The sequence below is a fragment of the Thamnophis elegans genome, chromosome 10 (assembly GCF_009769535.1).
Source record: "Thamnophis elegans isolate rThaEle1 chromosome 10, rThaEle1.pri, whole genome shotgun sequence".
NCBI lineage: Eukaryota > Metazoa > Chordata > Lepidosauria > Squamata > Colubridae > Thamnophis > Thamnophis elegans.
Genome location: NC_045550.1, coordinates 40,914,062 through 41,058,240, shown reverse-complemented (window position 1 = coordinate 41,058,240; position 144,179 = coordinate 40,914,062). Strand labels below are relative to the sequence as shown.

General features: G+C 36.9%; 3 protein-coding genes across 8 annotated transcripts; 1 reads left to right on the top strand and 2 right to left on the bottom strand.

Moving 5' to 3' along the window:
• Nucleotides 1–36,242: 36,242 nt before the first annotated feature.
• On the bottom strand, nucleotides 36,243–38,835 carry CHST2 (carbohydrate sulfotransferase 2). The gene has a single exon (XM_032225613.1). The coding sequence runs from the start codon at nucleotides 38,004–38,006 to the stop codon at nucleotides 36,633–36,635; it is 1,374 nt and encodes a 457-aa protein (XP_032081504.1). The 5' UTR covers nucleotides 38,007–38,835; the 3' UTR covers nucleotides 36,243–36,632.
• Nucleotides 38,836–65,813: 26,978 nt separating this feature from the next.
• On the bottom strand, nucleotides 65,814–107,747 carry U2SURP (U2 snRNP associated SURP domain containing). 6 transcript variants are annotated; one of them, XM_032225535.1, is made up of 27 exons: nucleotides 107,547–107,747; nucleotides 99,486–99,533; nucleotides 97,911–98,009; nucleotides 94,574–94,688; nucleotides 91,910–92,046; nucleotides 90,005–90,072; nucleotides 87,619–87,713; nucleotides 87,507–87,539; nucleotides 87,338–87,420; nucleotides 85,452–85,617; nucleotides 84,224–84,435; nucleotides 82,530–82,573; nucleotides 78,222–78,326; nucleotides 77,959–78,025; nucleotides 77,631–77,794; nucleotides 77,126–77,288; nucleotides 76,621–76,700; nucleotides 75,994–76,081; nucleotides 74,802–74,924; nucleotides 73,449–73,605; nucleotides 72,709–72,804; nucleotides 72,423–72,489; nucleotides 70,964–71,126; nucleotides 69,950–70,060; nucleotides 68,503–68,621; nucleotides 67,701–67,877; nucleotides 65,814–67,177 (listed from the first exon to the last, which is right to left on the bottom strand). In XM_032225535.1, exons 1-27 carry the CDS (start codon nucleotides 107,589–107,591, stop codon nucleotides 67,039–67,041), a joined length of 2,964 nt encoding a protein of 987 aa, XP_032081426.1. In that variant the 5' UTR covers nucleotides 107,592–107,747; the 3' UTR covers nucleotides 65,814–67,038. The 6 variants fall into 6 exon arrangements, with proteins under 6 accessions (XP_032081426.1, XP_032081427.1, XP_032081428.1 ...); XM_032225536.1 differs by having other exon boundaries at nucleotides 91,910–92,043; nucleotides 107,547–107,746; XM_032225537.1 differs by having other exon boundaries at nucleotides 91,931–92,046; nucleotides 107,547–107,737.
• A 14,931-nt stretch (nucleotides 107,748–122,678) lies between these two features.
• On the top strand, nucleotides 122,679–123,959 carry PAQR9 (progestin and adipoQ receptor family member 9). The gene has a single exon (XM_032225681.1). It carries the CDS (start codon nucleotides 122,679–122,681, stop codon nucleotides 123,957–123,959), a length of 1,281 nt encoding a protein of 426 aa, XP_032081572.1.
• The last annotated feature ends 20,220 nt before the right edge of the window (nucleotides 123,960–144,179 follow it).

Below are 144,179 nucleotides of genomic sequence, written 5' to 3'. Positions count from 1 at the left end.
TTTATTGGTTTTTGGATGGTGGTTATTCTACTTTTTAAATGTTTTAAATGTTATTCACACGGACAAAGGATAGATTACTCCAACATCTCCTCTGATCCTCTGCAAGCGGGCTGTAAAGCAATTCACTACAATTTGGTTGTTTGCAACTTGACACTTTTATTGCTTGGCTGTATTGGTCTAAGATCTGATAAGATTGCACAGCTCTGAGCCTGCAAATACCTCAGAGCTCTCAAGAAAAAATACTAACTGCGTATAAACATGGCGTCTATTCAAACGTCTATTCAAATGATTTTTTTCAACGCTACAGAAATTATCTGCCACACAGGCTAGAATTGAGAGAAAATTGGATTATTTGGTGTTTTTAGCAACAAAATACGAGGGAAAAATTGAGAATGTTCTTCAAATACAAACTAAGGATGTCAGAGATAAAGATTCTCAATTTGCTGATATTCGGGGTAACTGGTTTACCTCTGAGGGAGAAAAAGATGGAATGTCTGAAGGGGGAGCAGCCACACAGAAGATTTACTTCGGTCTAAGTTGGTCTAAGATCAGATAAGACTGCATAGCTCCCAGCGTATCCCTACTTGCAAATTTCATCTGCGTCACATCATGGCGTTTATACTTGCTTCAAGTGATTCATTTCAAAAGATTTTTTCCGCTTTTCAGAAGTTGTTTGATACTTATGAAAAAACTGAAAAAAATCTGAAAAAAAATGGACTATCTCTTGTTTTTAACATCAAAATATGAAAGAAAGAGTCAGAACGTTGAATGTTTGAGTGCTCCTGAAATCCAAATGAAGAATGTCAGAAAGGAAGTCTCTCAACTTGCTGACACGCCAGGCGTCTGTTCTACTTTGGAGGCAGAAAGAGAAAGAGGTGTAACGTTTGAAAGAAGGGGGGCCATACAGAAAATTTATCTCAAAAGACAGATTCCAGGAGGAATGAGAAACACTAAAGAATCTATACTTTATGAAACATTATTTGCAGAACTTTCGACACCACCCTTGAAAGTCAAAGACAAATTGATTGGAACAAGCCAAGGACAACGTTATTACGTCAGAGGCACCCTAAGCAAAAAGGTGCGAAGATATTTCCGCTTGGACTTGCTTATAAAAACGTTTGGGGAATTTGTTTTAGGAATGGTAAGAGGACTAAGGAAGTTTTGTTATTGGAGAGACATAGGCTGATAGACTGAAGAATACAATTGAAAATTAGCTAAATCTAATTACTCTTATTTGTAATAGATATAGCTGAATAATAATTGATATTGATAGTAATGTATATAATGTGGAGTTGATATGATAAATAATAATGGGATATGAGAAAGGAAGGTTGGAAATATTTTTGGATTATATATAAAGGGTATTAATCACAATAATTATCACTATTAAAAAACTAAATAAAATATATACAGTTAAATGTTAATTAATATGGGGAAAATGTTATGATATATGATATAACTAAATATTATGGATGTTCAGCTAAAATAGGATATGAGGATTTGATGTTAATCGAGGATTTTACAAACAAGTAAATGAAATGTCAGCATGTGTTATGGATTAATTCTTTGGCGTAGTTAAGGATGAAGGATGTTTAAATAACTATAGTTAACTAAAAGTGGAGGTATAATGATGTTAATATGGTAAACATTTGAGTTAAGATATTTGAATTAATATGAATTAATGGAAGAGATGCACCAAAACATGTTGTAACCAGCTGATATACTTTTTTTTTATAATATATACCTGTGTTCCTTTTTTTTTTTCTTCCCTGCCTTGTCTTTTATCCTTTTTGTCTTTTTTTTTTTTTTGCTTTTTTTTTTTCTTTTTGATTTTTTCTTTTCCCACTGGTGTGGGCATGTATTGTTTAAGATTATTACTTTTATTAATATTTTTAAATAATAATTACAGTCAAATGAAAATGGATATATGACGATGGTGATATGTATGAATATCTGAGTTAAAATGCTCGAGTTAACATGAGTTATGTTTGTTGACTGTGGAGGAGATGTACCAAAGTTTATTTGTGATTGACTGATACACTTTCTATAGATGTAAAGAAAGATGTTGTACTTGTTTCAAATTAAAATTAAAAAATTTTTAATAAAAAGAAGATTTACTTTGAAATACGGAGGAGTGAGAAGCATTAAAGAATTTATACTTTATGAAATACCATCTGCAAAACTTTTGATACCACCACTGAGAATTAAAGACAAGCTGATAAAGGAAATAAAAGTAGGGCGGCAGCACTATATGAGAGGCACCATAAGCAAAAAGGTGCAAAGATTTCTTCGTATGGACTTGCTCATAAAGATGTTTGGAGAACTGGACCCACGAATGGCAACAGATTTAAGGCGGTTCTGTTACTGGAGAGACACAGTCTGATAGATGGAAGAGTATAATTTAAAACTAGCTAAACCTAGTTAAATTCATTTGTAATAGATATAGTTGAATAATAATTGATAATGATAGTAATGTATATAATGTTGAGTTGCTATGATAAATAATAATTGGATATGAGAAGGAAGGTTAGAAATATCTTTGGACTATATATAAAGGTTATTAATAACAATAATTATTATTATAAAAAATAAAATAAAACTATATATAGTTAAATCTTAACTAATATGGGGAAAATGCTATGATATACGATATAATTAAATAAAGAAAGGAGAATGATAATAAATTATATACATGGAGGATGAAATTTTTGGTATTAAATATTTTGGATGTTTAGCTAAACAGGATATGAGGATTTGATGTTAATGGAGGATTTTATAAACAAGTAAATGAAATGCCAGCATGTGGTTATGGATTAAATTTTTGGTATAGTTAAGGATGAAGGATGTTTAAACAACTGTAGTCAACTAAAAGTGGAGGTATGATGATGTTAATATGGTAAACATTTGAGTTAAGATATTTGAATTGATATGAATTAATGGAAGAGATGCACAAAAACTTGTTGTAACCAGCTGATATACTTTTTTATAACATATACTTGTGTTTTTTTTTCTCTGTTTTGTTTTTTTTTCTTTTTTGTTTTGACTTTTTTCCCCCACTGTTGTGGGTATGTGTTGTTTATGTAACAAAAAAATAAAAAAAATATTTTAAAAAAAGGAAATTAAGAACCGGTTCTCCCGAATAGGTGCGAACTGGCTGAATCCCACCACTGATTATCATCATAAGAACTGGAAGTGGTTATAGTCATGAGGATATCAGTTCAGCAACTAATTTGATAGTGTCAGAGACAGAAAGTAAAAGAGCTTCATGAGAAGAATCCCTATATTTACCCTCTCTATTGGTCAGCAGGATGAAAAAATGCAACAAAGCAATGCATGAAGTCAATCGACCACTAATTTTTATATAATATATATCCCAATTCCCCAGGGCAATATGTAACAAAAAAAATCTGGTAGTTGTTTCCATAAGAAATCTGCCTCTGCCCAACATTATTCAATTTTCATAACTTCAAAATGCTGGGTCTAGAGAAAAGTGTTTCTACAGTGTCATGACTAAGTAATTTATTCCCTCGGGCTCTTCTTCAACAGTACTTTTCTCACACACACAAACACTCACACCTCTGAGTTTATTTCAGAAGTTGTGCCCCAACACTGGAAGTCTTTAAGAAGATGTTGGATAGCCATTTGTCTAAAATGGTATAGGGTTTACTGCCTAGGCAGGGGGTTGGACTAGAAGATCTCCAAGGTCCCTTCCAACTCTGCTATTATATTGTATTGTATTTCATCAACAACTTGTCTGTAAACCGGGTGCTGCATTTATACCAAACAAATTGAATCAGAAAACATCTCCTTTTCCACTGAAGAGAGAACAGAATGTATAAAACTCAGCATAGCAATGCAGATCTCTCAAACTAATCCAGTTGTGCTCCATGTTTGAATAATTGCATGAGCTGGTCATTTCAAAATACTCTTAAAGGCCTGGTTATAAATGTTCAAAACCAGACACTTCCAGACACAGCTTCTAGACTTACCCTGCTTCCTTACAGCTATGGCGCAGCCCTGCCCTGGCAATCATTAATTTCTGCTGTGTCCCCATGATAGAGCTTTTATTTCATTCTTACCACAGAAGTACAACAGGCTGAACTTGACTTTACCTGTGCTGGTTTTATGGTTTTGCCCTTCCTTTTAGCCTCATACCACTCAAGGGCAGCCTCAAGGTGTTTAAAGTCTGTTAGGTTTCATACATTGCCTTGGAAGGAAGTCAAGTGAAAAAAGGCAGGACAAAACAACAGCTTTCAATCCAGGACAGTTGTGTTGATTCAAGGATGAGTAAGAAGTTTTTCAGTTCAGCACTGGGAAAAGATCCTGCCTTTTGTTTATATATGCAAGGGACTTTTTGCTTCATTCCGCATACACTACACTCTTCACAGAAGAAAATAATCATCCATCTAACTCTCAACAAGAGATAAGAATAGTTTAAAAGGTTCATGAGACTTTTAGATCCCACTGTACATACGAAGCTCTGCAGGGACAGACATATACAAATATGAAAGTTACCCAAATAGGATTATTTGCAGCATTCTAGGTATTGTGCAACAAAAATACAAATTTGCTTTATGAATATAGTGTGCTGTAACATATACATGATATGTATACATAATACATGATCTTTTTTGCTAACATTAAATGGAATCTTCAAAACAGGTTTTACTAGTCATAAATTGGGCTGGAGAAAACATCAACAAGGAGGCTTCCAGCACTAGCCATCAAAATGTCATTTTTAATCTGACATCATCATGCAAACAATAATTATATAATTACTATATTTGCATGAAAATGTAACATCTATGTCTATGTGACTTCAGTCCTCCCCCCCTTCATCATCCTCTGCAGATGTCTATGCAGCAGTGGTGGGTTGCTGCCAGTCCGCCCCGGTTCTCGCGAACCGGTTGGTCACCGGAGCCGGAAGTAAGTTCCGGAATGCCTGCCCCAGCCCTGTATACCCGTGCGTGCTCAGAAAAGCAACTCCAGGAAGGTCCTTTGCTAGCAGGCAAGTTCTAGGATGCCTGCCGCCACCAAAGGACCTTCCCGGAGTTGCTTTTCTGAACATGGGGAAATGGACAGTATTTTGTCCCTTCTGTCTCCCCGTGCCACCCGCTCGTCTGCATTCAAACCAGCCTGCCCCCTTTTGTCTCCTGGCATGGGCTCTCTGGAGGGGGAGGTTCTTTCCAAAGACCAGCTTTTTTCTGGTGCGGCGATGGCCAGCAAAGCTCTTAGCGAAGGCAAGAATCCCACCGTTGCACCAGATTCAGCAAACCATGAGGCTGTCAGTGAGAAGAGGGCAGCGCATGCCCGTGTGCAACAGCCGAATCCTCACCTCCTATTCTTCAGCTGCTGCACAAGCCCACATGTTCTCTTGACAGCAGCCTGGTTAAAAAGAAGGACAAGGCTCTGCTGGTCCGAAGCCCATCCACAGGGGGAGGGGTCTCCCTCGTGTTCCTCATTTTCCTGGATGGGCTCTGGAATCATCACCAGCCTTGCCACGGCTCCATGCCATAGAAATCATAGGCGCATGCGCACACCCTGCAGACTTTGTAATGGCAGGAAACAGTTGGGAAAGGGACTTTGGTCCTGCTCCGGGCTGTAATTGTGTGGGGCGTGCATGCATCTATGTTTTCCATGGAGCTGCAGCCGGAAGATGAGGAATGGGGGGGGGGTGTGTGACCAGCAGGGCCTCATCCTTCTGAAGAGGACCTGCTCCCAAAGAGAAAAACACCGCTGCCAGGTACTTTTAACCTATGATTGGAACACAAGGTGACCACAGTATATGTGTCTGTGTGTGTGAGAGAGAGAGAGACAGACAGACAGAAAGAGGTACAGAGAGAGGGGGAGGGAGAGAGGGAGGGAGGGAATCAGAGAGAGACAGACAGACACACAGAGAGAGACAGAGAGGTGGTGGGAGGGAGGGAGAGATAGACAGACAGGCAGAGACACAGAGAAAGAGAGACACACACAGAGAGAGTGGAATTCTTGCTGCTTTCTGAGCTTGGTGGTTTTCTTACAGACATTTCATTACCAAACAGGGTAACATCATCAGTACTAGAAGGGAGTGGGGTTGTGGGAGAAGGAGGAGAAAGATAGGACAAAAAAGGAAAAAGATAAGGAGGGGGAGGACTGTGGGGTCTTTTGGTGTTCTCTGAACTTGGTGGTTTTTAATTATTTTTAGGGAATTTTTATTTATTTATTGTTTATAGAATGTTTGTTACAAGAAATGTTATTCCTTTTTGCAAATGTTTTATTTGTGATGCAATATGTTGCTTTTAAGTGTACAGATTGGTGCATGGTTTATGTGTCTCAAGGTGGCTGCTTTTCTATGGGCAGGCCAGGTTGGTGCAAGGCAGCTTTGCCAGATTTTGTGTGTTTCTGTGTGATACCTGGTTGTTTAGGTAATTGTGGTTTGTTTCGCCCCCACTCGGTCACATGGCCGACAAGCCACTCCCACCCAGTCACATGGCTGGCAAGCCACTCCCACAAAGGAGGCCACACCCACAGAGTAGGTTCCAAAAAATTTTGAAACCCACCACTGCTATGCAGCCACACACAACAGAAAATATCTACCTTAATTACCAAACAATTAAATTCACTATCAATGTTGTATTAAAAGCATTGGCTGTGCAGGACAAACAAATAGACTTTTCCCTACTTATTTTATTATTTTCAGACAGGTGCTTCAGCTCATCAATAGTCTTAAGAAATAAAAAAAAATCCTTTTCTGCCTTCAATCTAATAGAATTTTTTAAAGCTTTAACAATGCTGTGCCCTAACTCCTTATTTATAGGAATTGATTATTTCCCAATTCTTCTGCATTCAATAATAATAGGAAAAGGTGGATTGAAACAAAGTGTTTTGTCTATAATTTTGTCTAGAAGACATCCTGCAACACAAAGCTGCATTGTCAAACTTTTCCAGACTGGGACAATAATATAACAATCATTGTCCTTTATTTATAGGCCAACAATATTCTATCTTATTTTTCTGCTGTATTTCATTCCAGCCAAGCATTGCAGTAACAATTGCACAGCAATAGTCTTAATGATTTTTTTGTGAACCAGGAGTGGGATAAGACAAGAACTTATTAATGGGGAGGGGGGAGTGACTAGAAACAGATGTGAGCCAAGATCTTTACGCTGCAGGATTTCAAAACCAAAATGACTAATCTACTGTTAATGATTTGAAAAAGCACAGATGTCTATTGTTGTATACCAGCCTGTGGATACCAATTGCACAAGCAAAAGCTTAATCTCAGAAAATAAATACGGGCAAAGAGAACTTGTCCTTCTTACCCATTAAGGGATTATTTGCATAACCACCATCTGGAATTTAAGCATAATATTTTTTTCCCTGTTTCCCCAATGAATAACACACAGAAAGATCTTTCTTATTTCTAGTTTAGAGATTCCTTGAAATAGGCATCTGCTTTTATCTGTTTAGAAAGTCAAATGCAGCATAATCTTTATTTATTTATGTCTAACCATCCCTAAAGCTACCTCTTTTTATCCTAATTGGTTCATTATTAGAAGACCAATGATTCTGAACTCATTGACGTCAATAGAGTTAAAGGCACAGATTTCAGGGAAAAGAGAAATATAGTAGATCAATCACAGGCAGCAAAATAACAATTACTAAGAAATACATGCAATGGACTCTCCACTGCAGTCACCTATTCTATTCCAAATGCAGGAATGACTCCTGAAATGTTTGATTATTGAAACAGCTCTATAGAAATTAGGACAATTAATAATACTGTAGGTTATCATACCAAAACTCTCACTGTAATAGATTTGGAAGGATTTGGATATGATTAAACAGTATTTAATAACATTTATTGAACAGTAATAAAATCCATTTTACCCCAAAATAAACCAACAGCTCAGAAACAAAATTGTTCAGGACGTTCTTCAGAATGTTAGATCCTGCTCTAGTTTTATAGTAAGCCAGTCACTCACTTTCTTAATGTAAAGTAGCTCTTCAAATAAAACTAGTACATATTTATACTCTGAAGTTGGAAAATATCTCATTTGTTTTGGATGTGGATTTGTACCAAGTATCTAATTTTTTCTGCAGTAATAAAGGTAAACATAATACATGAAAATGCATTTTGGATTACATAACAGAAAAGGCTCATGTTTTGTTTAATTTAATATTCACTTTAAAATATTTTCCAATAAAGTGTTAAAAATTGAATTGTTAGACCAGAGACTGAAAACTTTCCAATAACCCACAATCTGTCTGTCAACATTCTGAACCCAACCAAAGCAAGCAAGCTCAAGATCTTCCAATCTCTGAATGCAAAACTTTATTGTGTATATCATTTCGCACTGATGAAGGCAAAATCAGCTCTACCTAATTCCCACTGAAAGCCACATAATGATAGTATAGATTTTTCCCTGCCTCCCCCCCCCCCCACCCGCATCAGCGTGGCCCAGAGTCTTACCTGGTCGGAGACAGTAGCTGTAGGCCACAAGGAAAATAGTCCAATGGGTCATTTGCGGCAAAAGTGATGCCGGTGTTCGTCGGTCCCCAGCCAAGAACCCCAGCAGAGGTTTATGGTCCGTGATGATTTCAAAATCATGGCTATACAGGTATTCGTGAAACCTCTTGACCACAGCCACCACAGCCAATGCTTCACAGTCCAACTGGCTGTAATTGTGCTCAGCGGATGAGAGGGTCCTCAAATAGTAGGCAACAGGGGCTTCAGTCTCATTGGGCAGGTGATGGCTGAGGACCGCCCCGATGCCCAAGGGTGATGCGTCACAAGTCAATACAAGTGGCAGGGATTGGTTATATTGAACCAGGAACATGTCCTCTGACAGCAGTCTCTTGACAGCAACAAATGCAGTGGCTTCGGCTCTGCCCCAAGTTCATTTAGCGTTCTTGCCGAGAATCCGGTACAAGGGTTCAGCTACCATAGCTTTCTGCTTTAGGAACACACTGTAAAAATTGAAAAGTCCAAGGAGCACCTGCAACTCAGTCTGGTTGCGAGGGTGGGGTGTCCTGGATGGCTTTAATTTTTTTATTTGTTGAATGAATTCCAGAGGCATCAATCAAATACCCCAGAATTCTACCCTTGGAACTGCAATTTGACACTTCTCTTTTTTTAAACGGAGGCACTTTTCTCTAATTCTGTCCAAAACCATTCGCAATCATTTAAAAAGTTGCTCTTTATTTGCAGCAGATACCAAGATGTTGTCAAAATAGGGATGACTCCTGGTATCCTTGAACTTTTGAAGCAGGTCTTCAGCATTGTCATCTTGGGGGTCCTCCTGGATCCACAGCTGACACTGGAACACCATTTGTCGGCTGTGACCAGGAGGGGCCTTTGCCCAGGTTCGCTTGGTGCATCAATTGCGGCCCTACTTGGATCAGGGTGCACTTCAAACAGTCACACACGCCCTTGTCAACTCAAGGCTGGATTATTGCAATGCGCTCTACATGGGGCTACCCCTGAAAAGCGTTCAGAGACTACAGCTAGTCCAGAATGCAGCTGCGCGAGCGATATTGGGTGTACCGAGATACACCCATATTACACCTATCCTCCGTGAGCTGCACTGGCTGCCAATTGGTCTCCGAGCGCAATTCAAGGTGTTGGTCATTACCTTTAAAGCCCTACATGGCTCAGGACCAGCATATTTGTGAGACTGCCTATGGCCACATACCTCCCAACGGCCGATAAGATCCCACAGGGTGGGCCTCCTTAGGACGCCGTCAGCTGGACAGTGCCGGCTGGCGGGGCCTCGGAGGAGAGCCTTCTCTGTGGCTGCTCTGACCTTGTGGAATCAGCTACCCCCAGAGGTCCAGACCCCACCCCCCATCATGGCCTTCAGAAAAGCTGTTAAAACCTGGCTGTTCCGGCAGGCCTAGGGCTGTTGACCTGATTGTGTAGGGTCCATCCCCGATCAGAACGTATGCATGTTGGTGAATTTTTAAATTATTTTTTATTTTTATTGTGTTTTTCTTTTCTTGTTCTTTGTAAGCCGCCCGGAGTCCCCCGGGATTGGGCGGCCTATAAATCTAATAAATTGAATTGAATTGAATTGAATCTTGCACAGCATCGATGCCGGTTACCCCCATGTCTAGGGACTCAAAACTAGTCCAAGTCGAGCAGGCTGGGAAGGGAACCGCTGACAACTGTCACTGGAAGCAAGCCATCAAAATTTCTGAATTGGACACAAATGGTGCCCCGTCCCAAAACAGGAATTTGGTTCCCCTGGTAATCGCTAAGGTGCAATTCTTGGTATCTCAGCTTGTGTTTTCTGATGCTTGAGATGGCCTGTTTCAATGTGGCCCAGGATAGAATGGTCAGAGATGATCCAGTGTCTATCTCCATGCAGAGGTTTGATACTACTGGTCAAATTTAATATTTCAATTAATCTCCAGTGATTAATAGCTGACACGTGTATAAAGTTAAACACAACCTCTTTCTGCATATTTGTTCTTTTTATGTGTTGCTGTGTACTTATTCCAAATAAGAAAAAATGGTACATATAGAAGTTTGAAAATACAACTGATATGGTCCTTTTTTTAAACTGTAGCAGTAAGGCACAGAAAAGTGGCTGATTTGACAGGCTTAAGTTAAGGCAAAGTGTGCAGCTATCAAATTTGAATCATAGAGAACACTGGATTGCAAAGAAGATTATAACTGATTTAGAGAAATCATTTCTATTAGAATGTTTTATTGCTAAGACTAACAGATTGATAGGAATGCTATAAATTCATGTTATATATACTCTGTCTCAAATAAACAAGATCACTAGAATCTTTGAGAAGTTTAAAATTGTAGATTTCTGAAACTATGACTAAACCAAGTCACCAGCTATGAAGGATATGAAAGGTAGGCTTTATGAACAAAAGTCATGTCGTTCATGGAAATAAAAATAATGTCTAAAGGAGAAAAACAATTTGTCCGATGCTTTAAATAATTCAAATTTTGATTTTTGTCAAATAATCTACTGAATTCTTTTGTTCCACATTAAAAAAACTCACTTCCAAAATCAGTGTACTCAGTAAAAATCAAATACATTGTCTAACAAGCTGGCTCAGGGCCCATTAGAATTAACTCCTTCCTATTATCACTATTGTATGGTAGTATCTGAGGCAGCTTCTGATGAATCACACTTAAGACTATAATACACAATCAGATCTCAATAATGATTCATGGTTATAAAAGATATCCACTTTTCAATCATCTTGCTACAGTGCTAAATCAGTCTGCATACTAAGGCTCCTGTTTAAGATTGATGAATGAGGAGGATAGCAGGATGGAAGCAATGAAGGCTTTTTGCTAAGGAAGGCAAAAACTGCACTCAGAAATAAATATTTTCTTATATGCCCACAAGCGGTATCTGGAACAAATCCATAAGGACTGTTCTTTTGGGTGGAATTACTGTATAAAGGGGACATTTGAACTATATGATATGCACTTAGGAGCAGAAAATGTTACTAATCCCAGTGATGTGAATATTAGAGGATGAACTGCATTCCACTTGAAAATGCCCAAAGAGTACATTATAAGTACTTCTTCACTTTGAATTAAATTGGCTTGAAAGAAATATTGATTACAATACTTGACTGTAAGCTTTGCACTGCATCATGTGGGGCTTACATATACATGGAATTTGTATATTACTCTTTGTGATATTTCCTTATATTCATTTTTTTCTTTTTTGGGAACCATACTTTTGGTAAGGTGCTATGACTTATTTAGAGATTTAGAGATTTTATTAATATTTGTAGGCCGCCCTTTTCCCTGAGGGGACTCAGGGCGGCTCACATAAAATCAGGGAGGGGGAATACAAACATTGACATAGAGACATATAATAAAATAGCAAGCAACATACATTCATCATTCGGGAGGGGCGCCTATCCTTGTCCCCAGGCCTGACGGGCTAGCCAGTTCTTAAGGGCTGTGCGGAAGGCCTGGACGGTGGAGAGGGTACGAATCTCCACGGGGAGCTCGTTCCAAAGGGTCGGGGCTACTACTGAGAAGGCCCTCCTCCTTGTAGTTGCCAGCCGGCACTGGCTGGCCGATGGAATACGGAGGAGGCCTAATCTATGAGATCTTATTGGTCGCAGGGAGGTAATTGGCAGAAGGCGGTCTCTCAAGTATCCAGATCCACTACCATGCAGGGCTTTATGGGTGACTAATAACACCTTGAAGCGCATCCGGAGATCGACAGGTAGCCAGCGCAGCTCGCGGAGGATAGGTGTTATGTGGGTGAACCGAGGTGCACCCACGATCACTCGCGCGGCCGCGTTCTGTACTAGCTGAAGTCGCCGGATGCTCTTCAAGGGCAGCCCCATGTAGAGCACATTGCAGTATTCCAGCCTAGAGGTCACAAGGGCCCGAGTGACTGTTGTGAGAGCCTCCCGATTCAGGTAGGGTCGCAACTGGCGCACCAGGCGAACCTGGGCGAATGCCCCCCTGGTCACAGCCGTCAAGTGGTGGTCAAACGATAGCTGTGGATCCAGGAGGACTCCCAAGTTGCGAACCCTCTCTGAGGGGTATAGAATTTGACCCCCCAGCCTGAGTGATGGAATATTGATCGAATCTTTGGGAGGGAAGCACAACAGCCACTCGGTCTTTTCTGGGTTGAGCACAAGCTTGTTAACCCTCATCCAGTCCATAACGGCCTCAAGGCCTCGGTTCATCACGTCTGCCGCTTCATTGAGTTGGCACGGGGCGGACAGATACAGCTGGGTATCGTCCGCATATTGATGGTATCTGATCCCGTGCCTGCGGATGATCTCTCCCAGCGGTTTCATGTAGATGTTGAATAGTAGGGGGGATAAGACCGAGCCCTGAGGCACCCCATAAGTTAGGGGCCTAGGGGACGATCTCTGCCCCCCCCACTAACACCGACTGCGACCTGTCCGAGAGGTAGGAGGAGAACCACCGCAACACGGTGCCTCCCACTCCCACCTCCCGCAGTCGTCGCAGAAGGATACCATGGTCGATGGTATCGAAAGCCGCTGAGAGGTCAAGGAGGACCAGGATGGAGGAATGTCCTCCATCTCTGGCTCTCCAGAGATCATCGGTCAATGCGACCAAAGCGGTTTCTGTGCTGTAACCGGGTCTGAAGCCTGACTGGAAGGGGTCGAGATAGTTTGCTTCCTCCAAGGACCGTTGGAGCTGGAAGGCCACCACCTTCTCAACAACCTTCCCAAGGAAGGGAAGGTTGGAGACTGGGCGATAGTTATTAAGAACAGCTGGATCCAGAGATGGTTTCTTTAGGAGGGGTCTCACCACCGCCGCTTTCAGTGCGGCAGGGAAGTTCCCCTCCCGAAGAGAGGCGGTAACAACCGCCTGGATCCAGCCTCGTGTCACCTCACTGCTGTTAGTAACCAGCCATGAGGGACACGGGTCCAGTACACAGGTGGAGGCACTTACAGCCCTCATGGCCTTGTCCACATCCCCGGGGGTAACATCCTGAAACTCAACCCAGAGATGTTCTACTTGATCCTCCTGTGCCTCGGCTGGAACTGCGGGGATGGAGTCCAAGTCCGACCGAAACCGAGCAATTTTGTCCGCTAAGAATTGGGCATAGTCCTCAGCTCTGCCCTGCAAGGGTTCCCCCGCTTCCCTTTTATTCAATAGGGAGCGGGTTATCCTAAACAGGGCGGCTGGGCGGGACTCAGCGGACGCAACCAAGGTGGCTATGTGAGATCTTTTCGCTGCCCTAAGTGCCCTGGTGTATTCCTTGGTGCAGGTGGTTACCATTGCTCGGCTCGATTCGGACTTATCGGACCTCCATCGGTGCTCTAGGCATCTCCTCCTTATTGGAAGAAAACACTGCCCAATATGTAATTGCTTGGCTTCTTTAATTGGGAACATTACCTATCATTGTTTGTGAGTGTGTATGTATGTTTTAATGAAGTATACTTCATATACTTGTAAATATTTTTCAAATATGGAAAATAAATTTAAATGTAAAGTTGTTTTCCATATGGAAGCCAACCCAACCTACATGTATTCATGGAAAACATAGCATTCCAACCTTTGGACATGCAGTCAGGGGAGGCAGGGGAGGCAGAGCCTCACCACTGTCATCATGAAAAGAAAAAAAATGTAAAAGGAAAAAGGCAAGAGCTGAGGTCAGGCTGAGCTAGTTGCTGCCAGAGTCACTGTGGATGACTCTGCTTAGTGCTTAACTATTTTAAAAAGCCTCTAAAAAAGCGTCTTCTACAAGAGGAGGCAGGAGAATGACGTGCCTCATCTAGTCTGACTTTAGGCATTTTATGATCACTCGAGCAGAGTTAAGCAAAGATTAAAAGCCTAAAAATTCCTGATGTAGATGAGCCTTTTTTCTTTTATATTTTTTTCCTTTTCATGATGACAGGAAAGAGCAGAGTTGAAATCCTCTCTGAAACAGCTGGAAAAGGTACGTGTGGGTCAGAGGGAGGGGGAGGAATTCAAACTTCATCCTCAAGTGTAGATCCCTCCGCAAGTGTAGTTTGATTGCAGGCAGAGCCACGTTGCCTTTTCAAACACACACACACATAGCTGGATAAAACTATATAAGCCCAGCTTCACTGATTACAAGTTTGAAAAGGCAATGTGGCTCCGCCTGCAATCACAGGCTCGGATCGTCTCCAATCCAACTTCTCTGTGTGCGTGTGTCTGTTTGAGAGAGGGGGAGGGAGGGAGAAAGGGAGGAAGGGAGAGAGAGAAGAAAAAGAATGAAGGAAACTTTTTCGCAAAGGAGAAAAACAAATGCTGTCGCTTTAAATCGGAACTGTGGCTGTGGAATTCTGGGAGTTGAAATCCACAAGTCTAAAAAAATTTGAAATCCACCACTGTGTCAGTGCCTCATCAGCCATAAACCTCACCGCACGTCACTGATTCCAACATATATTATTCTGCAAAATGTTATCCATATGATCAAGAACTTTACTATATGTGTAACCATGCTAGGCAAGTAGTTAATAAATGTCTAAATCAAATGAAATCTCCCACCTAAATTTACAACATCTGAAAAGGATTCTACTTTCAGTATTAAAAGTGTTCCTTTTCCTTATTCTCATGTACCATAAATTTAACTCAACTAAGGTGTGCCACTGAATAAATATATAGAATGATGTATAATATATTTTGTCATTTTCTTCAAAACCAGACAGTGGTAAATAAAGCCTGAAAAATAAAATAAAAACTGAAAAATAAACTCCTTATTTTGACATAATCACTTCCAGACGAACCCCAACAGCTACTCAATTCATTCTGTTGACTCTCTGAATCCTTTCATGACATTTGGCTGAATTCATGGCAAAGACGTAAACAAAGAAAAGTACCAAAAAGCACCTGCAAGTTCAGGAACAGGCAAATAAATGAAACCGATTTGGTAATATAATTTTTATACTACATTACATTAAATGGATAAATAAGCAGCTCCCTCAAAGAAACTGCTTTAGAAAATACAGATTTTCATACAAAGAAAAATCTAAAATCACTGCCAATCATTTAATTGTTTCAGCCAAGTAGAAAACTGCCTTTGTAGCTGCTTACAAAATTTTGGAGAAACCTTCTATTAAAAAAGGATGTTAATAATAACTTCAAGTTATAAACTTCAAGTAGTAATAATAACTTCAAGTTATAACTTCAAGTAGTATCCCCCAAGTTCATATTTTGTTTTAAAAGATATATAATAATGTAATAATGGTTAAATTACAGATGCAAGAATATTTTGAAATTGGTGACAGCTAACTCATGTATACGTTCCGCATGCCCTAAAGCAATGGTTCCCAAACTTGGCAACTTTAAGACTTGTGGACTTCAACTCCCAGAATTCTCCAGCCAGCTCTGCTGAAGTCCACAAGTCTTAAAGTTGCCAAGTTTGGGAACCACTGCCCTAAAGCAAACCTTTCCAATCTTTTACGGTATATGTAGAATTTTGAGACCATGTTATTTGTGCTCTCACAAATGGCAACCGAAGTGGATATTACTATACAATAAAAGTCACAACATGCTTATTTACCTGAAAATAAACCAGCTAAAATATCATTCACTATCTCCAATAGATAAACACCAACTTTTATAAGGAGCAATACTTCTCTATCCGTGGATGTACTGACCATTGTGGAAAAAAAGTTATGAGGATTTTGATACCTAATAAATGAAAGTGCCTCTGGGGACATTACAAACTGATGGACTAAATCCACAAGAATTCATTCAAGGTCATGAGATGTTAGGATAGGCCAGCACTACCATCAGACTAGGTGTGGTAATTGTTTCAAGGAGCAACTACTTCAGGAGGAAGTTGTGATACACCTGCTGCTCCCCTGGTCATTCCTTGATGATTGCTATGTATACAAAAATAAGAGCTGTGTATGCCACATGGCTTCCTCTAGATCCCTAAGGCTAGTCTTCTGCTTCCAAGTGTGGTGGAACTTAAATCCTATGCAGAGGTGGGTTGCTGGTTCAGCCAAATCAATAGTGGAAGTCAGGCCTGGGTCGCAGAACCGGCAGCGACTCAGGCCTGACACCCCCCCAAACTGGTTCCCTCACCACCGCTAATATCACCACCATGTTGGATTTTAGTGACTGCACATGTTCAGTTCACTGTAAATTGTTCTGCGCATGTGTGCAGAACAATTTACATTGAATAGTGCACGAGCGAAGTGTATGCGCAAGTTGCGCACGGGTTGCAAACCAGTAGTAAAACCAGCAGCACCCTCCCCTGGTCCTATGAATATTCAGTTAAAAAATAAGAAACATTCAACCACAAGACTGATTGGCTAGTACAAGGAATACTGGGAGGAGGGATGGAATGCTTATTTGTTCTCCGGGTTAGACAACCAAATGTCTTGGTTTGACCTTGGTAAACAGCTTGATCAGCCTCACCCCATTTCAAACAACCAAATTTCTTTTTCTAATCTTATATCCTAAATAAAACTAAAATGAGCTGGCAATTCATAAATAATAGAAAGGTTACACAAATTTCGCTTTCAACATGGAAGTCAACCCAACCTACAGTACATGCATTCATGGAAAACACTATAGCATTCCAAAATACATTATTCTGCAAAATGTTATGCATATGATCAAGAACCTTACTATATTTGTAACCGTGCTAGGCAAGTAATTAATAAAAGTATAAATCAAATGAAACCTCCCTCCTATATTAACAACATCTGAAAAGGATTCTACTTTCATTATTAAAAGTGTTCCTTTTCCTTATTCTTATCTACCCATAAATCAGTGGTGGGTTTCAAAAAAATTTATAACCTCTTCTGTAGGTGTGGCCTGCTTTGTGGGAATGGCTTGCTGGCCATGTGACCGGGTGGGAGTGGCTTGCCAGCCATGTGACCGAGTGGGAATGGCTGGGCAATTATGTGACTGGGTGGGCATGGCCAACTTGTACAATGTGGTGAAACTCACTTAACAATGCTTTTGCTTAGTAACCAAAATGTTGGCTCAGAAACTCATTTGAAGCATGTAAATCTTAAAGCTGTCAAGTTACAAGATCCTTGCACCCCTAACCCTTTAGAAAAAAAACCCAGGGGTGTTCAAACTTGATAGCTTTAAGACTTGTAAACTTCAACTTCCAGAATTCCTCCTCTCACTCTTCATCTTGATGATGTGCGGACAGGCAGGGAGAGGGAGCTGGAACCGGTTCTAAACGGCACTGTAGATTTGTGGAGCCTCTTCTATAGAAGAGGTTAGAACTGGCAGGAACCCACCCCTGCCATAAATTTAACTCAACTAAGGTATGCCACTGAATAAATATATAGAATAATGTATATTATATTTTGTCACTTTACCACCAGACCGTGGTAAATAAAGCCTGAAAAATAAATAAAAACTGAAAAATAAACTCCTTACTTTGACATAATCCCTTCCAGACCAACTCCAACAGCTACTGAATTCATTCTGTTGTCTCTCTGAATCCTTTTATGACATTTGGCTGAATTCATGGTGAACACATAGCTTAAACAAGGAAATGTACCAAAGGGCACCTGCAGTTTCAAGTTCCGGCAAATAAATGAAACAAATTTGGTAATCTGAAAATTCATAAATATTAGAAAGGTTACAGCTGTTGTTCACAAGTTTTAAAGCAAAAGGAAAATTAAAAGCAAAATACTGTACAAAATTCTCCAATATGTAATTTTGTCTTTAGGCGCACAATACTGGACTATAGCAAACCATAAAACACAAAGCTACGATAGGAATTAATGTTGGCATGCATTCCAATGATTTCTATTTGTTGCATAGTAATATCATGGGGCAATTGATTGTCTCTTTAGCATAAATTACACTATTACATCTTATACTACATCACATGTTATATCTCACACATTGGGGGGGGGGGTGTTGAGGAAAGTATTCCTCAATTGCTTAGCAAAGCATTCAACAATGAATGACGTAAGTGTTGCTGAGTTATAATGTTTTAATTGAATCTTTTAATTGAACATTAAACTTTCTTTATGACTATTTATAGATTTTTTTAAAAAAAAATCAAACACTCCTAGAATACTTTTTTTGCATTTCTGTAACTATCATTTGCAATATTTTCACATCCTTGGTGATGCGGATAAAGTATACTATCTTATCTGACATCATCTTATTTCTTCTCACATACATTTTGTATTTTTCAGGCAATATTAATATTAAAGCAGCTTTCCTTAAAGGCAACCTTGAGAAGGGTTTTCCAATGTAAAAGTTGGTAGGAAAATACAGGGCACTTTCAACCTCTCTCTGAGTTAAATCATACCAGAAATAGAAGAAAAGCAATGGAAAAAATTGGGACAATGATATAATTATATATACAAGTAAGAGCTGTGGAGGTTTCAGAAGATTACAACATTGTTGAACTAGTGCACTGCATCAGAGAAAAAACTTTAGAATTTATAACAATCTCCCTGATATCTATGCAGGATATTTAGCAGGCAAGTAACAAGCTTGAAAGCTGTACTGCATTTAAAAATTATGTGAGCCAAGAGAAGCTGTTTTGAACAGTTCCCGTTTTGGCAACTTCCTTATGATGAGGCAGCAGGCATAGGCTCTTTTGTCACAGCATTCAGGAAAAAAAATCTAGTATTGGGAATTTGGGGCATTCAGATCTAAGTCCTGGAAATAAAATTGTCTTCAGCATTTCAGACAGCAAGTCAGAGAAAAGCCCCTAGGCACCCTAATTTACTCCAGCACGATTTATTTCTGCAGAGTAAAGGAACAATCCAAGGGTTATAAAATAGTAATGACTGCACGTATTAAGTCTTTGCTGTTAGACTTAAGTTCTTCAAGAAAAAGGCCTTCAGATTTCTGCAACACACAAGAAAAGCCAAACCTGCGAAAGTACTTGCAAAAAACAATCCCCATGGGATATGTATACATGCCCAGAGACCCTGAAAATATTCTTATTTAGGTGAAAATTGCAACAACTATATAGAGGGAAATTGTATAGTTAAAATAGGCAAATCTTACAATTAGAGACCAAATGCTCTGTTTTTTGAAGCAGTAATTAAAAACCATCATCCAGAACATATAGGTAATCCAGTGATTTTAACTGGCCTCTTTGTTATTTTAAAAATAGTCACTAGAACAAAACCAACAGACTCCCTCATGAATTGCAAACTGTCTGCAAGATAATGTGCACAAAAAATATAATTTAGAAAAGATTCTAAAGAACCTTTGGCACCATATGATATCTGCTCCAACACAATAAAAAAAAATCCTATCTAAAAACTGCATTTAGGAATCTTTTGAGGAATAGTACAGGACTGGCTGTTAGCCACGCACTCGCTGAGGGCATCAAATTGTAGGGGGCACTGACCCTGAAAAGACTTCTAAAAAGAACAATAAAAAGGTGAACATTTGTAAGAGTGCACTCTGTGAGCCAAGGGGGGGGGGGGTGAATAAATATAATTAAATATAATGAATGGAGCGAACATGTTCTGGAAAGAAAAAAAATGGAGATGAAAATTATAAATGTAAAATTCAAAAACTCAAATAAAAATAGAAACAAGAAGGAACTTTTTTGTAATTCCTAACAAAAGATAAGCCAAACCATAAGGATCTCAGAGTATGATTTTGCATAGATCACAAAAATGTCTGTTACTGGCCTTTATGTAACCTTGGAGGTTTAACATCAGGCAGCTCTGAATAGGCTGAAATATGCCGTAACAACAATTACAGATTCACACTATTTTAGTTACACAGAACTAGAGATTCACCTATAAGGCATAGCATAATTATGCACTGGTAGAAAACAAGTGCTTGGCGATAAACTTCATAATGGCAATTTCTATCAGTATGTATTTTGTATTCAAATAATGTGTCAATCTGACCAAAGGCCACTGGATTAGAAATAGCAATAGCATTTAGGCTTACTGTATATACTCGAGTATAAGCCTAGTTTTTCAGCCCACTTTTTGGGCTGAAAAAAGCCGCCTCGGCTTATACTCGAGTCAGTGAAAAATTTGCCCGAAATGGAGGAGAAAAAGGGGCGGGGCCATGCCGCTGGGTGACACTCGTGAATGGCCCAGTGCCCCTGTGAGTTTCCCCTCCCTCTGTGTCAGTTTGCCGCGCAGCGCGCACCGCACCATCCCCCCTCCTCACGTTCTAATGTAATGCAGGGCTGTCTTACGATTCCCCTTCCTCCCCCTCCTGCCGCTCTGCAACGATGTCCCACCTCCTCCTTGTTATGGCAAGCAGCCACATAGCGATGTCCCACCTCCTCTGGTACAGTGATCCAATGATAGGAATCACTGTGCCGTGTGTCATAGGAGGCGGGACATCGCTCCCGCGGCTGCACGGGACATCATCATCACAGCGGGACATCAGCATCATGAGGTGAGTGAAGTATTTCATTGAATACACCGCTAGTTTACTGTTTTTCTTTGAAATAAATATTCAAAAACATTATTGGTATCTATTTTTATTTTTGAAATTTACCGGTAGCTGCTGCATTTCCCACCCTAGGCTTATACTCGAGTCAATAACTTTTCCAGTTTTTTGTGGTAAAATTAGGTGCCTCGGCTTATATTCGGGTCGGCCTATACTCGAGTATATACGGTATATACTTCCCCATAGCGCTTTACAGCACTCTTTGGGAATTGCATATTGCCCCCAACAATCTGGGTTTTCATTTTACTGACCTCAGAAGGTTGGAAGGCTGCATTAACTTCCATCAGGATCAAACTCCAAGCTGTGGGCAGAGTTTGCCAGCAGTATTGCACTTTAACCACTGTGTCACCAGGAAACAACAGTTTCAAACAAAGAAAGGTTATTTCTTCATTCTCTCTCAATTGACCTTTCTACAAAGCCAATTGAGAAAGCCTAATAATATTGCAAAATAATGTGATTTCCAAATTCAGTATTAAAATGTCAAAGATATATTTGCAGTTGATACATGGTGCCATCACAGATTAAATTCTCTTGGCCATACAGAATTCAAGTACAAAGTGCTTTATGGTTCATCCAGCAGAGTTCACTCAGTGAACATATGCTCAGTTAATTGGAGATGTACACACTAGCAGGAACACACATATCTTCGGTGTTTAAAAGCTTAACACATCAATATCTGGTCTGCCTGATGCAAACCTATCAAGCCTGAATTCCATTCCTAATACTCTGTGAGGCATAGTATTAATACTGAAAATGGTCTGCTGCTGAAAATTCCTACATTCTTACATTTGTAATTAGTTTAACTATTATGTTGTGAGAGCAATAAAGGCTAATCCCAGATGGTAAAATAGTATAGAAACCACCTTAGCACATTAGGTATTTGTCACATAACTTTTTTTTTATTATTAACGAACATGTAAAATACACACACACAAAACTTAGACATACATCACATTTACACAATACAATACGAACAGGACCTTCCTGTTCTTTCTAATAGCAATTGTCAATCGATACTGCTCACCTTATATTATTTCCCCTTCTATTGTATTTCATTTGGATTTCACCATTCTTAACCCTCTTATTTTACTCATAACAATTATTTTTTGAGTTTTGTTATATTCCTTCATTGATTCTTGTTTCTTTCCTCCATCTACCTATACCATTTATCCAATATCTGGTAGAATTCCGATTCTTCTTTTCCCTGAATTTCTTTAGTTAGTTTGTCCATTTCAGCACAATCCATAACCTTTCTTATTATTTCATCTTCACTTGGAATTAATTTGTTTTTCCATTTCTGGGCAAAGGTAATCCTTGCCGCCGTAATTATATGTAGTATTAAACACTGGATTTCTTTTTTGTATTTCGCAGACACTATTCCTAATTAAAAAAACTTCAAGTTTCCATTCTATTTTAACCCCAGTTATTGCCTCCAGTCAATTTTTGATCCTTTTCCAAAAAAAATTTAGCCTCCTCACAGGTCCACCATAAATGGTAATATGTTCCGTGTATTGATTCGCATTTCCAACATTTTGGGGAGGTATTTGTTAAGATTTTAGTTAACCTTGTTGGTGCCAGGTGCCATCTGTAGAACATTTTGTACTGGTTTTTCTTGTGTGCAACTGATAGTGTCACATAACGTTTAACATGCTCCTTGCCATGTTTCTCCTATGGGAAGCTTACACAAGCTTTTGAAGAATTCCTGATCTTCCACCTACATACTCTGGCTGTGATCTTTTTGTTTCCACAAAGCACCATTATTCTCTAGTTCCTACTTATTTCACTTGTCTCTTTCTTTCTTTCTTTCTTTCTTTCTCTTTCTTATTTATTTATTTATTTATTTATTGATCCAACATTAAAGTACAGTTGCCTTAACGATGAGACACTAATGCTAAGATTCCTTCACATTATCTGTCACTGTCATTATTTTTTTAAGACTCCACTGTAAATTTATTAAGGTTGTAATTTAAAAAACCTAACAGTTAAGTTAAGCAGTTTTACATTTTGTAAATAACCTGCAACTCAATTTAGTCCACCTATCCCAGTGTGTTATGTATGAGCAGATGCACCTTTTTTGGAGGGAAATGGGAAGGTAAGTGTTAATGAAGGTTGGCAATAAATAGAACCAAACATAAAAGTGAATTGGGGGACCACTATTTTTCCCCATTCTTCCATCCTTTTTAAAAAAATTGTCTCCTGCTTTAATGGACCAAGGTACATTACTCTTACCTGATGTCTGATATTGTTGTGTTGCAGAAGGCTTTTGAAATCAAGCACTATAAAATTAGGTCAAGAGTTACAGGCATCTTAAAGGCCACAGGTTACTATCCTTGGAGTCTGTAGTTACAAGCACCTTTGAATTACTACAAATGTCATAGAATATTAGATCCTGGCCATGTTAAATTCAGTAATTCACAAATAATTTCCAGCTCTGTACATGAGCTTTGTTGGTTTGGTTTACCAATTTCATCTACATAGAAACATGATTAGTTATAGTTCATTCATCTAGATCTATTCTTGTACTCTAAACAGGTTGTGTCATTGTGCACTCTGCATGCTAGCATCTACCTAGCTTCTATAAACATGCAGCTTCATGTTTTCTTACTGGACTTCACTATAACATATTGATTCTATCCTGCACGCTCTTCCAGAACAGCAAGGAATTTGGTTTGCAATTCCAATTTTCACCTCCTACAAAAGTTCTATTTTAACTATAAGTGGTCCTCATTTAGGGACTGCAGCTGGGACAGGCAACTTGATTGTTAAGCAAAGCAGTCACTAAGTGCAACTGTGCTTACGCTTTTAGTTCTGCTTTCCTTTGCTTTTACAATATGACACCAAATATGAGCCAAAACTGTAGATAGGTTTTCTGGAATTCTACTTGCAAAGAAGTCAGGTAAAAGGATAAATCTTATAGCTCTTTCCCTTCTCCTTTGGAATGCTAATCCCGATACTAGAATAATTAATAAGAATTGATGTTTGTATATTATACAATTGTATCACAGTGGCCAGTTTTTTCGCCGGATTTGGCATTGGTTACTAGTCGGGCCCCACCCAGGGGCCTAGGAGGTCATAATGTATTTTCGTAATATGCGTGCAGATCCAAGTAGTGCGGCTTTTTGCATTTGACTGATGGTGATTTTGTCAATTTTTAACTGTTTTAAATGTAATTCCAGTGCTTTTGAAATAGCACCCAGTGTGCCGATTACCACTAGAATTACCACTGCTTGTTTGTGCCATAGTCATTGAATTTCAATTTTTAAGTCCTGGTATTTCGTGATTTTTTCATATTCCTTCTCGTCGACACTGCTATCACCTGGTACTGCGATGTCTATGATTGTAACTTTATTTTTTTCAACGAGTGTGATGTCTGGTGTATTATGCGCCAGTATTTTGTCTGTTTGTATACGGAAATCCCACAAGATCTTGACCATCTGATTTTCGGTGACTTTTTCAGGCTGATGTTCCCACCAATTTGTTGCTGTTTGAATATTATAATTTTTGCACAAATTCCAATGGATCATTTGTGCTACTGAATTGTGCCGCAATTTATAATCAGTCTGCACGATTTTTTTACAGCAGCTGAGTATGTGATCAACAGTTTCATCAGCTTCTTTGCAAAGTCTGCATTTGGCATGATCAGAAGATTTTTCGATTTTGGCCTTAATGGCATTTGTGCGGATAGCTTGTTCTTGTGCAGCCAGGATTAGTGACTCTGTTTCTTTCTTTAATGTACCTGCTGTTAACCATAACCAAGTTTGTTCACTGTCCACTTTATCTTTTTCGGGGCAGGTATAATCTATCAGTACCACCACGTGGATGTAAACTGTAGTGCATTGTCATTAGTTTCCTGGTTTTTCAGTCCAAAATGTCCAGATCAGCTTGTGTCCAGTTAACTATACCACCTGGTATTGCAATGTCTATGATTGTAACTTTATTTTTGTAAACCAATGTGATGTCTGGTGCATTATTATTATTATTATTACTATTATTATTATTATTATTATTATTATTATTATTATTATTATTATTATTATTATACAATTGTATCACAGCGGTCAGTTGTTTCACCATATTTGGCATTGGTTACTAGTCGGGCCCCACCCAGGGGCCTAGGACGTTGTAACGTATTTTCGTAATATGCGTGCAGATCCAAGCAGTGCGGCTTTTTGCATTTGACTGATGGTTATTTTGTCAATTTTTAACTGTTTTAAATATAATTCCAGTGCTTTTGGAATAGCACCCAGTGTGCCAATTACCACTGGAATTACCACTGCTGGTTTGTGCCATAGTCGTTGAATTTCGATTTTTAAGTCCTGATATTTTGCTATTTTTTCATGTTCCTTCTCGGCGACCCTGCTATCACCTAGTATTGCGATGTCTATGATTGTGACCTTATTTTTCTCAACCAGTGTGATGTCTGGTGTATTATGTGCCAGTATTTTGTCTGTTTGTATACGGAAATCCCACAAGATCTTGACCATCTGATTTTCGGTGACTTTTTCAGGCTGATGTTCCCACCAGTTTGTTGCTGTTTGAATATTATAATTTTTGCACAAATTCCAATGGATCATTTGTGCTACTGAATTGTGCCGCAATTTATAATCAGTCTGTGTGATTTTTTTACAGCAGCTGAGTATGTGATCAACAGTTTCATCAGCTTCTTTGCAAAGTCTGCATTTGGCATCATCAGAGGAATTTTCGATTTTGGCCTTAATGGCATTTGTGCGGATAGCTTGTTCTTGTGCAGCCAGGATTAGTGACTCTGTTTCTTTCTTTAATGTACCTGTTGTTAACCATAACCAACTTTGTTCACTGTCCACTTTATCTTTTATTTTTTCCAGAAATTGGCCATGCAGTGCTTTGTTCTGCCAACTCTCCATTCTTGATTTTATCACATCTTTTCTGTATTCTTGTTTCATCTGTTGGGCCTTCAGTAGTTTTTTGTTCTTTACTTCAATTAATAGATGTTCTTGACTTTCTTTTAAATAATCAGCCACTGCATGTTTTTCTTCTTCAACTGTTTGCTTCACTTGTAATAATCCTCTGCCACCTGATTTTCGGGGCAGATATAATCTATCAGTATCACCACGTGGATGTAAACTGTAGTGATTATTATTATTATTATTATTATTATTATTATTATTATTATTATTATTTAGAAGAAGGGCTTACAGGAATGTAAGCAGGCACATAATGGGGAATATATATCAGAAGGAAGCATCCACTGTTTGCCTAGTGTCATAGCAGCTAGGAGCCAAAAGCCACTTAGGAAGCAAAGAAAAGCCTTTAGTGTGAAACTGATTAGGGCCTTATCACTGTTAGACAGCAGCAGTAAATGGCTAATTAAGGTCACAGAGCTGAGCTTGTTAACTTGGGGTTAGTCATTTTTAGGGACCTGCTGCCCTGCAAAGAAAAGCAGGTCAGTAAAAAATAGTTTGTTTACACAAACTCTGCTGTGTGAGGTGGGAAAAAGAAAAAAATGGGTCATTCACAGGACAACATGTATTAACTGACTGTAAGGGCATACACACAAGAGAGAAGCGGTGAAAATTGTAAATGCGGGCATTGGATGCAAAATTATTTTTTCATTATTGTCCTGAATAAAAACAATCATTGGTTGCATCACTAAACAAGGACTACCTGTTGTATATCAGCCTAAGATAAAAGTTGTTAGTAAACAGCATTTTTAATTAAACATGCTGTTATGAGAGGAATACTTTTGACTAACTATTTAGTCTATTTTTTAATGTTTTTGTTCTTTAACTTTGACTAGTTACTGAGAAAGTCAGTCCAGCAGGTAAACCATTCTGTCATGTTCTGCTCTTTAAAATAGCCACGTCCATTGCTTGTGTTTCATAGGTGACCTATGCCAACATTTCAATGGCACCCCATAGGAAGACATGCTGACTATAGGTGATAGGTACTTAGAAGATGCTAAACTGGACAACTCTGCCATTGCTGGTACCAAGCCCTGATTAGAAAGGAGGAGGTTGGGCATAGAGCTAATAACTCATCCCTGAAAAAATTATAATTGCTACAGAAACAGCAAGAATCTCAAGAACATTAACTGAAAATGCTGAAAATCCCTTGCTACATAGCATGGGAGGATCTAATACAAATGCTAATAATTGACTGAAGAAAGCTAAATTAATGCAGTGTCCGCCTTATTTGGAAATCCCTTAGGATAGTGTTTCTCAACCATGGAAACTTTAAGAGGTATAGACTTCCATTCAAAATTCTGCACCCAGCTTGTTGGCTAGGAAATTCTGGGAGTTTATGTGCATATTTCAAAGATATTTTTCAAAGATGAAAAACATTGCTTTAAGACAGGGATGTCAAACAGGTGACCCACAAGCCGGATGCAGTCCACACCCACCACAGCTCTGCAAAAGAGACAAAAAATGTCACAATCGAGTTTGACACCCGTCTCTAAGATTTCAGTGTGAGAAAAAATGTAAATTTTCCAGAGGTACTCAAAATGTCATGGCAAACAAACTGGATGCTTGAGCTGCGACACAGTGAGGCAATTTAGGACATAAACTGATCACTTGTAATTTGTAAATAACAGGAATCATGACTATTTTGTATCATGGTCGGTGGGCAGTGAGATACTTCCATACTGCTAGGACAAATATTTATTAAAGCAAACAATAATACATTGGTGGGGGGAGGGAAACCTCATAAATGTATTAATTCATGTAATCCCAAGCATTTTTTTAGAAAAAAATCTTTACTGAAACTGAACATTCAAAGTTCATTCTATGGACTCATTCTAATATTAGATCCAGTTAATGTAAATGGAGCTTGAGTTCTTTGCTTCTACATTTGCTGGTCTCATATATGCTTTTCTGCCTCCCCCCACCCCACAACGTCTCTCAATTATATCTTATCAAGACTGATTGCTTGCTTTGGCAAATGACCTCCTTACCTGTTTTTTTGTTGTTTTTCTTTTCCTTGAACTTATTGAGCTATTGTGAAAAAAGAATGGGCTTTGGGAAAAAGGGGTGGTATAGACTACCACCATTTTTTGTTTCTGTCTTTAATGTAAAACTTAATAATAGAAACAGAAATATTGACAGGGTAATCATGCTACCATTTCAGACTCATCTTTACAAAATTGTCAGTTTTCAAAATTATTATGTATTGTGTTTAAATTTCACATGCTGTCTAGAAAAGTATGAGTTCTGCAAAATGCTATAGGTTATAATAGATAGATTACAAATAAAGCAATATGAGTTTTTATCTTCTAATCATGTTGCAAGCTACCCAGAATCATCTGATACAAAATGGGCAGTAAATACATTTCTAAATGAATAGATCATCAGCCAATAAGAATCAACTAGGAAGTAATTTTCAGTCTGCTTTCTTCATGTTTGTGAGGATCCTACCACATCTTTATTACATATTATTCCTAATACCTTTACTTGTAACTCAGTGAAAACTTCTTTTGAAAAAACAGATCAGATTGGGTAGTATATCCACCATCCTATGTAGACTTAGATAGATCCTAAGTTTTCAGTCCTGCTGAGACATTTCTTTTGCACAATCAGATGGAAGCAGATTTGAAATGGTAACTCCACACGACACTGAATACAGCACTATTTTATTAAGCAACTTTTGTTCTCTCAGCCCAGGGTTACTCAGAAGTTCTACTTGGCAGTTTTAAACAGAAATGTCCATCTTGAGGTCCCTGTAACTAATAGTAATAAAAATCAGCAAATGTTTTTTCCCTAAGAGAGGTGTTTTAATTATCTGTTGTTGTAGTTATCTTTTCAGTCACTAAAAAGTAAACACTAAAAAGAAAAACGGTAACGAAAGCTCCTAATTAGCACACTATTCCCTTCCTTCCCCCAAAGAATAATGGAATACTTAAAAGTCAACACATTGAACATCAACATGGTGAGATGACTGCCCTCCCATAACACAAGGTCTGTCTTTATCTCAGTCAATGGATGAAAAGAGTGATTGTATGGTAGCTTAATATCTTCTTCCACAGTGGGAAGGCACCACCATCACTATTTAATCTGTTTTGTTAGCCGGTATTAGCTAATGATCATCCATAGACTGTCATCTCCAACATCTGTGGTCAATATTTCATTCCAAGTCTAGACTGGTATCAAATAATACAGCAAGATAAATGGCCAAGCAGTTCTCCAAAGAGATCAGTCAGCACATATTTGTGAAGTCCTACAGGGGCTGCTGGCTCATTCTCATGTTCTTTTCTTAAATTAAGGCAACCAGACAATTATGGAGACCATCTATTTTAATCCATAATGTCTCATTGTAAAAGACAGCCCTTCACACCAAAGTAATAGGAAAATCAAGATGGCTTATGCTGATAATGGAGGGAGGGAGGAGAGAGACCATGGTAAAGATATGTTACAATATTTATCCTATTAGATGTATAACCCATTCTCCAGCATGCAAGGCAATATTAATAGCACTCCTTCCATCCATTTTCCTTAATTTATGCAACTCATAATCCTGTAATTATACTTTATATAAGAAAAAGATTCTATGGATTTAATTTCTTAAATTAAATTATGTGAAAACACAGAATTTTCAGTTCATTTCAATCTCAAAACATTCAATCACTTTTCCCTGGGGTTTAAACTATAGCTATTCATTATTTCATAATAAACGTTGAACTACAGAGTTTTCTAGCAGGAACATACAAAATGCAAGGTTTCTTGCCTTTTTTTCCTATTCAAATCATCCACCAAAATGTTATCTTCTTACAAGATATCATAATTCATATATATCTCCATCTTGTTTATCTTTTTTACTTCAGTGCCATGACAAAAATGAAAACAAATGGTATAGTTAACCTTAACAAAATATTACACTCCTAAAATGCACACTCAGAGAATTAGGTCAGATATTTATAAGTTGTTTTACATGGAACAGTAACAAACAGCTCAAGAGATTCAGGTGCAGGGATAACAAATTATTTAGCTGCCAGTGACAGATATAGCATAATCAGCTGCTCTAAATCTGATGCTTTTCCCTCCAGATCCCTGTGCTTAAAGGCCAGATGTAGTCTCCAAACCCATTTGTGATGCCCCACAATTTCTAAAAACCAGCAGCATCCTTATCATTTAGAAGATGGACACACAGAAACTAAGCTGGATGCCCTGAAATAAGATTAATATTTTTCAAAAAGAAAACCTCCAGAACCTCTTCTCAAAGGGGAATCCAAAGCTTGACCTCTCTCCGTGTGCATAAAGTTACCCTTCCCCAAAGGCCAGGAGAAACTTATTTTATTAGAATATTATATGCAAATTGACCATCAATATTTGCAGAGTGCTAACAACTTTTAATTTCCCTGTTCTTTAGAGACAAGGCTCGGATATACTTGCGCTGTACATGTTTAAAAAAATATTTGTACTTTGGATCTTGTGTACACGCATCCCTCTCCGCTATTTATTAAAGCAGCCCAATTGTTTTTCGGTTTTCATCCAGGGCTTTAAAAAAAAAGATGCCCGTTTAAGGAATACATTCATTAATGCAACTTTCTAGCTATAGCAGCTTTTCTTCAGGCACACATGGAAGCTAGACTACTTTAACAAATAGTAGAGTTGCTACAATTGTACTTGCATGAGATTTCCTCCCCCCTCCCCCTTCCCCAATTCCTTCTGAACCAATTTCAAAGCCCTAGGACAGAGTGTTTGCCTTTTTAAAACTGCAAGGAAATCTAATTTTATAGTCTAGTTTTTACCTCAAAATATAAGCACATGACAAAGAAATATGGTAGTATTCTGGTTATACCTAAATTAGTGCTTTTGCTTGCAGATTTAAGATGAATTATTGATAAGATCTCATTGGAGTAAGTTATGTTTCCACTGAGCAAGGGCAAATTGGGCAAAGCAAAACTAAGATTATCATGTCAATTGGCAAGGTGAGGGCTGTAATCTAATACACTGGAGTCCAGTTTGAGGCTGAGCAATGTTGTGATCCAGTTGGGGGCCAGAATCCGTACAATGAGCTAGAAGAGAGTAAGATGTCCATTTACAGCCGTTTAAATGCCATACAAAAACTTCAGCATATGGAATGATCTTCCCTATTGCACTCTGATGAAAAAATGGAAATTTCCATAGATACCCAGGAATGACAAGAGGGTGTTGAAGCGAGATGGTTCTAGGCTGCCCAGTGTCCTTTTCTTTACAAAGAAAAAAAAAAGACTTCCAAGTGAGGGCATGGAGAACTGAAGACATCCCTGAAGAAACAGGGACAGCATTGTGGATAAAATCCACAACCAGTGGATTTTTTTCCGAATAGACATCATAATGTAGCCCACATGTACCCAGAAAGCTGGTCCTCATGAGTGGACAGCAGGAACCAATGTTTTTGCAATCTGCTTACGAAATGAGCAGCTGGGAGTCAAGAGATTACATCTAAGCTTATAATCAATGTAGCCTTTAAACAGACTCAAAAAGTTCAGCTGATCCTAATTTCTTAATCAAACTGCAATTATTTTTTTTATTCCTTTTTAATATTGAGAATTTTAGGAATGGCAAGTTTGTATGCAATTCACTGGGTGACTTTTTCTTCAATCCAATGCAAAAGAAGTGTCAAGCATGAGTTTAAGCATTTTTTTAAATGGAATATGTTGGGTGATTAGAGCCTTGATTTTAGAAAGATATAAATGGACGAAGAATGCATATGGATTTAATAAATTTAAGAAATTATAAGAATTCTTCCTGTGGTAAATTTCCTGTTTTCGCACTCACAGCTAAAATAGCATGATAAGATTTTGAAGTTTAGATACTAGAGGGCACCACTTAATATGGGATTCCTGAGTTAAAATTCTGCTCTGGGCAATCAGAGTTCTCCTTTTCCTTGAGGATCAGAGATTTTAAAAAACTCATTTTCTTGGAAGAAACCTTCTGTGCTCCAAGGGCAGAAAACATTTGTGACTGGTGTTTTTCTTTCTATGTTCTAAGTAGCAGCTTCCTTTTACTTTTATTTATCTGAAGTCATGAAAAAAAATGTTCCCACATAACATTCTATAATAAGAGGTTAGAACCGAATGCATGTATTATTATCTTATAACACGCATATGTACGTCTTATAGAAGGTTTCCTATTGATAAGCAAAAAGGAAACAAGCAAAAAGCCTATAATTAAAGTACTCAGACTATTCAGTGCTATGAAGTATTTAAGCCTAGTATGCTGGGAACAGTTTTTTTCAGATGCAGATACTACACTGTACAAATTCAAATTGTACAAGGTTCAAATTGAGGAGGTCATACATTGGAACGTAGAAAAAAAAAGTTAGAAATAATAAACCCATTATTCAGAAATATCTGGAATCTTGCAGTTACTAAAACGCTAGAATGGGCAGCACATCCAATCCAGGGGTGGGATTCTACCAGTTCGGACTGGTGCAGGCGAACATGTAGCTTCAAAGATCAGCTGGGAGCGAACTGGTTTGCTCCCACGAGCTAGTGGGCCCACCTGCCCACCCCTGCGCTTTACCTACCTTTATCTTCTCCACGGCAGAATGGATTGCCGCACCTCAGCTATTTTCCTTCCCAAGCAGCAATCCGGAAGGTAAGTATTATCTGAAATGTGCATATGTATGAAGCATGTGCTCAGAGAACCGGTTGTTAAACCGATAGGATCCCACCCCTGATCCAATCACATTTGCTAATTCCAAGCCTTTGTATCTGATTTTGTTTCGGGGAGAATGTAAATTATACAAGGATAGAAACAGTTTACAAAGACTTGGGGAACATCCGTGGGGCCATTAATACATTATACATGAATGTGTATGATACACATATATATTATTGTCCCCTATTTTCTCTAACACACCTTTTAATCGCCACAGTCTTTGGCTAAATAGATTTTATAGGTTGCTGAAGCATTTACAAAAGTTTCCATAACTTTTCAATAGTGTGAAAGAGCATCTGATTAGTGGAATAATATACAATGTAGACAATAATATCAAGGAGATAAAACACGCACTAAGGCAACTATGTAGGCTTTCATGGGCCTTCCTTGGGAATTTGGTTATTCAATGCACCAAATCACAACATGCAATCTGTAGTAGCATTTTTGTCCAGGTTGATTGCACAAAAGTTAATTGAAGGTAATAGCAGAACATAATGTTCCTATACAGGGACATGCAGTCAGGGGAGGCAGGGGAGGCAGAGCCTCACCACTGTCATCATGAAAAGAAAAAAAATGTAAAAGGAAAAAGGCTGAGCTAGTTGCTGCCAGAGTCACAGTGGATGACTCTGCTTAGTGCTTAACTGTTTAAAAAATCCTCTAAAAAAATGCCCTCTACGGGAGGCGACAGGAGAACGAGGTGCCTCATCTAGTCTGACTTTATGATCACTTGAGCAGAATTAATCAAGGGTTAATAGCTGAAAAATTCCTTAAGTAGGTAAGGCATTGGTTTTCTTGCCTCCTCCTGTAGAGGGTGTTTTTTTAGAGGCTTTTTTAAACAGTTAAGCAGAGTCATCCATGGTGACTCTGGCAGCAACTAGTCCAGCCTGACCTCAGCTCTTGCCTTTTTCCTTTTACATTTTTTTTTTCTTTTCATGATGGCAGGCAAGAGCAGAGTTGAAAAATCTTCTGTGAAACAACTGGAAATGGTACGTGTACGTGTGGGTCGGAGGGAGGGGGAGAAATTCAAACTTAATCCTCCTGGTGCAACTTTGTGTGTGTGTGTATATGTATGTGTGTGTTTGTGTGTGTGTTTGAGAGAGAGTTGTGAAGAGAGGGAAGGAGATAGGAGAGGCAGGGAGGGCAGCCCGTCATCTCACGTGGGCGAAAGTCACTTCCTTTTGCCCGCCTCTGTGTCCGTGGAAGCCCGCCAGCTCAGGCAGGCAAAAGTAACTTTCTTTCTCCTGCCTGTGTCCGCGGCAGTCTGCCAGCAGAGGCGGGCAAAAGGAAGTGACTTTCGCCCGCCTCAGCTGGTGGGCTGCCCTCCCTGCCTCTCCTACTCCCTTCCCTCTCTTCACAACTCTCTCTCAAACAAACAAACACACACACACACATTAAGATACATATAGTCCTTAACTTACAAGTATTCATTCAGTGACCATTTGAAGTGATATAGGGTCTCCTGCTTAAGCAGGTTTTGGATTAGAAGACCTCCAAGGTAATTTCCAAATGTTATTCCATTAATTCTATTAAAGTGGCACTAAAAAAAGTGACATATTCATTTGTCACACTTATAGCTGTTGCAGCATCCCCATAAAAATTTGAATGCTTGGCAACTGGCATATCTTTATGAGGGTTGCAGTATTCTGGGGTCATGTGATCACTTTTGCGATCTTCTGACAAGCAAAGGCAATGGTAGCCAGATTCACTTTACAGCCGTGTTACTAACTTAACACCTGCAGTGATTCACTTAATAACTGTAGCAAGGTCATAAAATGGTACGAAACTCACTTAACAACTATCTTTCTTTGCAACAGAAATTTAGATCTCAATTGTAGTCCTAAGTCAAGCACTACCTATACGACCCAGGGTGCGGTATTGACTGACCATTTATATCCATTTCCCTTTCATTTTTATCTGCATAAATAACTTCTCTCCTTTATTTTTTCTTCATTCACTAAAGTCCAGTAATAAAGTGTTAGGCAGAGGTCTGGTGGTATTCAACTATGCTCCTTAAAGATGAAAATGCATTTCAAAATATAGATTTGAGTTATTGACAATGTCTTTTGCATTGTTGATAGAATAAAGCTGACTAAAGTTCCTGGCAAGAGAGATGAATGAGGTATGGTCCTGACAATGGAGCTATAGGCAAAACAAAGCCCAACAACCAATTTCAACATTTATTCTTAACTCAGCAAGATCAAAAAGCTCCTGTCCTTGGCAGAGTAGTCAGCATCTATCTCTTAAAAAGCCTAAATTACAATTTCAGCAGAAGTAGCTCACCTCTCTAATTAAAACATTTAGAAGAAGAGGACACAGGCTTCAGAAGAAAGCACTTAATGAAATAGCAAATGAAGAGAGGAAAAATAATAATACAGGCAATTCTAGGTCTACACAGGGGTAAATTCCATTGATTTTCACAATCCTTACTCCTCTAATAATAGCCATCTTCAGCATATAAAAGCTAGCATTCCTCAAGGATAGAATTCAAATCAACCATAGCACACAGCCCAAGACACTAAGCCCAGAACACCCTTTAATTCAAATCTAAAATTCTGATGCAGTAACATTTAGTTTTGCTGTTAGAACAATCCAATTAAGATACTTGTTGATAATTAATTCATGAATCTACTATCAGGCACCCTCAGAGCATTTTCAAAGTTTTCTATACACAGGGAGAAAATAAGCACTATTGGCATGTAATCTTACTTTAACAATTGCCCATTAGCCAGTAATAATGCTCTAGTCAATGTTAGGAAAGGAAGACTCTTAAAACATTATCAATTTCAAAGTGTATCTTGTACTTTCTTCAGTGAAGGATACTGATTTAATTTATTGCCAAAACTTAAATATACTCAGTTCAATGAAGCTTATCCCTAGACCAATTGACACACAGAACTGGAGACCTAAATATTTTGTTCTCAGCAACAACTATGTATTTGTTATAAATACATTAACGTTATACTCTAATACCTTTGTTTCTTTTGCTTAAGGTTCTAGAACTGTTTTCCAAATTTGGTAACTTGAAGATGTGTAGAGTTCAATTCTCAGAATACCCTAGCACTGTTCTAGAATAATTAACATCACAGCATTCAGACACACAGCTCATCATTCCAATGCTGCTCATAAAAATAGCATTGTTTGTTTTTCTATGTATTTTCTTATTTTATTTATTGCTTATTTATTATGCATTTGCTGTATGGTTCTAAAGCGACAACAAACACCTTTCAAAATATCTGTTAATTCATTATCTCATAGATTTGGAAAAACCAGCAAGAGCCATTTAAAGCTCAGAACCTCATCCAGGACAAATTATTTTGTTTAAAAACACCATATTATTTCCCTCTTGACATCCCAATTTACAGATGTAAAGTTTTAGCAAGTTAGCAATTCAGGAATCTGAATAAAAGTTTATGTCACAATAAATTGGTTGTCCTTTAAAGTGCAATTTAATTTACAATATATTTTTTTGTTGCAATGTGGCATAGGAAAATGTAAAATTGTTTTAAATAATGTTTTTCAACCCAGATCTTTTTGAATGGGAAACTATTTCTATCAATCGATATTTTGCAATGCTCAATATCATTTTTTATCTTTTTTATACAGACAGAAAAACCAAGAAGCCATTTATCTGCTTTCAAGAAAGTAAAAACAGTTTTTCTGATAACTCTCTAAAGAGCTTTCATCACAACCATCAATAAATGCATATATACATGTACAATCAAGTCACTGTAAAATGAGCATCTTTTATTGAATTCTTCATTACATTTAAACATTTATACAAAAGTTCAGTCCTCTGAATCTTGTTTTACTGATTAGTCCCTTATCTCAGATGCCACCCAACCCTCACCACAAATGTGCAAAGCTCTCATGATTACTATCACAACAAGTATATAAAGATTCTGGTATGTACTGAATCATGTGCCTTGAATTTCTGGAGTGGGGAAATAAAGTCTTACAAATACTTAGTCATTGTGTGTGTTTAAATTATATCAGCTGAGCAATGTAAAATGTGAATGTATGTCATTCTCAATGCTCTCTAGAGAAGTAAAATGTATCTTTGAAGAAAAAACTGTATTTTGTTTTCTCTGTCTCATTAAGTGGAAGGTTGTAAATGGCTCTTTCTCTGTACTTCCTTATGTGTCAAAAGGCACACATCCTTTTCACAATCTTGGCTTTCTAAGCAAGGTTTTGCTAAGGTCTTTTACTTCTTCAGGGCTACTGACTTTCTCATAGCCTAAGATAGACATAGGCTGGTGGCAAAACTCTTCCACTTGCTTGATCTGTTGAAAGCTCAATGCAGTCCTCCAGGCATTAACTGCCTGGCTAGCATTCCTGGCAGAGACCACAAAAGGTTTGGAAGAATAGCCAGGTCCGCTTGTCATATTGAGAGCAAACTTTTCCATCTCTGGACTGACCACTAAATTGAGAAACCCATAGATCTGTCGCAAAGTCTTGATGGGGTCCACCACCAGGTCCTCATACCGGACAGCCATATAATTCCCCTTCAGCCAATCCGGTGGGTGCAAAGCCATTTGCAGATTCTTTGTCATGCTGCCACAGATGACTTCCATAGCTCCCAAGGCATGGTAATCTGAACCACCACCTCCTTCCTTCTTGTTCAGCTTGTGGCCTGCATCTAGAAATGGCATTCGATGGATGCGAGGGTCCCTGCTCCTCACCACTTGTAAGCTCTCGCGGATGAGCCCATGGCGGGATTTTATCCTGGAATTAACCACAGCCCGGGGGTCCCTGACCAGGTGGATAACTTTGAGACCCAGAAAAGGGTCTTGGATGAGTGGTGCTAAAACTGCAATGTCAAAGACCCGCACACCTTTGATGACTAAAGTGTGGTACCTGAGGCATTCCTCCTGCAAAAGACTGAGCTGTCGTGGTGGGCACTTCTTACACAACTTTTCATCCACCATGCCCACGGTTTGCTTGTGGTAAGCTGGGCAGAGGGGTGAGGAGCAGATTACCTTGTTGGTGGACGCGCCAAAGATGCCCAAGGTGGTGAGATTTTTCCCTGTCCCCGCAGAGCTGTACAGCTGGTAGACAGAGAAGTCACAGCGGAAGAGGGAACTCAACATATCACGTGCTGCACCTTGCAGGGAAACAGCATCTCCGGGGTACAGCTTCTGCCACACATGCCACACAGGCTCATAAAGGAAGAAGACCTCCGGGTTCTGGTTGAAGAGCTCCCCAAAGAAGGAGGACCCTGAACGCCAAGTGGTGAAAACATAGACCAGCTGCCGCTTGCGGGCCAAGGGCACAGGAGGCCCGTAGAGGGCCCGTGTGTCCGACCTGGACTGAGAGGCGTAATAAGGCAGCTGCTGCGGATAGGATACGCCCCGGGCGGGTGAGGAGCCACTACACTGCTGCGGCCCCTTGTGCCACTTGTAGTCCAGCAAGTTGAGCATGGTAAGCAGGAGCAGCAGCACGTAGCCCAAGCAGAGCACCAGAGCCTTCCTGCGGAACACTTTCATGTTGCTATGCTGGAGAAAGGACTGGGACCAGTCCTGCCAACAGGGCCACATCACAGGCAAACTCTTCCAACGGCAATCAAATCGATCGAGGTAGCTCAGAAGGTCCTAGCACATTCCTCCTACCATGGAGGGCATCCTGTCAGATTCTCGGGGGGGGGCGCTTTCCTGCTCCCATTCACTCGCCTACAAGTCGCCGCTCAAGAGAACTTCCCGTCCTTCCTACCTTCCATCGCTTGCCGAGGTTCTCCTGGAAAAGGTTCGATCCGGCGCAGGGGACTCCTCTGCACCAGGTTAATACCTCACCATCCCAGGAGACGACTCGGCCGTTCCTCCGTCCTTTCCGGAGAGTTTCCGCTTCGCAGCCAAGCCGCCGGCCGAGATCCGGGAGCGCGCAAACTTTCAGAGGTCGCGGAGCCACCGATTCCCGAGTAAGTGAATTGCGGGGAGAAGAAAAAGTGCGGGACGATCAACTCTTGCACGCAACGGCCAAGCTAAAGCCGGACGGGCGAGGCGTCTGGGGATGCTGAGCGAGGAAGTGGCCGAGGAAGCGTGAGAAGTGCCCGCCGCTTAAGGCGACGGGAAAGAGCCGTTGAATCTCCCTCCTTCCAGGTGCCGGCTGCCCATCGCTGCTCCCGGCCGAGGTCCACCAAGCCCTGGATCCTGCAGGAAGGAAAGGGGAGCAGAAGCCGGCCTCTCTGCACCAGCGGTGGCGGCAGCGCTCAGACGATGACGCTCCACCGCAAGTCCATCGAGACTTTGGAAGGGAGCCACTTCTCGCCCTGCCCCCCGGAATCCCAAAGCTGCAGGGAAGTCGACGCGGTCGGAGCCAAAAAGCGGCGGCGGCGGCGGTAACCTTTAAGTAGTAACGGCAGCGGCGGCGGCGCCCTCCCGGCAGGCTCGCGTCCCCCTCTATTGAATGGCTGGGGAGCTGCAGCTTCCACGCCACCGGCCCTCGTTCGGCCCCCGTGGTCGTCTCGAAGCCTTCCCATTGGACGGTGCGTCTGCCACTCCGCGACTCTCAGCTCTCTCCACCTGCCCCCCTCCACACAAAAAACCCCTCAGCGCTGCGCTGGTCTTCACGCCGGGCTATTGCGGCGGAAGGCCGGTTGACGGGTCTGCTGGCTAGCAAGAGCAGCCTGACTCAGCTGGCTGCCCCCCCCCCGCCTCGGTTCGGGCCGGGGGTCCTCTGCTCCCCCCCAAAAAACCTCTCTGAGGCGGCTTAGCTCCTCTCCCGGTGGTCCACCGCCTCCACTTCCGTTGGGAGATTCGGAAAGTTTTCCCAGCTGCAGCTGGGCAGCCCATGTTGCCAGCCGAGGTTTAGAGGGAAGCCCTTCGGGGTCGCCAGAAAGAAACCTCGACTCTTCCGGCTGATGGATGCTTCCCCCCGCATTACAGGGCCGGATTTTCAGGCCGTCCCAATAGAAACCGAGGCCCCAGATAAACGCCGTCTTGGAAAGTTAGTTCTTGTCCATTCGATACCGCTGCTGCCACCCTTGCAGAAACGTTAACTTCGCCACCGCACGACAGCCGTGGAATAACCGAGGAAAAGCTATTGTGCCCTTCGCGGCAGGGCTGCTAGGAGCATCCCTGGATGCTTATGACTGCGAATTATTTGCGGTATGGGGTGGGGGAAGCAGTTCACTGTACAAAGGAGTCTTGGGAGAAACGGGGAGCCTGTATGTAGGGTGTGTTGGTGTTTCTTTTCAGTGCGATGGCAAGTTTGTCTGTGATTTCTTGTATCAGGTAAGTAAAAGCAATACAAAGCGGTCAGGATCGTGACATCCTTGACAGCCAGCGCCTACACTGTTCATGGGAGACTCCAGCTGAGCATTTAAAGGCTTCCGTGACACTAAGGCAGAGTGCAAAAAACAATGTAATTGAAAGAAATACTGTTTTTCATTTGGCCAATAAACCTATTGTGTTCTGTTCGTATTCTCTTAATAAATAGACCCAGGAAATGAAAGAGTGAGAAATCACCAGATCAAGTCAGCTTGATGATAATCTCCCATGTTATCCCCACAACAACCACCCTGCAATACAGGTGTATTGTGAGTATGTGTGTATGTATACGTGATCCCTCCATTTATATTTGACTATAATTATTTAAACGTCCTTCATCATAAAATATACCGAAATTTAATACATAACCACATACTGGCATTTCATTTAATATTTCTAAAATCCTCCAATAACACTGAATCCTTATGTCCTATTCTAGCTAAACAACCATAATATTTAATAACAGACTTTTAGGAGACTTAGGAGACTTCTTAACTCTTCCAAGGGGCCTTTATTTTGACAATCAAGGGCTCTGATTATTCCAAGTACTCCATGGAAACAGACCAGTAAAGGCAAAGATTGCTCTTCCTGGTTATTTTTCTGGGGGGAAAAAGAAAATCCTACCATTGCAAAAGTTAACTAAAAAGTATTTGTTATATGTAAGGCAGGGCAAAGAAGGGGGGGAAGGATTGGATGCATCATATTCCCCAGCTCCATCCTTTTTGAGATTCCATGACCTCAAATAGCCAGCCAGGGGGAGAGTCCAATGATGGGTTTTATCTCCTGAGGTCAGACATTTCTTTTCAATCTTAAAAAAGCTCTTCTATGTTTTATATGCTGCCCAAGGAACTGAAACTTATTCCCTTATGCAAATGTTTGAATGTTTCACTTTTTCTTATATAAAGCTGTGTTCCTGTATGATTCTAAGCTCTCTTGTACAAAATCAGGACTCATTAGTGCAGGGGACGTTATCTTGTATATAGATTGTATGGAATTGTACTGCAAAATCAACATGGAAGGAATATATTTAACCTTTTCCTTCACCCATATCCTTTCCCACTTCTATGAGTCTGTGAGCAATCTGAAGTTATCACAAACTTGCAATACTTTGATAGAGGCAACTGATAAACCCATAGAAAAGGGATAAGGAAAAAGGCCCCTTTTTATCAAACAAATTTGGAGCCCCCATACTGCTATTAAACATTTTCTTTTTTTTTTAATGAAGAGTTTTAATAAATTTTACAAATATTTCCCCTTCCCCGTCCCTCCCTCCACCCCAACCCTACTCCCCTAACCCTCATTCCCTCCAACCTCCCAGAGCAAAATACAGGGTATAAACATTTAACAATCATACACTAAGATAATCTAACTAACTATAGCATCCTAGCTCCTCTTGCACTTTAACTCCCCTTTTATTAAGCTAACTTTAGATAAATTGTAACATTCCTTGTTCATTCATTCATATGCTAATTGAAATTTCTTAGTCCGATATTTATTTTGAATGTAGTCAATCCATCTTCTCCATTCCAGCTTGCATTTCTCATCGGAATAGTCCTTCAAATATGCTGAGATTTTGGCCATCTCTGCTAAATTTACTACTTTTAACGTCCATTCTTGAATAGTAAGCAATTCTTCCTTCTTCCAATACTGCGCCACCAACAATCTTGCTGCCGTTGTTAAGTTCAGAATCAAATTAGTCCATATAACTGTACAGTCTGTAATTATACCAAGCAAGAACAGCTGGGGGGGGGACTTTATCCTCTTTTTAAGACTATTTTGAATAATCCACCATATTTTTATCCAAAATGCTTTAACTTTTTTACAAGTCCACCATATATGATAATACGTAGCGTCAACAAAATCACATCTCCAGCATTTAGATTGTAGATTTGGATACATACAAGCTAACTTTTTGAGATCTAAATGCCATCTATAAAACATCTTATAAAAGTTCTCTCTCAAGTTTTGAGCTTGCATAAATTTTACATTTCTTACCCAAATCTTTTCCCATGTTTTCATCATTATTGGTTCTTCAAACTTTGTGCCCATTTTATCATGCAGTCTTTGACTAACTCTGTTTCAGAATCTGTTTCTATTAGTATATTATACAACCTTTTTATATGCATTGGACTCTGATCCCTAATTTGTTTTACCAAATTATCCTCCTTTTGCATGATACCAATTTTCTGGTCTTTTTTCCATCTAGCCTGTAACTGTCCATACTGAAACCAGGTTTGACTTACCCTTTCCGCTTTTAGTACATCCAAAGGCTTTAACTGTGGTACACCTCTTTCTATGTTAAGAAGCTCTGTATATGTAATTACATCCTGTTTTTGTTCTATACTTATATTCTCTATCGCGTGTCTGGGTACTGCCCACATAGGTATCTTGTCATTTAACTGATATTGATATTTTTTCCAGACATGCAGTAGAGCATTCCTTAAAATGCAGCTTTTAAAAATCTTGTCCACCTTCTTATCATATATTAAATAAGCATGCCAATCATATACCAAATCATATCCCTCAATATTCAATATTCTATCCTCTGTTAAGTTAATCCAGTCACTAATTGTTGATAAAACTACTGCTTCATAGTATAATTTTAAGTTGGGCATTTTCAAATCTCTTCTTTCACGTATATCTTGCATTATTTTAAATTTTATTCTCGGTTTCTTCCCTGCCCAAACAAAGTTATTAATACCTTTCTGCCATTCTTCCAAATTTGCATCTTTTTGAGTATTGGTACCATTTGAAAAAGAAAGAAAAACTTAGGCAAAACGTTCATTTTTACTGCTGCTATCCTTCCCTGCAAAGACAATTGTAATTTTTTTCCATTTATTCATCTCTGTCTGTATTTTATGCCATAATGGTTCATAGTTATACTTGTATAATTTCCCATTTGAGGTTGTAATATAAATTCATAAATATTTAACCTTTTTTCTATCTCACATCCTGTTATTCTTTCTCATTCTTCTTTTTGATTTGTGGTCATATTTTTAACTATCATCTTTGTTTTCCCTAGATTTATTTTGAACCCAGATATTTGACCATATTGATTAATTATGTTCATTAGACCTATATAAATATAGCTGATTTCCCCGGTTGGGTTAAAGTTACAACCAGGTCATCCGCAAATGCTCGTACTTTGTATTCATAATGCCTAATCTTAAACATTTCCTTAAAAGCTTGTGAGGGTCAAATATGAAGGTCAAATTAAGAGATGGGGGGGGTGGAATCTGCAGTTCTTTGAGTTGATTGGTTCTAAATGGTGTTAGCTGAATGAAATAACTGACTCTCTACCATCTTTCAGCATTGCTCTTTTTCCTCTTTGATAAAAAAAGAAAAAGAAAGCTTTGAGGATTTTCATTTAGAAAATAGTACAATAAAAAAGATAAGTCTTCCTTTTTTATGGTAATGGTGTCCTTATAAATCAGATGCCTGGCAATAGCTATTCAAAGTAGTACTCCACAAACATTTTCTTTCCCAAGGTATTGGACAGCACATTACTGAAATCTGAGGTTTCTTCTTGGACTTCTAGTTCTTCCAGTTCTTGAACTAGCAGATAAGTATATCTGTATAATCTGTTTCATGGCTGAGTCCTATTCTGTTTGAATAATCAGTGATGTTTGTCCTTATAATTATACTGCAAAAATGAAGATAAATGTATTTTCATTTCTTCTTCTGCCAAGATCACCTGCTGGCAAGAACTGATCATTCTTAATGTGAAATAAGGTAGGCTGCCCTGAGGTGAGTGAGCTGAGTGCTTAGAATGCCTCTGTCTCATCTCAAGTCTACAGTAGAGGCTATCTAAATTTCTGTTTGGAAATTCCAGTCTTAGTGTGTTCCTTCTTCTCCCAATGCAATTTTGGCTATAGACCTAATCTGAACTTTCCCAGTGATGTGGTTATTGGCAGAGTCGAGAGTTGGATATGCTTAGCTCCTGGGTGTGTATGCTTTTTTTCCCTTTTGAAACAACATTGGACCTGTGTTTTACCAAAAGAACAAGAGTTATCTTCAGCGATCAGCATTTCTGCACTGCATAGCAGGTCACTTAAATGGGAAAAAGAACTGGGTTCAATTATGTTGCTAGGCTTTTTGCAGAATACCTTCCTTCTTGCAACCATCAAGTTGTTGGATGGACAACTTGACAAACCTGCCAATTTCATGAGGTTATATTAAGGTAACTCTATGCCATAATTAGAGGGACATGAACCTGAGCTTGGAGAAAAGTGGTATAGAAATTTCTTTCATATTTTCTTTCATTCATATTAAAATGTGCAAATTTGTATCAATTTGTGTTCTTTATTATACTTGCATGTTATTGAGGCCTTTTTACAATTGTAGAATCACTTGGTGAATGAATCAGTTAAACAATACTGATTTCTGTAGTATGAAGATTCTATTGAAATATAGGCCACTTTATATATCATTAGATCCTAGCTATAATAGGATCTAAAACTTATTAGGGAATATGCTTCATTGACTTAATAGGATTTACTTCTGAATATAAAATGCTTTAGGTTGATTTGCATGTCTGTGGCCACAGGAACATCAAAGAGTTTTTGAACAGCTTCAAGACAAGCCAGTTTGATCATGGAATTTATTTTCATGGACTAAAGCGCTTGACATCTGAAAATTGCGGGATAAGAGATTCTTGGTTCTGTAGGTATAGGGCCTTGATGGCGAACCTATGGCACATATGCCACAGATGGCATGCGTAGCCATTTGTCAGGGCACGCAAGGCTTGCCCTGTCAGCTGGCCAGAAGTGACTTTTGGTTTGCTCGTAGGGTCATTTTTTGCCCTCCAGAGTCTTCAGGGAAGCCAGGTGAAAATGGGCCTATTTTTTGTCAAAAAAAGAGCATGGATAGCTCTTTAGAAGGCTTATAGAGTGCTCCTGGGAGCTGCGGGGAGCAAAATTGAGCAAAAAGCAGCCCATTTGTTGCTCATTTCTGCCCTCCCCAGCCCCCATGAGCACTCTGAAAGCCTCCTAAAAGCTATGCATTGCCATTTTGGTGAAGGGGCGGGGTTTCAGGAGGCAAAAATTGCTATATTCAGTGTATAAGACGCACCCAGATTTTCAGCCTCTTTTTTGAGGGAATAAGGTGCATCTTATACTCCAAAAAATACGGTAATAAAAAAGCAAAGAAAATAAAGTTCCACACTGAAATACAGGTAGTCCTCAACTTACAACCAATCATTTAGTGACCAAAGTTAGCGCAGCACGGAAAACCATGATTTTATCACTGCTTTTCACACATGTGACTGTTGCAGCATCCCCATGGTCACATGATCAAAATTTGGCTGCTTGGCAACTGGCTCATATTTATAATGGCTTCAGTATCCAAGGGTCATGTGATCACCTTTTGCAACTTTCTGACAAGCAAAATCAATAGGGAAGCCAGATTCAATTAACAGCCCTGTTGCTAACATAACAACTGCAATGATTCACTTAAAAACTGTGTCAAGAAAGTTGGTAAAATGGGGCCAAAGTCACTGAATAACTGTCTTGCTTAGCAACAGGAAGTTTAGGGGCAATTGTGGTCATAAATCAAGAACTACCTTTATTGCATTTCTTTGGCTTTTTACATGCAATTTACAGGTTATGTAATCGGTATTATAATTAATATTAGATATGTGATGGGAAGCTGGCATGTTTGTTTTGAAATACTTTTTTAAAAACATTGGTTGAGTTTCTTTATCATCCTGCCAAGGCTTACTTACTTTAGTAACACATTATTTCTTCTTTGCAGAAACAGTTTTCAAACTCTGCATTTCTCTTTCTATGGTGAACTTTCAATTTAATAATCTTCTTTTAGTTAGTTAAGCCACAAGAACCTGAGCTCACAGGACCATAGGTTTCAGCCTCCAGACCTTCTCAAAATATTGATGCTGAGCTGCAATTGGGGGGCGGGATCACTGATTTTAACTGAATTTATATTAATTGTATATTTTTGTTCCGGCTCCTAGTTTTTTTGTAGTTGTTGTTCTTATTTTAATTCTGATTACTCTTTGGAATACAAGATGTAGCTTATCACTTAAAGACCAAGAGTGGTCCTTAATGTATGATTTTTGAGTTTTCCTTGTGATATTTCTCCTTTACCTTTAAAATGAAATTTATTCTTGAAATTTCACAATCAAGTAATTGGGGGAAAGGCATTAAAAGGAAAAAGGAACATTTCTCTAAAGCAGGGGTATCAAACTCGTGTTGTCACAGTGATGTCACATGACATATCACAACTTTTTCCCCCTTTTCTAAACTGGCCATGGGCATGGCCAACACATGATGCATCCAGCCCACAGGCTGTAAGTTTGACAGCCCTGCTCTAAAGCAACACTGAAGGCCAAGTGCATCTTATAGGACTAACCTGCCAAAATACTATACACGTACAGTCAGCATTTCATTAAATTCACAGAATTACTCACAGATGTGTGTATATTGAAAGGTAAGCTTTTCTTTGAGGTCCTTGAAATATATCTTTACTTTACCTGTCAGAAGAAGAAGAGAAGGACAAAGGAAGACACATGTTCCAAGCTAGTCTTTATCAATAAAAATTTATTACATGAAAATCCCCAATGAATTTTGATCCCTAGGGGCAAAGTTTCTCCATAAATCTTATTTCAGTGAAAAATAAAAATTCCTGATCAAGCTGCACTCAGCTTACTCTTTCTGATCAGGGTGCCACCTGTTGTGACTTCGTTCAGATTAATTATTGTAAAGTATAGGAAGCTGCATTTTACAAAATTGTATACCTGGGACATTTGGTTCAGTATATCTGCTGTTCAGTGATGGGTTCCTACCTGTACGCACCAGTTCAGCCGAAGCGGTAGTGGTTTGGCGGCCTGGGTCCCTGTAACCAGCAGCAACCCAGGCCTGCCACACCCCTGAACCAGTTCCCCAAGCAGCAGCGGCGCTATCTTGTTTTTCAGTTCTAAGCATGCACAGAACAATTTTAATTGCACTGCGCATGCATGCACAGTGCCCATCAAGCATGCATGCAGCTCGCACACAAGCAAACCAGCAGTAGTGTCTGCTGGAACCCACCCCTACTGCAGGTGGTAAACCTCCACATCTTTAGTCAGGAGATTTTTTTCAGTGCTATTTGGTGAATTTAAATGATTGATCCTAGGACCATGAAAGCATATGCTTCTCTGTTTCATACAGAATCAAGCTGAAGATTCTTCTGTCCTGGATAACACTGAATATATCCTCAAAATTCTCAGAATCATTAAATTCTTTGGACTTTTTGTATTGACCTCTATATTGGAGTACAGATATAAAGCCCTTCCTCATATCTCTATTAGTACACTTTCCTTCTGTTCTTGAGATTAGTGAACCAAAGCCCTCATGGCCAAATAGCTGAGGTCATAACTTCTGTAGGTCAACTGCAGCCTGGCAGGTTGCCAATTTCTCTCCCTCAAACTCCTCCATATGAATTTGAAAATAACAAAGCTACCCACAGCTTCAATTTTGGAGGATGGAGTCGAACCTGGATTTCTTCAAACCACTACACTTTATCACTAAACACCTTTATCCACAACTAAGAACTTTCATAAGAACGTGTGAAGAAAACTTGATTTGATCTTGTATAACAAGGATAATTATAATGATTATGATAATTTATGATCTAATATGTTCTTAAATGGTAGTAAACAATTCTAGGAAGAATGTAATCATGTACAGGTAATCCTTGATTTACAACAGTTCATTTAGTGACTGTTCAAAGTTACAACATCACTGAAAAAAGTGACTGTTTTTCACACAACTGTTGTAGCATCCTACTGGTCATGTGATTTATATTTGGATGCTTGACAGGTGACTCATATTTATTATAGTTGCAGTGTCCAGGAGTTACATAATCGCCTTTTGTAACCTTCTAACAAGCAAAGTCAATGGAGAAGCCAAATTCACTTAACAACCATGTCACTAATTTAACAATGGCAGTGAACTGCAGTTAACAAATGTGGCAGAAAAAAGTGTAAAATGGGGCAAAACTCACTCAACAAATTTCTCACTTAACAACATAAATTTTGGGCTCATTTATGGTTGTAAATTGAGGATTACCTGTACAAATTTGGTGACGTGTTTTATCAGTGGTGACATATATGGCAGTTGTATGTATTAAAGCTGGAGTCCAAGGTGGCGCAGTGGTTAAATGCAGCACTGCAGGCTACTGCTAGATCAGCAGGTCAGCGGTTCAAATCTCACCGGCTCAGGGTTGACTCAGCCTTCCATCCTTCCGAGGTGGGTAAAATGAGGACCCAGATTGTTGGGGGCAATATGCTGACTCTCTGTAAACCGCTTAGAGAGGCCTGAAAGGCCTATGAAGCGGTATATAAGTCTACTGCTATTGCTATATTGCTATTGCTATAAAGCTGGAGTCCAAAAGAACAGAATTGTTCTCTGGCCAATTTGAAAGCTTTAGTAATTTAGTAATTTTAAAGTAATTGCTTTAGAGCAACTATACTGTTATTTATTTTAAAACCTCCTATGCCAACCTTCAGAACAACGTTTTCTGGGATAGCTTACAAAACCACCACATAACAGGCTAAGAATACCCACAATAACAAATAAGCTAAAAATAGCAAGAATGGTTGAAGAATCACAGAACAAATAACCCATAGAATGAGGCAGGTTATTGATTAAAACTGGGTACGTAAACTAAATTACAATATCGTAATCCTAATCTGTTAATAAGCCAGGCTTAAATTATTGCTTTGATAGTATTGTTTTAATTAACAGAGCTCCCATGTTTTTCCTCCCTCTTGTTACTGTTCTTCTTTTGTCTTTTTCAAAGTTCTTGTCTAATCTTTATTCTTTGGCTTTGGTTCTGCCTAGCTCTGTATGCAAATCTGGCTCAGATTTAACAAGCTCATTAATGTTCAAAGGCAGGCTTATTTTCCTTGCATAAATGAATTTTGCTCAGTTATAGCATTATCTGAAGGTCAGTTTCAACTGCCTTAAGAATTATCCATAAAATATTATGCCATTGCATTTTGTAGGCTTCCATTTTAGCTGTTTCCTTGTTGACACAAAGATTTGGTGCCCAGGTGTTACAGTATTATATATTGTTAAGACTAGCCCTGAATATGATTTTATTGCCTTTATACCTTGTTTTATTGAACATATACCTTTATTGCCTTTAAAACTTGTTTTATTAAAATACAACTAGTATAGTACATTATTTTAGTACAGTGATGGTAACTGGAAATCTTTAACAATGTTCTGCTTATCCGCATTAACCTTTTAGAAATTGGAGTGTGTTTGTGTATGCATTATAGTATGTATATTAAACAAAGTTATTCTTTATTTTTAAAGGATTTGGATATCTAAACATCAAGTTATCTGCCTTTCAATCCAAATTTTATTTTCTGGCTGCTGACTGCGAGTGGGACGGGGAGGAAACAACAAAAACTACACAATTCAATAATAAATAACTTCTATTCATCTCTCTACCCCACTTCTCACTCCAGATTTTTAGGCCTTTGAATTAGACTTCTATAGCTGCTTGGGTTAATTTTTCACTTTTACTAGCTTTGACTATATGCCATTGGTGTGTAATCATACATCATATAACATTATTCTTTTCAAACCAGGAGCTTCCAAGTTCTCAGTAGCTAGGTTTCTGAGACAGATGAAAATATAAATCCTTTACATTTTGAGGACATCAGATTAATTAACTGTTACATTTTGATGGAAACATATGTTATCTGAACATGTATCTTTTAATAATCAAAATAACATTATCCATGCCCCAAAAGAGGTGTAGTATTCTAGGAATCCAGACAAAATGCCAAAAACATATGGGATATATATCTCCCACCCACGCTCAACCCATTTCTTCCCTTCTTATCTTTTAGTTAGGGTTGAATGCTTGTGTTTTTATAGAATTATATTTGTATAGATTATAGATGTTGTATAATATTATATGTTTAACGTTATAAGCTGCATGTGATAAGATGGGTGGCCAATACATTTAATAAATAGATTAAAATAAAAGATTATATTAGATATGGATAGGTAGGTAGGTAGGTAGGTAGGTAGGTAGGTAGGTAGGTAGGTAGGTAGGTAGGTAGATAGATAGATAGATAGATAGATAGATAGATAGATAGATAGATAGATAGATAGATGATAGGACGGACAGACAAACAGACAGACAGACAGACAGATAAATAGATAGATAGGATGGACAGATAGGCAGATGATAGATAGATACCTGAAATTCCTTACTGATGCATTACTGAAGCTATGGCTTCTTTTGCAGTGTGAGAAACTTAAGGTCGAAAACCTCATAATCAGTGCTGCCATCTCAGAGAATTGTTTGTATGTATATGCTGTTGCGGTTAAGAGCTTTGTTAATGTTAATAGTGTAAATTTATTGATGAACAAAAGTATCTGGTCTTAATTACTAGATACTGTAGGAATAATTGCAGAGAACTGCTCCCACAGGATGTGCCATAGTGCACACGAAACAATGAAAGCGCATGGGATGTGGAAAACAGGATGAATGACTCATAAAAAAGTAACTGGCCATAGCCAGCTCTGGCCCTAAGTGATAACATTGTATGCTAATGGGTGTAATAAGAATAAAAGGGAGTTTCGGACTCTATTCTGAGCTCTCATCCCGAGACATCTTCCCTGCGTGTCTTATTCCTCATGAGAGACCACCACAAGATACTCAATTAGGTGTCTCTATTTTTTATTCAATGGACATCTTACTCTTAATTGAATAAATGTCTATATTTGGCTTAATTAATTAGCTTAATAATATTACTTTATATCCGGAAAGTCTCAACCTCCTATTAAATTGCATTTATACACTACATCACTCTTGCTTTTTTTAATGCACAAAGTATATTAATATAATTTACCACATTATTCTTTTGTAGTTTGCGGGAAAATATTTTTAATGTATTTATTTGAAGGGCCTTGGGTGCTCTCTGAGCTTGCTTGTTTTCTTGCAGATACACTATATTGCCAAAAGTATTCACTCACCCATCCACATAATCAGACTCAGTTGTGAGTGAATATAGTGTATTTCATTACCCAAACTAGGTAACATCATCAGTGCTATAAGGAGTGCAGTTTTCTGTCAGTTTATATTCTGATGGCTTGTCCTGTCAGTGTTGGTGGGGGTGGTCTTAGACATTCTTTGTTTGGGCCCTATTGGCCCATTGGCAGTTTCTTGATTGGAGTATTGTTTACTTGATTGTTGGTCTGATGTTAATTTTGAAATATTTATTTGGTGATGATTTATTTTTTCATTGGACATTTTAATTTACTCTAGTCAAAATAGTTCTGAATGTTTGTTTAAATCATTCACTTTATTTTAAAATCTTTCTTAATGTTGTCTATAGTCAAGATTCTGAAAAAGTAGCATTAATTCCTGGATTGTAGTACCTAGTTAATGTATAGTCATAGTGAAGTTAATAAGAAGTATCAGTGAACTTCTTGGAGTTAGACTGGATTGTAATACCTAGTTAATGTATAGTCATAGTGAAGTTAATAAGAAGTATCAGTGAACTTCCTGGAGTTAGACTGAGGCAGTAGATAAATCATATAAATAAAAGATAAAACATATTTTGAAACATTTATACAAGAAATTTTTCAAAATGTTCAACATTTTTTTCTAGATTACAATTATTAGGTTGCATAAAATCAAAGAGATGTCATTAGCAAAGATTTTAAACAAATGTTAACTCTTAACCTCAAGCATTCAAGTATTAAGGAAAATATGTGAGGAAATGAGAAATTAGTTTCTGTCCCTTAAGTTTAAGTCTGTAGTTGAAGAGGATTTAAACACATCTTTCAAAAATTTACTATTTGTTGAAATCCTGTTCATAATACTGAAACAGAAGACGTACAACAGGTACAGTATCGGGTAAACATTTAAGAAAAACAGACATATGAAAGGATCTGAAATGCAGAATATGCTGGCTGGGGAATTTGGGAATTGAAGTTCAAACATTTTTAAATGACCAAGGTTGGGAAACATTGATCTATATACAGTGTATGCCCTGTCAGGTTATTCATTCTAGAATTCTCAGTATAAATGAAGCTAGAAAGGAAATAACATCTCCTTAGACTGGTTCTTTGGCTGTACTTGCATTTGAACCCAGATCCCAAAGGCTTTTGTTCCAATGGATCAGATGTCTAAAGAGCTGTTTGTATATCATTCCATCTGCTCTGGTGGAAAAGTGATTTTCTGTCTAACAACATAGATGTTTTTATTACAGATTTTCTTTTTAAGAAAACAAATATAACCTATTTTACAATAGAATTGAACCAGTCACTCGATTCTGCCAAGAGGCCACTGCTCTGAAAAATGAGCTAAGTTCTGTTTCTCACTTGGCTGTCACCATTTCAACTCCTAGTGGGCTGCACAAGCCAACACCTTGTAGAATATTGTTTTCTTTTATTTAACTGCAGACACATCACCACTTGGTTTATAGCAATAGTGTGCCAAGTACCTTTTATACAGTACAATGTTCCAAGAACCTTTTTACACATTTGTTTTTTACAAGTTTGAATGTTTTGAATGTATCCAGGGGATATTTTCCATCTAAATAGCTAAAAAGACCTGCCTCTTATGGTCTTTATTTTTGGTCACCCCACCCTCATCGTTTTCTTTTTTGTTTTGAATAATCACATTTTGACGTAAGCACTTCTGATATATGCATTCTCACATTCTTAGTCCTTAATATTTTGTCCAATTCAAAAATTCATAGTTAATAATTTATTTTAAAAACACAATCTGTTTTTTTCTAGTGTTTCTTCAAAATATAACTATGACCTATACCAGTATTTTAAGAATGTGTAATTGATTCACAATAGCATCTTTCCATCATATTTACCATGGGCTACAATTCTTCAGGAGACAACTGTATTGTATTAAAATCTGAGCAACATCCAATCATAATCTTTGTCCTTTACTGACAATGCAGTTTTAGTACGTGTTTTCAATAACAATGTATGTCACGTTAGCTAAGTGAAACTTATTCCTTTCCTGGTTTGATGGTTTGTAGAAATTCTAGGACGATCAATTTAATATATTCAGACGACACCAGGTAAGGAAAGTTTGCAAAGGAAGAGAGGGGAGAGGAGGAGAAGGAGGGAATTACACAATTGCTTATTTCTTTTTAAGAACATATTGATGCTCCAAGCAGCTTTTCTTCAAGTCATGGAATAGTAGTTATTATCTTTCTTTTCCAACAATTTCAGGCTTGTAGCGGTTTTGATTTCAGTTGTTTTTAGTTGAAAATCTCTTCAATTTAAATCAATAGACAGAAATATTTCATTGGCTGGCTGGGAGCTCAGAGCTGTTCTTTCATTTCCTAAACAATCATAAGTCATAATGTTGGCAGCCATTTTAAAAAAAAAATTAGGCTTAAGGCTAAACAAAGTAAAATTACTACATGCATGAAATGTATATTTTGTTCATTCTGAGGTTCATTCCTTTCTCTAAATTATCTGATAATACATCAAACAGAGAACTAGAACAAAACCAGTCAATGGGCTGCACCATCACTAGTACAAAGTATTGTTATTATTGTTATTTGTATGGATAAAGCTTGCCTGCCAGATTGTCAATCCACAACTCCACAAGGAAGAGATACTCTTAGTTAGGGTTACAAAATATTTGTCAAAAATAGGACTTGTTTTCCTTTTTCTCCTCGTGTCTTTAAGTATAGACTTAAAATCAAATGTTGTCTAACTTTTAGAATATATTGTTTTTGTTTTAATTTTAGACTGTTTTCACAAGAGTAGTTATTCAAATTTCACATACTGTGACCTTGTAAATTGTCTGCTTTTTTCTTTTCCTTGTCTAGAGATTAAAGTGTCTAAATTTTTGTTATTTAACTTATTTCCTGATTCCAACTATCCAACCTTTTCAAACCTACGGTCACTGTGGATCACATGATGTTTCCATTGTGAAATTTGGAATTTGTGTTTTCATTGAATCTATCTTATTGCTAATATATATTTTTGAAAATAAAGATTTGCTAGAAAAATACCATGACTGAAAAACCAAGTTTTCTGATGCTGCAAAAAATAAGTCCATATGCATGTATGCCTGTTCTTTTCTCTTTCGTTTTTTTGGGGGGAAGGCAGTTTTTCATTAGAAATTTTGTCACAGATGCCAAAGAAGTTAAATAGTTAATGTGACCTCTTTTTTTCCCCATTATCTCTCCTTCCTAATTAACCTCTTTTCTCTATTCAGACAACTGGTTACCCTTTTCTTGATCATGTAAGACTTATAGGCCATCCGTCTCACTTAGAGGAACTGTAGGTGGCATACAAGCAGTAGAAACAAAAAGATAAACATTAAAAGAATAAATATTGACACCAAAATTGACTTTAAAAATTAACAAAGATGGCAAGAAGGGATATGGGGAGGAAATGTAGTCTTATCACAGTCTGTTAACCAGTGGTGGGTTCCTATCAGTTTGGACCAGTTCGGCTGAACCAGTAGTGGTTTGGCGGCCTTGGTTGCTGGAACAGGATGCGACCCAGGCCTGCCATGCCCCTGAACCAGTCCTTCGAGCAGTGCCGTAAATACCGCCATCTTGTTTTTCACTTCTGTATGTGCGCAGAACAATTTTTATTGCAGTGCACATGCACACACAGCGCACATCAAGCACACACAGACACACTTGAGCAACTGGCAGTAGTGCCTGCTGAACCCACCCCTGATGTTAATCACATCCAGTATGTCATGATCCCATCAGGGGTCCAGGCCAATTGACAGAGCCAGGACTTCAGAGTCTTTTGAAAGGTTGAAAGGGTGAATGTGGATCTCACCTTGGGCATCACAATGTTCCAGAGTGCAGGAGACACAGCAACAAAGATTCTTCTTCTGGACCCATTGGACAGAATTTCTTGACTGATGACGTCTGGAGTATGTCCCTTTTGCTGAATGGTTGAGATTGACCAATCTCATTGGGGTTTCTCAGATAGCCTGGACCCATGGCATGAAGAGCTTCAAAGATAAGTACTAACACCTTGAATTGGACCTGGAAGTAAACTGGTAACCATTGCAGTTCATACAACAATGTTGTAACTTGGGCCATTCTAGAGTGCCTAAGAACTATTCAATGAGCTGCATTCTGAATATTCTTCAAGAGTATCCCTACATAGTGAGCATTACTCATGTCCATACATGAGATGACCAGGCTTAAGTGACTGAGTGTATGGACTCCTGATTCAGAAAAGGACACAAGTGGCACACAACATAAAGTTGTGCAAAGGCTATCCTAGAGATGACTGCCACAACTTGAATGAGATGACACATTCCTTCCCACTGCTGGAGATAAAAAAGATTTGGCACTTTAAAGCAAAGGGGAGAACAAAAGAATATAAGAGGGATATAAGAAATACGTTCTTTCCTTAGCATAATCTTCCTTTTTAAAGGTGTTATCTACAAAAAGATAATGAGCAAATTATATTTGTTAAATATGTTTTATAATTTCATCCATTGGCAAGAACTGGCATTTATTCTTTGCTTTAGTCCTACATATTATACTAATAAACAGGATTATCACTTTTATTCAGATGAAGTTCAGATCACACACTTTGTTCACACTATTTTATGCAGAAATCTACTAGTAATACAGTATTGTGGACCATTGGATGGTTTTTTTTAATTAACCTAACTATTTACATTCACAGACTGCCCTTGATTTATGTAACTGCTGACATACATTTCACTAGAATTATTTTTAATACAAATTTCCTTGATGTCTCCATTAACTCAGTTTCTATGACACAGGATTTTAACATACATGTTATTAATGTAAGCACTTTTTATATAACTGGTTTGTGAAAGGACTTGCATCCTGGCTATATGAATGCTGGTTGGTTTTGACTGCTACTATGTATTTTAATTTTTTGTATAGGCATTTGCCTTATTTTTATTATTGTTCATTGCTAAAAAACAATGATATAAATTTAATGAATGGAACTTTTTGCAACTTTCAGAAGCTTATATTACTTTTCTGAATGTTTGAATGTAAGGCAACAAATGATGTTCATTTGTTCAACTTAGTGTTGAACAAAGTGTTCAAAAACCCTTTGTTCAACACAAATGTGTGCATTGATTCAGCCCATTGGGAGTGGTTCACACAAATTTGATATGAGAAAGATGGTAAATATGTTGATTGACATTATTTACTATTGTTAAACATATCTTTTGTAATATATTAAGGTTGTTAAGGTTCATAGTTCAATATGTTTCATTTGCAAAGAGGGAGGGAAAGAGAGAATGGGAGAAGTGCAGTGTTTTAAGAGCATTTTTAATGCTCTTTGCTAAAAAACAAAACCCAAGCCAAAGGTCTTGATGTTTATTTTAGTTTTACAAGTATGACCTTTATTCAAACATCACAATATGTTCCACAGTGAATATAACTGTAGAACATTCACATATTCATAACAATGGGAAATAGAGGGTGTTACCAGTCAAATCAAGTTAGAACTGGAACAGACAAATCCGAGTCAATAAAGACTTCCCGGATGCCCTGCCTCTTTTGAGGACCTATATTCAGGGTCAGGCTGCTATGGGTTTCTCAGGTTCAGGAGAACACCTAGCTAACATTATGGCCAGTTCAGAGAACCTTCAAATTCTACCCCTCGCTGGCCCTGCCCATCCCATCCCTCCCAGGAGTTTTTACGTGGCCTGTTTTGGATGTGAGGAAAGTGCAGGGCCCATGCGGAGGCTCAGGGAGGGAGGCAAAGCAGGCCTCCCGGAAGTTCCATTTCTGGTCTCTGGAGCATGGGGGAGGTAGTTTTTGCCCTCCCAGAGGCTCAGGAAAAGCCTCCAGAGCCTGGGAAAGGCAAAAACAGCCCCCTCCTCCATGCTTCAGGAGGCCAACTAGGCCACACCACCATGGCCATGCCCACCCAGCAACAGATAACCTGTCACTGAAATTTTTGAAGCCCACCCCTGCCTATATTGGAACAAGATTACAATTAAAAGATTACAATTAAAGAAGAATATATAAATTTCACTTAAAGTTGCAGAATAAAGCAAAATATTCTAATGTCTGACATTTTGAAGAATACTTTTGAAAATTGAATGCAGACGTTAATAGCGTCAACAGAAACATGTCTCTAGAGTGAGACAGTCTAAAAGATGTAATTGAAGAGGTCTTACACTAGACATGCAAAAGAAATGGATTGACAAGATCAAGACTGGGTTGAAAGTGGGTTTACAAATAACAGGCTAGAAGAATGACATAGAAAAAGATCTTACATTAGACATGCAAAAGAAATAGATTCATGTTTTAATAATTAAAAGGGATCATTTTCCTATATTGAATTTATAAGAAAGTCTTGTTAAAATTCTGAAGAATCTCAAATAACAAAGAAAAATGAAAATTAAGTGTCAGCGTTCCAAATATCAGGCAGAATTAAATCAGAGTCCAAGGCAGAGCTATCCTTAAAGTTCCAATTTAATACGACAGACACATTGACACACCTGTGGAAAATCCCAAATCTGAAAACTTCCTGGGATTTCACCCAGTTGAAAGTTCATGATCTTATCCCCACAACCATAACCCCATCACATGATCCAATCTTCTTCAGTCACGGCAGCATTTCCACCCATCTAGTTCCGGTCAGATGCAGAGGTGCGGAGACAAAAGATGACCTTGGCTTCTAGAAAAGAATGACAACAACACATTCCACAATTCTACTCCTTTCTATTCCCCCTCCCAATTACTACACTAATGAAATAGCATAATGAAATAATAGAGAGAGTGGCAGGCCAAAGATCCTAAAAGGAATATAACTGCAGGCCTAAAATTAAGATTGTTATAAGTAAAAGGAATATAAACTTTGTTTCTCTAAACAAAATTAAAATAGATATGTTGTTAATTCTGATAATCTTTAATGGTCCTTTACTTATCAGAACAGAATGACATTTTTTTAAGGATTTGTTTAGAGATAAGGAGACAGGACATGGGGAAAAATTATCTTTTGTTGTATTTTAAGAGAAGATAATGTTACTAACATTTTGTGATGAAAGTGAGTAGCCCTTTCATTATATGTTTTATTTTTCCTTATGACATTCTTACTTTTCTTTCTTTTCTATTTCTATTTCCTTTTTTCTTTCTGCACCATCTATTCTTTCTTTTTATTCTTCTATCTTTCTTTTAGTTTGCCTATGTTTGATAGTCTATTATTTTAGGATAGTCAGCACTGAATAAAATACACAAATTTAAAACTTAAACGGACCTAGTTTGTAGTTAGAAGTCACCCTCATTTTAATAGGGATTTGGGGTATTCTAATTCAAGTTTGCTCAGTTCAGTATGTACAGTATGTTACAGTACAAAACTAGGCACACAACCACAACTTTTTCAACCTTTTTTTCTTCAGATTCTTTTAATAGGTCAATATTGTGTTCACCAGCTCAAGATAATTTGAAACAACCAGTACTGGTAATATCATTTACAAATCAGAAAAAACATTATCAGATGTCTAAACATTCCAAATTTAAATAACAGTAATTTCAATGAATCTCTTAATTTTGGTCCTGCTGAGAAAATTCAATTTTGAACAAGCTGTTTTTTAGCTATTCAAACTCAAAGTGACTTCTATAAATGTGCCTATCTGATTAAATTCTGCCTCTCATATTACCATTATAATGGGAAAAAATACAGCAACATCATATGATTCATGCTTAGTATCTGTCTGTCTCTCTCTCACACACACACACAAACACACTTTTCATTTATTTTCAGCCCATTCTCATATTTCAATAATGAAGAGGTTTTGTGGTTGCAAATTAGAAAATTAACCTATCTAATCTTCTTTCAGGAGTCAGTTTTAAATTTTACATTCAAGTTTTTAATCTCAGAAGGTGACATATTAATTCAAACAAAACCATTTATGAAATAATAATTAAGACAATAAAACCATACAATGAAAATCAGACACTCATGCAACTTAGGAGCTTAAAAACATTATAAACGTATTAGCAACTGGAACTATTCAGTGGCATGGCTGATGAAATTAAATATTTCATCAGTCAGCATTCAAATCAGGAGGAAACTTACTTGGACTTTTCTGGTCTTGAAATCCCACCAATAGGGTGCCAACAAACTCATCTTTATCCTTTGCAGCTTCATCACTGGTTGCTACCAAAGACTGTCTTCGTAAACATGAAAAACTATCATTTTTAACATTAGATTATTGAATTAAAACATAATTGTATAAATTCACACAAGACATAAAACCAAAACTATGCTAACCACATTCTGTTTTAGTGGGCTGTGTGAACCAAGATAGAATAGAGAGTGGTCTGTGTATCCACTGCTGGATAACTTGTTAGCACTTTGAATTGGAAAGTCTGAAACAAGAACTTATTGGAGTTAAACGTTGATTGATTTTACTGTATTATCTTTTAAATTGCTCTAAATCAACAACAGGATGTAATCAAGACCTTTTTTAAGAACTTTAGGGCCCTTGCCCATGTGCAAAATTTTTCAAAGTTTCAATAACTGAAATGATCAGATAAAACAACAATTTTCATTCAAGGCATAAAAATAAATAAGTTAAAATAAAACCTCAATAGTTAATTTAGTATACTGGATTAAAGAAATTACATTTACACACATACTTATCTGCTGTCCAATCATGTAAACAAGGGCATGAACCAAACTGGTTGAGACCATGTATTTTATTACCATGGATGTTATTATCCACTATTATTGTTAGTACTATTTTTAATACTATTGTAAACAGTGATTATTCTTGTTTATTGCTGGTCTATGACCATAATAAAGTTGTATTTTATTCTATTCTTCAAACTTTTCCAATGTAATAGAAGATTAGATTATTAGATTATTACCTGCCAAAAAAGTGGTGGAGGAATAAAATGCTATTCTGCCTAATTTATCTTGAGGATGCTCTGGATTCTCTTATTCTGTTGGCAGAACAGAGTAGCGAGTTATTGCCCCTCCTGTTTCATCCAAATTTATACTGAGCAGCAAGTCAGCCTATAGCTTTGGGCTTTACCTTAAAATATTAAAATAGATCAATTTTCTCAGACTTTCTCCAAGAGTTAATAAAATAGGCTCCCTGGTTTCAGACCTTTGGCATCTCATATATAAAAGCTCATGTAACAACCAACTCTGCTTTCAGGATCATCATGATTAAATCCATTTTTGATTACAACAAGGATAACTATAGCTCGTCACTGAAAAGTTGAAGTCTTCTTCCAGGGAACTGATATGCATTCTGTTGACTTCACAGTCAAAATGTCAGCCCAATGTAAATTAAAATAATTGAGCTGTGAAGCCTTGATTAAATGTTTTTAAAGGGGCAAGAGAACTATCTTCATTTAGTTTTATTCATAGCTTCTAAAGTTATAGGTATAAACTTTCAGATTATGTTATTCTTTATAATAACATAAAATGTAAATGGTCTACGTAACATCTAAACAACAGACTAGTGGCAAAACTGCATGTTTTTATGTGTCCATTTTATTGAGAGTTGCTATTAATGTATTGAAAACAATTCCATTTCTGCCACCGGTCCTTATATGCACAAGACTAACCCATTCTTCACAGATACAGGCACCTAGGGTCACTGTCTTATAATGTGGTGCTATGCATATTTCCTCACAGTAAGGTCCGTACCGTTGTGGCCATAGTTTGTTTGCTGTATATAAGTAACACAGATTGGGACAAGCATTAGACTTTTCTGTCCTTTTTTTGCTGCCATCTGCTAGTTGATTATATTTTTGCAGTCTGCACATCATAGCTGTATTTTGTGCAGGGTTACTTGGTCTAAAAGATGAATCCTCAAGATTATGATTTTTGTCTATTTGAAAGTATTTTAGGACTCACTGATCCATCCCAAAAGATGGAAAGGACTAATTACCCCAATTTTATCTATGTATCTTTTTTTGCACTGAAACCCATTGAAAAGGCTATGCCCCCCTTTATTTTTCAAACAAATTTTAGAAGTAAGTTTTTCTGCTATTGTGTTTTGGGTTACTTGATTGTCAACAATGATCAATATTCTTGCCTTGGGAGAGGGAGGGAACTGGGGGGGTGGAGGGAGAGAGAGAAGCATTCCTTATAGATGTCAGCTAGCACCAAGCAATATTGTTCATTTAAGCAATAAACAAGTCATTGTTTCCTCCTCTGAGACATGCCGCAGATCTCTCCAGGCAGAAACAAGACGGACATTAATATATTTTGGCAGTCAGAGGCATTACCATGTTATCAGTAACAATCAAGGACATTCTAATCAACACAAGGAGGAAAAAGCTAAGATAATTTAGCTGCCAATTTGAGGTAGATGAATGATAGGTAGGTAGATAGGTAGGTAGATAGGTCCTCTTCCACAAAATAGATTAGATAGATAGATAGATAGATAGATAGATAGATAGATAGATAGATAGATAGATAGATAGACAGACAGACAGACAGACAGACAGACAGACAGACAGACAGACAGACTGACTGACTGACTGACTGACTGACTGACTGACTGACTGACTGACTGACTGACTGACTGACTGACTTACTTACTTACTTACTTACTTACTTACTTACTTTATGGTCATGATATAATATAAATTAAGCCACAATGTCTTATTACCCACAACAGAAAATGTTTAAGCTATATATTTCTTTAGCTTACTGTAATCAATGAGAAAAACCCAGTATTTTCCAGAGAAATGAATGTGATTTGAAATGGAAAACATTTGATTGAACTGTGCTCCTTGTTCTTTTACAAACTACAGCCTTTCACAGCTTTTCATACATGGATGGCTGGTGGACACAGTTGGAGAAAGTCACAATTGCCATACAACACAGTAAATCATAAAATATTCAAGAACAGAAATCTCATCCCAATTGATCCTACTCCTGGTGATTTCACAGATGTACCCATGTAGTTTTCTTTGCAGCAGAACAAACATTCTAGGATCTTTTTTGAGGCAGTATAGACCTAATATATTATTTTATTAATAGTACTATTTAATTGTATTAATAATAAAATAATACAATGAAGCCAATTGGCAGCTACTACTTCACAATCAATTCCCCAAGCTCTTCCAAAAAAGCCATTTTTTACCAATTTCTGGAAAGTCATGAGAATGGGAACATACTCACTTCAGGGCAAGCTTTCCATAAAATGGCAACCATAACAAACAACAAATGGCAGATAGAAAATGACAGCCTTCTAATCTCCTTGGTGACAGTGGGAAGATGGTCCTCCATGGCTGTCAGATGCGTGACTGAGTATCTGAGACTCTGCTATGAGGCAATTGTGAGACAATTAACTGGGAAAAGAGATTACTTGAGTTTTTTGTGCTCTCTAAATAGAATATTAATACATTTGTTGTTGGTGAAGGTTTCTATACCCAAATTCCAGTTCTAATAAATATGCCCACTAAACCTCTCTATTTTGATACACATCTGAAATAAACCATATTTAAGGTAATGTTACAATGCTGATTCACCTAAATGAGAGGTGCTATGAGTAACGGATGGATAATAACCTGTTATTATCCATCAGTTAAGAGGGATGCAGTGGCCCAGTGGCTAAGATGCTGAGCTTGTCAATCAGAAAGGTCGGCAGTTCAGCAGTTAGAATTCCTAGTGCACGTAATGGAGTAAGTTCCCATTACTTGTCCCAGCTTCTGCCAACCTAGCAGTTCTAAAGCATGTAAAAATGCAAATAGAAAAATAGGAACTACCTTTGGTGGGAAGGTAACAACATTCCACCTGCCTTCAGCATTTAGTCATGCTGGCCACATGACCACAGAGACATCTTCGGATAGTGCTGGCTCTTTGGCTTTGAAACAGAGATGAGCAACACCCCCTAGAATCGGGAACAACCAGCCATTTGTGGGAGGGGAACCTTTACTTTTACTAACAATTTGTTTCCTTCTATTTTATGACCTTCAAAGATCTTCAAATCCTATTTGACATTTTACATCTGTAGTCTGAAGTTGGTCTGGTTGGTGGGCGGATCCTGAGATTTGATACTCTTTTTACAGTAAAAATCTCCCCAGGGAAGCTTGTGACACCAATCTAAGACATATTGTGGAGTTGTGAACAGAATTCTGATGCTTTTCATAACTGATCTTAATCTATTGAGTAATATGCTATAGATCAGCACAGCTGCCTACATTATTTAATTTTCTTGATGATACCACTAATGTTGGTAATGTGAAAAATTATGCCCCAAATCACTTGAGCATTTTTTATTCTCTTTGATATAAATTTGCTATTATGAGTGCAATGACATGATGTGTGTGACTATGATGGCATCTTGAGGCAACTTTAAAAATTAAAGTTTATAGGGAATTCAAAAAAGGGCATTGACCAAAATAAATCCCATCAAATAAAGCAAATAAATTTTGCTTAACCTGGTAAAAATAAAATATTTCCTACAAGAGTTTTATTTGATCTGTGTGATTCTTAGAAATGCTTTCTAAGAATTGGCTGAACCTGGAATTAATGTTTGAAGATTTTCACATAATTTAAGAAGGATCTGAAGGCTCATTCATTCAACTGAGTTTGCCTCAAATTCTTAAACACTGTACTGTAAATCATGTTTCAATAAATTTCAGTCTAGTTCTTTTATTTCTAAAGACTGGAACAGGGAAATTGCTCAAAGGAGGAATCTTAACTTGAATAGCCTTTTCAAAATATTATAACTGAATGCTACCAAACCATTATTTCAAAAACAAATTCATAAGATCAAAACAATGATTATTAATTTTAAAAGGCAGAAGTTGAGACAATATCAATTTAAATCTATGGAGGCTTTTTGTTGCTTTAAAGCAGATCACTATAAAATAGTGTGGAGGTCAATAAAAACAGGATTATGTTCAATTTAGAAGGAAAAACTCTCAAAAATGTGTGCGTCTTTATGGAAGCCCCTGTAGCCTAGCAAAATGGTTTGGTTTTTTTATTAGAAGCAAATAATAAAGTAGAAATGATGCATTTAACTAATTGTAGTGATAGCTGTGATTTGTGCTATCAGTAATTCACCTGCACCGCCGAAGTGTGCAACAGGCACATTCCTACCAATCAAATATTACTAACCTTTATATCTACTCCAGATTTCAAGTTGCTTCAAGATCATGTCCATGGCCCCTCAACAACCTAGAAATATGCATAACCAATTTGCTGTTGTATGGAATTCCCTAAATATTTAAAGACACACATCCAATCTTCACATTTGATCTACTGCATCAAAAAGTGGTTTTGCCACTTCCATGGTGCCCCACTTATTCATGTTTTTAAGCCTGTTCTTGATCTTTGATGTTTCACTGACATATGCTTATATTAATAAATGAAGAGAATTTTAAAGCAGCTATGGTAAATAAGACATGTTAGCTTTAAAAGGCAGAGCTGCCACACTTATATGGAAGATCAGGACTCTAGTACAATATGGTATGCAGAAATTGATTGCAGTTAACTCAGTCTCCTACTGCTTGAATGGAAGATTTGCGAAGTATTGTTTTAACCTCATGATCAGAAGGCAAGCAAGAAACCAAAGCGGCAGAATAAAAATATCAGGCAACTATTTGTTACTGCGAGAATCTGTCACAGTGGTCCCTTGTTTCTGGCATTTGTGGCAAGCCAACATGCACTAATTAGTTAGGACCTAAACACCAATCACATTTTAAGAAGACTCATAGGGTAGTTTTGGTCTCTAAGCCTGGAACAAATTAAAGAGAAAATATAATAGGCCTCTGGGGATCTTATGGATTGTGTGTTTCATGAGAACAAACTCTACAGCCATCTTACTTAAAACACTTTACATACTTTTTCTTCCCCTCTTCTAAAGGCTTTCTTTAAACGTGTCATTTTTTTTCAGTAGGAAACTTGGGATATTTCCCTTTGTAACTTTTTCTTTCTTTGGTAATCCCCACTACCATCCTTCCGCAATTGAAGTATATAATAGTCCAGAAATAATTAACTTTTCTTTGCATACAGACTCTTTAAAAAAAAACCTTAACTATAAGCTGCCAAGAGCCAGTGCAAAAAACTCAAATTCATTTGCTCTTAAAGTACCTTACATTTGTAACTTGCAATGAGTATTTTTATTGACCTTTGAAGTTCAGATTATGTACTTTGGGGTTTCCCAACATTTTAAATAACAAGCAGTACTAAAACTGTAGAAATTACAGTTAAAGAAAAGCAGCCATCTTGTCTTCATTTGTTTAGCCTTGATTAGTGTCTTGAATATTCCCCCAGAAATTCAGCTGAGATATCCCTCCCTCATTTCACAGAGGACACCAATCTAAAGTAACCTGAGATAAAACAGAATAAAAATCCAGGCTAAGCATGAGATGTCATTCAACTCCTGAAAAAAGTAATTCCACCATTTCCACACTTTAAAGTTGTATGTTATTTTGAATTTCTTGAATAAAGCATGTATTGGGTATTGATCTATAATTTTTAGTTGATTTGTTGCTTGACTTGACTAGATTAATTAACTAAATAGTCTGATAAATTCTGCACTTTTAAAAAGAATTTCTAGAAGCTTGTTGGAAGCCCACTTTTACACTTAGAAAGGAGATGGTGTAAACTTTAGATATTTACGTTAATCAAAGATCTATACTGAAAGCTGAACTACTATAAATGTTAAAATCTTATATATAGCAGAAGAGAATAGCCAGACCCCTTTTACAAGATAGCTAGATACTTTTATATAAATGAATTGATACATTAACATAATTATAAATAATACTTCACTGGAGTCCAGTTCCCTTTAAACTCTGCATGTTTATTACAATTGTCCTTTCCTTTAGTAAATAAACAGTGAACCTTTGTTGTTTTTATTTATGGAAAAAATTAAATGACCTAAAGGATATGCTATGCCAAAATTTAAAAACAGATTAAAACAAAAGAACATTCAAAACTAAAGGACCACAGTAGGGGGAAAGTAGTACAATTATATTAGAAAAAGACACAAGTTAAAAAATCTGAATTCTGCTACTCTTTCAACAATCTGCACACCCAAAGAATGAATTCAGTACAAAAATGCATTTACAAGGTCATCCTCCAAAATAAAACTGATTTTATAAAGACAATTCATTATGTGTTTCTCTTATGTTGATTTTGAGATATTTGTGGGATAGGAAATAAGTTTTCTTTTCTTTTCATAGCTTTCATGAAAAGAAACCCATACACTTAATACTGAGGTCTTAACACTATTTCATCTAGATGTCAACGGAGCTCTTCATGTGCTTTGAAGAACAATATATCTGGCAATATTCCTATGAAAAAAGACACAACTGTTCAAATAAAAACTTCTTTACATCTTAGATGCAGGGGAGAAATTCATGCATAAAGAGTTTGTACAACAGAAAAAGCAGAAGTGTTTATTAAAATGTCACCAATTTAAATTTAAAAATTGAGATTTAAAATCTATTCTAATCATGGATGTGATGTGATAAATGGCTCAACAGTTTAAAGAATCAATGAAAAGAAGGAACGCTTGGAAATAGATCTTCAGAGGCCATAACCTACTTTCCCTTTTTATTGTGGGTTTTGTTGCTCAAACATCTATAGCACCACACAAATAGGAAGGAGTTGCAACAGTGATAATCCCTCTTCTCCAAACAATCATCATTTGGTTTTGGAAGTATAGACGAAGCAAAAAACAATCTTCACTCTAGTTGCCAACTCTGATTGGGAATTCCAGGTACAGCCCAGAATAAGCATTTTACCAGATACACTGTACTGAAAAGTTATACAGTCTTCATCTCTTCAGATTCACTGCTGCGTAACAATGTTTCTATGGCAGATCCCAACATAATTGAAGAGCAATCTAACTTGATGAACAGATGAGAAAAGTCTATTTTAAGAGGTTTGCATTGGTAGCCCTGTGTGTTAGGAAGTTAAAAGGAAGGAGAATCAATGGAGTGGGACAAGGAAACACATTTTTTTTTACATTTCCTTTTCAGATTTTATTTCAAATCTAATTCAAAATGTCAAAGCTACAAAAAAAAGGGGGACAAGGGAAACAATTATGGGGGTTTCTTCTAACTCACAATATTCTAAAACAACTACTGCCAGCAGATCTGATACACACATTTCAGATGAAGTTCCTAAACACAAAATCTCATTCTGGGAAATAGCCACAATGAAGGTTTTGTACAATATAAAACATTGACAGGTCTACCAATGCAGTTACTCATGAATATACACGTGCATTCACACCCAAAAAAAAGGAATGCTTTTTTTTCATTTGTTTGTTTAACAGACTGTTCAGGCACAAAAACAAAACCGCATTTCCAGTAAGTGACAGCATCATAAAAATTAAGAGTTTGTCAGTGTTTACTCTTCTTTGACTTCTTGTGAGATCTGTGTGGAGAACGAGATTGAGATCTGGATTTTTTCCCCGACTTTTTAGGTGATCTGGATCGTGATCTTCTTGATCTTTTTGGTGTCCTTGAACCAGATGGTGATCTAAAAAATAAACTAAGTGAAGTTAGTAATTTTCTTATTCAATTTCTATCTATGGTTTTGATGCTTTACAGAAAGAGAAAATTGCTAATGCTACATAAATTGGATTTCAAGAAAATTTATTTTCCAAAACACACAAATACATGAAACTAGAAGTTAAAAATAACATTTGTATATTACATGTACCAACCGAAATTCATTTAGGTTGCAATCCTATCAGAAATATCTATTGATAGCATAATCAAGACCCAAGCCAGTATAAATTACATATTGCTTAATCTGGCTTTTTTAGTTTTTCCATCTTCGAACTTTCCAATTAATTCCCAGATCTTCATACTTTTAATTCCTTTATAATCTATCCCAACATTTCTTTAAATCTTCTCTCCTGAACCATAGTAAGCTGATTCCATCCTGCTTCTTATTACATTATATAATCTTGCTATTAAATCAAAATGTAAATGATTATAAATGGCACTAAATAAAAAAATATATGACAATTTGAACTAAAAAACAAGCTGTGGTTTACCTCTTGGCTTTTTTACTGGCATCTCTGGGAGAATCTTTATGAGAAGATCTGGAACGTGAGCTCTCTTTATGAGATCTTTCAGATCGTTCAGATCTTTCAGATTTTGGTGATGGAGATTTTGCTCGCCTGCTTCCACTGCTGCGTGATGGGCTTGGTGACGTGCTATGTCGTCTTTTCCTTTTGCAAAAACAGTGACAATTATAACATCTGAAGCATGGGCCAATGAAAATAGTGTATTTTTAAAAGTTTTTTTTTTAATTTGCCAATTAAAATGTCCCAAGAAGCCTCTGGCATAGAAGTTTTTGAGTCACCCAAATAAATTTTTACCAAGCTAGGATGATCTACATAAACTATAACATCACTTGGGGTTAACAGATATATCTGGGTTTTTGGGGTCATACATAGCTTGAGAAAGCAAAGCACAAACAAAAAGAATGGCTTTTTTTGCATATTGCAAATAGTGAAATTGTGTTATTGGAAATGTCAAACTGGGTTTTTTTTGGGGGGGGGGGGAATTGTAATAATATTAAATACTTTCACACCTCTATTTGTAAACATTAACTGCAATGGGCTAGGATTCTGGAACTATAAAATATAAATTGATGGAGCAAGAAAAATGACATCTTTCATGCACATATTTTTGTAAAACATAAAAAGAGATTACAGTCTGAAATTTGATACATAGGAATAGAAAAGTAAAAGAAAGAGAGAAATAGACAGAAATAAAAAGTGTATATTATGAAATACTTCGGTCCATAAATATAACTGCAATAAGGCGTATTAATTTGTTTAAACATTATACCTTTCTTTCCTTGTTGGTGTACATTCTTCCTTTTCCTTCTTCTCTTTGGATCTTGAATCAGACTTCTCTTTATCCTTCTTATCTCTTTCCCTTTCCCTTTCCAGTTCCTTTTCTTTTTCCTACATGTAAAATATAACAGAATCATAAAAGTAACCTTAGAGATCATTGAGTCCAAGCCCTCCTAAGTACAGAATCTGTTGGAAAGTTCAAAGAACTCCCCTGAAGAACTCACAATTTCAATCTTAGCTAAATTAGTTTTCCAAATGGAAACTGGTATTAAAAAAAACCCCAAGATTATGAAACAGGGACAGAGAACCAAATCATTAATTCTTCTAGGTATGTTCTAACACTACTGCCTATGTTCTTTTTCCAATGTTTTCAATACAACATGTGTATGGCCTGACTGAATAGAGAATTATCTGCCCAACACTAGTTGTTTCCCGTAGTAAATGATTTATTAAAATTAAGTGAAACAATCTTTTTTTTTCAAACATCTTTAATGCATTGGTATGAAACTGTCACTTTATGTGCTAGAAGAGACTGAGCTAAGTATCTTTACATAAGCCAAATTACGTATTACTAAAGAATTTAGTAAAAGTATTATGTGGAACTAAATCTTTATCTGAATTCGCACTGGTTATTAACTGCAAACACTTAAGACCCTTTACGTCATACTCTAAATTAACATAAAAACAGCTTAGTAAAAAACACAGATTTAAGCATATATCACAGAACAAAACTTTGTACACAAAAAAAATATTGATATACAACTGTTTAAAGATTCAGTATATCTACATAGGAAGATGTAACTTTCTGAAATCCTGAACAGCTATTACAAAATCTGTGCACAACATTAAGATGTACTGACCTACAATCTTAGAGGACCATCAATGAACTGCATTGACCTATGGACAGACGTTATATAAAGCAGGGATTTTTTTTTCTGTAACTATGTTTCAATGAAAAAAAAGCATAACTATAGATTTTTAACTCCTATTCTGGCATGGTGGCAAAGAAACCATAAGATATCTCATACCGTTTAGTAGGAAAGGGATTTAATATTTATTTATTTTGATTGAATGATTGATTGACTGATTTGATTTGTTTGGCCACAGGATAGCTTACAATTTTATTCCATCCCAACCAGAATAATTTTTTTTCAGTTTCTTCAAATGGTTTCTTCAAATATGTAATGAAAAAGGTATGCTGTGTCTTTTTTACTAAAAGACTACTTACGAAAGCAACTAAAGTTCCTTACTTTGCATTGTATGTTTTTTTTTAAGTCAGAGTGCAGTGTGCAGAAGAACTCATCCGGGTTTACCACTCATACAAGTCACAATATACCATAGTTAAAGGATAGTGGTGGCAGTATTATTATTTTTATTAAAATACTTCTTCAAAGCCACTGAAAACTAATGTAAAATTCTAAATTGTAAACACTGCTTACTCTCTGGAGCAATTTGTCACGATAGTGTTCAACTTGTTCCTGAAGACTCTGGCCTTGCTTCTTCGGTCTTTTTCCAGACTCCAATTCATCTTGAAACTTCATTACTTTCAACTGAGACAAAACATTTTTAAAAAAACTTAACTGCAAGTTTGTAAAAGTCAGAACAGGAGAATACTGTTTTAATTTAGTCATAACTGCGACATATATGGCTGAAACATTCTTCTAAGAGTCAAATTTTTAACGATCTTGTTAAAACTATGGATTTATCTCTAAAATTATGTAAAATAGTACTATTTTGTTACATTACCAGACTTTCTTTTTCCTCTCTTTCATCGTTATGTATTCATTTATATATAACTACATATATAATTCCAATGTTTTAAAGAGAAGAAAATAATCATTTATAACTACCCAAATGACAACTAGTTTTGGATGTACTTTTGAATGTTTGATAAAACCCCATAACAAAACAAGAGTCAAAGTTCTATTATATACTACACAATAGAATTACATTATTCAATGGGCATTTTTACTTAGCAAGCATATTTAAACATACATTTGAAGAAATATTTAAAATAATCTGAGAAGGTACTTTAATCAACCTATAATACATTAACGATTATGATTAATGCATTTCTTTATTCAATGGTTCTTCCTATTTGCTATCAAGTAAAAAAAATCCTGTTCACTTCAGATTTGAGCAGGTGCACACGGAGATCAAATTTTTAAATATTAATTATATAAAAATATTGTACATATTTTAGCTTTAAGGGGATACTATCCAAATAAGTGAGTAATATCTATTGGGTCTTTTAAAAAGTTTAATTATACATCTTTTCAAAAAATTTAAATGAACATATCTATAAATAATCTTTCTAAAGGAGTAAAGACTTCAAATCAATTGTCAGAAAGAGGAAGCACCATTTTCATTGTTAAATCATTTTACTGATCACTTGATTTCATTTATCACCATTTACACAAATTATATTTGTATCTTTGTTTTCACAAACATACCTCAATCTCTCTGAGTTTGGCGCGCTTTTCCTCACTCATTTCTGAGAACTTGCTTGAAGACTTTGAATCAGGTATTTCTTCTCTAATAGGATTGGAATAAAGGTGGTGCTCCTCAGATTTAGAACTTTGAGTATCCTCCTCATCTTCACTTTCTTCTTCTTGGCTTTAAAATAAGAAAAATAACACAAACATTCTCTTAGTTTATTTGTAATAGAAAGGTTTGCAATAGACAGCGCTTCCTAAGAAAGTACTCTTGGGACTCCCAAGAATATGTATTTCCTATCACTTTTAATTTCAGTTATCCAATCTGTATGCAATTTTAAAAACTAAAAAATATATAGTTAAGGGGAAGGAAAGGACAAGGAAAACAATGTATTTTTATGTGTCTTCTTCATACCTAAAGACAGCATAGAAGATAAATCTTATTAGATATGAAATTTATTAAGATTGGATAGTATAGCCTTTATTGTCATTGTACAAAATAAATGCAACGAAATTGGATCTGACATATTTCTTAGAAATGGAATCCCTGTTCAATCCAAGATTTTTAATATTAAACTGTTAATGATAAGCACAATTCAATGAAAAGCATCATATTCTAAAGTTACTATTATGCACATTTGGCACTTTTAATAATTCAAGGCTCTATTTTAACTTTACCTTGGATGTGTTTTCAATTTATCATCCTATTAAGCAATTTTTAGGAGCTATCAGACAACTTTGACATTGTGGACTGTAGTGATAGTAATTCCTGTCTAAATTTCCTAAAATCCAAGAGTATCCACTATAATTCTGATAATTAAAGGTATTAAAGTCTTATGCCTATTGACTTTTCATACCCAAAGCCAGATCAGAGAGGCATGTTGTGAGCTTGGTGAACAAATATATATATACACACAATATATATAATGCCAAAACCTAAGGCAGCCTAAGAAATATAGCCAGAATGAATACTCTGAAGAGCCACTGTTTCTCCCTTTTCTAGAGACACATTCTTCCCAAATAGACAGTGAAAAGACCCCTTCATCTTAGAAGATGAAACTTGCTTCAAGGACAACATGATGCATGCACACCTTATATTTATTAATTTATTACTGCCCTTTTGGAATAGCCATTTTGGCACACAATTCATTCAATCTTTACTTTGTTAATGCAATCAAAATTTCTTTTTGGGGAAAAATGTATGTGTGCATGAATTCTGGCAAGTGTACCTGAATTAAAACAGTTTTGTTCATTTTGCTTCAATTAGTAGATGTGAAAGTTGCAACAGATGCTGCACAAGATATGCTTTGTTTCCTCCTTCCTCACTCAATATTTTTATATTGGAGGAAATATGTAGATTCTACTACTATCCTTTGCAGAAGTAACCAAGCAACTCTATTGTTTTATGAAAATCACAAAACATTTGTATTCCATTTATTATGCTTAAGGTAGAGTAACTAGGGAAAAATGATCTTACTTCTGATGTTCTTCTTCCTCTGATTCCTCATGCTGGTCAAACAGCTCCCATTTAGATGTTGTTACCGCTAGGATGACAATTAAATATTATATTAAAATGTCAATATATAAGCATTTTAAGAGAAATTTGTAGATATTCTAAATTCTTATAACTTCCTAAACTTTTATTTAATGGTGTGCTATCTATGTACTATTTTATTAATATTAAGCATTAAATGCTGAAAATATTTAATAATATCAGCAAACAAAAGAAACTACACTTAAACAGGACTTAAATAGGAATTAACCTTGAGCTTCAAGCGCAGACTCGTCAACTGCTTCCCATTTTGAAGGGGCAACTTTAAATATTGGTTCATTCTTTTTAGATTCTTCAGATCCATCCACTATTGAATAAAAGAATTACGCAAAACATGATGTATACAATCCTAAATATGCTTCTATTTTAGAGACTTCATTAAGAAAATCCAAATTTTATAAGTTTAATGTTCCCCAGAAAGACAGAAGAAATATACGCACATTTTTAGTGAAAAGTATGCCCCAACATGTTCAACAGAATTGACCCCCTGATAAGATGCACTAAATGCTCTACAAGCAAACATCTGCTGCCACAAAAGAAACTCTCTTAGTGCGCCTTCTCCCTATAATTCAGAACGCTGCCAAAAACAGTTCTGGAGGAACTCTCAATCATCTAGAGAAAAGCTGGAGTCTGAATGAAGGAATTCAGACAGGTGAAATAATGTAATATTGAAGTCTCCAAACTTTTTGGCTTTGGGGGATGCTGGGGGGAGAATGGGGAGGGAATGGCTTTGTGAGAGCGGGGCAGAGCATGTTTGTGCATGCAGCTCCAATTGCATAAGCGGGGCACACGTGCACCTACTGTTCAGACAAATGGCGCCTACAATTATCTTTGCATTAAAATTGAATCTAATAAATATTGTAATTAGAAAATATTATGTTTTTCATTTACATATAATTTTATGATAGGATGTATGCTTCTAACTACGTGCTAAATTAGAACGTTCCTTACAAGGTACTCCATCAAGATCATCATCAATTGATTTAATAGGGATTCCATCAAGATCATCGATTGGAGCGACATCAATAGGAATTCCATCCATATCTTCTAGTGGAGCACCATCAAGTTCTTCTTCAATGGGAGCTCCATCAAGATCATCAGGTACTTCCTGAGAATAAAACATACACTGAGATAAATATAATCGAAGTATTTTCTCAAGTCTTTACTTCTTCATTTCATCACATAAGGATTTTTTTCAGCTTGTGGCTTTAGTTCAAAGCCCTTACATAGCTCTGTTAATTTGGGCCAGTTCATATGTAAAGCAATTTCTCATATACCAAATTTAAAAAAAAAAAAATATCTGTGCCTACCCTTCAAAACATCTGGGTTATAAACCCCAAATCATATACTTTCAAGCTCAAGAAGGAAATGATTGAATTTTACAAATAGATACACAGGAATGTACGCATTACAGTGATGCTATACATGCACTACAAGTGAGTACAACCTAATATAGAATATTTTAATCCTCACTGTGCAAAACTAGTTCATATTCATGCCATTTTAAATTCCCAGAAATTAGTCTGATTAAATTTTTTTCTTAAAGACACACAAGATTAAGTAACAGATACTTTAAGTATCTGTGATTTACATCAGAAAAACTATTAGATCATCTCCTTTATTTCACATTTTACAATATTTACAATATAAACGACAACTAATATATTCGTGGTAAGAGAAATGCAATCATTTAAAAGCATCACATAGTATTTTGTATCTTCCATGTAATTACAAAATGAAACAACTTTTAATTCAATCTTCAAACTGTCCCTTTTGTACCCATAAGAAACAGCAGGACTATAAGACCAAAAAAATCTTGGCTCTAACAACTCTTGAAGCAAGTTCTATATATTTAGGACTATGCTAAGACAAATGTCTACATAACGCTGTCTCTTAAAGATCCTAATTTTCCAACTGCACCCATAATATGGAAGAGGTGAGAGGCTGATTTCAAACATTCAGATATTTTAGAATTCTCTCTCCCTCTCACATCCAAACACACACCTGAAAACTGATAAAGAGGCAATGCACGTGCTTCAGGTTCCAAGCAATTTCCAATACGTAACAGGTAAATGAGCTAGTTCAAAGGCAAAGGTATGGACAATGTTAACATTCATAAACAGGAAAATATGTGTTTATGCAACCTCAAATCAACGGGGAGTTTCAACTGGGAACCGATAGAAGCCTTCATATTCTAGAGTCCTAGTACAAACCTCTGCCAAAACCTCTTCCTTACCTTTACCTTTAAGGTTCTCGTTTGCTTCCAGATCAATAGTATCAATAATGGTCTTATCTCATACTTACCTCTATTTCTTTTTCTTCAATAATATTTACAAGCCCCAAGAAAATATTCTGTAGTTTGATCAAAAATGGTTCTGGATAAATCGCCCAGTCTTCCCATGCTCTGAAGCATGTCATTACCCGTTGCTAAAAGTAGTAAACAATGCTAGTCATTTGTATTGAGAAGAACTTTAACAATAAATACAAGGCTATACATCTATTTAGCATGTGCCTTTACAGCATAGTCACTCCTGCTTTGATGGATTTGCTAATTTTGACTGGAAAAACAATGATAAACCATGAGGTGCTGATTGTACTATTGGTAGTTTCAATGTCTTTTTCAATAGAGAACGTTTTAAAAAAGATGGTTAAATACAGCTTGGTCTAGAGAATACTTTATATCTTTCCTCTCACCTAATATGAAAGCATCAATTCAGACTACTGAATTAGTGTAACTTTGTGCATATAAATTGCTTATTTAATAATCAGTTTGAGGTCAAATCAAAACTAATTTAGAAAAATTGAAAATAGCAATAGCATTTAGATTTACATACCGCTTCATAGCGTTTTGCTTTGTAGTACTCTCTAAGAGGTTTACAAAATCATCATATTGCCCCTAACAATCTAGGTCCTCATTTTACCAACTTTGCAAGGATGGAAGGCTGAGTCAACCTTGAGCTGGTGAGGATTAAATTCCTGGCAGTGGATCGAGTTATTTGCAATACCATATTCTAACTATTACGCCATCACAGCTACCGATATTTGGTATAAAATAAATCCTCAGAATTAGAACTAAATTAGAACTAATTGAAATATTTTTCTGGAGAAAGCCATTGCCTTTTCAAATTGTTAAAAATTCTTATTCTTTATCTAGTCTTTATCTCTTATAACTATTTCTCAAGCAGATTATAATCTAACTTTCTAATGAGAAAATTCACATTTGTGGCAGTCTCCTTACAGGTTCTCTCCAATGAGAGTTTGTCCTGGCATCAACAATATTAATGTTTTGATTACTGTGAAAATAATTTTTACTTAATATTTTAAATGATGATACACAAATGCCTATGTTTAATTTGCCATTTATATTATGTATTGGGTATTTTATTGTAGGTGTAGGCCACATTGAATATATTTTATGTCCTCCTTGAAAATTTGTTAATTTTATAAATACTGAGGCATTCTGCTCATGTCACGTCAACAATAACCATGCACATACCTTAAAGTTTTCAGACTGTAAATGGCCTTGTATTGCTCGGTAGGTAGCATTCAGATCAGAATATATCTGACATAGTTTTGTCTCAAAACTGAAAAGACAGTTTTCATATATTAGACATTTCATAGTATAAAGAACTGCACTGTGAAAGTCAGCCAACCTAATGAAGAATTACATAAATATTTCCCCAAGTTTCCAGGCAAAGAAACTCTGGACACCTAGTTGGAAAATGTGCCAAGTTATAAGTAAGTTTTAAGACTCTAGAATATAGTAGTCAGATGTGATGGATCTATTATACAATAGTTGCTTTATAACTGTATTTCAATCCATCATTAAAAATACATTCTATGTGCACATATACATGTAGAAAACAGAATAGTAAAATAATACTCTTTAGCTATCTCTAACTGCAAGTTACTGCAGAAAAATTAAACTGACCAGAGAAGAAAATTAAGGCACAAATGCTGCTTTGGTCAAAATGTAATGCACACTTCTTCTTCTTTTTTTGCAAATGTGGCAATTACTTCAGATTATGTTAAGTGTTAATATAGAGCAACCAAATAGTATATGCAAATTTTAAAGCCCACAAGAAGTATTTCTTTTCAAAAGAGTTTAAAACTTTATACTTACAATTTTCTGTAATATGAAGCATTGGCAACTTTCGCAGAAGAATTGTACAACACATCAGAAACCAAATATAATCTTGCAATCTATAAAAAATATAGAATTAAGTTACTACTGCTAATTTTGTTTGTATTAAAAGAGAAACATTTTACCCCATTAACAGGAGTATAAAACAATACAAATACAGTAAATAAATTAGGAAAAATCATTTTCTTAAAAATGTTATGCAATACCAAGTGCTGTTCAAATATACCAAACTATCTGATTTTTTTCTACACTGGAAAAATTAAATAATGCTAAAACTTTAAAAATCATTAGTGATTTTTTTTCCTGAAAAGGAAACGGGCTGAAATTTGTATTAGAATAGTATGATTCTGGCCATTAACAGATTTTAGCTTTGAATCAAGACAATATTGATTTAGTAAAAGATATTAACTGTCCTTTTGTGGTTATTCAATAAATACTAATTCAATGTCAATGAGAATCAAAATCACGTAGAGGTCAAACATACCTTTTTAGGGAGCGGCGTTTTCAAGATGGATAATGACTCTGCAATACAGTCCACTATTTCTTCAGCAGCCTCAGCATTATTAAGACAGAAAACCATTGCATCTCCAATATCATTCTTACGCGGTGTTAACCCACGCAGGATTTCCTCTAATTTGTCCCTCTGTCTAAAATTTCAGTTTCAAATTTTTAGAACACTTAGCAACATCTTTTCCATTATATTTATAAATGAGTTGTGTATATTATATTTCAGAATCGAAGTAACTAAAAACAATCTGGTATTTGATTGATTTTACTGAAACTAAAACATATTCTTTCATCTTTAGTCAGCATCCAAAAAAGTTGATTAAGGGATTATGAAATGCTGCTCCAAAAAGAAAACATATAATTAGATCTTCTTATAATGGAATTTGAATATTGGGTATTACTAAATATGGGGCAATACTGTAGATAGTCTGTTTTAGGTCTAGAGAAAAATTAGGTACATTAGGCTCTTTAAAGATGCTTACTCCTCCTTAAGTGCACCCTTCTTGCTTGGCTCTTCCACAAATGCTTCAGGTTCCTGTTCTTCAGACATCCCATGGAGATATGGATTTAAAGGAGGTGGCCTCCAAAAGGAACCATTTTTAAACATGCGAAAGTCTTCAGTCCTCCATTTGGTTGGAGCATCACCCTAACAAATAAGAATAAACATTTTAAATAGAGTAAAACAAGTGCTGGACCGGCAAAAAAGTATTTCCAATTTTCTAAGATCTTGCTCTTTTTTTTAAGCCCCCAGTCGTCCAGCCAGCAGAGTTAACCTAATAATACTAAAATTGTTGTAAAAACATTTCCTACCTGTAGAATTGAATAAAGCTTCCATCTGTAGTACACATGTGCTGGAGTCTGATTCTCAAATAGAAATCTAAACAAAAAACAGAGTAGAATGAAAGTAAACGACAGCAAAGAAAAATGAGACATCCTAAAAGTAAGGCAAAAAGTATTATAAAGTTTTAAAATCAAAACAAAAAGTAACAATGCAATATTTTCTATGTAACAAATTCAATTCAACAATTATATAATATATAATACCAAACAGAGATAATCAAAATATTAACTACCTGAACATTGGATTATTGATTTCTCTATTCATGATCATGGCTTCAAACATAGGTCCTTCACGTACCACAAATTCTATCATTCGATGTATTAATGCAAGCAAGTTCCTGCAACAACAACACAGTTAAAGAAAAATTGATTCATACCTAACATTATGCAAACTATGCACCACCTAAGGTATTTATAAATGAAAAAAGATTATTTTTGCTGTATAGTTAAGAACATTGCTCCAAATTCTTAAATTATACCATTATTCTAACCTTACATAATCAAAAATAAATTTGGACAATGGCTTTCAATATTAACATGAGTATAAAGAAGTCCTACAACTCCTAGATTATTTGTTCAGTATAAGATCTCACTGGTTCTTTATTTTTACCTGAGACAAATGTATTGTTTTGCATGCTTAAAGCCTCTGGAGTGAAGTAATTCATAATTCTTATAAATAAATATGAATGCAATTCATGACATGCCATAAAAGATAGCATATTAACCGTTTCTTTAAGAAATCAATATGATCAAAATTACATTCGTAACATTTGATAAGACTTGGTGTTTGAATCCAGTAAAAAATTAAAAATGAAAATGTTGGTTTAAAATCGTGTTGTTTGATTATGTATACATGTGAGCAAGAAAAATACAGAATGGGTTGGGCTGCAAATAGCCAAGGAACTCTGTTTTCTGCAATATTTTGACAGCTGTATTGACAGCTTCTTGAATTACCTGGAACTCCCTATAAGACTATGATAGAAATGTATTTTTTAACAAATACAACATTAGGGAGTAAGTTTTCTCCAGAGACATTAAAAACTGATGAAAAGAAAGCTGTCATTAGTGTTAAACTGACTCACAAAACTCTAAATATGTTGTATACTTATTATTCTTTAGAATACAACTTTAAAAAATCATTGTTCATTATTGAGCATTTCAAAATGCACTAATATATCTGAAGCTATACATTAGAAAAAAATAAAAACTACAATTCAATTTAGAGATTATTATTTGGGGATTTCTCAGATTTTCAGGTAGTTGCTTGAATCCAAAGATAAGTTAACATTAAGAAGGTCACAGAAGGAAAAGTTTTTCATTCTCGCTAAAGTTCCAAAACTAGCTCTGGAAGATCAGCTTTCTTCAACCAAAGATGATAAGGTGCGAAAAAAATCCTGAATAAGTAGAAAATCAGCTAAAACCTGGTTGGTCAATTTCGCTTTCCACCAGCAACTCTTTTCCATATGCATACATACTTCTCTTTTAAGAGAGACAAAAAATGAGGAAGGTTCTTCCTTGAACTTCTTTAAGTTAATTTATTTTAGGAAGCAGTTCCATTAACCCCAATTTGGAGAACTGCGAGTAGGAGATCCATGTATAGTTAGCTACTTAGTATTATTTTAGCATTTTTTCTAAAAAGTAGTATCGTAGGCTACTTAGGTAGACTGTAGCTTATGCTTTTCAGAATTAAACGTAAGTTCTTGATCTTATAAAGGAAAGGTGCTAAATAAAAGCATGAAAAGTCTATGCCACATATGTCCTCGCACATAAAAAAGAGCTCATTTTGTTGGGGTGCTTAGTTGTATACAAAGGTAAGTTTCATAGCACATAAGAGATACTAGAACAATAAAAGCTCCCAATTCCCATTTACCCACCCCAATTTTATTCTTGTATTACATGCTCCAAACTGAAAGAATATTGGTTCTCTGGCACATTCAAAAGGATTTTGTAGCTACTAAATGAAGTATAAACCCCAAATTATAAGCTTAGGGTTTAGGGAACTTCAAGTTTGCATAGAATTTGACATCAAGAACCAGAGAAAATGCACATTTGTTTTTAGCATATTACAAACACTGAATGGAAAAAAATCCTGTTTTAATTATTACTATGACTAACTTTATACAATTAAAAACTAAAATTAATTACTGAAAGTAGCCTTTTATGTGTTACCTTCTACTTATTTCTTAATTTCCTATCATCATCCTTCAAATTAATGCTCAATATATACAAAAAAATATCATTTTAGTCACTGCAGAAATCTAAGAGGAATTATTTGATCACATGGAAGTTGTATTTTAAAATGGTTCTGCAAACTTAATTTCAGATTCTGATTTTTAAGATTATAGCTCTTTGCATTTCAAGAACTACTTATCTTACATATGAAATCACCTAAAGCTCTCCTTTCCTGCCAATGAGACATGACTGGTTGTATAAGTAAAAGAAAAAAACATTTTAGTGGAAACATTCTTTTTGAAGAATGTCTTCTCCATCAAAAGAAAAGAGCTGCTGAATTATTTTAGTTTGATCCTAACTTTCAAAATGTGTCATTTTATTTCTTTTTAAATCTGATTGTCTTAAATGAAGATGTTTTTATTCCTGCATTTTATTTTAAGGTATTTTTACTTTTTTTTTACTCTTTCCTACTTTTATGCCAGGATATCTTGACAGAATGGAGTCTATAAATAATGCAAAGAAACACAATGAAAATAAGCAGCATTAATAAATTCATGAATTTCAAAGGTAAATTTCCCTCCTCTTATTTTAAGCCCACTAAATTTACAATCCTAAATAATGACATAGGAGAACTCAGTGGGCTTATCTCTCTCTCTTCACTACTTCCAAAACATATTGTCAATATGTTGAAGCATCAAAACCAGTTTAATTCAACAATAAGGTGAAACATCAATTTAACAGATTGAATGGGGGGAATCAGTTGTTATTTACAATTTCCTGTTAATTAGAATGTACATCATTCACATGATGTCATTACAGAAATCATTTTATTTCATTGGTGTAATGACACTATTGGAAAAATGACATAAAATGATTTAATACAACTGGAATTCTCATCCACTACAACAGGTTTCTAAATAGGGGGTTCACCAATATATTTATTGACATACAGAGAAATATTTTCCAGCATTGGGACTCTTAAAATGCTGCAGTGAGCAAAACTAGAACATTCTTTTTCGGAAACAGGTTTTATTTTCAATCCTAAGCAACAACAAAAATAAGGAAACATGCAAACACATTCTCCTGGCTCTTGTAAGTCATATCACATAACTCTTCAGCAATGAAAATTGCTCTCCTCTTTAATAAAAAAAAAGCATCATGGAAAAGATGCTTGCATTTCTGTCTTCAAAATGTATAGCCTGGTTACATTATGAGTGTTTATGATTTTTAAAAAAAACATAAAACAAAAGGATAATAGCTGTAAAACATTAATTTGGCCAACAAAAAGAAGTCTTTCAGTTATAATAAAACCACATTAATTGGAGCTGATCGTACCAATGTCTGGTCAAAAACTGTATACTTTCCCAATCCATCCCATGATGTTTTCCTGGTCCCCCGCTGCCGCAGACAGTTCAGCTGGTGTTGTTCACCAAGGCCAATGTCAAAGAGAATTTGGAAATCTTTGGTGCTCATTTATTTTAAACAAGTGTTTGTGTTGCTATGTTTCAGAAGAGCTTTTTGCTTGGCTGAGCAAGGATTTGCCTGATATATGCTGTACTCATTTGGTGCAGAATTACATTAGACTAAATTATATCCCAATTATGAAAATTATACCTGCCATACTTAGATACGCCGAATACTCTCACCACTTAATTTAAAGAAAGATAAAGAAAAAATTATGAATTACTATACTAAAGCTTTCAGAAGATTACAGAAAAGATCTGTCATCCAAACCTCAATCATACAAGTCAACCAATGAGCCAAGATCCAAACCATGATAACCCATAACGAAGATGATATAACTGTTAATTCTGGATATAATTAAAATCTACTCAATATCCCCATGTTGATGCAATAAATGTATCCTTTTGATCATTAAACTAATAGGCAAGCCTAAACCCACTGATTTTTACTGACATCCAAGAGTCTATCTTTTCACAACATGACAACTTTAGATCTGCTTTATAATGACTGCCCACAGTAATTTGGTCCTCTATGCTATCCAGACACAATGAAAGATATAATTTAAAACACTTTTAAGGCATAAAGTTGAGAAAAACTGGGCTTTCTTTGTAACCATCTACTAAAATAATTCCAACTTCATTGCCTAAGCATGGGGTTAGACTAGAAGACCTCCAAGGTTCCTTCCAACTGTTATTCTATTCTATTCATTCCATTAATCCTACAACTGAACTGAAATACTAGTAAAAGTCAGTTTAATATAGATAGCAAACCTTAACATTCTCACACTTACAAAGCAACCATTGCTCAGTCAAGACTAAACTTTTCCTCAACATCACAATTTATATTAAATTCCAAATGGGATAGTCGCTATATTTAGATCAGTAATAATAAAGAAAAACATGTACCTTTCTGTTGGGATAACCACTTTGACTATGGCTTGCGACAGAGTCTGTATATGAAGTCACATCAGATAATAAACATAGAATATGTGAGTATTGTTAACAAGTAACAAGCAAAAAATACATATGCATTGAAAATACTACACATCTATCACATGTTTGCAGGCAATCACTGCTGCAGTTATAGACTATGCAATTACATAGCAAATTATTGTGTGTGGTGAACAAAAAGTTCACAAATTGCAAATGACATTCCAAATAGAATGTACATCAATGCACTGAATAGATACTATACTGATAACAGCCCAAAGGATTAGGCACAGATATCCATGTGTAGAGTATGGCTTTTACTTTTCTCAATAGCAGTTTCCTTTTTACTGTATCAATTGCTATTCTTAACATCTTCAGGTTGTGAAACAAGTTACACATGCAGCATAGAAAAGCTATTTAAAAAAAATAAAAGCCTCAATGTACATAGACAAACCCACCACATGCATATGAAGGGGCTTGCCAGATGAAGGCATATACAGAAAATTGAATCATATTTTCTATTTACTAAGTTAGTCCTATGCAAGCTAACATTTGTGGTGTTTCCACCATGTTTATGTGATCAGGGTATGGTATTAAATTCTTTCCATCCCTCCTTTCTGGAGACTGACTTCTCCCAGCTTTTATTGTTGTTGCTTTTTTCAGCTGTTTAAATCTTTTGAAAGTGGTGATTTGGAATATGTGGGAGCCCATAAAAATAACATCTTTTTGAATCATCAAAATGCATGTGCAGCCAGAAAAACAGCTGAGAACTGCTTATAAAACAGTTCCATGAGACTGGAAAAATGTGTGTCACTTTGATGATTTGGAAAGAGAGGCTTCATATAGCTCCCATGTGTTCCAAAAGAAGCTTTTTCAGCGGATCTGATAGCCCTACTGTTTTTAATCACAGTTAAGAATCACACGGGGAGTGGCAATAGTTTAAGCTAACCAAGGCTCTGGCTTACCAGATTTTGAACCCTCCTAGGAAGCCAGGCTTTAGAGAATGCGACCGGGAAGAGCCCAAGAGGTTTTCACCAGAATTATTATCACAGCCCATGTAACGTTTAACTATGTTAAAGCCAGCACTAAAGTTTTGCAGTCCAAAACCAAAAACTTGCCTGAGAAAGGCAACAAGATTTTTAAAAAGGAAGCAATCTGTAGCTTATTGGTTATATTTGTACTGGCCACTAAGTTCTCAACCCTTTCAAAGCTAAGAAACTTCATGAAAGTATTAAAACAATGTGACATCACTTGTGTTTAAAAGTTACTTACCATTTGTTTTTAAAAAATCCCTTAACTATCCTGTTATTTTCAACTACCGATTTAATGTCTGAAATAGCTTTTTACATTGAAACATGTGAGCTCATCCTAATTAATCAATCTGGCTGAATTTAAATGTAGCCTTTAAAAAAAGATTAATTTAGAGACTGCAAATCTGGCAGCTAACAAAAGGGGGACAGAGGAGGAAAAAAACCAGGGAGTGTGGAAGGGGAAAACACGTGGTGGCCAGATTTAAAAGTGCAATTAAAAACAAAACCCAATTATGTAGCCCAAACATGACAAGGGAATGAGGCTCCTTAAACTAAGGCAGGGAACAATTAAGCAAAATTCTATCACAGAGTTACAAATACTATCATACAGAAGATGTACAGCCCTGAGTAACTTTTTACCTTCTCAAAATCTTCTTTGTTTTTAGGTGGTGGCAACATTGGAGCATTAGGATTCTTCAGTCTCTCTCTGGGCTGAGCATTAAATGGCAGACCCGAAGGAGGTGGTGGAAGGGTATGTTCCATCATTGAAGGAGGAATATATATAGGATGAGGAGGAATAGGAACAGCTTTGCCCCAGCCTAATTTCATTTCAAAAGACATGATCATCTTGCCTGGGGAAGAAATGTACTGATTTAGAAACTGCATTATCAGTGTTTCAATGAAAATAGGTCGTTATATAGAAGCTCACTGTTGTCTAACATATATATCATGCAACAGAAATAAATTGCATTAAATTCAGTATTAGTTTTTAAAGATGTCTGAGTAAGGATACTGTACAGGTAGTGCCCAAGTTACGACCAAAATTGAGCCCAAAATATATGTTGTTAAGTGAAACATTTGTTAAATGAGTTTGCCCCATTTTACGAATTTTCTTGCCACAGTTTTTAAGTGAATCTTTGCATTTGTTAAATTAGTAACAGTTAACTGAATATGGATTCCCCATTGACTTTCCTGGTCAGAAGGCTGCAAAAGCTGATCACATGACCCTGGGATACTGAAACAATCATAAATATGAATCAATTGCTAAGCATCTGAATTGTGATCATGTGACCATGGGGATGCTGCAACAGTCATAAGTATGAAAAATGGTTATTTTCAGTTCCATTGTAACTTTGAACGGTTACTAAATGAACTGTTGTAAGTCAAGGACTTCTTGTAGTAATTAAACACTGCAACTTCCAAACAGTTCTCACATCAAGATATTTTATCGCATGTAAAAGTAGACATAAGACTTTCTTGACATGCACACAATTACAAGATTGCAATAACTGGCTTTCATATCATCCAAATAGTACTATTAGAGCTAAATCTGGAGTAGGCATTTTCTTTTTTTCAAATAAGTAGAAGTAAGAATAAGAAACTAAAAATGAAATAAATTCCTCTGAGGGAAAAGCCCAGTTATATAAACATAACAGGCAATCTGGTAAATTAATTCATCTGGCACCTACTAATTTCTTAACTTCAAAATTCTTAAAAGGTAAGGAAAATCTTTAGTTAAGATTTGCATAATAAAGCAGAGATAAGTTAGTAAACCTTCCCCACACAATGATTTTCACTGGAACACCTTGCTTTGCTCAATGTTCCTCCTGATATCTTATATAGGCAATTAATTTCAATCCTTTAGTACCATTTAAATTCTTTAGTGCACGTTCAGCATCTCTCCTATTCATGAAGGCAACAAATCCACAATTCCTTTCTCTTGCTCTTTCTTCATCAGTCCTTGGCCACATAATTTTCACACTTGCCAAAGGCCCAAAACGTCCAAATTCTTGGCACAACATCTCTTCATTCATCTAGAAACAGAAAAGAGAATGAAGTATTTCTCAAAAGAAAGGGCATATCCTATATTCTGTAGATACAACTGGAAAAAAATTAAAACAATTTTAACAGAATGGTGATAAAAACATCGTAAGATCCAGAAATACCCTAATCATTTGTTTTCACAGCAATAAAACATGGTTCATAATCCACTAGTGCTCAACAGCTTTGGGGTTGGAGTCTCAATTCTTAAAAGCAATTGGGAAGCTGCCTTAGAAAATGTCTGCTGTAATGGACACACATACATACCTGTACAATGAATAAGCCCATCAATACAACTATTTCTATAATTCTGTTGAGATCTCTATTATGCCCCAATGAATTTCTGCAAATGAACCTAAGCTACAGAGTAGTGCTTTGCTTTAGAACAGGGGTGTCAAACTCGCAGCTCACCGGCCAGATGTGTCACGTACTATGCCCATTCCCAGTTTAATGAAGAGGGAAAAGTCGTGATACATCACATGATGTGACATGTTCTAAAGCAGGAGTTTGACACTCCTGCTTTAGAACATGAAAAATTGTTAATTCTATACAGCTGTGGTATATAATCTTTTCAGGGCTCAGTGTAGGTGAAGAAGTGGCAGAACCTGAGGATGGAGTTAAAAGAAGGATCAGCCTGGAATCCCTATATACTACAAGCAGATTAAGTCCAAACCTCCTGAAATTTCTTTGAACTTTATCTAACTCCAAGCAGATGCTGACAATTAGCTGAGAAGATTTTGGGGCATATGCTTTTAGCAATTTAGTTTATTTGGACCTTCTTGTGTGATCCTAATCTTTTGTGCCTAACACTGAGACATATTTAAAATTTGGAGAGCATAACTTAAGTATCCTCATAACATAGCTTCCATCAAAAATATATATTTATCAAATTGGGGAATTGCAAAATCAAATGCTTATGGAAAGACCTCTACCAGGCCAAAGATTTTGCTGCAAATCAACATATTGTTAGAAGCTGCTGTTTTGTAGTACACCAGCTTTCTGTTTAATTTCTGACAAGATAAATGTGCCTCTAGGCTCTGGAGAGGTGTAAGGTATACTTTATAGATTTCTGTAATACTGTAGCTAGTAACTAATTAATTTAAAACAGAGTTGATGCTGAAGTGGATGTGAGAATATGGGTACTGAATGTACCCACAGATGGAATGATAAAGAGGCAAAACAAACAAGCAATCAGTTAAAGTTAACAGTTAAAAGAATTAACTGTTCAAGTTAGGGAGACAGCAGGGAACAAAACTTCTTCCTCCAATGTCTAGTTTTCCTTAGGAGACAACAAAATGATTTTTATATAAAGTCATATTAGACCAGAAAGAGTAAAAAGCGTCTTGTGAGAGTATATAGTCAAGTTGCATATGTTTGAATTATGAATAAAAAGAAAATTAATGTCTAACCCATAGAATAAGTTACAGATAGTCTATAGGAATATTCATTTAGTTATCTAATTCAAGAACTGCAGCCACAATATACATACTTTAGTAGATGTAGCTGAAATGAGAAGATCTAGACTTTAAATAAAATCTTTATTCAACTATTAATTTAAGTGATGATTTTTATATAAATCATTATCAAAATTGTCTTCCTCACGAAATATTTATATAAAGCATTATGGGTAAACATGCACAATATTTGCATACTTATGCTACGAAAAATTATGCACAGAGTTCACAGCCATGAATGTTTTTATGCTCTTATTACCTGGGGATTAATGTTTCCAAGATACAAATTTGTTGTACTTGGATCTCCAACATCATGTGAACCTGGAGCATAATCGTCCAGTACTAAAACAAAGAAAAGAAGATGTAATTCAATGCATTCATTTTAAATTAACTAAACATGTAATTAAGTTGTAAAACTATATTACCACCTGAAGATCTATTTCTTCTTGAAGGTGCATCCACTAAAAGAAAGATTGGATGTCTATTTAGTTTCAAGTTTTTGTAGAATTACAATACTGTAATACAATAATGATTACTTACTGGAACGGCGTTGTCCATCTGAATCTGACTGAGGTGGCTCAAAACGACTTAATCTACCTTTAGTTTTATGTCTTTCATCACGCTCTTCTTGAATTCTGTAAGATATATTTTATAAAACTAGTAAGCAGCTTTAATTCTAATAGACATCATAATAATAAAAATCCAACTGATTTAACTTATTTTACCATTTGAAAACATCTATCCAAGTTTCAAGATAGACCACTTTGGAGTTTGGAGATTGATCACTTTGGAGAACCCTGATGTAAAGAAATTCTTTAAACTAGGATTCTCCAAAGTGGTCAATAACAGTCTTCAAGAGCTAACAGATCCATCCATTTATTGTTGTGGTTGTTCTCGTTATATACACAAAATTGTGAAATCACAGCTGCCAGCTGGTTTCGCCTTTATATGCATCGAGTTCCTCCCAAGAATTTAGGATGTTGTAATGCATCAATATAGTATATGTGCAGATCCAAGCAGCATGGCCTTTTGTAATTCACAGATAGAAATTTGTAAATGCTTAGATTTTCTAAGTGCCATCCAAGGTTTTTTGGCATGGCATCCAGTATGTCAATAACCACTGGGACCACCATGACCAGTTTATCCCATGATCTTTCAACTTTGATTTCCAGATCCCACAGGAGGGGGGGGTGACGGTGCGGGGAGGGGCCACGTACACATGCACATGGGATGGAGTGTGTGCAGGAGGGAAAACTTTTGCAACTATTTTGATTACACCCCAGTTTTTTTAATCTATAAATAAAATACTCACTGTTTTAGTTCTTCTTTTAAAAGCTCCAAATTGCTCTTTTTCTTCTTCAATTCTTTGTCTTCTATTGTACTATCCCCAGATAATCCCACACCAATTATACATACTTTCTTCTTTATTATTATTATTCATACTACTGTTAGTCAAAATAGTATTTATTAAATTATTTTCATGTAATAAATGTTTGGTGATTGATGAACAATCTGAAACTTCGTAAAAGTGCTTATGATCTGAAGAGTTTAAGGATCCAGATTTAGGCCATGCGTAAACATTTCTCAAAGAAACAAAATATTGCTACTCACTATTAAAACTTCCTTTCAATTTTAGATACCCACTATGGATTATTTATCCCCTTACTGCTTCACAGACTGAATTATATTGTAACTTATTGCTGTCTTATCCAATCTGACAGCTCAGCTTGAGGGAGAAAAATAGTTTGCATGGTTGGACAGTTGTAAAAATACAACTGAGAATAGCCTAAGATGGTAAAAATTGAAAATGTCACCAAGTACCCACTAAAAATACAATACTATGTAACATTTTTTTAAAAAACTGCCCAGGAATTAAGACTCATAAATCAAAGTGATATAGACTTCAATCCAGTGGGTGGGTGTGGAATGATTTGTTCCAAGGAGTTTAGATGGAAGCATAATTTTAAAACTGGAGTGGGAATTGTGGCACAGAAAGAAATGATGAGAAAGATTATCAAAGTTGGTAAAAAAAATATTATTAAAGTCTAGATAACACTCTCTCTTGTGGATTTTCCTAATTAATAAAAGTTGTTCATTATCCTTTTCAGATATGTGCGATTATTAAAAATGTCATTTTGAGAGCAGGAAGGTATAAGCTTAGAGTTTCAAAAGATGGCTTTCTAAAGGATCACAGAAACATCAAAATAAGAAAAGCCCTACCATGATCGGCCTGGTATCAGAGACCCGGAGGGGGAGGGGAGGAATCTATCTAGACTAGTAGTCTGAATAATACAAAATAATACAAAACAACAGACAGAAACCTGATAGTAGAGCATATAATATGAGACATTTAAAAAAAAAATCCTCCATATAACTGCCTTTGTACAATCTTTTTGTTTTTTCCTACTCCAAATAATGAACCATTCCCAAGAGGTTTTAGAGATCTAGTACACCTATCTACGCTAGAACTATATCAGTGGTTCATTCGGGAAATAATTTTAAGATGGCTATGTATTACACACTGAATTTGAGTCAGATTAAGTTTAAATCCATAAAGCCACATATTATTCATCCCCAATCTTAGATATATTGTTAGATACTTAATATTAAGAATATTATTGATTTTGAAAGAAACATTTCCATGTAAATAAAGGATAACTGGACCAAAAAGACAATGACTGCTACTAGACCGTGATGGTGAACCTATGGCACACATGACACAGGTGGCATGCAGCGCCCTCTCTGTGGGCACGTGAGCCGTAACCCTAGTTCAGCTCCACCGCACATGCTTGCATGCCTCCTACTGGCCAGCTGGTCGTCAGGTCTCTGCTGTGTATGTTCCGGGAGGGGGGACACGTACGCATGCACGTGGGGTAGGACATGTGCCGGGGGGCGGGGGACTTTTGCAATTCATTTGATTACTCACTGTTTTAGTTCTTCTTTAAAAAGCTCCAAATTACTCTTTTTCTTTTCTTTTTCCCCCTTCTTCAAAGGCTGAAACAATTTGAAGACTTTAATTATGTACACGATTACTATTGTAAAAATTCTATCAATAAAATATTTAAATTGATACTTTGAACATCCATTCTGAAAAAAGGAGTAAGAAAACATACACGTAAAAGTAATACAGTTAAAACTGTATTAAGCTTATATGTTCCTGCATCCGTTTATTGCAAATATACAAATAATTTTATCAAGGCAATATCAAAAACCAACATTAAATCATCAAAAGTCCTTTCCTTCCACCACTCATTCATTATCAATCTACATATAACTCTGATCTCTGTAACCTTTAACTGGTTACAGAAATCAGAAATAGTATGCCATCCAGCAAAATATTTTGAACCAAGGTACATCAATTGGCCTAACTTACAGAATGCATCCAAAATCCAAGACCCATGATTCCCATGGAACTGAAATTTGGTGAATTTTATAAAACATTTTATAACATAAACTTATCATAAAACAGTTTATGACATAATGCTAAAAAAAATTCCTAAAGATTTCCTGTGCTGATATTGGACTCTGCTGTACAGTTTAACATAGAGTATTTTCAAAGCAGATATATGTCTCAATGTATCCCAACTTTTCCAGTGAAGGCAGTACATTAGAAATTCTGCCACTGTTGAAAACATAGAGAAATCTGGTAAAGAAATGTCCTTGAAAGGACAACCCTCTAAAAGGAGGCACAGGTTGTCTAGTATACGACTAAAACTCTCAAGTCTGTAACATTTAAAAAAGGAAAAACAGTGCACATCGTGGGAAAAATATTTTCACATTCTTCAAACAAATTTACTTTAGAACTCCTCCAAAATCTGGAACATATGACTCCCATACAACTGAAAGTTCGCAATTTTTATAGAATATTTTATGACCAAAAATTATAAAAAATATCATTTTATTGCATAATACAAAATGTCCTAAAACATTTCCTGATGCTTGTCAGTGCTTCAACACGTCAACATGGTTACTTTCAAGGCAAACACATCTCTGAATGTTTCACTGAATTTTTAAAAACTTGTCCAGTACATTAAAAGTTCTGCCATTGTTCAAAACTTTCAGGTCTTTAACCTTTAATTGGGTGAAACAATGCATCATAAGGCAACAATTTTTGAACTCAGGTAACTCAAGTGGGCTAACTTAGAATACATCCAAAATCTGGAACTCACGACTCCCATGAAATTAAATATATTGGTTATTTATTTAACTAGGACTAAAAATTAGCTGAATAAAAGGAATGCAGCCCCTAAATTTTGTTTTGGCTAGCAGCCACAACTAGCCAGAATCAGAAATATCCCTTTATTTTTGGTAAAAGGGCAAAATCAGCTGATTCCTACAGAAGCCTTTTTTCAGGAGAACATAGTTTATCCTTATAACAACTAGAATGATTGTATAGACTTTCTATATCTTATTAACAATATTTTTTTTAAAAATTAAAGTCAACAGATATTTAGATTTAAGAGTCTATGGACCATTTCATTGTTAATGTCAAGTCTCTGGTTGGTGCTATAAGAATTTCATATAGAAACCTAATTCGGTGTGATAGTTAAAGTAGCAGGCTAGAAACTGGGGGACCATGAATGCTAGTCCCACCTTAGTCATATCAGCTATGAAATCTTGGGGCAGTCATTCTCTCAGCCCTAGAAATAATGCAATGGTGAGTCACATTTTGCCAAGAAAACTGCAGGGAGTAATCCAGGCCATTGACAAGAGCCAACAGAGCTTCAAAGGCTCTCTGAGTCTGCTTTGTAAAATTTATCTTAAGCAATATGTGACTATATAAATAACCAATATACTTGAACATGGAAGTAGCAACTCTTTCTAAACTTACTGGCTTTTTTGTTTCTATTACCAGAAGGGATGGCGGTCTCTCATTAGAAGATGACTGGGTCTGCTGATTTTTCTGATCTGCAAATCGTGATGAAGGTTTGTAGATTTTTCCTCGTTTTTCATCCGTGTCATGTTCTGCTGAAACAAATATCATAAAAATAATTAAACAGTAACAAACTTTGAAAAAGCCAGTTTAAGTAGCATACAGGTTTGACCATGTTCAAAGCTGCCCTTTAAAAAAACACCTCTGCTCATATCTCAGGTTTAAAAGTCAAACTTTTAAAATTAATCTGTTTAAAGACTGCTGTCAGGAAAAACTGAGATGATGCATTCAGCTATTTTAAAATTAAAATGAAATATAACATTATAACCATCTAGTTACTCATATAAGAGACATTAACATTAACAATCTAACAGCATCTCTTGGGAGAAGGCGGGGCTTAGCAGTGAGAAGACGGAGTTTTAGGCTATTCCTGAAATTCCCCTATTCCGAAGGAATTTGGACGGGTCTTTGTGACCCTAGCTGTCCCGTAGAAGACAGTGAAAGGTGAGGGGAGATCCAGTGACCTCAGAGACGATCGCAAGTCTCTGGGGTGTGTGGAATTAACCCCTCCTGCCAATTCCTCTCTGGATTAGCTGTATGCTAACCGAAACTGCAGGCTGCCCCTAAGAATGGTATGAATGGATTCAACTGGTAAGCTGATTTTATTACTCAAAGAGAGACGGTCCGTACTAAAATTTAAGCTAATTGGAACCAAAGAACAGAAGAATCTAGCGGCGAATTGGTTTTTTTTTTCTTTTAATGGATTTATGGCTGGTGGTCATTCTATTTTTTAAACGCTTTAAGGAACTCTTCAACATCTCCCCTGACTCTTTCTAAGTGGGTTGTAAAACTAACGATCTGACATTTTTATTGCTTGGCTGTGTTAGTCTAAGATCAGATAAGATCGCACAGCTCCCAGCGTGTTTTTTACTTGCTATCTTAGAGTCTGTAACTACAACACAACATGGCGTCGAATTATATTTCCAAGGATTCGTTTCATACACTCTTTTCTGCATTTCGAAAACTGTTTGATTCTTATCAAAGATTTGAAAAAAAATTGGATTATTTGACATTAAAACTTGAAGGAAAAGATGAGAATGCTGAATGTTTGAATGTTCCTGAAATACAAATGGAAAATGTGAGAAATGACGTCTGTTCTATCTCGGAGGAAGGAAGAAATGCTATGCTGGAAAGGGGGAGAGCTAAAGAAACTGCACTTTATGAAACATCATTAGCAAATTCCATAATTCCACCTTCGAGAATTAAAGTCAATTTGAAAAGTTTAATAAGCTTGGGACAAAACTACTACTTCATCAGAGACATTCTGAGCAAAAAGGTGCGAAGATATTCCTGTTTGGACTTGCTTATAAAAACATTTGGTAAATCTATTCGAAGAATGGCAATAGGGCTGAGAAGGTTTTGTTATTGGAGAGACATAGGCTGACAGATGGAAGAATACAATTTAAAATTAGCTAAATCTAATTACTCTTATTTGTAATAGATATAGCTGAATAATAACTGATATTGATAGTAATGTATATAATGTGGAGTTGATATTATAAATAATAATTGGATATGAGAAAGGAAGGTTAGAAATACTTTTGGACTATATATAAAGGTTATTAATTACAATAATTACTACTATTAAAAATAAAATAAAATATATACAGTTAAATATTAATTAATATGGGGAAAATGTTATGATATATGATATAACTACATAAAGAAGGGAGAATGATAATAGAATATACTGCATGGAAGATGGACTTTTTGGTATTAAATACTATGGATGCTCAGCTAAAATAGGATATGAGGATTTGATGTTAATAGAGGATTTTACAAACAAGTAAATGAAATGTCAGCATGTGGTTATGGACTAAATCTTTGGCATAGTTAAGGTTGAAGGATGTTTGAATAATTGTAGTTAACTAAAAGTGGAGGTATAATGATGGTAATATGGTAAACATTAGAGTTAAGATTTTTGAATTAATATGAATTAATGGAAGAGATGCACCAAAACATGTTGTAGCCAGCTGATATACATTTTTTTTAAATATATAATATATACCTGTGTTGTTGTCTTTTCTTTGTTTTGTTTTGTTTTTTGTTTTTTCTTCCCTGCCTTGTTTTTTTTGTTCCTTTGTCTTTTTTGTTTTTTCTTTTTGTTGGGGGGGGGTTGGATTTTCTTTTTTCCCACTAGTGTGGGCATGTATTGTTTAAGAGTATTATTATTATTATTATTAATATTTTAAAATAATAATTACAGTCAAATGAAAATGGATATATGACGATGGTGATATGTATGAATATCTGAGTTAAAACACTTGAGTTAACAGGAGTTATGTTCGTTGACTGTGGAGGAGATATACGAAAGTTTATTTGTGACTGACTGATACAATTTCTATAGCATGTAAAAAAGGATGTTGTACTTGTTTTAAATTAAAAATTTTAAAAAAATAAATAAAAAACAACAACAATATAACAGCATCTTAATAAATGCCCATTACTGTAACTATCTGAAATACAAATCTGAAGGCAGCACAAATTAAGTAAAATTTAATATTTTATTCAAAATAATTCTTGGAACCTAATTTCTTTCCTGGATATTGTAATAAGTCTTACCTTTAGTGGCATTAACAATACCTCCTCTGACAAATGTTTTCACTTTATTGCCATCACTTCCTTCAAATGCAGCAAGGAATTCTTCATATATTTCTGCAGCTGCCTTTTCATCCTCCTATAATCACCAAAATGTTACACAAATTAGCAGCATTAATGAAGACATCAGCAACATCCAGCTTACTACCCATAACTTATACCAGACATCTGCAGGAACCTACTAGCAACACAAAATTTTCAAATAATACAAGAAGCTGCATGGAAAAGAGCACTTTTATCAAATATATTTCTAAGACTTCAACTAATTTTCAAATGATGCCCCTAAGGAGGGTGCTCGCCTTGAACATTTTTCCTTTGAATGTAAATAAAAGAAGCCTTTGTGACTTTTAAAAGAGTTTAATGAAAAAAATATGCCATTAAGGCTTGAATTTATTTGAGTTTAACATTTAAACAATATTTAATAATCAACATGCTTATTTCTTCTAATTAAATACTTTATTTCAACTACCTACAAATATGAATATGGCATGTATCATTTGCTATATTTAAATCAAAACAAACTTGGTTCCCAGGAAATTTGTTCCAATTCAAGGTTTTTCGTAACGACTACATCAGTGGTAGATTTCAAAAAAATTTAAAACCTATTCTGTAGGTGTCTCCTATTTTGTGGGCATGGCTTGGCGGTCATGTGACTGGGTGGGAGTGGCACACTTGTAAAATGTGGTGAAACTCATTTAACAACGCTCTTGCTTAGCAACCAAAATTTTGGGCTCAATTGTAAACATAAGTTCTCTTCCTTTTTCTTTTTTTCTTTCCTTTCTTTCTTGTGTCTCTCTCTCCCTCTTTCTTTCTTTCCTTCCTTTCTCTTCCTTTCTTTCTTCCTTCCTTCCTTTCTTTCTTGTCTCTCTCTCCCCCATTTTCTTTCTTTCTTCCTTTCTTCTTTCTTGTGTCTCTTTCCAACTTTCTTTCACTTTCCTTCTTTCTCTTTCACTATCTTTGTCTCTCTCTTTACCTTCCTTCCTTCCATTCTTTCTCTCTTACTCTTTCTTTTTCTTTCTCTCTCTCGTTTCCCCCCCCCCTCTCTCATACACACACCTTCCAGTTGGTGAAAATGTCTGTTTTTCTAGCTGGGAGGCTGGCAAAGCAGCCTCATTTTCCCTGCCGCCCACAGCTCTCGGAGGAAGAAGACAGGGAAGCGAGCCCCAGGCCTCATCTCTGCCTCTTTCCTCGAGAGCTGGCCTCAAGAACAGCCAGCCTCTCCCACCACTGCGCCCTTCACTCTCGGCAGAAGCTCTGCTGACAGTTGCCTCCGAGAGTTCGTGAGAGACGCGCAAATGGCCCAGAGCTACCCGAGGAGGACGCTGGACACCAGGGGGTGGCAGTGGCGCCCACTGCTGCTGTTGCTGCTGCTCCCAGTAACGCAGGCTTCTCGGAGAGCATTAAGTTGCAGGCGCATCAATTCTAGCAGCTGCGTTTTGCCTTAAAACTTGCTGTCCTGGCAACCCGAAGGGAACATTCTCCCAGCGGCATCTCAGGCAACTTTCTCTCTTGCCATGCAAGGAAACAAAGCCAACTTTATTTATTTGGTTGGTTGATTCCCGGACCATGGAAGGCAATCCAGCAGTGCTTTTTATGCCCGCGGTGACCCATTTCGTCGCTTATGTCTCACCCCGCAGCTTTCACTCACGATTCCGACTGATTTTCTCCCAAGCAGCGGCCACCAGGGAACATCCCCCCTCCAGCCTCCCCCACCCTACTACATTAAGATTCCACACTTCCCACTCCCGCTAGAAGTACGCAGGCCACGCAAGATGATCTGAGGGGAGCCGGGAGGCGCCAAACTGCGCCCAGCTGTCCTTTAGCGTGCTTCAGTGCACTTCTCATAGCAATTTTGGAGGGCCAATACTAAAAAGTACAATATGAGCCACTGTCTCACTCCACTGGGATTGTCCTGTCCCACTTGTGCCAGCAGAGGCAGCATGCTGCAGGTCCCATCAGCCCAATTACTCCGCTGGTTAGGTCCAGGAAGAAGTTGCTCCTGCCCTATGGAACATCTTGCTCCCTGATGTGAGGTTGGCCCCAACTCTCCTATCCTTTTGTAAGGGCTTAAAGACATGCCTCTGCCAATTGGCTTGGAGCCCCAGTGGGGTAACAGCACAGTGCAGGTGGTTGATCAAATAATAACAGATCATACCTCCTCCAACTTCGCCTCCGCTCTCCGCATGAGTCGTTAGGTTTTAATGTCTGGTTTTAATTAATGTTTTAATTGTATAAGGACATATTTTTATGACTGAGTCACCCATCGTAAGATAGGAGGCCAATAAAGTTTATAAATAAATAAAGTAAATAGTGCCTGTGGACAAGGTCCAGTGAAACTGCAGCTCATGTCCTGCCATACTGTATCTTCTATAAGGACTCATGGACTCACCTTATAATACTTCACCTAATAAAATGTGCAGGAAATGCTGATCTCTTTTATGTACAACTGCTGTTATCATAACAGTACAAATACTTTCTATGTGGCCAAATTTTGTTATACTGTATGCAAAATAAGGCAGATTATAACTGCCTACTGATAATTCATCACTAATTGTAGTATATTATTTTGTATGTTTTTTAAAAAATATATTGTTGTTGTTAATGCTTTTATTTGTAATACTGAAATGTGCCCATAATAAAAATTCACTTTCCTCTCAACAAAGGAGAGAAATTTGAAAGCAAAGAACAGAACATTTTCTCAAAGACAATCCATGCTCTTATTAAATTTTCCTTTTCCTTTCTTTGGGGGGAAGAGCTGCATAATAAAGTGTTTTTTATCGATAATTGTCTAGAAAGAAAAACAATAAGTATTTTTTCTATTGCTCTCTGCTAACCTGCCATACATATACTTAGCCAGATAAGATTTCTTTCTAATGGTCAACAAACTCTGAGATTACAAAAGACACTGTAGTTTTTCATAACTTTCTCATAGGAAAATGAGACTGTTGCTAAGCTGACAAAAGGAGAAGACAGCTGAAAATTTAAACAAAGTATTCTGTGAAGAAGGGGAAAGAAATATGGAAGCGTTACAACTAACAGACCAATATAGATCCTGTTAAGACAATGTTTCAGGACACAAGTAGTTTAGCCAAGGAATGCTTGGCAATGGTATTCCAATGAAATCTCCACTGATTTAACTTTGCTTCATAGATTTATTGCCATTTCTTAGCTGTTGATCAGTAAGAAAGGTGGGTGAGCTAATGTGCTCTAATGAAACATTGTTTAAAACCCAATCTTACATTGCTGCATTGATTTAAAAAAATCCCAAGAGATGACATGGCAAATTCCTTGTCATAATTACCTTCTTTTTCAATTCCTCCTGTTCCTTTTTGCTTAATGTTCTCTTGGCACTGCTCATTTTACCAATACTGAACGCCTTAAGTTTGCTTTCTAAGAGTGGCTGAAAGAGAGAAAAATATTACAATACAATTTTACCACATGAAGCAAAATTCTTCTGTTATTCGAACAGGACACACATTGTCAATGTTATTGCAATCATGAAAATGAGCTTTTTTGTAGTCTAATATGAAAACAAAGTTATTTTTTTATCACCACTATAAGTTAAAGTGGTGGCTCTCTGAGGCAGTTGCTAAATGAGCACTACTTCTACACTTCCTTCCCCAGAATGTCTTTGTGTGCCACTAAGCAAACCCGCCTTGCTTCAAAGATAAATGGAAATTCAAATTATTTTGCTTTTATCTTAACAATGTCTCTTGCTGGTTTAAGTAAGATTCAACATTTATTCAAAACACCTCAAATGCACAATCTATTACATGCACATGTACATTCCCACAATAACTGTGGGTATTCGATTGGGCAGACAGAAAGTGACCCAAATGAACCAATGAGCTTCTACGGCTGAAGATGGACTAAAACCTGGCACTTCCAGTCCTGATCTAACAAATTAATACCTTACCCACTTCACCTCATGTGTTCAAACATAAAAGATAGGTACAGTTAGTGGTTTACATAATTAGTTGAGTGCTCTTTGACCTGGTTTGGCTATATAATTTAGAAGTAACTTTGAATTCAGCATAGAGATGGGTGCATAGAAGGCCCAAGTATGCCTTTTTTGACTTGAGGAGGATATAACAATAGCAAATCATTTTTCTAGGACAGCTCCTTTATCATAATGCACACTTAAAGTAGTCTTTCATTGGGACTATACTGTATTCCATACAAAGCTGGCTGTGAAAATGGTATGCAAGACTGAGTTACTACAAATCAAGAAAAATTACTTCTCTAGGTAACCTGACCCAAACTATATAGGATTTTAAAAGTTAGTATATATTCAGGGAAAGCTTAGAGGTCTTCACCAAATGTGAAGTGACACGCTTTTAAAAAAAATTATTTCTCTTGTGTATCTTGGGAGTGACATGAAATTGAAAATATTTAAATTTCCAGCCAGATTATGTAGGTGTGAAAACTACTCTTTTCACACTATTTCCTAGTATATTTGATATTTTACTTAGTTGACCATTGGTTGTAATAATTTTTTCTTTAAATTTTTATGATTAGTTTTAGATAATCACTTTTATTGGTTGCTTTATATTTTTATATTTTTATGAACTATCATAATGTAGTGCAACAATTTTACTTGAACCTCTACAGTTTTTAATGATCAATTGATGCTTTTTATGCATAGCATGCATAGTATGATTGAAGTAATTCAATGTATAGGTTTTAATTAAAAAAAACATGTAATCAAAGTTCCATTATTATTGAACAGAAGCGGTATAGAACTATCTTTCTACATAAACTGATTAATGTAACTGTTTCTAAAATAAAACCACAGAAAAAATGTTAATAGCTTATATGTATATGTCAGTGTAAATCTACCGCAGAAGCAGAATTTCCTTTTAGACTATAAACTTACCGGAGGCTCTGGAGATCCAGTGGACCGTGTTGTCTCTGTAACTCTGGCCTAAAAATGGCAGAAATACGACAATCACCATCAGGAAGCATTTACTATTTTTATATAGGCATAAAGTCTTCATTTTAACCGACCTCCATTATTAATTAAAATTTACAATTTTATAATTATTATTATAATTATGTTAGTACATAATTATTATCCAATTATAATTATTTTGAAATTTCAACTCACATTTCTACAATTCTCCAATTGATATAAAACTTGTACTGTACTGTTAAATAAAGGATTTTATTCTTCTTCTAAGAATATGAAACAACAGCTCAAGGATGATTAATTTGTTATCAGCATAAGGAATTATGAACTGTTTAAGTACTGGGGTCTTTTTCCCAAAAAGGAAGATGATCCTAATAACTGTCCTATGAACTGAAAGTCTTACATTTGCTCAGAATAAAAGAAATCACTTTTAAAAGCAGGTGTGAATGGGCAAGATAAAAGAAAAAAAAACTGAAAGGAGTGCTTCATTTAATTCAATTCATAATACTATATTCATGGTAACATTTAAATAACTTAGCTTTTCCTTCAATTTTTAAAGAAAATTTTCTAAATTGGAATTTAAGAGAGAACTCAGCCTAATATTGTGTGAACTGTAGGATTAAAATACGTTCTTCTTTTATATATATGTTATTGGAATTTTTCACAACAGTAAAATATAAAAAAGAGGATTAAAAAAGGAAACAAATTAAAGAAAAACCATGCAATTATGCCTTTTGCTATTCTATCATCTTAAACTCTTCATCCCTATTGATTCCCAAAAACAACATTTTCTTCTTTGACCAAAAAGTCCATATAAAATTTCCCGCCTTTTGAAAAGTCTTTGTCATTTTTTCCTCTGACCAAAAATGGTTTGCCATTTCTGCACGCTCAGTTGATTTTATAATCCAATCTTCCACCGTAGGCATTTTATTGCTTTTCCAACTTTTGGTATATAATAATCTTGATGCAGTTACTATAAACCTATTTGACAGAACACATTAGGTTCATTACAGTTTGTCTGCAGTTGTTGGCCAAATCCAGATGACAGTTCAGACTAGTTATAAAATCTGCGAGTTGGAAGGGTTCAGAGGCCACTGAGTTCAACTCCGTTATTGCAGGAATGCAAATTAAAGCAACCTAGTCTAGTCTCAGTAAAGGAAGCTGGCTATCAGTAATTACTTTTACTGTCAAAATATTCCTAGGAATGTTTTTCTAACATCCAACTGGAATCTGCTTTCCTATAATCCATTTTTTTGTCCAGTACTCTGAGCAAAAGAGAGTTTTTTTCTCATTTATTCATTCACATAAAGAATGGTGGATTCCCAATGATTCTGGGTTTTTTGCATTATAAAAACTGAAACAATGCATTGGGAGAACAAATGATATGTACCAGAAATATAAAATTTCTAAATAAATATCTTATTTTTAAAATTCTGCTACTTCTTTAATCTGATAGCCATCATTCAAAATTTGGCAGCGTCCTTGCCATCTCCGTTAGTCACAGAGAGTTAATATTTAAAATAAAATCTTCTTGATGTTTCTTCAGGTCTGAAAAAAAATGCTATTGTGCAGTTCATCTATGGACAAAGACATGGCGCTGCAGTCCCAGACTAGAAGCACAATCTAATACAACAGGGGCATTGGAAGTCCATTGTTATATTATAACATATGTAACATCATAATAACTATTCTGTGATGCCACTCAAGGTTTTCTACTAGGTTTTGGTAGTGCCTATCTTCAAAACCAGTGGAGACTTCACAGCATAAAGCTTGCCAGTGGAGACTGTCAGTAATTGTCACATTTGGTTCCTTTGGCTAGATGTCATAATGACATTTTTGTAGCACTTGTGTGGACAACCTCGACGTTTCTTTCCAGTTCCAGTACATCACAGAGCAACTGGCGATGCACATTGTGGACATCCATTCTGATTATAAGTCCCAGCTATTTCATCTGGGCTCTGATAATCAGGGACCCAATGCTATTGAGTTTTTCATGCAATCCAAGACATCTAGGTTGAAGTGACAATTTTGCCAAGGATGGAGTGGAGAGTGTGTATGAGAAATTCCCCTAGTTCTTTAATACAACTTCGATTGAGAGTCATATCCAAGTAAGTAGAAATGGATAACCACAGTTCTGTAAATGTTCAGCTTTGTGGAGATATGGACTTTGTATTTACTGAGCACTCCAGGGTGCAGCCACCCAGATCAACAGAGCCTCATTGATCCTGGAATCAATTTCTTTGTCTAAAAATCACTCAAGATTATGCTTCCAAAGTATTTGAAGTTGTTTAGATTTTAAAGCAATGATTTTTGGTTCTCCAGGGTTAGTATTTGGCATGGGCTGGTAAAGTACTTTAGTCCAGGGGTCCCCAACCTGGGCTGTGCAAGTGATGTATGAGTGCGCTTGCACATTGAATTTCATTTACACAAGCAGTGCAAATAGAGCTGTGCCTGCCTTTCGCACAAATAGAACTACACACACACACATACACACACACACACACCACTTGTGTGGCCCAGGACCATCCCCACTCCGTCCCCACCGCTGATCTGCAAAGCTGGAAACATAAGGAACCGGTGCTTTAGTCTTCAGGCTGATAGTCTAAAGAGCATAGCAGCATCTTAGATTTCTTCAGTGTCAACTGTAGATCACTGTCTTTGTGCTGCCGGCGGGGGGGGGGGCATACAGTATTCAGAAAAGGTTTATTGAATGAATGTATTCAAGAGCAAAACTCAAAGAGAAAGCCATCCAATTGGCACCTGATGGACACTGGATGGAAGCTTCAGAACCTAGGTAGCATGTGACAAATGCAAGCAAATTACAGATTCAACAAGACCGGGGCTATTGATGCATCACCATTGTAAGGAATCTGTCTTGTCTTTCCTTGGTAGACTAACTGAATCAACTCCACAAATTTTCTTGGACATTTCAGGATGATCCAGAGAGTCACACTGGTTCCTTTCCAAGTGAGTGACAAGTCTGTTCAGGAAAATGTCCATTCCTGCAATGGACAATAGTAAGATATCCCTGAAGTTTCTGCAGTCTAATTTTTACAGAGAGCCATAAGGAAAGCATCACATACCGTATATACTCGAGTATAGGCCGACCCGAATATAAGCCGAGGCACCTAATTTTACCACAAAAAACTGGAAAAGTTATTGACTCGAGTATAAGCCTAGGGTGGGAAATGCAGCAGCTACCGGTAAATTTCAAAAATCAAAATAGATACCAATAATGTTTTTGAATATTTATTTCAAAGAAAAACAGTAAACTAGCGGTGTATTCAATGAAATACTTCACTCACCTCATGATGCTGATGTCCCGCTGTGATGATGATGTCCCGTGCAGCCGCGGGAGCGATGTCCCGCCTCCTATGACACACGGCACAGTGATTCCTATCATTGGATCACTGTACCAGAGGAGGTGGGACATCGCTATGTGGCTGCTTGCCATAACAAGGAGGAGGTGGGACATTGTTGCAGAGCGGCAGGAGGGGGAGGAAGGGGAATCGTAAGACAGCCCTGCATTACATTAGAACGTGAGGAGGGGGGATGGTGCGGTGCGCGCTGCGCGGCAAACTGACACAGAGGGAGGAGAAACTCACAGGGGCACTGGGCCATTCACGAGTGTCACCCAGCGGCATGGCCCCGCCCCTTTTTCTCCTCCATTTCGGGCAAATTTTTCACTGACTCGAGTATAAGCCGAGGCGGCTTTTTTCAGCCCAAAAAGTGGGCTGAAAAACTAGGCTTATACTCGAGTATATACAGTAAGTCATCAGGCACGTGTCTTGGAATGCCCGTAAGGTGTTTGGGTCTAGTGCTTTGTAGATCTTAGCGGGAATGGCATTTGGCCCTGTTGCTTTGTACTTATTTATATCCAACCTTTTTTTTCCCAAATAAGGTAGAGGATATATCCAAGACACCTTCATCCTATTTTCCTCACAACAACAATCCTGTGAGATGGGTTGGGCTGAGAGGCAGTGACTGAAACAAATCCACACAGCTGGCTTCCATGGCTAAGGCAGAACTGGAACTCACAATCTCCTGATTTCTAATCACGAGACCAAACTGGCTCAATTTGATTTAATCTGTGAGATAGCTTTTTTGAATTCATCAGTAGAGGGAAGCAGACCTAGGGCATTCACAATCTGCATTAAGATTTCAGAACCAGCTGTGGTTATTCTATTGGGTAGGCTGGAAAAAACTTCACTTCAGTGGTTTTTCAGTCCATCCTGGTCTTTGATGTGCCTTAACCCATCTGATGATAGCACAGGAAGCATATTGTTTTACAAGGTACATAAAAATTGCCTTTATGGTGCTGAAGAACTTCCAGGTTGCATGCATGTCTGCTTAGGAAACTACCTAGTCAACTTTTCTTCCCATCATTTACCTTGCATTTCTCACTGTTCTACCTGTGCTTCGGACTGCAGTTTAAAATTGTCTAGGTTTCAGATAGATAATGGATCATTCTGCCAGTTTGCATTGGCCTTGTTTTGCTTGATTTAACCTGATCTATTAACAACACTCCATATTTCACTAAACAAAGATTAGTGATAAAAGAAGCAGATTTATAGCCCTTTTAAAATTAATCATTTGGCAACAAACCAGCATGAAAACTTTTTGAACTGTTAAAATAATCCAATTGCTGGTAAATCTCTCATTCATGAATCCCAATAGTAATTCACTTGCACTTTAAAAACATAAATGTTAAGCCATAATACTGACTGCAGATAACCAGGCTTTACTTTTAAAAAAGCACTGTCCAGTCTCAAGCAGGAGAGCACTGGGACACCACTTGGGATATTTATGAGACTCCTCAGAAATTTTACATAAAAACCCAGCTTTGAGCCAAATTTGGGGTTTTTACGGAAGTTGCAATTAAAATTTTTGCAGAGTTCTCATGTGCAAAGTAAAAAAGAAAAAGCAATGGAGGTAAGAGTAGCTTCAGCTTTCTGGACTGTACATCAATGGGGAAAAAGTCATGATGAATGGCAGCATAATGCCCCCAAATAGATAAAGCTTTTTAATCTACTGCACTGAATAGTTATGGACAGTCCACTTAACACTTTTTTTTCCTCAAAAAAATTAGATCATAGATTTTGAAATTCTGCTTAATAAATTATCACTAATAATCATGTTATATTGCAAACTCTTAGTACTTATGCTAAGCTCTATAGTAGCTTTCCCCCAAATGATGATGTTTAGTACTGCTTTCTAAAATTCCAAGTCAATAGGGCCACTGGAATAAAAGATGGGAAGGATGGTACATTGCTGTGCAAATACATTATTTGCTACAATAGTAGGGAAAACTGGTATAGTTTATATTTGTTCCCTCAAATTATTAGATAAGCAGAAAAATTTGTAAAATACACAGCCAAGAGCAAATGAAAAAATTAAAGGCAATATTGTTTTATTAATTCATGCTTCAAAAAGTTGCGACATGTGTTGACATGTTTTGATACATTTCCATGGAATTCAATGTTACTGATACTTAATTCTGGAGGGTTTAATTGAGTTTTAAAAAGTTGAATTCAGATTCAGTTACACATGGCAAATTAATACAATATATTTATGTTTTCATCTGTACTAGTGATATAACATGTTGCTTTGTTTCCCTGATCTTGCAGGAAAAATATTCATTAAAAAATTAATATACTTCATCCCAATCAAACGGTTGCCGCATGTGAAAGAAAATATCAGAAGCATAACTATACTAGTGAATTTCACATACGTTTCTAAGTGTGCTATGGCTAAGTAGTAAAGGTTTCTGTGAATATCCTTTCTTTTGCTAGTCATATAGTCATTAGTATTTAAGAATTAAAGACAATCCTTTTTCATCTCAGGTCATAAATCTACCTAATAAGAAACAGTAAGCAAAAACCTTTTTAAAAAAGCTTTAGATACATCACAAGATTAACATCAAAGTCATGCCCTGATGTTTTTCTAATGTTCCAATTATTTATCAATCAACTTCATGTAACTATTCATCTCACGAGAAGTATTTTCGCACTTCTCATTTTTGATTCTACAATTTAGAGAGCCCAAAAATTGAAATTCTGAATGACATAGCGGCTTACCCGGGTCAGAAATAAAAGTTAACTTAGCTGCACTGTTTTTGCCTGCAAATGTGATCATGTGTAACTCCATGGCAAAAAACATAGTTCTAAATATAAAAACACAGGAAATAGGTGGTATAGCAACTACCTTCTATATTAAGGAAAGTATCTCCCCCACCCCTACAATACATGTATAATCACAATTGCACTTTCTTCCTGAACAGGTAGCAAATATACAATACTCTTGTTCTACATGAAGCCTTACAGTAACATGAAGCAGGCTTAATAATAGCACAGCTTAGTTGTTTCATTTAGTATATTTATTTCAGTTAGTAGTATCAAGTGCATTGAAAGATCACTAGCACAGATACATTTTAATAAAAATAACACTGGGGAGCTCAATTTGGACTAAATATCACATGACAGGTTGGATGCTATAAAGAACAAGTCAGAGACTAAGCTTTCCAGGCTGAAGGGAGTAAACAAGTGTGTAACTCTGAAACAGTGAGACATTCTACTTAAGTAGATTCCAAATATTTAAAAGTTTGCTTTTGTAAAAGAATAACAAAAGTTGGGAGAGACCTTAGATGTCTTCTAGTCCAATCCCCTGCTCAAGCAGGAGACCCCATACCATTCCAGACAACTGGCTGTCCAACCTATTCTTAAAACCTCCAGTGATGAAGCATCCACAACTTCTGAAGGCAAATCTGGTTAGTTGTTTTCACTGTTAATGAAATTTCTACTTAGTTCTAGGTTGGTTTCCTCCTTGATTAGTTTCCATCATTTCTTGTCTTGCGTTCTGGTGCTTTGGAAAATAGGTTGAACCCCCCCCCCTCTTCTTTGTGGCAGATTGTCAAATATTGGAACACTGCTATCGTGTCACCACAGTCCTTCTTTTCACTAGGCTACACATGCCCAATTCCCCCAAACGTTTTTCATATGTTTTAGCCTTGAGGCCCCTAATCATCTTTACCATCCATTAAGGTCAGATGGTCCACTAGCTCACAGGTGTCAAACTTGATTGTGTCACATGACGTATTGCAGTGTTTTTTTGCTTAGCTGGTTGGTTTATAAAGCAGTGGCCAAAAGCAGAGACTTCTAAGGGGCAGCACCCCAATTATAGAACTTTCTCCCAAGGAAAATATGCACAGTCCATCCCTCACCCCTTTAGAGGCAACTCCAAATACACTGTTCAGCCAGCCATATGCAAAATAACAACACATTTCATGGTCAAACAGCACTAATTAAATCGCTATTACTATTTTTCTTTCTTAAAATACACACTTTAATATTGTTTTAAGCACTGCTGGCGATGCTTTATGATAGCTCTATTTGAGAGCTTTCTTGTAAACCACCCTGGATTTCTCCAAAGCATTAAATTTCGAATTAGATACTGATTTAATAAATTAGGCAGAAGAAACAAATGTCTAAATGCATCTGAATCCCACAGGTCTTCTGCCTCCTAGGTGCATACTGCAGAGAAAATTCCATTTCTAGCTAGCATAGCCACAGGATGATGGGAGCTGTGGTCCATGACGCCCAGAGGACATTAGTTTGGGTAAGGCTGGATTAAATCGTAAAAGAGCGGATGAGAGGAAGCAGACGCGAGAAACACTTTCCAGATCTCCGGCAAAATAATTAAGGAGGGGGGTGGGGTGGGGTTGACTCGGCCTTTTAATTTCAACTCAAGCAATTCCTTTATCTTCCCATTCAATCCAACGAGTTCTATTATTGGCAGGGTTTTAGGGAGGGGAGGCGGCAAGAATAGGCCACGAAGCCGATCTGCGAGTTTGCTCTCTCTCTCTCTCGCCTGCCTGCCTGCGCACCACCTCCCCGACGCGGCACGCGGCTCCAAGACATCTCCCCACAGAAGCCCTTTGCAGAAAATTTAAATATATTCCTTTCGGGCCTCCCGCTTTTCTCGGACTCGTAACGCGATTAACTCCCCCCTTCCCCCCCCAAACGGCCTCACCTTCCCACTGGCCTTCTGCGAACCGCCTGGCGTCTTGTCCGCCATCTTGCTTCTCTCCCCCGCTCAAACCCGTAGCGGAGGAGAATCGAGCGCCGATCCCGCCGATCGAACAGAGGACGCCAATGGGAAAAAGGTGAGAGAAGGCATGACGAATCGATAGCCTGGCGGGAAGATGCGGCCGATTGGGAAAGCCTGTGCGACAAAGTGAACTCCTCCTCCTCCTCTCTTCTTCCTGCGGGGCGGAAGGCGGAGAGTGCGTCAGGGCGGCCCTTCCTGCGCCGAAGCGCTGGCTTCGTTTTGGTTGCGACGCAGCGGCCGTTGTGGCTTTCTGCGAGCGTTGATTCTCTCTCGCCAAGTTTTGATTCAGCGGTCAACGCTCTAGAAAAATGAAGAGAAACGCAAAATAAACTTGCTTTTCAGAGAAACGGAAAAATTACGCATTAGAAAAGCGACAATTTCCTTTGTTTCTTGTAATCCTCTCTCCAAGATTCAGTATCTTATGCATTCCCAACTCTAATCTTGTGTATTAGATTTTAGGTTCCATAATCCCCAGCCATCTGGAGCAGGGGTCTCCAACCTTAGCAACTTTAGCGCTTGTCGACTTCAATTCAAGCTTTGCTTGAACTCTGGGAGTTGAAGTCCACAAGTGTTAAAGTTGCCAAGGTTGGAGACCTCTGATCTGGAGGGCTCAATACTGGAAAAGGGTGTTGCACACAACCACTGAATAGTATTGAGAACTGTCAAACGCTGCGTATATAATCATTTTCACAGGATAATCTTTCCCTATTGGTAACTTTGAGGGTATATCTCATCACTCATTGGGACTGCAGCTTGGAAGAAGATAGCATCATAGAAGATATACATACACATTTAAAAAAATAACTGAAAATTGCAATCCTGTGGACTTGCCAATTAATCCCGTCACGTTTCAATTTGAAATCTTGCATCCTTTACAGTTTAAAAGGTGTAATTCTTTTACTTCCAACAAATACATAGTGACAGGTTTCTGAAAATATAGACCAAAAAAACCCACATAGTATACAGATGTTTCTATAATGACAGGAGGCAAAAGAGCCAGAATGGTATGATGGTTAAGGCACTGAACTAAGACTCATGCTCAAGTGCATGCTTACCAAAGCCATATATGATTTTTAGGATAGTCATTCTCATATCATGCAAGGTTGTTGCTGGAAACAGAAAGATATGGGACATACACAATTTTGATCACTTGGAGGAAAGGCAGGATACAAATGAAATATATCTTAAGCCAGTAAAACATTACAAAACAGTATGTATACTGTAGTAGTATTTCAACTTCATATAATTTATTTAACAAAAAGGATAGAGAGAAAATGTTAGATGCTGCAGAAATAAGATACTGACATTCATCTTTTTCCTTTTTATTTAGAAGAAAAAAATGGTTTGATTAAAGATCTATCTGGTTCATCTTGATTTTCACAGTAAGCAACCAGGTAACCCATAAAAAGCTTACTCAAAACACATGATACCCTTGTTTTTCATATATAAGGTGTTAGAAACTAGCTACCGTTATAATGGTTTCCACCAAGGTCCTCTGTTCTGGTGGGAACAGAGGTTTAAGCTCATTGGTCGAAGGGTCTGACAGCTCCCTATAAAAGGGCTGCTGTCAGATTCAACCTTCGCTGGATTGTACATGCTTGTTCTGTTACAATAAAGAGCTGTTGTTGCCTTTAGCCTGAATGTGCCTTTCCATTACCCGATCTAACATAACGTGCTTCCCCAAAAATAAGGCAGGGTCTTATTTTCTTTTTGTCCCCCCCCCTAAATAAGCGCTTGGCCTTATTTTTGGGGAGGTCTTATTATTTTTGAGGTGCAAGAGACAACGAGCGTGGTCACCTCATGGCTGTTGCTGTATTGCAATATTTTGGGGGACAGCTTATTTTCCGGGGAGGGCTCATTTTAGCACATGCACTCAAAAGCTTGGGCTATTATCCAGAGAGGTTTTATTTTCAGGGAAACAGGAAGTTTAGGAACCACTGCCAGAGGAAATCTGTCTCCTCCCTTATAAGCTTGGTGATTAATTATAAAGTTTGAAAGAACAGCTTTTGTTGGTGCAGTTACATCCCAAATGCTAGCTCCAGTCTAAACACAACAATCCCTAAAGTATTAGCTATATATAACAAAACAACAAGGTTTAAGCACCAGCTTCCTTAATCAGATTACAAACTGATTGTTCCTGCTAAAAAGATCAAATAACTTACACCTGTCACAGGAGCAACGAGAAGTGAAAAGACTGATCTTGGTTTTGCTTAACAAATACAGAATTCTCATTTAATTTTTAGCACCTTCTTTTAGCACTTATACTTAAAGAAGACTATTCTATGGAATTTTACATTTTTCTTCCCCATAGTTTAAGAATTAATAAAGGAAATGCTTTACTCACCAGTTTTGTATTTCCATATATTAACATGTGGGGGAGTAGTATCGTGTTACCAAAATCTTTGAAGGCAGGGTCCTAAGAGGCTCTTTGCCACTAGAGGGTGCAAAAACATGCATTTCAAAAGGGAAGTCAAGTAAATGCATACTATGTTCATCTTTGGAAAAGTGTAACTTCCTACTTGACAAATCCTATTAAATGTCTCTAAGGCATCATTATAACACTACAGTTGTTTAATATTGTGTGTAAGGCAGACAGTATATAGTTTGTAAGACATAAAGCTACCAATTGTTTTTTAATCAACAAACTATGAATAAACAAGCCATAGGTTAGCATGGTATATGAATTAAGTATAGTCTGCAAGATGGGTTTATTCCAAAATCAAAAATGTTACCAAGCCATTTTAGATCACACATATGTTGGATCTTTCTTAGCAGGCAGGTAAGGCAACGAAGAGGCCATATCCTTACTGGAAAAAAAAATATTCTGTCCAGAGAAAAAGTAGGATAAATAGTGTTTGTGTGCAGATTTAAGCACTTCGGGAGGCATCATGCTCACTTGCACATCCCTTCAACCATTATTTTTATTTACTTAATTTTTATCACAATTGTATTATTTATTTACAAACAACTCAAGGCGGTAAACATATCCAATATTACTATTTTCTTCTATTTTTCCCAGAACAACAACCTTGTGAGGTGAGTTGGGCTGAGAGACAGTGAGTGGCCCAAGGTCACCCAACTGCCTTTTGCGGGACTAAGGTGGGCCTAAAACTCATAGCCTTCCAGTTTCTAGTCTGGTGCCTTAACCACTAGACCAAACTGACTCATTTTATTATATGTGGTGGTCTTGCAAGTATGTGAAAACATATTGGAGAAACATAATAATGAATGCAGAAAATATTTAAGAAACAAATATTAATTAAACCTGAAGCTTTTCTTTTAGGTATTATGGATGAACCAATAAAAAAATGTGGGTAGAAAAAATGTGGTAAAAAAATGTCTGTAGGCATTTTCAGTCATCCCGGTCATGATTGTCCCAAAGGTACTTTTTCAGGAAGCAACTGGATTTTCTTGTTTTTTCTTTTGAAGATGTTTCACTTCTTATCCAAACAAGAAAGTCTGGTTGCCTCCTGAAAAAGTACTTTTGGGACAATCGTGACCTGGATGACTGAGAATCTCTACAGGCTTTTAGCAAACCACTTTTTTTTAATTGGTTTGTCCATCTTATCCAAGCTTGAATAAGAAGTGAAACATCTTCAAAAGAAAAAACAAGGAAATCCAGTTGCATCCTGAAAAAGTACCTTTGGGACAACCATGATCTGGATGACTAAGAATCTCTACAGACCTTTAGCTATACAATTTGGGATGAACACCTGGATGGTTTAGGAGTAAGAATGGATTTCCAGAGGAAAAATTGCAGACTATAAGAACCAGAAGCACTACTCAGATGACCCTGAGATCACAGATAAACCTCCAAGTGCTTCAATGATCTTCTAAAAGAATGCAAATTACCATATTTTCGCACTAAAAGACACACACACACACACCGAAAAAGTGGGTGGAAATCTGTATGTCTTATAGAGCAAATATTGCAATGGGGGGAGGGGTTAGAACACTGTCACCTGTCACCGCTGCCACCATTTTCTGCCGCTAGGAAACGCTGAAGACTTTGCTGCTGAGCAGCTGATTGGCGATTGGATCAGCCTCCCAGACTACCGCCAATCAGCTGTTCTATCTAGCGACTGCCATTTATTGTTTGGCATTTGCCATTTGCTGTTTGCCATTCGTCGTTCACTATCACTGTTCACTATTACCGTTTGGCATTCGGCAGCAGCAGTGATAGGCGGCAAACAAAGAATAGCGGTGGTTAGATAGAACAGCTGATCGGCAGTATTCTAGGAGGCTGATTCAACTTCCAATCAGCTGATCGGCAGCAAAGACTCCAGCATTTCCCAGTGGTGGCAGCAACTCAGCTCAGTTGGTGGTGGGCACAATGGAGCGGAGCCCTGATGAGTCACATGTTGGGGCTGTGATAACGTGCCGAAGCTGACCAGGCTGTTTGCTGTTTACTGCAAGGACGTAGCCAGATGAATACCAGATCAATGCTGGGAGGCAGAGGCAGATTTTGTTTTCTTCTTTTTCTCCTCTAAAGCTAATGTGCATCTTATGGTCTGCGAAAAATAGAGTGAAAAATTATAGAGTAAAAAAGATGGTACCAGCTGTCTGCAAGGAATATAAATCCTTTCATTCCTCATTATCCTGTCAGAGCTGAAGAAGTTTCTTGGATACGTAGTAAAATGTCTTCAAAAGAAAAAACAAGAAAGTCCATTTGCCTCCTGAAAAAGCACCTTTGAGAAAATTTGGGTTGCTATTCCTCCACATGGTAACCATTGTGAGGGTTGTGTTTGCCAAACACTGGAAATGAAAAGAGATGCTGAAGGTTGAAGAATGGGTTTTTAAATTGACTGACTTAGCAGACATGGCAAAACTAACTGCTTTGATTAGAGATAATGGAGTAGACAGCTTTATTAGAGACTGTAAGCTGTTTGTGGAATTTCTACATGTTAAATACAATAACAGATGGTTAACATAGGGATCTGAAAATTAGTGTAATGTTTGGATTAACCTGTTGGTTTGATTTTTTTTTACAAAATACTATGATCAGAGGTTGGGTCAATTTAATTATCAGATAGAGATCCCCTCACCTGGAACATTTGTTTATTTAATATAGTATTTTTGTTAAATTGGGGAAAAAGTTATAAATATTTGTAGACCCATTATGTAAAGGGAATGAGAATTTATCAGCTCTTTTTGTTTTGTTTTTCTCTGCATTCAGCCAGAATTGAGTACATGTTTAATGTTAAACTTATTTGATATTTGGGGCATTCCCCCTCCCTTTTGTACACATTTTCCTTTTTTTGCGGTTAGTGTTGGATGTATATTTTTCTGTTATGCATTTTATTCTTGTTGATAAAACAATGTAGATGTAGTAAATGTAAACCTTTGCTGTGCATTAAAATTCAGCATCAGTGGGCTTACGATGTCTACTGAACTTTTTGTTCAAAACAAAAAGCACAGTCAAAATAGGAACTTAGCACAGTTTCAGACTAGGGGTGATCTAAACAAAGTATCTGTTTTGTTCCAATCTTTTATTTTTCATGTTCCCATGAGGACATGAAGAGTACATAAAGTTCCTCATAATACCCCATCTACAAACATTTCACCACCATTTGCGCTAGTTAAATTTTAATATTTAATGATGTTAAAGTATTGATCTGCAATAATTATTTATTCAAAAAATATTTTATCAAATTGATATGCTACTCATCACAGTACGAGGCAACACTGGGTGGCTTACAACATTAATTGTCTGAGAGCTTGTGCATCTGCAGAGACTAATAATGTTCATATCTTATTATTTTACTCCTTTATTAAATATAGTCTGAAATCATTGCTTCCTTTGGACCTGTATCTACTTCTCCTGTGGTTAACATTTATTGCTGAAGAATAAAATAGATTTACTTAAAAGAATTAGGATTACACTACCTATTCTCTAATCACAAACAGCCTGGAATTTACAATTTGTCAACTTTAAAAACCCAGAAAGGCAGCACCATGGATAGCTCTGAGCAAGCAATTTGCTGCAGGAACAGGAACTTCCATAGGCAGCCTTCCCACCCTTTCGCTTTTCTCTGGAAGATGAAAATCTCAAATGATAAATCTCTAGCCTAGAGTCTAACAAAATTGGAGGATGCATAGAATGGGTCTTCAGTCCATACTCAAATATAATATCTTCTGTAAAAGAATAGTAATTTCCTAAATGGCTTACAATAGGTCAGTATGCCATATATTCTTATTGATGCAAAGTATTTTTTATTAAAATGCAAGAGTTAAAGCAACTTAAGGAAGAAACATTTAATCAAATTGTTTAACCATTCTCACATTGTCTATATTGTGCTTGCTGTTCCTACCAATTAGTAATCAGAGAAGCTAAAATGACAGCTTTGCCTTCCACTCAACCCCCATGAGAATTTGCAGCTGTGATCAAAATTCAGCCCATTATATCATATTATAAGCTTTTAATGGTTGTTCCCTATCCCAATCATAAACATATATCCCTTGAGTTCAACTGAAATCTTGCATGTAATTATCCCATTTAAACACATCAATTTAATGAATATTTTACTCATTCTTTCATTCATTAGGAAAAGGACAAGGAAAAGACAGTGTATATTGATCTTTTAAGAAAGGTCTTGTCCTCACTTGTATTCTCTGACAATGCACAGCCAGTGAGGGAAACAGCCTCTAGTATAGAATATGATACTCCCTGGATTATGTGAGACGTAACTTAGATAAATATAACTATGCAAATGTTTCCATAACTCACATGTAATGTTTCCTTCCTGCTTTTTCCTGGTTTGAGCCCTTTGAATCAACTGATTTTTATTATCAGATCTTGGCTCTTCAATAGCTTCGTTCATCTTGATTCTATCACTCATCTGTCCTTCCTCCATGATGAACTGAGGTTTCCTTACAACCCTTTTGCTGATTTGTTGCGAGGAAGATGATAAATGCATCTACATCAGGAAGTCAAACTCACGTCGTCACATGATGTATCAGAGTTTTTTTCCCCTTCGCTAAAATGTGTGTAGGTGTGGCCAGCGCGGGCCGGGAGTTTGACAGTCCTGATCTACATGAATATTCTCATGAGAGAACACATGGTTCTCCCCAACTTCTTTTTCAGAGATTTATTCTGGTTCTTCATATGCAATAGCATAAGATATAAGTTATGAGCACTGATTGCAAACAATATTTGAAGTATACAATTGACCAATAAGCTTTAACAGTGATTGAAATCATTGTTTGTGAATTTGCTCTCCTCTGCAGTTAATGGCCTTTCTGAAAGAATGAGCTTTCTCTGAGACACCCTGAAATTTTGCATCATACTTTAGGATTGTACATTTCTCTAGATTACAAATTCAGACTACATGTCATAAAATGCAATTTTCATCGCATTAAGCTTAACTCCTGGTGACTCTAAAATCTCCATAAACCATGTGGGGGGGAATCAAATGATCTGCTAGATTATATTTGAATTGCATATTTCATTCCTGGTGAGTGAATAAAAGAAGGCCACTCTCCCATATTTTAATATGTTCCTTGATAGAATTAATATGTTGACATATATTTTGGAGATACAGTTGCAATTTCCCTGCATACTTAATCAATTTTTACTTGATGCAATTATCACAAGGCTGGTAGAATTTTTCACTTTAAAATTATATATTCCAAGAACATTAGCAATAGTGAATTACATTATTACAATCATGTTAAAGAAGGCGTAGCTTACCTGATACTCTCCAGAGATTCGGCATTACAATTTTTATAAATATAGCATGGTGTGTTCAGAGATTAGTGGAATTAATCCGAAACAGCCAGAGAATAGAACATTGCCTAGCCTTTTGTTAGAGAATATGTTCCTAAGGATACAAGCAAAGTTTTCCTTCAACTTAAATGAGGCACTTTCCAGTTAATCATATTAACTTTGTATGTTTTTTAGATACAAGTCAGGTAGCTTTAACATACACCAGTGTTTCCACATGAGGGTTACCAATTCCAGGAAGGTTTACAAAAGGAGTGATGGTGCTATGTGTGTCCATGGGTAGAACCAATTCACACGTGTAGGTTGAAGTACCTGAATTGAAATTTATCTTGCAAAACTTCCTATGATTCACTGAAGCTACAGGTTTTTCTTATTCTGCAAAGGGATCGTCCCTTGTACTTGTTGTAAACACATTTCTACTCTAGTCAAGCTGATTATAGGCAGTTTTCTGTGCAATACTTAAATGGGATTTTTGATATTTAATATGTGTAGGGTATTATTATTACTGTCGGGATTGCCTAGCAGATTGTTTTAACAACCACAGTTAGGAAATATGCTTCAGCAATCTCAGAAATTGTAAACAGTCAGTAGTCGTGATTACCTGATCCATGCATTTACATTTGTTAGGCAAACTTCTACCCAGTGATGGCTAGTTTGCATAAACAAAATTTTTTGAGGTGGGGCCTAAAGAAGTGTTTTGCCTTACAATGTCAAATTATCCTTTCTTTAAACAAGTAATAAATGTACTGATGAATCAATATACAGTATACGATCTATGGAAGTATAAAAGTATATAAATTACTCTTAGAAATGACATAAGGAAATTTTCATGGATGATAGCTTGTATAAGTAATTTTAATGCATTATAAGAATCAAGTTTAAACAGTCCACAAACCCATAATTAATTGAATATATTGGGTGATTAGACAATACTCTAAGTCATAAATTGTGGCCTGGAAACATAATAGCTCACGTCACACAATAAACTAAAGAATTATGTGGTTTGTTCGGTTTTGCCTTAGGTAATTCTGTCCATATCTTCTTTAATTATACTTGAATCTAGTTTGTGTAATAGGAAATTAACTACCAGATTAGTTTTGAATTGTGAATTGTGTAGTCTACAATATAAGTATTGACACATCATGAATTATCTAACCTCAATTTTGGCCACCTACTTTGTGAATAAAATAATGGCAATTTATTTTATATAGGACTGATTTAGGATCAGTCTTACAAATTTGAAGCATGCCGACTAAGTGCCATATTATAATTGCCAATTTATTCTTTAATTATTTATTTTTGGTGGACATATTATTGAACATCAATTACACCCAGTAATAGCTTCCTTTCTTTCAAAATAAATCTAGTAATAATAATCTATCTACATACTGATATTGGTACTACATCAATTTACCAAAAAAAAACATGCTACATTTTTAGGTATCTTTTATCTATGATGCAGTTGGAAAAGCTAGGCACCAAAAAAGAATATTGCTTCCTTCTATGAGAGCAAACTAGACTACTGTAATGCAATGACACATAGTTACTGAACTACCTTCACATCAACTGAAACGTTTCAAAATACATGGACAATTTTTATTTGTTTGGTTCTTGAACTAACTACATATGACATAGTGGTTAACAGTGGTGGGTTCCGTACCAGTTGGAACGGGCCCGGTGGCATCCACATGGATCTGTGCAGACGCGCACAGCGTGCACATGTGTCTTAGTGTCTTGCGAGCCTCCGCAACGGTCCAGCTGCTCAATGGAGTGTTCCGCAGGTGCTGTATGCGCCGTGTGCGTGCGTGGAAGCGCCGAAGACTTAAAAGACCAGTAAGGAGCTCAGGCGGGCGGGCCCTCTGGAGCACCGTACCAGAACGGTATCCGGTGCTCCGGGCAGGCTCAAGTACGCCCATACCGGGGCGTACCACTTGCAACCCACCACTGGTGGTTAAGTATAAATATTATTAAATATACTGGTCAAGTAATTAAGGCACCAGGCTAGAAAGCAGGAGTACATGAGTTCAAGGCCAGCCTTAGCCATGAAAGCCAGCTGGGTGACTTTGGGCCAGTTACTCTCAGCCTCACAGGGTTGTTCTGGAGAAGAGGAAGATGCTACCAGTCCATGGCCTGTTAGGAATCGGGAGCACAGCTGCAGGTAAATCACAGGTGAGTGAATGAAGCTTTATCTGTATTTTCAGCCGTTTCCTGTAGGAGATGACAAGGTTTAGCCCAAGAGAGGGGTCAAACATGTCATAAGTCACGAATCCCTACGCAGCCTCAAGACAGCCAAGTCCAACCCACCTTTAATGCCTCTCTTATTTCCCCTTCATATCCTTTGATGGTTAGTTGGTCAGGTTCTTACAGAGAGCTAAAGCTTGCAATAAATCTTCATACTCATTTGAACTGTCTGGTTCTCCTGATTTTCCTGGGATTTGAGATTCCCCAGCACTAGCATCACCGCTTTCAGTCCGCCTCAGGTCCACCTCAGATCAGGCATTAGATTAGAGCATGAAGCCTTCTGTAAACTACACATGCAAAGGAACTGCTGTGGTCCGCTAGCGGCCACCAGATTTGATGGCAGACTCAGACAGTGAGGAGGTTGGAGAGGAACATGGGCCAGTCCTGGAGTCTGAGGAAGGCTCTGCGTCGGAGGCAGAGATGGGGCCAGGGCAGTCCAACAGTTATCAGCTGCCTTGGAGTCAGAGATCAGTGGAGCAGAAGAACAGATGGAACCTGTTCCTGATGTGCCCATGTACAGACCTGCCAGGAGAAGGAAACAGTTAAGGAACAAAGGCCGACTCAGGAATAAAGGCACAGGTGGACAGTGAATGGCCCCTCCCATAGGAAATATGTTCATTTAATTAATGTGAAGATTTGTTCGTGACTCTCAGAAACTCCTTTTCTTTTGCATTTGGAAGATATCGGCCTGGCAGCTCTCCAAGCCTGATAAGATCTGTGGTTGTAAATTCACCCTGGAAAAACTGTTTGCCAAGACTTTGCTGGATGTGAATGAGAGGAATTCACATTAGCTTAACAAAAAGGGTTTTTTGTCAGGACAAGGAGTCTGCTTCCTGATTTTGTGAAGCCAAGGTCAGAACAGGAACTAGGTTCCGCTCTCTTCCTATCCGAGGTGGCACAGTGGTTAGGGTGCAGTACTGCAGGCCACTTCAGCTGACTGTTATCTGCAGTTCAGCGGTTCTAATCTCACCGGCTCAAGGTTGACTCAGCCTTCCATCCTTCCGAGGTGGGTGAAATGAGGACCCAGATTGTGGGGGCGATATGCTGACTCTGTAAACCGCTTAGAGAGGGCTCAAAGCCCTATGAAGCGGTATATAAGTCTAACTGCTATTGCTATTGCTATCCCCACCAGTCTGTGGAAATTTTATCTTCTCCAAAGCCAGTCCCTAGTGCCAAAAAGGTTTGGGACTGCTACTTTGCAACAGAAATTCATGCATTATATGCTGAAGTCCAAAAGAAAGCAACTTGAAGTTTGGATCACACTTCCATAATTTCTGACCATTGGTTGTGGTAAGTTTTAAGGGAGTTGTGACCAAACATCTGGAGGACACGCGTTTTATAATTTTAAAATAGCCCTAATCTTTTAAGATTTAAAAATAGCAACCACAGAGTTAATGATACAAATCTTCATATTTTGAAAACATGGACAGGGGAAAGCACGGACAGGGGAAGCTGAGGTAAAATTCTGAACTGGGAATAGACAAGCTAGAGCCCTCCAGAAACTGGAACTGCCTTTTAAGTTTCTGTGGGGTATCAGTGGCCTCTTGTAATTTACAGATGGATATTAGCTTTATAACAGAAAGTGATGCTTAATCTGAGCCCTCCTGTTTCCCATTTAATAATACTCTAACCCTGTCATGACGAACCTATGGCACACATGCCAGAGGTGGCACACAGAGCCCTCTCTGCTGGCGCACAGACCATCGCCTCAGGTCAGATCTCCGTGGCGTTTCTTTTGTGAGTTTCTGTTTCTCTGCAAATGACGAAACAGAAGCTCATGAAAGAAAAAGATCTTACCTCTTGCCACACTGCCGGTGTTGGCCTCTCTCCCACTGGCCCTCTCACTGGCCCTCTCTCCCACTGGCCAGCTGGTCTTCAGGTGTCTGCTGCGTATGTGCCATGTCCAGGCATGCACACATATTGGCATGTGCTCACATCCGTGGATGCGCACATCTATTTGCGTGCACATACCTTTCAGTTTGGGCATGTGCGCATGGGCTGTTTGGGCACTCAGTGTCTAAAAGGTTCGCCATCACTGATCTAACCTCTATAGTACATTGATCTTTTGACTGAATGTCAAATCATTGATGTAATGGAATAAAATGTTATAAGTAATAGTACATGCCCAGCCAGTACAAATAATTCTTAGAACTCATCAAACTTAAAATTTGCTATACTGTCATGCAAGTTATATTTTATTTATTTTTTTTTGCCACAACAATTAATAGCAATACCTTAAGACCTATAAGATTGATTTATGGGGAAAGACACCCATTCCTGGAGAATATTCCTAACAATCAATTGGGCCCAATAATTGAAAAGATCTCAAATTATTGATGTGGAGCATCATGAAAAGGGAGAAAACTGATAAATATTCAATTCCATTTTTACCGCTAGGATGAAATAGACAGGAACATTTGTGAGATTTTATGCTTCAGATTCCAAAATAGTTCACCTTGGATTCTTTGAAACATATATGACTCAGAAAGTATCATTTCCTATTTCTTTTCAGGTAACAAAATATCTTAGGCCAGCCCAGTGACAGAATATCCTACACTTGTCATTTTTCTCCATGTCATAAAGGGTTAGAAGAGAGGTAAAGGATATGTTTGCAGAGCTATGTTTTAAAACCTGAGTCAAAATAAATACAGCTGTCATACGACCACAAAACTGTAGTTTGATTTAGTCAGGTTATTCCTGCTGCATTTCTTTACGGTTAAGGAAAATGAGACACAATAGGCACAGCAACAGTCATGCATGCAGACAGAGAACTATAATCAGTGTAGGATGGCGTGGAGGAGGAAATGGACACTGCCAATAGCCATAAAACTGCATCTAAATCACTGAGCCTTCGGAAACAGTGTAGTCCCAACCTTGTAACTTTAAGATGTGTTGATGCCAACTTCTAGAATTCCCAAGCAAGCCTGCTGGCTAGGAAATTCTAGGAATTGAAATTCACCCAATTGAAAGTTGTAAAGTTTGAGAAACACTGCGCTAAACAAAAAATGTGATTTGGTTTGGGCTTATACAGCTAAGAGAGGGCAGTAAAAGCACTGTGAAGAAGTATACGTCTAAGTGCTATTGTTATTGCTATAGCTTAAACATAGTGGCACATAAAATGAAAATTATGCCTCAATAGTGCTTGAATCCAACTCTGTTTATTCAAACAAATCATAATTAAAATTAACAATTGCTTAGGGCAATGAATCATTGTAAAACAGCTCAACACTTCCGTCCATCAAAATTCCTGGCTCTACTAGGGATGTGTTTAGTCAACTCAAATTTCCTTTTGTAAATAATGTTCCTTTGCCTTTTAAAACATTTTACAAACATACTTCTATACATACACTTTGTATCTTCACACTTTATTTGAAAACTAATTAGTTATATTCCTTATCTTATCCCAATTATTTCAAAACTGCAGTGCAACAGTCCTGGTTCACTAATCTAAAACACTTTGCCTTTATATGGTATGCAGACAAAAATTCCAGATCCAAAGAATTGCCCTGTATAATATCCAGATAATAGGTAAAGGTAAAGATTCCCCTCGCACATAAGTGCTAGTCATTCCCAACTCTAGGGAGCGGTGCTCATCTCTATTTCAAAGCTGAAGAGCCTCTGTGGTCATGTGGCTGGCATGACTAAATTCCGAAGGTGCACGGAACGCTGTTACCTTCCCACCAAAGTGGTCCCTATTTTTCTACTTGCATTTTTACATACTTTCAAACTCTAGGTTGGCAGAATCTGGGGCAAGTAACAGGAGCTCAGGAACCATTGAATGCTGACCTTTCTGATCAACAAGTTCAGCTTAGCAAATAATAGATCTTATTAATTAGGTGTTTTTTTAAAAAGCTGTCAATACAAGAGAAGTTTATTTTTTTCTCTCTGCTAATTACATCACTGCACAGCTGATAAATGTATCATCTGATAAATGTATCATCTGTCTAAGAATTATCAATATGATATGCACCACTTTGATAATCAAATGTATCCCATATGGCATTTTGAATCCCATGGGACTTACAAAAGTAAGTTTACACACAATTCATTTCTATGCCAACCTTTTCCACAATTTAAAATAGTATTCAGTGCCAGCCCACAGGTTAATTAGAATATAAGAATTATTTTGGCCCAGAATGCTGGGGTGTGTTTTGACTGCAATTAAATTTGTAACTGCTATCAAAGGATTTGTTATGACATTGTGTTGTTGGTTCAAACTGCTTCTGTGTTCCAATATTGAAACTTGCCCCTTGGGTCTTTAGGGGGTTTTGATTGTTGTCACAAGAATTGGCCACTACAAAGCAGAAGTTGCAATATATCATGCCCATTATACCCAAATGAATTATCTAAAAATAGTACTACACCAATCTAATTTGATGTACTGGGTTTTCCTTAGATTATTTTTTAATAAATTCATTTAAAAATGCTTGCCTTGTATTTTAAAATTTGGGATTGCCTTTTGTTAAATCCTAAAATGCCAATGTGTGGGGGTTTTTTTCCCCTTGCCAAAAACATACCAGTGTTCAAATATCCATGTGAAAAGTTAAGAAAAATACGGTGGGATTTCTTTGACCTTAATTCTACCACGTGTATTTCGAAAAAGGCACCGATAGGGCGGGGGCGGGGAGAGAGAGAGAAACGCGGAACGTCCTTGTTTTTGGAAAGAGTGGAGCGGCACTGCAGATTGGCTCCAATCGAGGTAACGACCATTAAATGTGGCTCGGCGGAGGTGGGAAAAGGGGTCTTCCCCGGATTTGAATTGAAGAAACAGAAGCCGAGAGGGGCATCTAATGGGCCACAGCAAGCCATGACCCCATCGCGCCAGGCGAGGCTTGAATAACTGCAATGCTCCCCGCCGCTTCTCTCTGTAGGAGTTGCCGCTGGCTGGCTGGGGTGAGCAAGCTTGCTTCTCTTCGCCTCCTGTCCTTCCTGTAATGAATGATGCAGGAGAAAAAAGAGGCGGCGGTGGAAGAAGAGGAAGAGGAGGAGGAAGAAGAAGAGGGGGAGGCGGCTGCCACCGCCGCGGCTGCTCATCTGAGGCACAAATCGTCTGCAGCTCTTCCAGTAGGAGGAAAAGCAGCTTTGCCGCTATGAGCTTACATCACAATCCTAGCTCTGGCTGCTGCCGCTTGTCTGGGCAGCAAGCAGGCGGGCAGCATCTCAACGAGGCCGGAGGGGACGACCAGCGGCGACATCATCACCACCGGCAGCAGCAGCCCGAGACGAAGCGGAGGACGATGCCCGCGGGCGGGGGCGGCGAAGGCCAGGCGTCCCCTAGGGTTGCCCCGCCGCAGCCGCCCCCACATCCCGGCCGGCCTCTGCTCTCCGCTTCCCTGCCCTCGGCCCGGCCCTCCGTTGGGACGCTGCGTTGGGACGAGGTGCCCGACGACTTCGTGGAATGCTTCATCCTGTCGGGCTACCGGCGGCTGCACTGCTCGGCGCAGGAGTGCCTGGCCTCGGTGCTGCAGCCCACCAACGAGACGCTCAACTTCTGGACTCACTTCATCCCTCTGCTGCTTTTCGTCGGGAAATTCTGCCGTCTGCTGGTGTTGCGCGGGGCCGGCGACCTGCCTTTCCATCACCCTGCGCTGCTGCCGCTGTGGTGCTACGCCTCGGGCGTCCTGCTCACCTTTGCCATGAGCTGCACGGCCCATGTGTTCAGCTGCCTCTCGCTACGCCTGCGTGCCGCTTTCTTCTACCTGGACTACGCCTCTATCAGCTACTACGGTTTCGCCAGCACGGTAGCCTATTACTACTATCTGCTGCCCAAGCTGAGCTTGCTGGAGCCGCGCATGCTCAGTCGCTACCTGCAGCAGCGCCTGGGCTGGCACGTGGACTGCAGCGCGCCCATCGCCACCTACAGCGCGCTGGTGCTGCCGGTCGCCTTCGTGCTGGCCGTGGCCTGCACCGTGGCCTGCTGCAAGAGCCGCTCCGACTGGTGCGCCTACCCCTTCGTCATCCGCACCTTCGTCTTCGTCATGCCGCTCAGCATGGCCTGCCCCATCATGCTGGAAAGCCTCCTCTTCGACCTGCAGGACCACAGCCCCACCCTCTTCCTGCACTTCTACCGCCGCTACTTCTGGCTGCTGGTGGCTGCTTTCTTCAACCTCAGCAAGATCCCCGAGCGGATCCAGCCGGGTCTCTTCGACATCATCGGCCACAGCCACCAGCTTTTCCACATCTTCACGTTCCTCAGCATCTACGACCAGATGTTCTACGTAGAGGAGGGCCTGCGGCACTTCCTTCAAAGCCCGCCGCCCACCTCGCCTACGTTTACGGGCACCATCGGCTACATGCTGGGCTTGATACTGTGCCTTGCCCTGGTCATCCGGAGTTTTTTAAATGGCCCAGAAGTCTGCAAACAAGAATGAGGTATCTTCAGGGTGGTTTTTTTTGTTTGTTGTTGTTGTTGAAGTTTTTACTTAAATTTATCTGTGGCTGCTGCTTTTGCTACAAGAATCCGCGAGGTCGGCTCTTCCTAGGTAAAGAAAGGCTAAGCGCTATGGCCGTGTCCTGATCGAACTCCTTTGAAAAACGGCTGTTTCTTTCGAAACAAAAACAGGTTTAAAAAGGAAGAACACCTAGGCCACCGTTCTATAGGCAACCTTCTATTTATTGCTGCTTAGCATACAAAGAGAAGCCATTTTAGAATTACTGCTTGAAATCTACGATTTGATCCTTATTACATTGTTTGTAAGTAATCCTCCTCCTCTGAATTCCATTTAATGGACTCAAGATCCTGTTTTTTCCCCCCCAGTGGAAATAATATGCATAGACAATGTGAATACTTGCTGCTGGTTTCAGTCTGACTACTTGATGGTATTGTTAGTTAGCAATATACAATAGATCTGCACTGACAAACAGTTATTATTTAAGATCTGATTTGCATGCAAATCTTGGAATTTTAACGCACTCAGTAATGTGGGTATATGTGTTTTTTGAAGTAATATAACACTGGAATTGTGTTTTTAACAATTTGAGATCTGTTTTTGCATTAACAATCTTGTCTCAAAGACAAACATGGGCATACACATTTCTTATAAAGATTTATTTAAGTGGTTGTGAATTAATATAAAGACAGATTTGATCACAAGTTTCTGGCCCTCCAGTGAGAAGAAAGTTTACTTGTGAAATATCTTCTCTGATATATCTTTTCTGATTCTTGCATAAGGCTTCTTTTGTAAGATGCTTTGATTCTTATATATCCTGCTGGTTTGTTGCTGACCATTTAAACAGAACAAAGAACTACAATGTCATCTTTACAACAAATACAGTGACAGGATTTAGCCATAATCCAGTGGCATGGTTTTGTTTTAGGTGACCATAATCTATGACTCCATTCAACAAACCATGGTTAAGCAGCCCTAGTATGATGTATAAATCTAATAATTGGTTTGTACATTAGAACCAAGGTAGGAATATTTGGATATCTTAAATGTAGGCCTATGCACCACCAAGTTTAAGAAACTTTTCTAATTTGTTTACATGGGAAACATGGAATTGTTTCTTCTAAACAAAGGAATGAATTACAATTGATCAGAAAGAATATTTACAACAATAATAGTGACAGTTGGCCTCATTTATCTTATGTTAGGATTTATGACAGCAACAAATTTGATGCAAATTATAGACAAAGTTTGAGGTTTCTGGAGAATATTAAAATAGATGAACCCAGGATAGCTGCCATGTCTTTAAGAAAGGGAATGCATCTTCTTATTGGTGGTAATTGTTAACTGAGGACTACATGTAAAATATAAAAAATATATAGGTTTTGATGTATAATTCATTAGAAAAAGTTATGACAAAACTTGGCTGCATACAGGAAAAAAAAACCAAAATGGTACTAATTGAAGAACAGCAATGTAAAAAAAAACCTAGTAGATTTATTATGGCTTTTTTTTTAAGTTCTAAGGCATTTATTTATACGTGCAAAATCCTGATTGAGATATACACAATAGGTATAAAACATGTCACTCTTATCTGCAGTTTCTAGTTTGTATGTGGTCCTCCAAAGCCGTAACTTGGAAATCAACCATTCTCCTGTAAATTTATGCCAACAGTTTTTTTGAGATTTTTATTCTGCCTTTATTAATTTTATAAATAACTCAAAGCAACAAATGTACCTAATATTTCTCTGCCCACTGTTTTCCCCCACAACAACCCTGTGATGTGTGTTGGGCTGAGAGTGAATGGCCTAAAGTCATATAGCCAATTTTTCATTCTTATGGTAGACCCGATGCTCTTGGTTTCTTAAGCAGTATACCACCTTGTTTTTTAAACTTCAATTAATATTATTTTTGTTTGGTCCCATTTAGTTTTGAACTACACATTCTCCATGACATTCAGAAAATTCCTCAGCACCAATAACCATTGTGGAAATACAGTGATAACACTGACTACCCTATTTCCCTGAAAATAAGACCTCCATGGATAATAAGCCCAATTGTGCTTTTGAGAGCTTGCACTAAAATAAGCCCTCCCTCAAAAATATTGCAACACAGCAGCAGCCATGAGGTGACCACGCTTGCTGCCTCCTACACCTCAAAAATAATAAGACCTCCTGAAAATAAGGACAAGTGCTTATTTTGGGGATCAAAAGAAAATAAGACCCTGTCTTATTTTTGGGGAAACATGGTAATTAAGATAACACTGGCTAATTAACCACTTGCTACTTTTTCAGAACACCAAGAATCTGCTTTTTGAGGCAGCTGCTTCACTCTGCCTTATAGCAGAGCTGGCCCTGTCTATAAAGTCATGAAATTTTGCTACTTACAGTTTGGATATAGTAACTGAGATTGCATTTAAATTGCTTTTTGTAGGGTGATTGCTTTTCGTTGCTGGCCTTTTTGTTTTCAAGGTTTTAGGTATCAAACATTCCTCCTTTATCCTATAAAGGTTAGTGTATTCTAATAATTGTAACATTTAATTCATTCATTATATAATGGCAATCCTTCAAAGTTTAAATTACAGAATTTATTGCTATAGTAACCTGGCCTAATTTTTGAACTTTGTATTCTTCCCCCATCCTCTGTGTGCTTCTTTGATCAGATGAGGTATCTGGGGAATATGTAGGATTATGCACTGTTCTTAATATTATGGTAATGTGTTATTTATTGTCCAGTTTATTGGCTACTTGATATTGGGGCATTGTCTACAATGCACCACAGGTTGATAATCTAGGGCTTTTGGGGGGGAAAACAGGTCCCTTATCTAAAATGGGCATTTCCCTTTTTGCAGAAGATGGGCATAGCCCCTCCTCCTCCTTACAAACAGGAACTTTTTGCCATATAGAGGTAGTCCTCGACTTACAACCACAAATGAGCCCAAATTTATGTTAAGTGAGTTCTGCCCCATTTTACAACCTTTCTTGCCACAGGTGTTAAGTGAATTATTGCAGTTGATAAATTAGTAACCCAGTTGTTAAACAATCCAGCTTTCCCATTGAATTTGCTTGTCAAAAGATTGCAAAGGTCAACCAGTTGCCAATCATCTGAATTTTGATCACATGATCATGGGGAAATGCTACAAAGTTTGTAACTCTGAAAAATGGTCATGTGAGTTTTAACTTTGAACAGTCATTAAATGAACTGTTGTAAGTTGAGGATTACCTGTATCTAAAACAACTCAGTGTTATACAATTGTGTACAAATTTTGTACAACTGATATTTTAAAAATTGCAGCATTAAAACCTGAAAACTGTTTATTCTGCAACAAAAAACCTCCAAAGAATCTTTAATGTGGACTGCACATTAGCATTTTTTGACTAATAATAATTTATAAGAAACTAGAACCACAATCTCTTCTATTCTAATAACTGATTGCAAAATCTGGAAGATTATGAATGATGACTATTTTCTGTCTTTCAAACGCTTAAATTTTTCTTCAAAATATTACAAGCCATTTTGCTTACCATTTATACCTTTGGGCCCAACAATTATTTTTGTTTTGTAATTATGCATATAATTGTGTTAAAACCTATTGACTGAGAGCATCATTCATGCCTCTAATGAAATGGTGCCTATTTACAGGTAGTCCTCAACTTACAACAATAATTGAGCCCAAAATTTATGTTGTTAAGTGAGTTTTGTCCTATTTTATGATCTTCCTTGCCTCAGTTGTTAAGTGAGTCAGTGTAGCTGAGAAGTTACCCGGTTGTTAAGTGAATCTGGCTTCCCCATTGACTTTGCTTGTCAGAAGGTTACAAAAGGTGATCACGTGACCTGGGGACACAGCAACGGTCATAAATATGAACCAGTTGCCAAGCATCTGAATTTTGATTACATGATCATGGGGATGCTACAAAGGTCATAATTGAAAAATGTTCACAAGTCACTTTTTTCATGCCATTGTAACTTTGGTCACTAACTGAACTGTTGTAAGTCAAGGATAATCTGTAGTTGTACTGTAATAGAATTATCATGTTTTATGACTTAGGTTTTGTTTTATTTTACCTTTTGATTTATTTTAACATGCATATAGCTGTTCCTCAAAATTTCTTGTCATATTTCTAGTTCCTTAATCTTGTATCTTTCAGCTTGAATTCCATTTCTCTAGCAGCAAAAGTAATATTCATTTTAGTTGACCTGAATGAAATATTCCTCAAGTAAATGCAAGTATAGCAACAGTCTTGAAAATAGACATTTTGGTATTAGTTGAAGAAAAATGATACTTTATTCCTTTACTTCTTTCATATCATTTCTCAGTTTATCTGTTGTTTCCTAATTCTTTGTATTGCAGTTCATGATCCTCAAGAGCAGGGATGTCAAACTCATGTCGTCATGGCAGCGTCACATGACATATCGGGACTTTCCCCTCCCTCATTATAACGGGTGTGGGCATGGCCAGTGCATAACACATCCAGCCGTGGGCCGGAAGTTTGACAGCCCTGCTCAAGAGCTTTGGTGTGTGTGTGTGTGTGTGTGTGTGTGTGTGTGTGTGTGTGTGTGTGTGTGTTTGTTTGTTTTAAGATTCTGGTTTTACAATTTCATACTGGTTTTGTGGATAAAGATTGCCAGTCTCAAATGAAGAAGGCTAGAGCACTATAGTCTATTGTATTTTGAAATTACAGCAAGTTGTAATAAACAGTTGATTTTATTTTTGATCAGACATTATGTCAGTATTCAAACCAGATTTTAAGGCTCTAAAATCATTCCTTTTTTATATAGGATCTATAATTCCAATACTGCATTAGAACTATAATGGCATAATATGCGTTTTGATGTTCTAGTGATTATTATACTGATTATTCTTCAGTAACAGATTCTCATCCATTGAATTGAGAAATTATAGAATATCTTCATAGACCAATTGTACACAAAGAGCTGTACCAGTCTAGAGAGATTATCATATATAGAAATACATTTTGCAGATCTATTTTATCCATAAGTGTTTTATATCAGTCAAGCCAACAACTGTAAATAATCATCACAGTAAAAATAATAAGTAGAATATAAAGTAGGTAGCAGATATTAAATCCCCTTAAGATCAAAAACTGGTAAGATAAGGCAAATATAACTAATTCCAAATAAAAAGGCAAAACTGGTTTAAGTTAATATTCAGACTATGACTTATACCGACCATGATTCAACATTACATTTATATCAAACAACTTTATTCCCCTTTTTTGCAGTTCTCCAGCTGTTGAACATGCAGAGAAGTTAGTGCTTATTTGAGCAATTCATACAGTGTGTGAGTTATATCTATGTTTAGCTTCTCTTAAGACTAATTTTGCCCATTGTCCAAATTGCATTGTGTCCCTGTAAGTTTTTGCAATGCTTTTCTTGATTTCTAAAAGATTTTAAATGTGGTGATCTGTATTATCTCAGTCATACTTCATCTAAATATTATTTAGGCTATAATACAGCCCAAATAATAATAATTGTAATGATGTGCTATTGAAATATTTATTTGAAAGATAAAATTTCAAGCATTCATTTGACAATTATGAAAGGCAGGATAAAATGGAAAAGGTCCAGAATTAGTGGTCTTTGTTTTTTTAGAGGTAGAACTGAGTTCTGTATACAATCTAAATTTAAAGAAAACTTTTAAAGTAAGTTATACAATTAGTTTTTCATGCTTATCAGTTGCTCTGTAAGGGACATACTGCAAAGCAGAGTGAGATTGTAGTGAACAGTAAAAATACATTTGATCTTTGGACCATGTGATGTCCTCTATTTATAGTTCAATTACAGATAAAGGTTTATGGCGGTGAGTTGGTGCTAGTTATCATTAGAGCTGTTGATTTTATTCTTCCCACTTTCACACATAGATTTTGCTCAGAAATTTGATTTGCATACAATATATTATTGCTTCTTGCTGAAGCATGCTAATAATCTGAGTCCTAGTTATACCTTTCACTTGAAGTTATAATTTACTGGTTTATCAGAGACTAATAATTCCATTCAGATTAATTTTATCATCTAAATTTTTTTAAAAAAACATTAATTACTTGAAGCACTATATACTCCATTGCAGAATTTCTACGTTGAAGCAAATGATTCTTTTTAGTCTGCTAAAAGACATGTGAAGAGCATTAGCAGACTAATTAGCTACTTAATGATAATTATTCATCAGCATGGACAAAAAATAAAGACAAACTATAATGTGGAAACCAAAATTCTTGCTTGGTTTCTCTTTGTTCAAGTCAGTATTTCTTAACATTTTTGAGGACTTCTGGGAGTTGAAATCTGCAAAACGTAAAGTGCCAAGGTTGAGAAACACTGGTTTAAGTCCATGGCAGAAACATTACAAATTATTTGTGAGCAAGAACCATTGTCCAAAAAACAAGCAGACAGAAGTGTTTTCCAGTTATTGATTGGTACGTGCAATTTCCAAACATCTAGTTTGCCCTTGGGGATTACTGTGGACAATAGTTTTACATTGCTTTAGTAATGTGTAGTTTAATTGTTTCTTTCTGTAATATGTCCAAATTTTCCACTTTGCTTAAGAAAGTTAGGGGGGGGGGAAAGTTGTTCAGTGGCATAGGAAAAAGAGGGCATTCATATTAAAAAAATGATCTGTAATTTTAAATAAAATGTCTTAAGAAGGCATAAGAAATTATCAGAAAAAAATGAGGTTTTCTTTTTTTTTTCAAATATTGATTAAGAGACACACTTTCATGTGCAATATAAATCAGCTACAGCTTTTTTAATTGTAATGTTTTAAATAATATATTTGTGTAAGTTAGTTGCTTTGGGTTTCTGTCAAAAGAAAAAGTGGTATACTGAATTAGGAGGCAATGAGAGAGAAGTATGCCCCAAAGTGACCTTTATACATTCTTACAATATTTAGAAAACAGCCACCAATTAGAATTTATTTAAAATATTATAAGAAGCCACTTTAAATACAATTGCATAGTGACTGAGCTTGAAATCATTATAGTCAAAGGTATTTTCAAGAAAGCAATTCAAATACCACTGATCACACAACACTTTTTTTAGAAATAGCTTTTCTGAATGGTAGAAACATAGTGCAATTGTGGTCAGAAGGACAAAATACTATGGGGGAACTTTAAATATCCTGAAATATTGAAAGCTGATATTTAAAAAAGATCTGGGGAGATTTGAAGGACAAATGTGCTGCAACCAATATCCACAGAAGAATTTGAATTTATGCCAGGTTAAGAACCTGGATTTCAGCCAGTGATTTCTATTGGGCGTTGTAAGAGGAAATCCAGAGTATTCGGGATATCATCACTAGGTGTTATGCCAAGCTTGCATTTTAAGAGTATTTTAATTTTAATTGTTTTATACATGGGTATTATTCTTGCTAATTGTATTATTTAGTGAAGAAGCAGCATACTTGTAAATGCAGTCTCTTCTGAAGAAGAAAATGTAGATCTTTTTTGCTTTAATTCAAAAGAGCCCAAAGGGAATTTCTTCTCCTTCTCCACTAAAATTAGTGGGGACTATCCTGTCTTGTGTAGAATTAAACATTCATTCGTGTGCAAATGTAATCTTCCTTATTTTCAGAATTTATAAAAATCCATCCATATTTGCATAAACAGTTAACTGTTTGGTTTAAGTTTAGTTTTAGATAGTTTTAGTTTAGTTTTTTTATATTCGTTTCCTCCCCTAAAGCTACCCTCCTATAGACAGTGTGAAAATGGTAAATGTGCAAATGATGTAACCTCTCTTGGACCTACATCATTTCAAGCATTAGATTTGCCCTTCTCAAGGGTGGGTGGATAATATGCCATCAAATTTTGAGTCATAGTGACCATTTATATTTTCTTCATGAAGGTCTGTCCTTATCATGGTCTTCCAATGGTACACTCATTACCATTATAACTGAATTCATCCACATTGCTGTTGGTCATCCTTTTCTCTTTCACTGCACCTTTTCTAGCATTACAGCCTTTTCCATAAAACTGAGTCTTAACATATTATGTCCATAGTAGGACAATTTCAATTTAATAATTTGGAGAATAGTAGTAGGCAAAAAACTGCAGATTATAATTGACTGTATTTCTCTAGTATGGGAAAATATGAATGCTCTACTTCCCCCCAGTTGGAAATATGGAATCCATCCATACAGTATGTGCCAATGCTTTACATTTCTCATTATCACTTGGGAGTAATGTATCATGTAGGTTGTGAATAGCCACAGAGATGGTCTGTTTGGCTTTGATATCTCCTTAAACGTATTATTTTCTTGCTTACATTATTTTAATTCATGGGGGGGGGGGAGATGAATAAGATGGAAACTTTCCTAGAGCCGAAGTTTCACTATGTTACTGAGATTGGAAAATTGAAATTGAGACTTTTTACTATTAACTACAACTTACATTATTTTGGATACTTGTTTATTATTACAGTAGACTTTAATACCCTTTTTCCTGAAGAGCCACCTGAATGGTGTCTAGCAAAACAAGAAAAAAATGCAAAGCAATTTTAAAATGCACTTTAGAAATCCTTCAGTAAAAATCAAGAGGTAAGAATCATACTTAGGAATTAAGCGCATTTCATTATTTTAGAGTAATGAAAAATAAGTCTTAAAGAAAAGGTTGTACTGCAATGGAAAAGAAGTAATCTATTTGAAAAGTTGTAATTCCTTAAAAGTTTAATTAACGTACTGTAAGTGATAAACATAATAATAGAATGTCTCTGAGCATAAAAATGTCTTTTTAGGGAAAAGTGTTTTTGTTGTAATGGGATCAAATCATCTTTGATCTTGAACAAAATTATTTCATACAGTGGCTTTTATGATATGAAAGTGGTAACCCACTAATATAGGGTATTTCTGTGGGCTATTTCAGTGTGCCTTTCCTGACTGCTGCCAAACCTGCCTCTGAGTGGGGGCATCCTCAAGGACACTCTCCTTCAATTCTTATCAATTAGGTTGGTTCATAATGAGACAAGTGATCTCTTAGATAGCAAGTCCTAAGCCTGAAAAACAATTAGCAAAACTAGAACTCTTTCAGTGAGTTTGAAAGCCTGCAGCTATTAACAGACTGGATGCCAGATTTTGAACCAGTGCAAGTTTTGGGGTTTTCTTCAAGGGTAGCCTTGTATAAACCACATGTCAAATAGCCAGAGCATGGCTAATTTCCATCAAATCACATCCTGCTCAGGAATAGTTGCAGCTTGTGCACTAAATATAGATGTTCAAATGCTTTCCTTGATGCCAGTACTTTCTAAAATGCAAAACAGTGTAGGATCAAGAGCACTTTTCAAGCTGTGAATTGATTTTTTCTGGTGGGGTGTACAACCTTTTCCAGAATAGGCTGAATACACAGTTTGGTGCCAGGGAATTCATTACTAATCCTTGTATGTTGATTGGTGTGATGATTTTTTTTAAATTTTTCTTTAATCACTTTGAAATCTTGATGTTGGAGTCTGCTCTGTTTCTGTCTCACCTCTTGTTATAGTGAGGAACATATTATATATACCATGCCAGTATCTTCTCATTTCAATGGGAGTTCTTGATACTCGGGAATATACAGTAGTATCTGAACAGAACTTAGTTAGAGGGTCTGTGTTGCATTGAGTAAATACCATACAGGTTTCTGCTGCTGAAAGAACTCAAAAGAACTGTTGAGATTCTCAAGTTTATCTTTTTATCTGGTATTATGTTAAGTGTATATTTATATATCACTGTTATTTTTAAATTTCTGTGTGTGAATCTGAATAAAAAGCATGCAAATACTCATTTTTGTTTTTGAAAGGTTTTCTTCTCTGTAAAGTTTTGGTTGCTAATAATAACTGTACTGTAAAAAAATGATGTGCAATTTTTCACAAAAGAAAAAAATTCAAAATAAAACTGCTTCTGAAAAGAGTTTTTAAGTGATGTGTGTACATGTGATTTTTATATATGAGTATCAGAACTACTAAAAGTTATTTCCATAACTGTTATGCGTAACTTGTGGAGAAATTGTTAAGAAAAAAATAAGTATATTTTAATAATATCTTAAATTATTTATAATGCCTAGTTTATGGATTTTGAAAGGCTCTGTTTTTCAGTATAACTTACCTGAATCATTTGTTTCTCAGAATATACAATTAAAACATATATTGACAAAACAATGTAACCCAAAGATTTTAATAACTTTAGAGGTACTTAGAATACTGTGTTTTTTAAAAGTTCCATATTTAAAATGAAATAAAAATCCAAGTTACCACAAATAAAAAATAGGCTAAGATTTAATATTTGGGGGTGGGGAGAGGGAGAGAGAGACAGAGTGGGAGAGGGAGAGAGAGAGAGAGAGAGAAAGTGTTTTGGAAAATGAATGGGTCCAAGTTTTAAGAAGCATAAAATCTGATTGAATGAGGAAGATAATCAATTTAAAATTCTGCTGTGTTTATTGACCTCCTCAAAGAATGCTTTTAAAAGGTTGAATACCAAATTTCCTGTGTTCATCTTGTGAGGAATGATAGATTGTATGAGCCAATGTTTTGGTTATGTACAGCTATAGCTTCTTTCTGGTTTCAAGTCACTATATACGTTAACATAAGTTTGAGGAAATAGTTGTTGAAATTGTAAATAAATTGTTGTTCAATTTTGACATAGAGGGCCTCTTTGACACCTTTTTCAAAGCAGTGGTCCTCTCTGTCCAAAATATAGACTTTGCTGTCTTCAAAAAAGTGGCCTTTGTCTTTTAAATGCAGATGGATTGCTGAATTTTGTCCTGATGGAAAGAAAAACAAGAACGTCCAGTTGCTTCTTGAAAAAGTACCTTTGGGACAACTATGACCTGGATGACTAAGAATCTCCATAGACAATATACTGGAGACTACCTTGCCAAGTAAGATTCTATCAGTGAAGGCTGCATATCAAGAGAGGGCTTGCTAAAGACCTGCCCCCATGGGAAGTGAAGAAGCTTAGAGTAGGAATGTGACTTTTTCAACGATAATATCAACAATGAGGAATACACAGTTCCCAAATATGTGATTGCTCCTATCCTTCTTGCATTTCAGAAGGTGATTAAAATCAATCCATTCCAATGGGTATTTAGACCCTAGTATATTTAAGATTTTGTTATGATTATATAACACATTTTGTATTGTCTGATATTCTAACTTTCATTTGTGCATGCACAAACACACACACATGGATTTTTTATAGAAAGTAAAATAAGTTTTCCGTCACCTTTTAATATTGTACCCAGCCTGTCATGAAGAGTTTTAAGGTGATGATTTGAATTTCAACTGAAAACTAATTGGCAAGCAGAGCAGCTCCCATACCAGTGGTGATACATGGGCATAAGAAAAAGTAAGCCTTACTGCTTAAATTGCTATATTTTGAATCAGCTATAGTTTTAAGTGGCTTTCAAGGGCAGCCCCATGTGGAAAGTTTTTTATTTATTGTTACATTTATTTGCCAACCATCTCATATCAGGGGTAGGTTCCGGCTGCTGCTGTTGCTGGTTCGCTCAGGGTCACGCTTTGCGCACATGCATGCTTAATATGCACTATGCGCTCATACACAGTACTAAAAAATGCTTCTGCACAGAAGGAAAAAATAAGATGGTGGTGCCAAGAGAAGTGGTTTGGCGCTGTGGCAGGCCAACTTACTACCTACTTGGCTGAACCGGGCCAAACCGGTAGGAACCCACCTCTGTCTCATATCCGATGACTCCGCAGTGGTCTAATTGTGAGATGACCAGGTTGAGACGGATCATCTGAAGGACTTCTCGGTCAAGAAAAGGGTGAAACTTTCCACAAAATGAACTTGTGGAAAGACCTTCTTGACAACAACTGCCATCTTTCCAGGAGGAGCCCTAGATTACATACCAATTTCAAAATGGGGAAGTGCTAACCATTTAAGACCAACAATTTTATTTTGATTGCTATGATTTCTCTTCAGTTTCATTAAAAATTACAGTTTGGAATTTTCCAGACGTTTGTAATGGTAGCACCCAAGCTTTTTATGGGTACATGTATCTTTCTGAACCTATATTCTGCACCTCTAGTTTGTCTCTGTCTTGGGTTTTGTAACTCCTATGGACACATTGCTAGAATATCAATAACTGTCAGTTGTTTGTCCAACTTTAGAGTGAAGAATTGCAGAACTACTGGCATGCCATTTGTTTGTCCTGACTGGGAATTCCAAGAGTTGCAGTCTGAAAACATCTGTAGGATACTTGGTTAAGGCAGAGGGAAGGGTGGTGGAAATGGCAAAGTCCATTATTCTCACAGAAGACAGTATAGTTTTCCATTTTATTTGATATAACCTAATGTGCAGATTGTCTAGGAGGCAATTTGACTGAAAGTCTACAACGTCATATTAATGTGGGTCTGATATAGTTTCCAGTCAATCTAATTTAGTTAAATGAAACTTTAATGCTTTTACCGGGTTTCATGTGGACTCACTTTAAAATTTAATGAGTTCTCTAAGCAGTATGTTTTGCATTAAAAGAACGGTAAGTTGTTTAGTGTTAATCAATAAAGTACATTTAGTCTGGCATGGTATGAATTGTATTTCTCTAATATACACTAATAAGCCAATCACATATTGCTTGTTTTCTCCCAGTATTGCTTGGAAAGAAATAGGCGTGGATCCTGATGTAAGTATAGTATTTATGAAGGGAATATAACTTCTCTGCAGCTTCCCCACTCCCTCTGAAGCTTCTTTAATTTAACTTTCTTAAATTAACATTTTCATATCAAATTCATTGATGTGCTAGTATGTCAGAATTGTGATCAAGTCTTCATTATTTATAAAGCTTAATTTGCACTTTTTTGGGGGGGGCAAAAGCCTATTTAGAATCCCCATGCTACCTATATATATCTATATTAGCTTGTATATGTTATACATTATAACTTAATACAGGAGATAAAAGGTGGGATAAAAGCTATTTTAACTTGGAATATCCTGTGTTTGGTTCTGGTACTAATGGAAACACCACTATTATTTCTTTACCTCAGATATTTGCATGACTAGGAAGAAATCTGGACAGAACCAAGGTATTTATTTACAGTAGATTGCTCATTTTTTTAAAAAATTACTAATTTCGACAGAATTTATTTCTGAATAATTAATATACTTAGGATTTCAATGATAGTGGGAAAAGTAAATAAATCGCAGTTATGAACATGGGTACCATTCTAAACTGAATCTGTGGACTTGGAATGAACACTGCAATAGAGCATTCTATATTTAAAATCCTAAAAATACAACATTAGAATTAATACAAAGGGTATCTCACACTGAACCTGAATCCTTTGAAGCTTAGCTTGCTGTTGTGGGTGTTTGTGAGTCATCCCTTTATTTTGATTTTTTTAAACATTCTATATAGTAGAAATGAAATGTTCTTTAATAGTATTGAACTCAATATTGAAAATGCTATGTAAGATGCTATGGGTGGCTGTCAGCAAATATTTACAACTAAAAGTGGCTCCTTCTTGGATCAAGCCATAGATCTATCTAGCCCAGCAGTTCTCAAAATGTGTTCTGGTAACTCCTGAGGATCCCAGAAGCTCTTCCAGTAGATCTGCAAAATCAGATAAATAAATATTTTTAAATCCCTCAGTTTTAATTTCTAATACGTAAATATCAATAGATACAACCCACATAAACCAAAGCATTTTGGGACATCACAGTAATTTTTAAGAATGTAAAGGAGTCCTGAGATCAAAATGTTTGATTACCTTTAAACTAGTTCAATATTTTGTATCCTACAATATTTAGGAAATAAATTTTAAAAAAAATCTCCCTAGTAGTTGGTATTCTGATTTCATTCAGGAGACAGTGTTTAGTTATCAGAATTGGTACCTGCTGATAAAAAATTCTATATTCTCCAATAATTTGTCCAGGGCAGGGGTGGGTTCCGGTTGGCACTATTGCCAGTTCGCTCATGCGTGTGCTTGATGCGCGCTGTGTGCGCATGCGCAGTGCAATAGAAATTGTTCTGCACATGCGCAGAACTAAAAAAAAATATGGCAATGACGGTTTGGGTCGCTGCTGGTTTCAGAGACCCTGGCCGCCAAACCACGGCTGAACCAGTTCGAACTGGTAGGAACCCATCACTAGTCCAGCGTCCATTTAAACACATTTAACTGTAGCTATTTCCAGCCATTGTAAAAGCAAATTTAGGTAATTTTCCATGCTATGTGTCTTCAGTTGCCAACCTCTCTAATTATATTGCTCCATTCTGTTTTATTTTTTGTTTATCACAATCATTTATGTCAGTTACTTTTCCAAGGAAGAGGAAAAAGCAACAATGAAGCAGTTGTGGAGCTCCTTTTTCTAAAGTCACAGCATATTACTTTATTTCTTATTCTAGGGGCAGCCCCTCCCCCCCAATAGATTGATTGGGAAACACAACAAACATTACAGCATCTAGGTAGGTTTTTAGAAATAGTATATTTGGCAAATAATTATCCATAGTATTTTTAACTTGTCTTTATTTTTCTGTCTTGTAAACAGAGAGCAATTTAGTGGAAATACTATTGCACACGATCGCTTTTCTTACTAGGGTATCATTTTACTCCATCCCTTCTAATGTTTAAGACATTACTCTCATGGCTCTTGAAACTAAATACCCAATAGGTTCCTTCATCAGCTTTTTCCATATACATTCAGCTTGCCTAAGCAGAGAATGTTAAAGTGTCCTTGAAATTCTAGCCCTAGTTTTTAAAGTAAATGAATTTTGTCAACCTGTTGCTATAAAGGGACTCAATTTACAACCATTTTAACAACCATTCAAATACAATGGCATTGAAAAAAAGTGACAAAAAGGCAAATCCCTGCACTTAGAACCACTGCAGGGGCCCTGTGAACAAAATTTGGGTGCTTGGCAACCAGCATGTATTTACAATGGTTGCAGCATCCTGGAATAATGTGGTCGCAATTTTCTCAAGGAGTTTCTGACAAATAAGGTGTATTTCCTTAATGATTTTGCAAAAAAAAAAATGTTAAGCACAGTTGACTTAACTGTATCACTTAAAATGTTCCAGTTCTAATAATAATGCAATCAATAGAAAATATTTATTATTTTTGTGTTTCCTGAACCTGTAACTTATGCATAAAATAGCAAATGATTCCATAGAGCTACCAAAAAATATCTCCTGAGTTTTAGAGGTGTTTGGAAGTTGCAATCTGAGAATTTGCTTCTGTCCAAACACAGTATGGAATCTGATGCAATCTTATGTTTTTATCAGAGAATTGAATATTTTTTCATAAAGTGGTTCTTCTGTTTGGAATTGACCCTACATATCATCAAAATTATGAAGATATGACTAATTTCTCCAACCAAGAGAAGATTGGATGAGAGCTGCTGCAGTGTCCAGTGCTTAAGGTATGTACCAGACCTTCAAACGTATATATTTCTCTAATGAGACTGAATAAACCCTGTACTGTGGGAATTCCCTGCACACATGTAAAGGGTAAATCATCCAGTCATCCTAGAAGAATTATATCCACATAGATATTCCAGTGAAAGTCGTCATTCAGGGTCCAGAATTCATGCTAGATCACATTCACAGAATCAGAAAGAAATATATAGAAAATGTCAAATCAAGTGCATTGCTCCTTTTTAAAATAATTGTTATTCAGTTATTTATCTGCAATGATCAGATAATATTATTTTCCTTAGTTAATCACATGATTAACTGCTTTAGAAGAATAGGTAATAGGATATAATTTCTGTTTTACAAAACAAGGAAAGGTTATTTCCATGGGCAGAAGAAAATAGTGGCTTGATCTAGCTGATGCAAGCATTTGAGTTATTGGTGGAATTCACAGATGTAGAGCATGTATCAATAACGTTTCGTACAAAGGAATCACAGTATTACATGATGAATGGATTGGAAGGACCCATAGAGTTGATTAATCCATGATTAGTATCCCCAGTTCAATTAGGAATCCACTAATATACCGTCTGCGGCATATGGCTATCCATACTCTGCTTAAGCACCTCAAGTAAAGCAAAGTTCATATGCTTCTAAAACAGTAGATGCCACTGTTGTGAGATTTCTCCTGATGTCCAATTGAAATTGATTTCTTGTAACACTGGGGATTAGTTCAGGCAATCTTTAAAAGTCAAGGTTAATTCAAAGTCATATAAACATAGTTTCTTCTCTGACCTTAAACATGCCTTTTTGGGCTGTAGTGGTTAATGTATTGCTATAGGAAACTAAGAAAACCATTTTTGTCTTCATTTCTCCTAAAACATTGTTAAGAAAAGTAGCATATAAGCAGGTTTTGATTTCTTATTAGCCCCATATGTTTTCAGTGGCAAGTGAAACACTTTTAAAAAGTGCTTGTTAAATTTCTCACTGACTGAATTTAAATATAGGGCAATGAAAAAGTAACATTAACAAATGGAACCATAAATATTGAGGAGAATGGGTTTTTGAATGCCTTGATTTCTACTGTTAAAAGAATTTTCTGAAAAGTAAAACTAAGGATGAAGTGTTTTAAAAGATCTTTAGCTATATAAATATTTTACAATATTTGTCTTTCAAATTTGAAAATTTTGACTTTAGGTTTCCCTGTTTTTACCCACAAACTATTGATTACATCCCTTCCAACTGTAAACACCTATCTCTGATCTGCTTCTCTAGTTTGAACTTGCTTTTTACCATTTAAATATATTTACATAATTTTCCACTTCAATGTACATCTCAAATGTGACTCATTTGCCCAGCAATGAATGTGGTAAAGGAAAGTGGATAAAAAAAATTGGAACCTCTCTTTCTTCATTCCATTGATACTTTTAGAAAAGCTTTAAAATATAGCTGTCCTTCATCTTTCCCCCATGTGAGCCAATTGTTTTGCTTCCTGTATTTAATCTTACTTTGATTATTGTTGTGATCTTTAAGAGTTTATTATTATGCATCCTTATGTTACTTTTTTTTACTGTTAACATTTATGATTATTTATTCATTGATTGACAATTGTAGACTGGGAGTATGCACTGTAATATATAATGAATGAATGAATGAATGAATGAATGAATGAATGAATGAATGAATGAATGTGAGATTGATTATGCACCATTAAGTTCGTATCAAAATTTAGCAACAAGATGGATAGATTTTCTCCATGATATTGTGTCCCTAAGATGGTTTTCCAGGACTTCCAACAGTACATTCATCACCATTGCAACTAAGTTCATCCACCTTGTTGGTGGTCATGCTCTTTTCTTCCATATTTCCTAGTATCTTTGAGGGTAACGGTTAGTTCTCCAAGTTTGTGGGTTGCTTTCCTAATATTTCATTATTAGACTAGGTAACATCTTCAGTGGAGTTTCGGGACTTTTCTAGAGGGAGAGGGTAATTTGAGCCTGGTTATCCATGTGTTGTGGCCGAGCAGGAGCCATTGGAACTTCAAACAGACTCTGATAGTGCGGGACCCTATGAGTCGGCTCTGGAAAATGTGGAGGACCCTGGACAGGGTTCCGATTCCGAGCAGGGACCCAAGAGGCTGGTTGGCCACCAGGAGGCGCCTGAGGCATGGAGCAGCAGTGAAAGCCAAAGGGAGTGTGCCCATGACATCAGGCCTTGGAGCAGTGGGGAGGAGACAAGGGGTTGGTCCTGGACGCCAGGCAACGGTGGGCAGATAGACGCAGAGAACAACTACGCAGATACAGAAGATAATTGGACCCAGGTGGTTGTAATTAGGCTCCTCTCAAGAGACTATGTAAGGAGAGACTTTGGGAGGAGACTGTTTGCAGGATTCAACTTCATTACCAACACTGGAGAAGCTTGTGTGTATATTTCTTATCTTGGAAGTCTGGATTGCTGCGAAGATCTGGTCAGTGTGTTAATTTACTGTGAATAAATCGTCTAGCAGTAATCTTGTCTTGGAGTGCCTTGGTGTACAGAAAGGGGGGTCAGAACATTTATGTATCAAGTGAGAACTTGGTATTGATTGTATTGTACTGGTCATCTATTTATTTGTTTTCTTGGCTTTCTGTAGTATTCTTAAATGTTTTCTTCAACACTGAAGTTCAGAAGTATCAATACTCTTCCTAGCTTATTTTTTTCAAAATCTAACATTCACTTCCATAGAGTCTCACGGGAAATTCCATTGCTTGCATTGTTCTGATCTTTGTAGGTATCAGGGCAACAGAATATCTTTTCCAAGGCCTTCATGGGTGCGTATAAAGTACTGATCTGTGATGTGCCTCTTCATTGTTTAAACCCTTTGTTGCTGAAGATTAACTCTAAATGACAGAAGCTATCTCCAACTTTTGTAACTTCATTGTCAATTTTTAAGTGTATCCAGTAGTAGTTTACCATTGCCTTCTCCCATACAATATTAATTGATGCCTTTGCCATTGTCACCAAAGTGATAGTTGGCCTCCACCAACTTGCTATCTTGTTGCTATCTGATACAGTTGTCTGCTTGCTTTATCTGAATGAATATACCTAGAGTGCCCTGGTTGGGAATATATACTCTTGGCATACACTCCTGATGTTCTTTGTGTATCACTTCCATCCACAACCACCTACCAGAATAAGGCAGCACAAAAGGACTTAGGAGGAAATTAATGAGGGTTAACCACAAATAAAATACTTAAGAATGTGCTTCAGAAAGTGGGAGGATATACAGTAAATCACAACTTAGACTAGATAGAAAAAGCTAGGAAGGAGATGGCTGCCCGGGAATATGCATTCCATATGGACATTAACATAGACTTGAGTATGTTCCTAAGCTTTCATAAATGCTCTGGGAATGGTTCCAGGTCGATATATCCTTTGTGAAAGCCAGTGCTGAGAAAGGTGCTGGCCAAGAAATACAAGGCAATACATTTCCTCAGTAATTATTCACCTACTCTGGCCTTGAAGTTTATAAAGTTATGATAACTACTATCTGATTGTCACACTAGAATAACAGCTTTTTATTTGAATGAATGTCTCATAGCTGAAGATGAATTCTTAGTGATTCGTGTGCCAGGCCCTTTGACCAGTGATTTAAACACCAGTGGCTCTGAAAATAAAACACTAGTCCCCCAGGTATATTTATTCCTCTTTTTTTAGCTTTACTGAACAAACGTTATCAAGCAACAACCTTGAATCCATGATGCAAAGGCAAAAAAGATAGAAAATCTAGGCGAAATAGCTGACCTAACATTCCTAATACAAAAATAGAAAGGTAGGTGTTGGTACCAAAAAATAATGATAATTTAACACTTTAAAGAGATTGAAGTTGGGTATCAGAGAAACTATGGTAATTTATTACTTTTTTGTTGCTATAGCCAATCTTTATTGAAAGATTCCCTGTTGCTGTAAAAACCTTTTAATAAAGTTTGAATCATCTCAACATTTTCTTTTGACCAAGACTATGATGTATGTTATTAAAGAAGTTAAAGAAGAAGTAACCATTTTCAAAACTATGTATTTACTCTTCTGAACTTGAAGCATATTTTACAGGACAAAATACAATCTTTTATTCTAGGAAAACGTTTTGGGTGAAAAAAATATTGATTTATAAAATTACTTGGCTCATAATGGTTTGAACCCATTAGACCCATTTAGAAGGGTCTTCCATAATGAATGAAGACATATGGCTTAACTGTACAACTTAATAATAATTCTCAAATTGGATATGTTCCAGCCTCCTTCTTTCTGAGATCTAAATAAAATCTTTACATGATGACAGAATCCAGCTGTATATCCAAGAATGTGAGTTGTTTGGTTGGATCTGTGCCATTATTGCATTAAACAAAATGATATCCTCATTATGGGTTTGGCTTGGGGAACTTATTATTACTTTCTGTAGCACCTTTTAAAGAAGTTTATTTCAATTCCTCATGAGTCTATTAATGCCAAAGATTTTTTTCTTTTTAGGCAGGAGGAGACTGCAGCAATAAAAACAACAAAACTATTTGTCATATCTGAAGTAGGATAAGATTTAAAAGCTATATTATTACCTTTGTTTCCAAAATGACAAAGAATATACTGGAACACTTTTCTGGTTTTGTTTTTAGCTTCTGGATTGCATTAACAATGCAAATAAAAACCACTTCTCTGTAAGGATTCATTTCTCTTTTATTATTTTTAAAATTATGCTGCTGGAACAAGTATTCATTTAAGCTTATATTGTAAAAACATATAATGCCTCCTTCTGCTTCTGATGAAAACAACCAGAAATGAGCAAGGTCTGTTATAACCTGAAAAGAGTTTTTTTAAATTCAAAACAATGTT

Coding starts and splice junctions, on each gene's coding strand:
- CHST2 (XM_032225613.1), bottom strand. CDS start 38,006: ATGTGGCCCTGTTGGCAGGACTGGTCCCAGTCCTTTCTCCAGCATAGC.
- U2SURP (XM_032225535.1), bottom strand. CDS start 107,591: ATGGCGGACAAGACGCCAGGCGGTTCGCAGAAGGCCAGTGGGAAG. Junction 74,925..75,993: donor TACAGTCTGAAAACTTTAAG/GTATGTGCATGG, acceptor TACTACTTTTAG/CAACGGGTAATGACATGCTT. Junction 72,805..73,448: donor TGATCTTGATGGAGTACCTT/GTAAGGAACGTT, acceptor TTTATTCAATAG/TGGATGGATCTGAAGAATCT.
- PAQR9 (XM_032225681.1), top strand. CDS start 122,679: ATGAGCTTACATCACAATCCTAGCTCTGGCTGCTGCCGCTTGTCTGGG.